Source organism: Diceros bicornis, chromosome 10 (assembly GCF_020826845.1).
Source record: "Diceros bicornis minor isolate mBicDic1 chromosome 10, mDicBic1.mat.cur, whole genome shotgun sequence".
Classification (NCBI taxonomy): domain Eukaryota; kingdom Metazoa; phylum Chordata; class Mammalia; order Perissodactyla; family Rhinocerotidae; genus Diceros; species Diceros bicornis.
The window spans coordinates 75,302,927-75,406,164 of NC_080749.1; the positions used below are offsets into that span (position 1 = coordinate 75,302,927).

The 103,238-nt window shown below is 39.0% G+C and overlaps 3 protein-coding genes across 5 annotated transcripts; 2 read left to right on the forward strand and 1 right to left on the reverse strand.

The window, feature by feature from the left end:
• The first annotated feature begins 1,241 nt into the window (after window positions 1-1,241).
• COQ10B (coenzyme Q10B) lies at window positions 1,242-18,101 on the forward strand. The gene is made up of 5 exons (XM_058549506.1): window positions 1,242-1,413; window positions 5,884-6,033; window positions 10,490-10,682; window positions 15,210-15,311; window positions 17,052-18,101. Exons 1-5 carry the CDS (start codon window positions 1,292-1,294, stop codon window positions 17,217-17,219), a joined length of 735 nt encoding a protein of 244 aa, XP_058405489.1. The 5' UTR covers window positions 1,242-1,291; the 3' UTR covers window positions 17,220-18,101.
• A 7,428-nt stretch (window positions 18,102-25,529) lies between these two features.
• Window positions 25,530-37,965, reverse strand: HSPD1 (heat shock protein family D (Hsp60) member 1). The gene is made up of 12 exons (XM_058549505.1): window positions 37,874-37,965; window positions 36,766-36,941; window positions 34,939-35,191; window positions 33,418-33,500; window positions 32,742-32,837; window positions 32,216-32,309; window positions 31,177-31,345; window positions 28,306-28,405; window positions 27,483-27,728; window positions 26,965-27,139; window positions 26,257-26,435; window positions 25,530-26,154 (listed from the first exon to the last, which is right to left on the reverse strand). Exons 2-12 carry the CDS (start codon window positions 36,937-36,939, stop codon window positions 26,002-26,004), a joined length of 1,722 nt encoding a protein of 573 aa, XP_058405488.1. The 5' UTR covers window positions 36,940-36,941; window positions 37,874-37,965; the 3' UTR covers window positions 25,530-26,001.
• A 404-nt stretch (window positions 37,966-38,369) lies between these two features.
• LOC131410945 (MOB-like protein phocein) lies at window positions 38,370-87,161 on the forward strand. 3 transcript variants are annotated; one of them, XM_058549509.1, is made up of 9 exons: window positions 38,370-38,514; window positions 39,143-39,307; window positions 54,782-54,844; window positions 66,551-66,651; window positions 70,504-70,546; window positions 70,736-70,822; window positions 82,860-82,939; window positions 84,905-85,016; window positions 85,161-87,161. In XM_058549509.1, exons 1-9 carry the CDS (start codon window positions 38,512-38,514, stop codon window positions 85,290-85,292), a joined length of 786 nt encoding a protein of 261 aa, XP_058405492.1. In that variant the 5' UTR covers window positions 38,370-38,511; the 3' UTR covers window positions 85,293-87,161. The 3 variants fall into 3 exon arrangements, with proteins under 3 accessions (XP_058405492.1, XP_058405491.1, XP_058405490.1); XM_058549507.1 differs by lacking the exons at window positions 38,370-38,514; window positions 39,143-39,307 and adding an exon at window positions 50,535-50,645; XM_058549508.1 differs by lacking the exons at window positions 54,782-54,844; window positions 66,551-66,651; window positions 70,504-70,546; ... (2 more) ...; window positions 84,905-85,016; window positions 85,161-87,161 and adding exons at window positions 40,047-40,136; window positions 40,221-40,475 and having other exon boundaries at window positions 38,417-38,514.
• The last annotated feature ends 16,077 nt before the right edge of the window (window positions 87,162-103,238 follow it).

A 103,238-nucleotide genomic window follows, 5' to 3' on the forward strand; every position in this document is an offset into this window, starting at 1 on the left:
CACTACCTCTGACCTTGTTTACTACCTCTCTCTTCCCCACTCACTGTGATCCAAAGCCCTTGCTCTGCATAAAACAGGGTAAGATTGTTCCCGTCTAGGGCCTTTGCACTTGCTGTTCCCTCCACCTGAAGTTACTTTGCCCCCAAATACTCATGTAGTTCACTTCCTCACTTCATTTAGGCCTTTGGTCAGTATCACCTCCTCAGAGGCCCAACTGACCACCCTATATAAAACAGTACTCACCTTACCCCTCTCCATCTCCTCACCCTGCCTTACTTTCTTCCTACAGCACATGATTACGTGACATGGTATTATATACTAATTGATTTCCCCACTACAATATAAGCTCCACGACAGTAAAGACTTGTTCACTTACCCAGCACCTAAAAGAGCAAAAAGTGCCCAATAAATATTTGTTGACTACATTTAATCAACTATCTTATCCCTCAAAACTGCAGGCAGTAAGTAGCATTGCTATCCTCACTTTACAGGAAACTGTGCCGTACAAAGGTTAAACCAACGGAGGGCAAGAACGCCAGGACTCGATGACTGAGTGGCTCCTGAAACGGGTGACGCAAAGCAAAGGTGCCCAGCTTGTACGGAATAAGGGAAACCCAAGCCCATACGCGACCTCCAATTAACACGTCGGCCACGCAGGACGAAGGCGGAGAGCTCCGAGGCCGTCCCTAAGGACGTGACCTCACTTCGCCCTCACATGCCCCCCACCGGCCAGGGCGGCAGGTACTGCATCAGCGCATCACTAACAGCTGGTCTCTGACGGCCAGACTGCGCAGCCAGGAGTCACGGCGCCGGCTCACCACGCCCGGGTTTGGACAGTTACCAAGTTAACACCCAGAACCTCGGGCTCCCTCCCGCCCTGGGCTGGGCTCACGTGCCGGGCTAGCGAGCCGAAGCAGCTCCCAAGAGCACGGCGGCGGCGTTGGCGAATCCGGGAAGAGCTCCGGCGCGAGAGGCGCGGTGGGCGGCCCCGCGTCTTACGTGAGGCGCCCGAGCGCGCGGCGGGAACTCCACGGCGGCCAGGGAGGGGGCGTGTCCAGGCGGCCTTGCGCCCCCTGATTGGCCGGCAGGATGACGAGCGCGTTGGCAGTCGGCCCTAAGGCAGTGGGAACGTGCGTCAGAGGTGCGCAATCGGAGAGGGCGGGAGGGGCGTGTCTGGCGGCGCAGGGTCCCGCCGATTGGCTGGAAGGCGCCGGAGCCGGGCTGCCCGGCCCGGCCGGAGGAGGGCGGCGCCGCGGCCCCGGTCCCAGAGCTGGCGACCGGCTTCAGTGACATGATCATGGCAGCTCGGACCGGTCAGAGGGCCCTGAGAAAGGTGGTGTTGGGATGCCGTCCGAAGGCGGCGGCCACAGCCGGAGTCCAGGCTCCGGCGCAGGGGCCCGCGCGGGACTTCAGGTAATAAACATAGGGCGCCGAGACGAGGGTTTTCCGCCTGGGCCTGCTGAGTAGAGGGATCGGGGGATTTGGGGTGAGGCGGCGCCAGACCGGATGCGTTTCCGCGTCCCTGGAGGAAGGGGTCTCCTGCGTTCGGCATTTGAGGGACTCGGGCGCGGCGCGCATCACCCCGGGCCGGAGGCTCCCCGGCCTGGCCCGAGCACCCGGTCTGTGTTCGTGGCTCGCTGCTCTCGCGAGAGGCGGTGAATCATCGGCGCAGTGACTTCGGAAGCAGCTGATAAAGCGACTCAGCGACCGGCGCCTTCGGGTTCTTCCGGTCTCTTCCCCTACGGTCTGTTGTAGAAAAGTTTTAACAACAGCGCAAGGGTTGCCGGCTGCTGGGCGTGTGGGAGTTTGTGGCCTGGCAGTGATCGCCTTCTGTTCTTCTAGCGTGCCAAATGGCCAGACGTGCTTTCCCAGCTTGTGGTAGAGGTCTTTGCCCCCGCCCTTTGGTGCTTGCAGAACTGAAGGTAGCCGAAGTAGGGCACTGGGATTTTGTCCCACTCCACTGTAACTAGAGGTCCTGTAACCTTGAACCAGAATTCCTGGTTGGTTTCTTTTTTTTGGGGGGGGGGGTGGAGATGGAGGTGGAGACATGAAGGATTCCATACTTATTAGAAACTACGTATTAGTTTCCTTTTACTAAAGACATTGTAATCAATTATGCTTGAAAGTTAAAGTTAGTGTTTAAAATGAATTCAATTGTAAACAGTACGGGATGGAGGGAGAAAGCACAAATCTGATTGAGCTCCACGACATTGAGATTTAATGAAGAATTTTTAAAATACCAGCAACCCAGCCAGCTCCAAACCTTTTAGACAAATAGTGGTTGAAAGTGAAATAAAATCATATCAGTCGATACCTCATATCGTTTACTCCTGCTTTAGGAAATAATCTGAAAAAGTAGTTCCAAGCAGAACACATCTTATCATAGTTTAGATCTGCTTGTATTACTTTTATAAAGTTGTTGGCTTGCAGACAAACGAAACTGTGAATTTTGAGCAAAAGACCAAATACGATTGTTTTAGTGATCAAATTAAGGCTTCAATTCTAAGATAAATATTTACTGCTTATGATAAGGAAGAGAGAGGGAGTTTATGAGTTCATTGCAAGGCTTTTAAGCGTAAGATTCCAGCCTTTATTATAAGATTATTTGAGATATGGTATTGGAAGATGAGTGACGAAAAAGCTGTCCTTTATCTGGTCCAGTTTTCATTTCATGGTTTAACCATGTATATGACTGTATGGTTCCTCATATTACACTTGAAGGCATTATCCTTGATAGTGTGTGAGAATAGATGTGCTGTCCAGGGCATTGTAACCATAGTATGCAAACTGATCAGGAAAACTATTAGCTTTCTTTAAATACAGATATTTACCTTGTGATTGTAATCAGATTGTGTAGAGTTTCTTTTGGGGGGTTTGGGAGGGCAGTATTACGTGAACCTGGTACGAAATTCAAAACCATATACATACAGTGAAAAGCTTCCTAGTCAACCACACATCCAGTTCACCTCTTCAGAAGCAAGAGTCTTACCTTTTTTTAAAATAGAAGTTTATCTCAGAGATGCTGCTTTTTCTGATACTAATTTATCAGAAAATTAATAGTTGTGTGGGGTATCTGCCACATAATTGGCTTCTAGTAATAAATAACGAGGTATCTATACAAAAAGTGGAAAAAAATAGGTAAAACTGTTCTAACAGTTAAAGATATCTAAAGAATGTCTTAGAAGGGAAACAGATGATTAGGCATTTTGCACACCAAATTTGGTTTTTGTAATCAATATGGCTAACAGAGATCCTAAATTATTTTTTGTGGTTCTTTTTAAAGGGGGAAACTAAATTAACTGCCTAATTATTTTATTTCCACTGTTCTGCTTCATTTAGCAGAGTAACAGTCATTCATTTATATTAGTATAATCCTACTTTTAAGCAAACTCTGTAGGTTTACTCAAAAAAAAATCACAATAGGCTTCTTTTAACGTTATCTCTGCCTTTAAAATAAGATTCACATAACAAATCATGTTTTTAAAGATTTTCGGGAACAGGTAACACCCTTATTCTCTCTGGATGAATCTATCTAAAATCTCTTTTGACTAAAAAAGAATATCATTGATGTCTTTGAAATATGCTCTTATGTCATTATAAAATCAAATACTACTTGTGATGTCCTAGAAAACTTAGATTCACAAAGCCATCTTGCTTTACCATATTTTCCCCATTATTCATTTTTTGAAGTGTTTTTTACAGCTGGATACATAAGAATCCTAAAATCTTAAAAGGGGCCGGTAAGTTCATCCATACAGTTCATGTGTTTGATTCTTTTCCATTACGTTCTAACAGATAGTCATGCAGCATTTAGCTTAACCATTTTCATTGACCTCTGTTTCATTGCCTCTGGAATAAGCCCATCCAATTTTTTATTTATTTTTTCCCCCAAAGCCCCAGTAGATAGTTGTATGTCATAGCTGCACTTCCTTCTAGTTGCTGTATGTGGGACGCGGCCTCAGCATGGCCGGAGAAGTAGTGCGTTGGTGCGCGACTGGGATCCGAACCTGGGCCACCAGCAGTGGAGCGCGTGCACTTAACCACTACGACACAGGGCCGGCCCTGGCCCATCCAATTTTTATAAACAGTTTTAATTGTTCAAAAGTTCTTTCTTGTGTTATGGAGCTCAAATTTGTCTCTAATGGGGCTTTTCTTTTACATTTTGGAGCCATATTCTCAGGTATCATCCCTTATCTTCTGGCTTAATATTCTCGATTTCTTCAGCCATTCTTTGTTTGACTTCATTTTCTCTTCCTCCCCAGCCAAACTGTAGGGTTTCAGTGTCCTTAAAGAAATTTTATTTATATGTAAATCGTATTTTATATAAATCAAATTTTATATGTGATAACATAGGGAGATTTCACCAGGCTACCCCATTCCCCTTTTAAAAATGATTTGAAGACTTGATTTAATGAAATATCACTCTCTTACTTGGAACTCTTCAACAACTTCTCATTGAGAATAAATTTCAGATTCCTTTTCCTGGCCAATAGTCCCCAGCATGATCCAGCTCCAACTGGTTTCTCTAACATTATTTCATAGTACTCCCCCCCTGGCTTGCTATACTGCTGCTACACTGTTAGTTCTTGTCAGTCTCAGGATACTGCCTAGCTTGTTCCCTGCTACCTAGAATGCCCCCATCTACCGCTCCTACTCCCGTATACATACATACGTGTGTGTGTGTGTGTGTGTGTGTGAGAGAGAGAGAGATTATATTATATTTATTATGTAAATACATACCTATTACTCTCTTTGCATGGCTAACTCCTCCTTAACCATTATGTCTCAGCTGAAATATAACCTCAGAGGACTTCCTAGACCACCCTATCTAAAGGGGGTCCTAATTACATGTCCCCATTCCCATTTCTTTTTTAGCACATTTTTGTCTGTGTGTGAGGAAGATTAGCCCTGAGCTAACATCTCTTGCCAATCCTCCTCTTTTTGCTGAGGAAGATGGGCCCTGGGCCAACATCCATGCCCATCTTCCTCCACTTTATATGTGGGACACCTGCCACAGCGTGGCTTGGTAAGTGGCGGGTAGGTCCGCACCTGGGATCTGAACCTGCGAACCCCGGGCCACCAAAGCGGAGCGTGCGAACTTAACCACTATGCCAACAGGCCAGCCCCCTTTAGCACTTTTTTTTAATCCTCAACTAGAATGTAGTCTTTTAAGGTTCGTGTTTGTTTTATTCATCGTTATGTCCCTACTGCCTAGCACACAATAGGAGCTCAATAAGTATGTGAACTAATGCAAGAATAGTAGTATAAAATAGGTATGCAATAATTTTATTAGGGAAAGCCTAAAAATATTTAGGTGAACAAGAGTATAGAGCCATCTATATTTAGAAGTACCCCAAACAATTAACATTCTAATTACCTTGACATCTGTTTTTACATATATGCATTGAAATGGAGATTGGAAGCTAGAGTAGAACAGAGCAGGGCCACCAGATCTCCAAACCAAGAGTGAGACCTAATTTCAGGTCTCATAGAGTAGATCAAGAATTAAGGAACCTCCATGGATCCAGCTGCGAAAACAACCTGGATAGATAAGATGAGTTGAAAAATAAATGATGAATATTCTGGCAAGCGTATGGCAAGAATATGTTGTAACATGTGAGTATAGACTGAAAGCCAGCTTTCTGGGAGAGAGACCTTTTCTGTCAGAAGCTTCTAACGCTGACTGTAACTGTTATTTTAGTTTTCTTCATGGTGCTTAAGGAGCTTATTTTGTGTGTGTGTGTGCCTGTGTGTGTATTTTTTTCAGGAATATTCTAAAGTTGCAAAGACTTCTAAAGTGTGAGTTATTTTACAATCTCTATAATTTGTGTTTCCTTGTAATTGTCAATGTTATTCTAAATCAGGTAATTTTTGTCTTTTTAGATATTTAGCTTCCTGTGGTATACTGATGAGCAGAACTCTTCCTCTACATACCTCAGTGTCGCCTAAGGAGATATATGCAAGAACTTTCTTCAGAATTGCTGCACCATTAATAAACAAAAGAAAAGAATATTCAGAGAGGAGAATTATAGGGTTTGTATATAATAATTTAGTTCTACTAAAAGAGCACGTTCCCAATTTTCTATAAAGTATCATGCCTCTTTTTTTTCTGGATTCTCTTCTTACAGACTCAGCTCTGGTTTTTCTAGGTTGGCCTTTCCGTAGCCCTTGCTGTTTTATAAATATTTGTTGAATGAATATAATTATATGGTAACTTGATAGGGTAGATTTAAACCTTGACATGTAAAGGAGATAACTGAACTGTTTATGACCTGCATTTTTGTGCACTGTTCTTTTCTATAATGGCTACATTACTGAAATGTTGGGCCAAATATGTTTATATAGCTCCCTCACATACACACATTCATAGGTAAGCACATAAAGACATGCTAAGATCCTACCATCTACAGCAAAGCTTGGCAAACTTTTCCTGTAAAGGGCCAGATAGTAAATACGTTATGTTTTGTGGACCATACTGTCTCTGTTGCAACTACTCAACCCTGTCTTTGTAGCCCAAAAGTAACCATAGACAATGTGTAATAAATAGGCATGGCTGTGTTCTAGTAAAACTTTATTTACAAACCCAGGCAGTGGGCCAGGTTTGGCCCCTGATCTAGGGGTATATACAACAGAGGATAGAGACTCTGCAGTTCTGCTATCCCAGAAATACGGCATCCCTTCATATAGGCCGTTCAGTATCACATGAATTCTTGTAAAAGTGTGTTTTGTTAATTTTATTCAGTTACTTTTTCCCTTCTGATTTTTCTATAGTAAAGGACTTTCAGCTGACTCATAGCTTTTGTCACTAAATTTACCTCTGTTACTGGCTAGTCACTATATTAGTTAAGATAATGCTAGCAGCTATGATAAAACACAAAGATAAAACACAAAAGTTTATTTCTTTCTCATGTAAAGTTCAAGAGGGTGTTCCGATCCCTAGGCAGCAATTCTCCAAATAGTGAATCAGGAACCTGGGCTCCATTCAACTTGTGGCTTTTGTAATTGCCTAGTCTCAGAGTCTCTTAAAAAGATACACCTTCTTCTTAACCACATTGGTCTGAAAGTGACACACAGTGCTTACTGCCAGATGTTATTGGCAAGAACTAGTCGCGTGACCCCCGTCTAAAATGCAGGAGGGGCACTGAGAATTGTAGCCCCCTGGTGGGCAGCCACTTCCCGGCAACAACACCATGTCAGGTGACCCTAAATACTTGGATAGGTAGACATCTTTGCCACAGCTGGCATCTGCCAAAAAGAGAAATGGCAACAAAAAGATAAGAGATCAAATAGTGGGCCAGCCCTGTGGCTTAGCGGTTAAGTGCCCTCGCTCCACTACTGGCGGCCTGGGTTCAGATCCCGGGCACACACCGACGCACCGCTTCTCCGGCCATGCTGAGGTCGTGTCCCACATACAGCAACAAGAAGGATGTGCAACTATGACATACAACTATGTACTAGGGCTTTGGGGGGAAAAAAAAAGGAGGAGGATTGGCAATAGATGTTAGCTCAGAGCCAGTCTTCCTCAGGAAAAAGAGGAGGATTAGCACGGATGTTAGCTCGGCTGGTCTTCCTCCCAAAAGAAAAAAAAAAAGAAATCAAATAGTGAATTGGTCTGCTTTACTCTTTTTTTTTTTATAATTTTATTTATTTATTTATTTTTTCCCCCAAAGCCCCAGTAGATAGTTGTATGTCATAGCTGCACATCCTTCTAGTTGTTGTATGTGGGACGCAGCCTCAGCATGGCCGGAGAAGTGGTGCGTCAGTGCGCACCCGGGATCTGAACCCTGGCCGCCAGCAGCGGAGCATGCGCACTTCACCGCTAAGCCATGGGGCCAGCCCGGTCTGCTTTACTCTTAACTCACTACCAATCTCTTTCTTTTACTTTGTTACCTGCCATTTGACAGGCATTGCTGGGTGCATTATATTTATTGTTTCATTTAATTCTCACAACAGCTGTGTGAACTAGATATTGTTATTCCCATTTTAGAGGTGAGGAAACTGAAGCTCAGAAACAGAATGTACATTAAGTGTCATGACTCCAAAGTTCATTTTTCCCACCATATTTACTTATCCTTACTTGCTTCTGTATTCTTTCTCAGGCTGAAATTCTTTTTATTATAAATTGGTCTTATCTAATGATCTTCATCTTATCTTTTTTCTCCCACATTTGACGTAAATACATAATAATAGCTACCATTTATTAAGTGCTTATTAAGCATTGTGCACTATGGTGAAACTATTTCATTTAACCCTCAAAAGAACCCTGTAGAGGTGTTTTTCAGTTATGGATGAAGAAAATGAAGTTGAGGGGTTAGGCAGCCTACCCAGGGTCACGTGGCTTACTGTGTCGTAGGCTTAATATTTGGACACAGTCCTTCCTGACTACAGAGTCCATCCCCTTGACGGCCATGTTATACTGCTTTCTTAGTCGTTGTAGACAACTTTTATGGCAGTTAGTTTCCAGACTACAGCGTTTCATACTTCTTCATGGGACTTATTTTAACATTTATTTCCAAGTGTCTGAAAACCTGGGGAGGAGAAGCACCCCCCCCCCCGCCGTGGGCCTCATTTCGTGATCGTAAAGATTAATTTAAATGTATATAAAGATTCATTCTGTCATACTCCAAAAATATCCTTTTGTAATTTAGATTGTGATTGTTTAAATTACTATATCATTTTGAGGTGAACTGTGTTTTAACATTGTTGAATCCTTATAACCAAGAATAATCTGTCTGACTCTCATTGTTCAGTTGTCTTTTGCATGTATCCATTGAGTGTTGTTGTTATTGTTTGTTTTTTCGTTTAAGCCCTGGAGTGTTTCTGTTGAATTTATTTCTAGGTATTTTGTATTTCTATGCTACTGTTTTCTTTTGTTGTTGTTAATATAGGAAGGGTATTTATTCATTTTTATCTATTTCCTAACAGGCTACCTTACTGGATTCTGAGTTGATTCTCTTCTGAATTGATAGTCCTATAACTTGCTATTTCACGATTTTGCCTAATTCTTTTTCACACATATTCCTCATATTTCATGCTCTGATTTAATTACTTTGACTAATACTTTCAGAACAATGCTACATAACAATGATTATAGCCAGCATCTTTGTCTTATTTCTAACTCTAATGGGAATGCTTCTGGTATTTTACCGTCTGTGGAGGGAATCATATGGTTTTTCTTCTTTTGGCTAATTAATGTGGTTATAATAATATAATTCTTACTATTAAACCTTCCATACATCATTAAATGAGTTGCATTTGGTTGTTGTATTTTTTGTGTGTGTGTGTGAGGAATATCAACCCTGAGCTAACATCTGCCAATCTTCCTCTTTTTTTGCTGAGGAAGACTGGCCCTGGGCTAACATCCATGCCCATCTTTCTCCACTTTATATGGGATGCCTGCCACAGCATGGCCTGACAAGCGATGTGTCAGTGCCTGCCCAGGACCCCAACCAGCGAACCCTGGGCTGCCGCAGTGGAGCTCTCACACTTAACCACTCGGCTGGCCCCGATTGTTGTATTTTTTTAATGCATTGCTTGATTATATTTGTTGGTTTTTTACTTAGAATTTTTGCCTCAGTACTCACAGGTGATGTTGGTCTATAGATTTTGTTTTTTATGTTCTTTGTCAGGTTTGGGTTGTCAGGATGTTATGCTGGCTCATAAAAAGAATGAGAGGTTTCCTTTCTTTGTGTTCTAGAATAGTTTCTTTTCTTTTTTTTACTTGCAAAAATAGTACATGCTTGTATAAAAACCTAACACTATAGAAGTATTATACCAAAAGTATTAATCTATCTTTACTCTTGCTTCTTTTTCCTGAGTTGACAGCTGTTAATTGTTTAATCTGTATCCTTCCAGGACTGTTTAAATGTAGTTTTATTATAAACATTCTATTAACATAATTATTTTCAGGAAAAAATAAATATCAAATATTTAAAATCGAGGAAATACTTGTAATTTTTCTTAAATAGATGATGGAATCCTACATATCCTGTCTGCTTCATAATGTGCTTTTTCTCATATACTATATTGTAAACCTCTTTGCTCTAAAGTGTATATTTAATCTTAATTCTTTTAAGTAACTGATACAGAGTTCCACAATACGGATGTACCATAATTTATTAATCATTTATTATTATATTAAGCATTTATTAATGTCTATCAACTGATAAACCTTTAGGTTGCTTCCAGTTTTTTTCTCAAACTCTCAATTTTTAAATGCTGGCCACTAATTAAAATTTTAAAAACCACATCTGCAAGCCAGATCCAACCTGTGGTCTGTCAAATTGTGATCTCTGCTATATACATATATTTAGTTCCCTTTTTATTTTCTGTGTTGCTTTGAAGTCGTTCATTCCAGAGTGTGGTTCAGCATGTGTGCCAAATGACCTGTTGTCTCATACACGATAAGTTTTATTCATATTCAGTTTGAAGTATATGTATATTATATAACTAGATGCAGTTAACACCTCTCCTTTTTTTTTTTTTAAAGGTATTCTATGCAGGAAATGTACGATGTGGTATCAGGAATGGAGGATTATAAGCATTTTGTTCCTTGGTGCAAAAAATCAGATGTTATATCAAGGAGATCTGGATACTGCAAAACACGATTAGAAATCGGGTTTCCGCCTGTATTGGAGCGCTATACGTCAGTAGTAACCTTGGTGAAACCACATTTGGTAAAGGTAATAGTTTTGGTTTGTTGTTTTTAAGTATTCCCTGAATATTGATTATATCAAATTGGTTAAAGTGTAATAGCTTAAAAAGATTTCCCTAAACTAATAGGAGAAGTCGGGAAAAAAATAAGCCATTTATTATATCTCCTTTATTTTATACAATGTTAGCATTATTCTTTCCAAATAGAAACTTGACTAGAATATGGAAATGAGAACTTTTTTTGTTTTTTCCTCCTGTTGAGGACTACTGACCCACAGGAAAGATTGGACCACACAAGTGAGAAATGTTGTAATTTAATCTTTGCACTATTTTTTTTTTAAGTTAAGGAAGGGAAAGTGATGAGAGGCTGGAGAAAGGTAGAAAGATATAAATGGAGAACATAAACACTGTTGAGGGCATCCTGTCCTGTACCATGTCCTGAAATACCAGGTACTGTGACATGCATTGTATCAATCGTCTTACCTTTGTCAGAGGAGGGTACACATATAGAAAAGGTAGTCAGACTTAAACACACAAAAAGGCAGAATTCCATAGAGTAACACCCATTTCTTTTGAATTCCTAGAGTGTGGTAACTGAAGACTTTAAAAGTTGAGTTGTGTTTTGTGCCCACGGGGTTTAGTGGTGAAATCATTTCTTGGTAATTGGCCAGAGCTAAATGCCTTTGTCAGCTCTTTGTCAGACATTCAAAGGCGTGCAGCTCTCATACCAGAAGAGTACACTGTTCAGAGAAGCTAAGACCTTGGAGTCCACCCTAGTCTGGCTCTCAAAACTTGGACTCCGCTTGAAAGGCCATGCCCCACTCTGGGACTTTACCATTATTACGAATGTTTTCACCTGTTTGCCTCATGGTTTTTGAGTTTTTACCTACTGCACTGCATTGCCTCTCTTAGAACAGCTAACATTTATTGAGTTCTTTGTAGTGCTTTACTTAAATTACGCATTTATTCTTCACAACAGCCCTTTGACATTCAAACGTTACTAGTCTCCATCCCACAGTTGAGCAAACTGAGGCTTAGAAGAGTTAGATAACTTGCCCAAGGTTACACAGCGAGGCTCCAGCTCAGTCTGTCTGACACCTGCGAATCTCTCTGTAATCTTAAAATTTTTTTATTCCCTGACCTCAGTCTCTTGCCATTCAACCTCTATAACTTAAATTTTAATATATTCTGCTGTGTCTACCTTTCGAACTGTAAAAAAATCTAATTTTCTCCCCCTAGCTTCTTAACACATACAGGATAAAGTCAATTGCTTTATCATGCTCACCGGCTCATCCAACCCCCCCTATGTTCCCCCCCCCAACCACACTACACTTAATGTTCAAGCAATACCATACATCTTAAAGTCCCATGGATGCACCATACAGCTCCTGCTCCACAGCCCTGTTACTTTGCGTATTGTTCACTCTTCTGCCTGTAATAAACCTAACTCCTTGCCTATTAATCCTTCAAATTCTAGCCATCTGGTGTTGCTTTCTCTTTCCTTTCATATGGATAATCAGTCCTACCTGGGTGATTCCTCTGGGCTTTGTAGATGCTTTACTTATTTCTCTTACCACTCTAGTATAATTTATGTCTTCATCTGGATTTCTACTTGACCAGATTGAGCTGTTTGAGGGAATGGGAGATCCTCTTTTTCATTTCTGTATCTTCAACACCAGTACTACAATGACAGGAGTCATGAGGGCTCCTTGCTTATGAAGGTCTCACTACTGTGTTCTTGGGTTATTGCAGGTCCAGAGATGTTCATAATAATCTTGGTAACTTTCACCACTGCCAAGGAGGGAGGGAACTATTAGAAAAAAAAGTCTTCATAATAACATGTATTATATGATCATTGCTATCTCAGTTTTATGAGGCTTAGGGAAATTAAGGACCTTAAACAAGTTCACACTGTATGTGTCTGATTCCAAACCTATTTTTCCACTAAAATAAGCTGCCTCAATGTGCTAATTATTGTTTAAAGATATATTTGAGAATAACCCACAACTATATGTGCTCAGCTTTTGGTTGTCGCTGGGTTAGGGTTCTGGATTTTAATACCTAATACACATATGTGACATACAATAAAAATCATTATAACCAAGGGAGCAGCAGAAGCCATGTGACATTTTCTGTGAATTATTAGCTGCCTCAGTGTGCTTGTGTCAGTAATTCTGTTCTACACGATCTGTAATGGCCAGAAGCCCTTGAAAGTTTTCAGCAGATTTAGTAGAGGCAACAGTTCAGTGAATTTTACTGCCTGGTTCAGAATATAAACATTTTATATAGCATAGTTTGTGTGGTCTGGGTCAGTTCAATCAGAACAACCCGTTGTAGGTCATCATCATAACACCTCCTACTGTGTTCAGTATCTCTGCTGTTAGAAATGAGGTCTTTGGCAATATTGTCCCTATCAAAACATATCAGTAAAAATCTGTGGGTTTTTGGGCTAGATTATCGATTTGAGCACAGCACTGACACGTTTTGTGAAAAAGTAGTGAGAGGAAGATGGTATATTGTAGTGAGTGTTCCCAACTGCTGTTTCTCCTTCATTGTTAAATTTCCTATAAGCTTTGTATGTGATTGTAAAGAAGGGTAGAATGTATTATCTTAAAGTTGGATAACTGAAATAATAAGATTTTATTGTAGACTTTTCATGCCTTTTTTTAATTAGATGGCCATTATTGCACTATATATAAATATAGCAGAACCCTTTGAAGAAAATTTTCACTTCTCCCCAGTGACTTAGCATAATATGACTAAATTCAGCTATTAAAGTTTTTCAGGGCTGGCTCCGTGGCTTAGCAGTTCAGTGCACGTGCTCTGCTACTGGCGGCCCGGGTTCAGATCCCGGGCACGCACCAACGCACCGCTTCTCTTGCCACACTGAGGCCGCATCCCACATACAGCAACTAGAAGGATGTGCAACTATGACATACAACTATGTACTGGGGCTTTGGGGGCAAAAAAAAAAGGAGGAGGATTGGCAATAGATGTTAGCTTAGAGCTGGTCTTCCTCAGCCCAAAGAGGAGGATTAGCATGGATGTTAGCTCAGGGCTGATCTTCCTCCCAAAAAATAAATAAATAAATAAAACAGTCACTGATTTCCATTTTAAAAATTAAAATAATATTTTCTTTTTATAAATGTGTAAATAAAGCATTTCTTTATAAACAGTTTTAAGTGTGGATGCAGTTGATCTTTATAATAGTTCTACCATGTTACCATCTGATAATTGCTTCAAAAGCGTTTAGATGAAGAGGAAATGAGGAATAAACTGCCAATAGACTTTTAGCTCTCTGGCTCCCAGTTTGAACTATCTGTGGAGAGATCCAGATATAGCCAGAGAAATAATCCTACATTCTGTGTTTAAGGAGGCTATAGCTGGGGAAGAAAAAGTGAGTCCGTTTACTTGGGGGAAAAAGAGTTTACCTATGCAAGTCCTTGTTTTTCTAATCTGTAGTGTATAGCCTCAGGGGAGGGACAATCTAAACTCTTGGGAGGAATAAGTTATCAAAGAGAAAAGGGGGAGAGGCACTTGATCATTTATTGGCTCCAGGATATGCCAGATGAGCTGGAAGCATAAGGCTTAATTGAGGAATAGGTATAGACTTTGAAACAGGAATTTAAAAAGTGGTCTGCTGCTGGGGGAAGGTGATATGTATTCTTGAGGTCAGTTGTCTGCTAGGACAATAATAAGGCCTAGATAGCATCTTAGGATAGTAAATAAAGAAGCTGCACTTCATTGAAGGTCGTAATCACTTCTAACAATGGATTTATGACTATATTGTGGCCACCATTTTTCACACTGCAGGAGGCAACTCTTTAGTGGGTCTCAATCAGCATTTTTTAAATGATGTAGAATGGGAAATGATCGAGATGCACTGCACGTAGTGTTGCTAAGTATTGTGTGTCACTATGTACACACACATAAAATGTGAACACTGAGATCAGAAGTCAGAAAGCAGTGGGTCAGGGACAAGGGTCAGGGCCAGACTTCAGAAAAACTGGAACCGTAGAGGCCTCTAGAAATAAAGAGTCACGAGTGAAGGAAAGACTAAATATGACTGACAGGAGTAAAATCTTTGGGTAGAAAGAATTATAGAATTGTGCTAGGGATCTGTGCCAGATAACCTTATAAATGTTTTAGCCATCTCATAGTGGTAGTTTAAATAGGTATTATACTCATTTTACAGATTAAGGAAATATGGTACAGGGAGTTAACTTGTTCAGGATCACTTGTAAGTGGCAGGACTAGAAATAAACTTCAGAAAATCACTTCCTGTTTTGCTACTGGAGGAGAGAATTCTGAGTAGCACAGCAGGTGATAGCAGTGTAAGAGACAACAACTGGCAGTCCTGGGGGTCCCAGCAGAAAAGAAAACGGCTTATGCTGGCAAGAGGTTGCTTCTCAGTACTAAGACAAAAATGATACGTTTTTATCACCTGTGGTCTGACCTATAAAAATATTTAATTTTCAAAGAAATCATCCTCAATTGTAGATTCTGGGCAATCCCAACAATATTTCACTGTGGTTTTATTTTTCATTTTGTTCTAGGCATCTTGTACTGACGGGAAGCTCTTCAATCATTTGGAGAGTGTTTGGCGATTTAGCCCCGGTCTTCCTGGCTACCCAAGAAGTTGTACCTTGGATTTTTCAGTAAGTCTCTCATAAAGCCTTTGATTTGTTCCAAATATCAGGTGAAGTTGGGAAAGAAGGAATAATCCATTTATTTGAACCAGATACCATAACTATAATCTCATGTGCATAGTGATTACTGAAAGACTCTTAAAAAATCTCAAATTTCTCAGTATTGAATACCTTTTTCTGTACTGACTTTATAAGAAAGAATGCTAATGAACCTTTCCCTTTTTCTGTTCTATTTTTTGAAACTTGAATAGTTATTCCTTCTCTATTTTCTAATTTTCACAAGTCCATAAATAAGACACATGCTATGACTTGACTACCAGCTTAATGGTTTGTTAACACCAAGTGAAATCTACACATTGATCTGTACCTTAAGATGCAGAAATAAAGTGCAAAGGGGAAGAACATGTTTTTAGAATCTAGGGACTGTGGTATTTTCTTGTTCACCTCACCTTGGCTATAGAAAACTTAAAGCCACTTGTGGCTTTTTCTTTGCCAGTAGGTAATATATGAATTATTTCTGTATTTGCAACTCAAGCATTACATTTTAAGAAATGGTCATAATTTTGATTGTGTTATACTGTTCTCAGCTCTTGAGTCGCTTTCATTAAAAAACTAGTGGACATTAATGGGACAATTGGGAAAATTTGAATAAGGCTTGTGTAGATTAGATAATAGCATTATTTGTTACCTGGTAGTATTAACTACCTCTGTTAGTTTCCTGGTGTTAATAATTGCCCTGTGGTTGTATAAGACATTAAAATAGGGGAATCTGGGTGATGAGTGTATGAGAAATCTTTGTACTATTTTTGTAACTTTTTTATAAATCTGAAATATTTCAAAATGAAAAATTAAAACATTTAAAAAAGTTAGTGGAGGGCCGGCCTGGTGGCTTAGCGGTTAAGCGCGCGCACTCCGCTACTGGTGGCCCGGGTTCAGATCCCGGGCGCGCACCGATGTACCCCTTCTCTGGCCATGCTGAGGCCGCGTCCCACATACAGCAACTAGAAAGATGTGCAACTACGACATACAACTATCTACTGGGGCTTTGGGGAAGAAAAAAAAAAAAAAGAGGAGGAGGATTGGCAATAGATGTTAGCTCAAAGCTGGTCTTCCTCAGCAAAAAAGAGGAGGATTAGCATGGATGTTAGCTCAGGGCTGATCTCCCTCACAAAAAAAAAAAAAAAAGTTAGTGGATATTTGGTCCTTAAAATACTATTTCTCAAACCATTTGCCTTGAATTCTGTCTTGAGGGGGTATAAGTAAAGTTCTGAATCATTGCTTACTTTAAGATTGAACCACCTGCCCCATCTGTTTTGTGGATCAGTCTCATCTGCCTGCTGCTATTTCTCGTGGGAATACCTGTCAGAAGGGTCACTTCGCTTCCTTATTTTGTTTTGGGAGGTAGAGTCGATCTAAAAGGGGCAATTAATAAGAAGCCAGAATAATAGAGGTGGTATTCAGCAAAGCTTTTTTCCGATTTTCTTTAACTTAATGAAAGCAGACTCTTTGCCTTGAAATGAGACTCATTGGCCTGGTTTCCTTAAGCTTATTGTGCCCACAGTGGTTGTGCTCACTGCAGTAAATAGGACTCCGTCTTCTGAGGGGTGTAAAAACCTCAGCTAGGTAGACCCACCTCTGCCTTAGATACTGAGCTGAGGAGCCCATTTCACGGTGTGAACACTGCTACCCTAGGTAGAGATTTAGTGAAAGAAAGATCTTCCTAAAATAATTATTAACATTTTCCTACAGATTTCCTTTGAATTTCGCTCACTTCTACATTCTCAGCTTGCCACGTTGTTTTTCGATGAAGTTGTAAAGCAGATGGTAACTGCCTTTGAAAGAAGAGCATGTAAGCTGTATGGTCCAGAAACAAATATACCTCGGGAATTAATGCTTCATGAAGTTCATCACACGTAAAGGGAAAAAGAACTGGTCACCTACTTGTAACTTTAGTTAATTCACTTTTAGGAAGTGCTTTGTTCATTTGCTTTCAGAAGTCGGAAAGCATTTGTTAACCCCAGCTTAACTGTAAACCTGCACCCTTGAAAATTTGCACTTGGAATATGGAACCACATGTACATAGAATGCAATCAAGTGTAATTCAAAGCAATATATACATTAGCATATTCACAATAATAGGATGTCATCACTATTGCTAGAATACTGACATCACTCTTCTGAACAGAAATTGAAACTGTAAATTTAAACCTTTTAATTATCATCTTACCTGAAAGGTTAGTTGAGTACTCACATAGTATGTATTATATTAACCATATCACATTTAAGTTATTAAATTCAGACTATTTATAACTTATTGCGTAGGGCCTGCCTCATGGCTTAGGATATTTGAGTAATCATCAGATATTTAACGTAAAAACTTTGACTTAAAAATACTGTTAATGAAGGTTCCCTGGCACTTTTCTTATTTTTAAATTGTTCTTATGGGTAGCAGTAGATAATTCAATGCTATAGTGGGGTTAGCTCCCAGACAAACAGTGAATTTTTTTTTTGGTGAGTGGTCCAGAGCTTTAAGCTCTTTTTCTCCTAGTTTGCAGCTCCCTCCCAGGTACTTTGACTGCTCTTTCAATAATGGTGATTGTGTGTCAGATTTTTCTACAGCAGTGGGCAACAGATGAAGTTAGTTGGTGTGTCTCCAGCACCATGCATCCCTATTTTCTATTTATTGTGTGTCCTCACTTTCAATAATGTATTTCAAACTGATATTTTTGTAAACAAATCAATGTAAGGACTGAAGTGGTAACGTAATAAAGTTAATTTGTTTATTTTTTTGTACAGTTATTTTGGTTATTGAAATCCTCTTTATTGTTTCAATATGTATTTACGTAGACACAGTAAAGTTTAAGTATAGCATTTTATGTCTTAAAAATACTTGCACAGAAACAAATCTAGGCAAAATTCAGTCTTCCTTTAATCGATATTGATCTCCTTCCCTCCTTGCACACCATACCCAACAACCCTCTTGCCTTGCCCGTCCAATCTTAGTGCTATTAACTTTGTTTCCTCAGATCAACAAGGGACCTCAATAATTAGTTCTTGCAGCCACCTCTGTATCCTACATAAATGCATGTTTGCATCAGTTTATTCGATAAATCTGTTTTGAGTACCTGCTCTCTGCCAGATGCTGGTTATACAGTGGTGAAGGACTCAGACAGTCTACTTACATGGAGCTTGGTTGTGGCTTCACACAGGTAAAGCAGTATCCTCCCACTTAAAGATGAGGTGTCTTCCCAGAGCATAAGTAGTTTGTATATAATTATGTACCTTTTAAATAATGAAGTTTTTAAAATATGGCAAATGATAAGACCCAGATATTTTCTTTTTTCTCTGTACAGTACTACCCCTCTTTTGACAGAAATAAGAACCTATACTATACTGCTATACTTACAAATGCTGTAGGTAAACTCTTAGGTTCAGAATCTAACTTAGTGGTTGGGATATAACTGGGCTGGTATTATGATAGTATGTAGATGGTATCTTGATGAGGGAGCCCAGGAATACCGAAATATTGCCTTGATCTAGCTATCTTTTTGACTCAGGAGGTTCCCTAAGTATGGTCAGAACCCAGGTCACAATAAGTGCTAGAGACAAGCTACAAACTCAGGCATTGTGGCCCCTATATCTATGCTCTTGTGTTTGCTTTATCTAGTACAACAGTCTGGATGCCATGACCTTTGGACTTGAAATTTGGCATCTGTGCTTTCCATACTGTAAGAGAGAAAACAACACCATTAGAAACTTTTCTTAAAGTGGCATCTGGTCAGTGGAATCTGGCGGGGGTAAGACTCATGGGATGGGAACACTAGATAAGATTTTTCTCTCTGCAGAAGGAAATTTGGAAGAGAAACTTCTCTTCTTTGGTTTTTGCCTGATTGCATGAAGACATGAAGTTTGTAGCTACATCTGCCATCTTTTCATGAAGAGGGAAGAGGCGAGATAACTCCAGGGAAGTCAACTCAAAACTCTTAACATCATCCAGGGTTGAATGAACCAACCTTGTAGCTGTCAACTTTGCACTTCTGGTTATGTGAGGTAACAGACCTCTAGTGTTTGTCCCTTGAAGTCGGGTGTTCAGTTATTTGCAGTCACCTCTGTATCTGCTCCAGTCTGAACTGGTTGCTCTCTAGGCTGTTGTGCAACTGTTATCCTAGGGCTCCCCTGCAGTCATCCTAGGATTTCCCTTCACCTCTCTCCTCTTTGGGGCTCCTTATTTCCTGAATCTTTTGGCTTCCTTTTTTTTTGATTTACTCTCAAAATGTTGAGGAAATGCCCTAGTGGCTTCCTGAGAAAGAACAGATGGGAGCTACATTTTTAGAATCCCTGAGTGTCTGAATATGTCACTGTTTTATACTCACACTTGATCGAATATGCAACTCTACATTAAAAATAATTTCTCCCCAGACTTTGAGGATCTGACTTCCTTGTAATGGCATCCAGTGCTGCTCTCAAGAAGTCTGGGGCCATTCTTATTGCCAGTCCTTTGTATAGCATCCATTCTCTTGGTCTCTGGAAGCTTTTAAAACCTACTCTTTACCCTGGGTAGTCTGAAATTGCATGCTGATCTGCCCTATTGCTCTGTCTTAATTAATTGTGCTGGGGCACCTTGTGGGCCTTTCAGTCACAGGCTCATTTTCTTGAGTCCTGGGGAATTTCTTGGAATTATGTGTTTGATAATTTCCACCTATCCATATTCTCTGGTTCTCTCTTTCAGGAATTCCTAAGTAATTAGACATTCCATCTCTTGTATTAAATCTTTATTGTTTTTCCTCCTATTGTCCATCTTTTTTGTTCTGCCTTTAGATTTCCTAAATTCTATCTTCCAGCCCTTTTTGTTAATTTTATATTTGCCATAGTTTTAATTTCCAAGAATGTTTTCTAATTGTTCCTTTTTTATAGCTTCCGTGTTTTATGGAAACAAGATCTCCTCTTTCTTAAGATATTAATTATGATTTTTTAAAAGCTCCCCCTAGGTCCCCTCTGGCTTTTGCTGCGCTCCTTTACATTGAAGGCTTCTTCGACTGTCTGATGGTTCTTGTTTGTCCATTAATATTTGGAAGCAAGGTACTAAAAAGCTTATTGGAGTTGGGTGGGGCCTATTGACTGGTGAGTTTCACTGTAAGGGGATCAGGTGAGCCATCTTTTCATTGGGGGACTCCCAAATGGCAGAATCTAGAAGTCTTTTCTCATAGTTGTTCTACATAAGGATTCTCCTATCTCTTGCCCTAAAGAAATATGGGAGTAAGGGTAGGAGAGAGGGACAGATGGAATAGAAATAAAGCCTGGCTGCTGGCATTCTGTAAGGTTAACAAGGGACTGAGGGTCCTACAGTTTGGAATGTAGGCTTTCCCTTAATCTATTTTTAGTTCCCTCTCTCACCCTGTTTTTAGCTCCCTCTCTGCTTTCTCTGGTGTCTCAGGCTGAGAGTCATTCCTATTCAATTTCTGCAGAAAATTAACTCCAGTTTCCTAGGGGCAGGCAATAGTCACCTGGTAGCGTGGGAAAGGGAAGGAGACCTGGGGGTCCAATGTCTCAGTAATATCCTTCAGCTAATTTCACCCTTGTTTCCAGTCCACACTTGGCCTTACCTGACCCCTACCACACTCAGTATCCAACGAATCCAAACGCTAAATCTCGGAGAGTTCTGTGGGACTCTTGTTCTTGCTTGCTTCTTGTATTCTTTCTTCATGTTCTTAGGTTGTAACTGTCTCAACTCTTAAGTTATCACTTATCCGGCCATTTACTAACTTCCTCGAGATCCACTGACAGCCCTCATCGGCAGTTGCCTCCACTTTTTCTTTGTAATTTATTTCATCACTGTCTGTTTAGTGGGATTTTGAGAAGAATATGTAATAATTTTGAATGGTGAATACACTGGCTTTTATATATAGTTTTTGTATGCATTCCCATCTGTATATATAGATATATTTTTTTTTTTGGTGAGGAAGATTGGCCCTGAGCTAACATCTGTTGTCAGTCCTCCTCTTTTTGCTTGAGGAAGATTGTCTCTGAGCTAACATCTGTGTCAGTCTTCCTCTATTTTGTTTGTGGGTTGCCAGCACAGCATGGCTTGATGAGCGGTGTGTAGGTCTGCGCCTGGGATCCAAACCCACAAACCCGCAGTTGCCAAAGCAGGGTGCGTGAACTTAACCACTACCCCACTGGGCCAGCCCCTCCCATCTGTATTTTTAAAACCTTAATTTTCATCTCCTTTTTGACCCATTGGGTTTGGCACTAATTCTCTTGATTGCAAGGTACTGTGCATTCACAAGAGAGAGCTCTCCAAGGCAAGTTTACAGGCGGCTGTCACTCCCAGGGTCTTAATCTACTCTTCTGTTTCTTCCTCCTTCAAGTACTAATCATTTTTAATCCTACACCATATTGGCTGTTACTCCTTCCCCTTGGTTACTTTGGAATTCCTTACATGTTCCTGAGAACAGTCTTTTTTGGGGGCTTTTTGTTGTTGTTTTATTAAATGTCAAAGGGGTTTTGCAGCAGGGAGTGAAATACATTTCTTTGTATTTCATTTAATGCCTAACTTATTAATCTGTGAATTTATTAAATAATTATGTTTCTATAAAAACTAAACAGCATTTCTCTAAATATTCACGTACTACTTATTTAACTAATAAGTGTATGAAATTAATAAATTTCTCTGAACATTTAAATAATTCAAATTTAATCAAAGACTTGTAAACATTTAATTAAAATTGCAAACCTAATATACCAAATTCTCTTGAATGTTTTAAACACTTTAAGAGACAGAAAACCCCACAATATTATAATGATTACAATAATATTTACACATAAATAGGATATGTGTTACTATTTCAGCTTCTTATACTTATTATTTCTACTTTTTCTGAGATTGTTTGGGTAGTTTTTATATCTTTCTGGACATTCAGTATATTAATTAGACTCAAGAAGAGACACCGTCTTAGTCCAGCTGAGGTTGCAGACTCTTGGTAACTGACTATTAGGTTCTTGGTGGGGATGTGTAACCTGGCTACACAGGCCAATGTGAGTCCCTTTTTGTTTTGTAACAAAACTTTACTTGTTACATCGTGAGGTTCTTATATCCTTTGTGTTTCAGAGACTTGAATGTTTAGATACTTGATGTCTTTCCTGGAAATGAAGTGCTCTTTAAGTTTTGTGTGGTTCTCAGTACCTAACTCATGTTATTTACGGTATATTGACCTGATTTGTTAGTATAAATAGAATCTTATATTGTCTCATGAATATATCAACATTCTTGAGGTTCGTGAGTTCGGGCTCAAATGTTTCATTCTCTTGGGAAGTTAACTTCAAATTTCACATTCTGTAGAATTTGGATAATTTATCATCTTGGAACCCATTATTGGACCTTCTTTCAGTTGATTATTCATGACCAACGCTGGAATCCTGCAGCTGGACTCCCCTTCTCCCTGGTTGTTGTATGAGACTGCCAGTGCCGCTTGTTCTTCCCACTCTTGGTTCAGTTCCGGCTTTCTTCATTTGGCTCTCGCTAGTTTTCTTTCACTCCTTCCTGTTTATACATCAGAAACAAGAATATAAATACTTTATAAGCAGACACTTACTTACATGTCAATACTCTGGCTTTTTAACATCAATAAAGCATTAAACATATAATATTCACCAGTTTATATTGGAGCTATGTTTTTCTATACACTTTGCTCTTTGGAGTATCATTATGAGCTCTTGGCTTTGTTCTAATTCAGTATAATTATTTGTTGTTATTGTTGATACTTAAAATGTTAAAGAGCAAAATCTGGTGCTAGGGATGCACATGAGAATTTGGGGTGGGCACAAATGCTATTGCTGCTGCTATTGTTATTGTTAGGCCATTTTTTGGTGACAGAGTCAAAGATAGAGGTCATTTAAGGTTACTAAATTCACAATGATTATTTTCAATTTGACAGTTCCCACTCCGTTTTTCTTATAGTAACATTTGTTTCATCAATCACTTACTCCAACATAGATGGCCCCTTATATTTAGCCCAGTTCAAGAATCATCAGATTGGCGCTACTGCTGTTTGTGAGGAACAGGGGGATACCCCTAGCCATGTGCCCCAAACCTTGCTTTTCAGGTTTGAGGTTCTCCATGACCTGAGCCTAGCTGGAGCGACCTGGGTTGCAGTAAAAACATTCCACTTTCTCTTTTCCTGAAATAGCAAGATCTGACTTTACAGTGGCATTCCTTTTTCCTTAGCCAGTCCTCTGTCCATTCTTTAAGCACATCCAGCTGCATTTTTAAAAGTTCAATTCCACGGTTAGAGCTAAATATTGGATCAGTGTTTGCGTCCCCTTCTCCATGCCCTTTTTTTCTTTCAGGCTCATACATTTGTTCTAACACACTCCTGCAAATTTTGTCTTGAAAAGGCCCTCCATGGGTCTGTACTGTTCAAATAAATCCTACTTGCTTTCACAGTAAAGCAATTCCACCCTGTCAACTTTTTTCCATTTTTCAGTCCAACATCTGATTGGGGCCTGGGCATTACATTTTGTGTGGTTTCCCAAAGGATTTCCATGAAGATCCTCAGATTATTTCCTCAGAGATCTACCATTCCTGCTTCCTCATCTACAGTCACTGGCATCTTTAATCTTGACCAATGTCTGAAGGAACCTTCTTGTTCCTTGATACCCCTGCTCCTCTCTGGACTCTCCAAAACTGCAGTCATCTCATGTAGTTGTTCCATTCAAGAAAGGAAAAGGCAATTTCCCAATCATCTATCTTTTCATCTCTCTGGCTGTAGCTTTCAGAAGGTTTCTCACAATTGCCTAGATCCTGGCTTAGGGGTTTATTCCAGGCTTGTTCTTTGGTGTAAGCGTTCCAGCTCTTCAAAGCTTGGTTCAAATCTGGGGTCTACCAGTTATTACTTATGAGACTTTGTGTAAGTTATTTAACCTTTCACAGAACATCAGTTTACGTAGCTGTACCGGTAAATCTAATTAGTCCCTAATCCAAGATTGTTCTGAGAGTTAAAACAATGCAAGTACTTAGTCCAGTGTCCAGCACATAACACTTAGTAACTTTTCCTCTCCTCTGTTAATCTCTTTAGGCTCCCTTCTCTCTGATCTAGTAGCAACTAGAAAGCTTTTACAGGTGTTTCTCATTCCTTGTTTCTAATCACCTAGTTTGGCCTTTAAGATATAAGCTATCTAAACACTTTCCCTAAGGTTTCTCTTTTCCTCCAACCTGTGATACTATTAGTTTGCCTTTGCCACTTCTGCATTCTGGGAAAGTTTTGTTCACTTAAAACGCCTTTTTAGTCAGTCCCCTTTAATCTGTTGTCATTCTGTTTCTAACTCAACCAAATAAAGGTATTTCTAGGTGCAGGATTTCAACTGACTGGCTTTTGATCTGTGATAGACTTGATTTTTCCCTCTATTTCTGTCCAAGCTACATATACAAGGTAAGGACAGCAAGAACATTTGCCTCAATGCCTAGCTTACACCAGACCTCGAAGCAGCAGCCCCAGAGCCAAACTGAGGAGACTGGAGTTCCTTCCCACTTAAAGTAGATCCAGATTCTACAGCTCCAAGATAGACTAGGTCCTAGGTGCAGGTGAAAGTAAAGACTTAGATGTTGTTACACGAGATCTTGTGCCTTCAATTTATAACGTAGTTAATCTAGAAAGCAACATTACATCTTGCAAATCAGTATCTGCCCCCGACTACACACACCCAGCTACTGTTTTAAAAGGAAGCCACATTTCCATACTATATTATCTAACAAAGACCAAGAGCACTGAGCCAGAAACCTGTTTCCTTTTAAGTTCTTAATAAAGGTGAAGACACTGGCCTGTGCCTTTCAAATTTGGATGCCCTTCCCCACTAACCATTATGCTTGAATGGCCCACCTCTCTCTTCCACTGAAGTACACTCACGCTATAAACTCTGCCCTCCTCACCTGTGGGTACCTAGCAGGAACCCACAGATGATCTGTTACGCTGAAGCTTTGGAGCAATAACCACATCCCCTCCAAGAAATGACAAGTTGCCCTTTCCTTCATGACCAGATCTCAAGACAACATTGTTTCCATAGGTTCAGAGTTGTTACCTTTTAATGTAATAATGTAATCCAGTCTGCAGCAAAGAGAAACACGAGAATACTATAGGTGGAATGTTCTGCACACTTGTGCAAAACCCTACCCCTCCTCTTCAATTGGCTTTCATTTCTCCTATCTTCTACATCATGGAAAGGCTGACACAATTAACTTTAAACAAATTTTTATTACACAAAGGTTGTCACATAATTGGGTATTTCTCTACTTTGTACACAATTATTCTTACTTTCCACAGAAAGGCTGCTTCTTAACTTCTCATCTGGTGATGGCAAGCACTAAAATCCTGATTTTAACAGAACAGTAGTAAAAATGCCTCAGTGATTTTTAAGTTGAAAGCAGTACACTGGTACATGGCTCTTGCACTCAATCATCAGGAATGTACAAATGTCTTATTTAAAAATACAAAATAAATTATCTGTAGGCATGGACAATGACAGCAGTAAACCATTATGTTGTCAACTGAAACCAGTAACGTGGTTATTGTGATTTTCTTACACATCAGCCAGCCTTTCCTTTAGTCATTTCCTTCAACTGACTTCTCTGAAGTTATAGGTGAGGAGCACTGCCTTCAGCTTCCTCTCACAGTTCATTAACAATGGTAAAGCACTATTCTATGACTTAGAACATGCCACCTCCCATACCACCTCCCATTCCACCCATTCCGCCCATTCCAGGGTCCTTCTCTTCTTTAGGAATTTCTGTGACTACAACTTCAGCTGTGGTTAACAGAGAGGCCACTCCAGCAGCATCCAATAAAGCAGTTCTTACAACCTAGGGAAAAAGTTTGATAAAATATTACATTTCCTTAGTAAAAAACTGAACAAGACTTAATGAGTTCTTGAAAGAATCTTTAGAAAGTGGTTAACTATTTACCTTAGTTGGGTCAATGATTCCTTTGTCCACCATGTTCACAAAATCTCCAAGCATAGCATCATAACCAATTTCTGAGGAACTCTGCATAATCTTCTCAACTATCAATGATCCTTCAACACCTGCATTCTTAGCGATGGTCATTGCAGGAATTTTTAGTGTCCTTTTAATAATTTCTATACCTATAAAGAAAAATTTTAGGAAATTAATTTCTTTTTGTGTGTGTGTGAAGATCAGCCCTGAGCTAACATCTGCCAATCCTCCTCTTTTTGCTGAGGAAAACTGGCCCTGGGCTAACATCTGGGCCCATCTTCCTCCACTTTATATGGGATGCCACCACAGCATGGCTTGACAAGCGGTGTCTCGGTGTGCGCCCGGGATCCGAACCCCAGGCCGCCACAGTGGAGCACGCGCACTTAACTGCTACACCACCGGGCCAGCCCTGGAAATTAATTTCTTCTATAAATATTACAACACAATTCTACTTGTGAGAGTATTGATAGAAAAATTCCAATTGAGAGATAACAGAGGTCAAATCCCCCTGAAAGATGTGCTGCATCTTTCATTTGTCTAACATCAGCACTAGTGTATTTGTTATTCTAGAAATTGCTTTGAGATTTGTTTTCTATTTGGTGGGCAACAGTATTATTCTGACAACAGAAAGACTAAAATCAGGCTGCAAATAAATTCATTTGTAAGGTAACTTTTTACCAATTTTTTGATCTTCATTAGCTGGAGTTATTGAGTCCAAGGCTGGAATGCACCGAAGCAAGGCACAACCCCCTCCCAGAACAATGCCTTCTTCAACAGCAGCTCGCGTAGCATTGAGGGCATCTGTAACTCGGTCTTTCTTTTCATTCACTTCAACATCACTTGTCCCACCAACCTAAAAATTAAAAGAATTCAAGTTAGTGTGAACTTCTCCCATTGAAGATGCTGACTACCAAGAGTCATTAAAAAAGCACCTAGGCACCTGTTTATGTATAGAAGTCAGACTCCATACTGATCATCAGTAACAAAACATCTTTTTCCAGAGCAACTCTCCCACAGAAATTCAATTCTGGTTTTAACGAAGGAATATTTCAGTACAGAAATTTTATATAATAAATATCTCCAAGAGGAAGTTAATTCCCTAAACATTTTGGTTACGTGACACTAGTGGGAATACCACAGAAACAAAATCATTCTTGGGATCAGAACGCAGGAAGCTTATTTACAACGAATCTCACCTTCAGCACAGCTACTCCATCCGAGAGTTTTGCCAGACGTTCATTCAGTTTTTCCTTTTCATATTCACTAGTTGTGATATCTAACTGCTCAATGATTTCTTGAATACGTTTTTCAATTTGAGCCTTGTCACCTTTTCCTTTCAAGAGCATGGCATCATCTTTGGTCACAATGACCTCTCCAACTTTTCCTAAGTCATGAGGCTGAACATCTTCAATATTTAGAGTCAATCCTTCTTCTCCAAACACCTACAAAAACAGTAAAAAAATGAACCAATTACAGTTTACAGTTTTCTCATCATTAAAAGTTTATTAATAATATATCATGGAGGTGTTCTGATGAGAGAAACATCTTGTACTACTATCTTTCTTTGGAATGTGAGATTTCAAGACCATTGCTAGTCCAGATAAGACTTGAATATAGTCTTTCACTGCATTTCCAACTTCTCACTAAATCCTAAACTAACTTTATTTTAGAAAAGTGTAAACTCAGAAAACTCATCCAAGTTCACACTTCTGGTGGAACCAGGACTAGATTCTAGGCCTAAACTCTTAAGTCCTATGTCTTTTCTACTACGTTCTTGAAAACAGATTAGTCAATAAGCCCATTCCTGGGCCAGACTCATGCCAAGTTAGAGAAGAAAGGGACTTGAGCACTATTTAATCCAGCCTCCACTTCCCAAACATCCAATAGAAACACAGATTATTAAGTCAACAGTTCAGAAGGTAGTATCTGATTGTGAAAAATATAAATTCTCCCTATAAATTTTAGACCTAGAAATATAAATAACATTCAGTAAACCAATATCACATTTATTTTACTTACTGCACCACCAGTAGCAATAGCCATGTCTTTAAGCTGGTTCTTTCTATTGTCACCAAAACCTGGAGCTTTGACTGCTACAACCTGAAGACCAACTTTTAGCCTGTTAAGAACAGTTATTAATAAGATTTAAATTCAACAAAAATGCCTGTCTAGTTCTTCTCAAGTTTGACTATAGTAGTGCCCCCGTTATCCACAGGGGATACATTCCAAGACCCCCAGTGGATGCCTGAAACCGCAGATAGTACTGAACCCTGTATATACTGTTTTTTCCTATACATATATATTTGAGGTGCAACAGCAAAACCGGCACAAATTTCTTTTTCTTTCTTCACAATTCATTCTTACCTTATATCTTAGCAACCTAAGCATATGATTTTTTTCTTTTCTTATTAAGTCACTAACTTTCACCTTTTCACTTAAAGGAAGCACCTTACAGCTTCTCTTTGGCATATCCAAATTGCCGGCATCACCACTCTTACACTCTGGGGCTATTATTAAGTGAAATAAGGGTTACGTGAACACAAGCACTGCAATACTGATCTGTTAACTGGAATAGTTACTAAGTGACTAACCGGTGGGTAGCGTATACAGCATGGATAAGCTATACAAAGGGATGATTCATGTCCCAGGTGGGATGGAGCAGAACAGTGAGAGATTTCATCATGCTACTCAGAATGGCACGCCATTTAAAACTTATGAATTATTTCTAGAATTTTCCATTAAATACTTTGAGACATTGGGTAACTAAAACCTCAGAAAGCAAAACCACAGATAAGGTAAGATTATTGTACTAAGGTTACTTCGGAAACTAGTTTAAAAACTTTGCTTCCAGGCCAGGCCAGTGGCACAGCCATTAAGTACATGCACTCCGCTTCGGCAGCCCAGGGTTCGCAGGTTCGGATTCCGGGCACACACTGACGCACCGCTTGTCAAGCCACGCTGTGGTGGTGTCCCATATAAAAAAAAAAGTAGAGGAAGATAGGCATAGATGTTACCCCACGGCCAATCTTCCTCAGCGAAAAAGAGGAAGATTGGCATTGGATGTTAGCTCAGGGCTGATCTTCCTCACACACACACAAAAAAAAACCCAAAAAACAAAAAAATTTGCTTCCTAGCAACTTTTGGTCAAATTAAGACAGGAAAGAGCAATTTTCCATTCATCCATATTTGCCAATATTTAATTATCTTCTTAATAAACTGCTAACCTTACATTCTAGTTGAACAACTAGACCCAGGAGCAAAAATGTTAATATAAGCAGAAAGCGTGTAAGCTAAATACTTACACAGTGATAACAGTATAACTATTTTATATTTAGTGCTAACTATTTTTTTTTGTGAGGAAGATCAGCCCTGTGCTAACATCTGCCAATCCCTTTTTTCTTTTTCTTTTTCTTTTTTTTTTTTTTGCTGAGGAAGACTGGCCCTGGGCTAACATCCGTGCCAATCTTTCTCCACTTTATATGGGATGCCACCACAGCATGGCTTGTCAAGCGGTGCGTCGGTGTGTGCCTGGGATCCAAACCAGCGAACCCCGGGGACCGCCGCAGCTGAGTGTGCGCACTTAACCGCTTGCGCCTCTGGGGTGGCCCCAGTGATAACTATTTCATAGACTGAAAATCAGAATAATTACTAAACATTAAATTTGAGGTTCATCTAATGTTTGTTTACCCCTATCCCATGGGCTCCATTTAGTATTAGATTAACTTGCTATTAAAGTTATGTTTGAGCAAGCAGTGTTTTTAATTCAATTCCTTTATAAATGTAAATATTGCTGATAACAGCGTTAAGCTCACCTGCAATTTTGTCAGGTAATGAATACCTGGAATATACAATCAAAGAAACATCCACTTGAGACCCGATTGTGAAATGGAAGGAATATACAAACTTCAAGACAGACCTGGTCTCTTTTAAGGAGCCAAATAAAAATGAGAGGAATAGGCTCTGATGATATGTCAAGTAAATCAGACATCCAACTTTACAACTACCAGGAACATGGCTCAATGAAAACTCTGTAGGCCTATTGTTTTTTTATTTTGGCTTCAAATCCCACAATCTCTAAGACTTTTCATAACTCAAAAAGCAAATCCAAGCTAACAAATACTCCAGGATAAGTAAACGTACTTAGAGCTTTTGGGTCAGGTCAAAGTACACAATCTTTAATACACACCTGCTATCTCATTTGTGCGTTTTCATTTTAATAAAACTGTAAAATCTCACTTCTGATATACCTCAATTCTAAGATTAGGAAAAATTCATGTTTTAATAATGTCCTAAGATTCTGTTTACAGCATTAATATTACCCGTCTTAAAGTCAAAAGTAATACATTAAACTATAGTTTAAAAAGAATTTAGCAGAGACCTCAACTTATTTTAGGTTGAGTGCCAATTTGTTTCAGAACTATTCATTAATTAAATTTTTTTTAACAGATTATGTAAAATACTGACTGCTAAATACACTTAGATCTGAGGTTTTTAGTATGGTAGTTTTTTACTTATCTCTTCCCATGCAAAACTGTAACTGTGAAAATATTTTTTCCAAAAAGAAAATCTTTAAAAAAAAAACCATAACTCAGTCATTTACCTTCAAAACTGTAAACACTTATAAGAAATAGAAAGACACCACATACAAAAGCGGACTATCTTATGAGAAAGTTGCACAAAATATTAAGGACTTTGGGGCCCCATTCAAAAAGACAGAACCCCTATAACTGGACTAAGGGTTCATGAAGCACACCTATATTACACACCACAACTCTAGATACAAACATAAGTGGTTTGATGTGGATGGAGGTACACAATAGAGATTTCAAACATCAATAGGAATAATTGCCTTTCATCTAGAAATGTAAACCAAATACCACTGCCTATTACCTATTCAAAACGAGCGTACTCAGAGCTTCTCCATCAACATCTTCAGCAATTATGACCAAGGGCTTACGGTGAGCATTGGCAATTTCAAGAGCAGGTACAATGGACTGGACACTAGAAATTTTCTTTTCGCTCAATAGAACATAGGCGTCTTGGAATTCACATTTCTGACCTGTAAAAACAAAGAACATTTCAAACCAACTTCAGAACATTAACAACATTCTGAAAATCACTGTAATTTATTTAAATAAAAAAGCTATAAACCAAAGTTCCAGTAAGTTTTAAAAGTGACTGATGAGTGTTAAAAAGAGACTGATGTTTTTCCTCTTTCACTTCTCATATACATTAACTCTTGGAACATATGAATTTATTATTTTTTTATTTTTTTTTTAAATAGAGTTGCATTTCTTTCTCTTTTTTTTTGTGAGGAAGATCAGCCCTGAGCTAACATCTGTGCCAATCCTCCTCTTTTTGCTGAGGATGACCAGCTCTGAGCTAACATCTATTGCCAATCCTCCTCCTTTTTTCCCCCAGAGCCCCAGTGGATAGTTGTATGTTATAGCTGCACATCCTTCTAGTTGCTGTATGTGGGACGCTGCCTCAGCATGGCCAGACAGGCAGTGCATCAGTGCGTGCCTGGGATCCGAACCCAGGCCACCAGTAGCGGAACGCACACACTTAACCGCTAAGCCACAGGGCCAGCCCCTGAATCTATTTTTTTTAGAGGTATGACAAACATCAACTAATGCCTACAAGTTTGACACACAGCAAACTATATTTTAAAAAATACTTCGGGGCCGGCCCCGTGGCTTAGCAGTTAAGTGCGTGTGCTCCGCTACTGGCAGCCGGGGTTCGGATCCACTTCTCCGGCCATGCTGAGGCCGCATCCCACATAGAGCAACTAGAAGGATGTGCAACTATGACATGCAACTATCTGCTGGGGCTTTGGGGGAAAAAAAGGAGGAGGACTGGCAATGGATGTTAGCTCAGAGCTGATCGTCCTCACACACACACAAAAAAATTTCGGTTGACTTGCTCTTACCTTTTGATGTATTAATAAAGTATGGAGAAATATAACCTCGATCAAACTTCATGCCTTCAATAATTTCTAATTCATCATTCAGTGTTTTTCCATCCTATGAAAAGTCAAAGAATTAGTTGTATGAATTTCATTAAAAGAACACAAAAATTGTAAATATAGACCAGATTAATAAATAGACTCCACTGGTCATAAGGGATCTAGGAAGTAGCAGGCAAATGCCCCAGGGCATCCAACTCCACTTTTGCAAAAATTTCAAGAATACATATCTGAATTAATTTTTACAGCTAGAAGACAGTATCATTTAAGTTAGGATGGATTCATTCCTGACAGCAAAGGCTAATAATTCATACAAAACACAGTAAGCACTCTTTTATACAGATGTATAAAAGAGTTACACACGTGATGTTACACACGAAGGAATGAAATAGAATATACTTTTTGAAACACACAGATCAATTTTTTGTATTTGGAAAACTCAGTTTTGATCAGACACTTCATTTCAAGCTATCATTAAAAACACACTTGCCTTTACTGTGATGACGCCTTTTCTTCCAACCTTTTTCATTGCATCAGAAATGATGTTGCCAATTTCTTTGTCTCCATTTGCAGAAATCGTAGCAACCTGAAATAATCAAGTTACTCTTCCAAATTAAAAAGTTAAGGCTAGTGTCTTCAATCAACTCCCCTCCCCTTTCCTAGCAACTTGCAGATTGATACATCCATGGGTGGCGGGGGGAGAGAGGAGGAGACTTCATGGTATAACAGTTCTAACAAAATATTGGTTCTGTTTTCAATTCTTTTTCGACTCATTATTTGGCTACATTTTTGAAAGATATGAAATAAACACAATTATTCTCTTAAACAAAAACAGCAAAAAAAGGGGGAGCCCCATTATTTTTTTTCCCTTGGCAAGCACGGCAATATTACAACATGACAAAAATCATGCACCTTTGACAAACGGCTGAAGAACATTTTCCAAACATACAAGAGAGTTTAACAGCAATTTAGAACTAAAATGACAGCCCACTAAGACTCAAATTATGGTCACTGCATTATTTTCAAATGTTTTAGCAGTAAGAAAAATGCCTCCAATGTTGGTGATTGGGTAGAATTGTTGTTCTGACACTGGTATGTGATTATGAAATAAAATCATGTTATTTTTTTTTTTAACTTTATCACAAAATATTATGAAAAATCCTCACCTGAGCAATTTCTTCAGGGGTTGTCACAGGTTTAGACTGCTTTTTAAGTTCGGCAATTACAGCATCAACAGCCAACATCACACCTGGGTCAAAAATAAATGCCATTACAATGCATATTCCCTCACGGCTCCATGTCAAGTAAAACTTTGATTCATGTTAGCTGTTTTAAAGCCTTAACAGCCTACACACTGTTTTTGTGTCAGTACTTTTCCTCATCACATGGAGTTGGATGGGAAGTCCCACAATGCCAAAATTATTTTGAAAACTGGACTAACAAAAAAAAACCTAGATGTACAACTTCAAGAACCTCACCATTCAACTCATTCTGTGTAAGTCACTCCCAATCCAATCATGCTGCTTATTTCCAATAGGGTGACCCAACAATTCTCCCCTCAATTGAATGACACAAAAAACAACCAAAAGAAATTACAGTTCCTTACTTTCAACAGAAAGTACAATTCTCAAGGATAAGAAATTTCTTGTAGCTATCCAGGTTTTAGTTATCCGAAATTTCCTCATTTAATATGTAATTATGAACTAACAAAATATTTTTGTTTCGACAGCCAACAGCACCCCAACGTGGATTTAGGAGAACCCCATTTTGTTCAACTGGGGCTAGAGCTAGCTCTGCTCTTCTTTATTTTTAGAAATGTTACTTCAAGAAAAAATCCAAAACAAGGTGTGGAGTAACAATGACTTTCTTTGGGAAGTAATCTTAACAATCTCAGTTAATATTTGTTAGTGATTTACAGTCTAACTCCCTTTTAACGGAACACATTCATTTGGACCTCAAACATTGAAATGGATGGGATGATGCTATGCCACTATGCCCTGGAATGCCAATTCTGACAAAATTATTAATAGCACCCCCTTTACTCTCAAGTCTCCTAGTTTGGGAGATAACATACCCAAGAAATATACAGTTAATTCCATATTCAAGATAGGAAAACCAAGTTTTAGTACACAGCTAATAAATGACAATGACAAGATGAGTCTATATCAACATGAACCTCACGTTGAGATCTTTAAATTGTGGTCTGTAGCTCACCAAAACAAGCAATAATAAAATGCAGATTAATAACACAGTATGTACTGTTAAGAGGTAAGAAAAAGCTGCTAAAAAGAACAAAAAACTTTCTGACATCCTGGGTGACTTAGTTTCCTGTTCAGCCCCTACTTTCTAAATAAAGTAAAACATCAAAGGTGTATAACCCCTCTCTGCTCTAATCCCCACAAGTTTACTATTTTCAAGGTACATAGTACATGTGTATCTTCCAATAAACTGTTGGCTTTCAGAGGAGGGGACACACGGGATGGACAGAAGACAGGGTATGTCTTAGTCACACTTCCCTCCTTAACAGCAACCACAGTGCCCAAAGCACAAAGCCAAGCATTCAATCACTATTTGCTGAAGAAAAACCCAGGCTAAGATTTTTTAGGAGAGAGAAGAAATAAGAATCAATTTTCTAGTATAACTTAATAGTTCAAAACACTGTGGTGACAATGAGGAGACATTCCTACCTCTCCTGATTTCCACTGGATTAGCACCTTTGCTAATCTTCTCGAAGCCTTCCTTGGCAATAGAGCGTGCCAGAACAGTAGCAGTAGTGGTGCCATCCCCAGCCTCTTCATTTGTGTTATTGGCCACATCTTGAACAAGTTTAGCGCCAATATTTTTATATTTATCTTTTAAGTCAATGGACTTTGCAACGGTCACACCATCTTTGGTTACTTTGGGACTTCCCCAACTCTGTTCAATAATCACTGTTCTTCCCTATAATTGCAGAGGAAAAAAAATGGAACAGACTCGCACTCTAAGTACTACTTAACTTAAAACAGAACGAGCAGTTTTTATAGCCACATGCCATATAACGACGTTTCGGTCAACAACGGACTGCATATATGACACTGGTCCCATAAGATTAGTTTCACACAGCCTGGGTGTGTAGTAGGCTATACTACCTAAGTTTGTGTTAAGAACTCTATGATGTTCGCAGAATGACAAAATCGCCCAACAATTTCTCATAACATATCCCAGTTGTTAAATGGCACGTGACTGTAATGGGGCAATCACTCAAAAGCCTCAATGCAAGTTGTCATCTTATCAAATCAGCAGCATGAATCTCAAGGGCAAATTCATCAATGTTCTTACAAGCAAAATTACCTCTCTGTTGCCAATTGCATAACTTTGAATAAGGTATTATGGGGGATAAAAATCCTAGAGACTAAAAGGTGTCCTCTTAGAAAACAACAAGAACATGAGATAAACCAATACCAATCTGGTAGATTATAATTAAATTCCAGAATATTCTTCACATCATTTATACTTAAATTTTGTCCTGTGCCTGCCATCTTTGAAAGTATTGTGAAAACTTACTTTTAAAGTCTAAAGTTTAGTTACTAAATTACTAACAGCGGGCCGGCCCCGTGGCTTAGCGGTTAAGTGCGTGTGCTCCACTGCTGGCGGCCCGGGTTGGGATCCTGGGCGCGCACCGATGCACCGCTTCTCCGGCCATGCTGAGGCCGTGTCCCACATACAGCAACTAGAAGAATGTGCAGCTATGACATACAACTATCTACTGGGGTTTTGGGGGGAAAAAAATAAAGGAAAAAAAAAAAAGATAAACTATTAACAGCAAGGTAAGTATAGTGCACTCTTCCAGGATCGTTCAACATTAAATCTCAAACATGGTGCAAACAGTATTGGCAGCTTTTGGATTTGAACCACAGCTGCTACCTGTGAGGCATGCAAATGCTGTAATCTATACAGTTTGGATTACTTTGATATTTGAACGGTCTTCAACTGTGCACCACCTTCAAAAGCCTCCTCAAATTATCACCCCTCGCTCACCAATCTCTTAACGTTAAATAAGACTTAGAATTTTAAATGTGCTTTAGAACAGAACGGACAAGAGAAAAACACTAGGTAAAACTAGCACCTAAAAGCACATACTTGAGGTATTATGGGACGTACTTATAGTCTTCCTTCTATGCTTGGTATTAACTACTGGGAAAGAATCCAAAATTTAACTCAAGCAGGCAAGCAAGATTAATTCTACACTGAGTTTAAGAATCCACCTTGAGCTATGAGTTAGTTACCACTCGATTACATCACACATTGTAAAAAAGAAAGTTTCGAAAATTTGGCAGGAGCAGTTTAAGACCATTATATCTAAGCAAAAAAAGACAAAAAAATTAACCAATAATTTAGAACTCACATATGTAAACTGGTTTTTCTCAAAAACGGATACTAAAATACTGTTCAACAGTTCAGTGTGACTTCTCATCAGTAAAATATTATTCCTTAATTAACAATATTATAAAGTATAACAAAATAACAACAGTTACCTTTGGCCCCATAGTAACGGCTACAGCATCGGCTAAAAGGTCTACACCCTGAAGCATTAAGGCTCGGGCATCTGCACCAAATTTTACATCTTTGGCATAAGCCCGAGTGAGATGAGGAGCCAGTGATTTGGACACTGGCCTAATCTGGCGAAGGACTGCAGGTAATCGAAGCATTTCTGGGTGGGAAAAAAAGCAGACCATCAGTACAATAGTGGCACTCCCAGTGGTGCGTTACAGCACAAAAATGACACCTGTGCAACAGAATAAAAAGTGTTAGACGTGAGCTGGTCTGACCTCTGCCAGCCACTACACCCGGGCCACGGAAAGCGCCACAGCTGCAGAACACCAGGTACCAGGACGAGCCTGAAGAGGCCGCCTCCACGCCTGACCTAGAGCACTAGCACAAAGCAGGCCCCTCTTCGTCCCCATGGCCACCTACCCCTGCCGCTGAAAAGGAGTTAATCTTTCACTGCTAAAACGGCCTTCAGAGCAAAGCCACTCCACACGCGCCCCTAAAAAAACCAAGCCTGCAGCAGACGGGCAGGTTATAAACCCGAGGGACCAGGAGAGTACAAATATGCCTGACGGCGTAAAATTCCGCTTAGTGAAATGTGCCTTCATGTATCCTCTCGGGGCTACTGTATCAGAGCAGCCCGCAAGGCCGCGATGCAGGGGGCTGCGGCCTGGCCCACTCGGCGCGACCCCAAGTGTCTTTCCATCAGGACGCCCCGAGCAAGGTCAGGGTCGAAGTGCCGTACCCCAGCGGTCCGCGGGGCCAAACGCGGTTCCCACGCGGGTGAGACCACCCTCCCCGGGGTCCTGCAGTCCAGGAGTGGGTTGCATGGGAGGGCCCACGAGAGCACTCCCCCGATTCCACACGCACTCCCGGGCAAGCCCTCCCTCCTGCGCCCTGCCCGGGCGAGGGCTCCACGCGGCACGTGATGGGCTCGCGCATGGACCCGCCAGGCCTGGCCAAGGGGCCCGGGCCTGCGGCGCCGGAGGAGGCCCTGGCTCTCCCCCGCCGCCCACTTCAGGCAGGACTGCAGCGGGGGGAGGCCGGCTCGGGGGTCCGAGGCCCTGGGCGCGGCGGCGCGGAGCGGCCGCGTACCTGCGGGGCGGCGGCGCGGCGTGCGGAAGGCGAGGCAGGCCGTCGGCGGCGAGTGAGGGACAGAGTGCAGGGCGCACACGGCAATGAGCCCGTGTCCCCTCCCTCCGCCACTCCCCCGCCCCGCCGCGCCGCGCGCGCAGGCGGCTCCCGCCCTCGCCGGCGGCAGGCCCGGCAATCTGCATGCGCCGCGGGCCAGCCCGCCCCTCCCTACCAGCGCCGGGCCAGGCCCGCGGACTCGGCCCTCTCCGGCCGGCGTATGCTGGTTCCCGGGCTGCGCTGGGTTCCAGAACTTTCTGGGGGCGCCGCGCTCCCTGCGGGTTAAGGGTTAAACCGCGTCACATCCGGGAGGAGGGCGGAGGGCTAGTACTTTCACCTCGGCGGGGGCCTAGAAAAGCCTAGAAAGGGCTCCTCTTTCCTTCCGCCTCCCGGCGTCAGGGGCCTGCGCAGGGCCCTCGCGGCGAATCGCGGCGCGCGCTGCTGCGGCCGCCCCCTCGCGCGGGGAGGGGCGGGGGCCGGGGGCGAGCGCGCCTGCGCGCCGGGTGCCTTGTCCCAAGTTCACGTGTCTCGAGGGTCGGACTACGGGTCTCTGCTTGCGACGGCGGCGCTAGAGCGGAGTGTGGGTTGCGGCGGCCGGAGTCATGGTGAGGCCGCCGTGAGCGGGGGGGTGGCGGTCCCGGGTCGGCCTGAGGCGCACCGGGAGTCCGGACGGTTCTCTTGGGCCTAGCCGGAGGGGTGGGGGTCACCCAGTGAGCGGCGCCCGCCGGGACCCTGGAGAGGCGAGGCCCCTCCGCCCCTTCCCCGCGCCGAGGGCTCTTTGCGCGCGCGCGTGCTGCAGGCCTGTGGGCCGGGAACCCCGAACCGCGCGGCGGCCGGCCTGCGGCTGTTGCAGGGCGCTGGGGGGTGTGTAATATGTCGGAGAAAGCATGGCCCCGGGCGTAGGGATTGACTGCAGTGTTTGCTGAAAATTCCCAGAAAAACCTGAGGAAGGATAGTATTTGACCTTGGAATAAACTAAGGTTGCCCTTAAAGGTGGTCTGGCTGCTGACCAGAGGAGCAGCAAGGACCCCTAACACACATGGGGAATGGGAAATTAAACTCGGGCTACAGAGCAGAACCTTCAAGTGGGTTTCCTGGGTAAATAATCTGAGTTTGGGCATGATCTTTGAAAGCCACACGTGGCCTGTGATACAGAAGGCTTACAGTGGTGTTGCCTGTTTAGAATATAATTACATGTTGTTTTTGTGTTATCCGACATTTCTTTCTCTACAGGCAGGACAGGCATTTAGAAAGTTTCTTCCCCTCTTTGACCGAGTATTGGTTGAAAGGAGTGCAGCCGAAACTGTAACCAAAGGAGGCATTATGCTTCCAGAAAAATCTCAAGGAAAAGTATTGCAAGCAACAGTAGTGGCTGTTGGATCGGGCTCTAAAGGAAAGGTAAATGGGGGCTAAAATGGAACTATTATGTGGAGGGAAAAAGTAATTATTGGTTATTATTAAAAATAGGCTTTTACGTAGCTTGTGTTATCTTCAAGGTCATTTTCTAATTAATTGGTTACATTTCAGACTTATAAAAGTGTCAACCAGAATACATAGTAAATGCTCTTAGGGTCAAATATGTTAATTGCATTGTCCATGCCTCTAAGAAAGTTCTAGCAAGGAATCCTGGAGTTAGGAATAGGAAGGCTTGGAAGAGTGGACACTCTGCTTCAGTCTCCTCCCCAAGTCTATACTTGGGAGCAAAGGAAATTGAATGGAAAAAAAAATGTATGTTCCGAATTCAGAAAACTTCTGTTAAGTGTTTGTGTATTGAAGGAAGTTATACAGACTGTTATGTATACGGTTTTTAAAACTTGTTTATTTCACTTAGTCGATGGGTTATGTTAATATTTAACAATTTAAAAGCTAGTTTAAGTTAGTTTTCCCAGTATAACTCCTTGAACTTTTACAGTGAAATCAGGTTTTAGTTTAAGCCACTGTGTGTGCCTCATTTCAAAGTGTGACTCTACAATGATAAGTTTTGAGTGAAGAACTACAATTGTATAGATTATATCACTTGGCCACCAAGTTCTTTTTTAACATTTGATTTGAGTGAGCATATTTGATTAATGAAAGTTAGGTGTAAATATTTGGTAAATTAGATGTCTCTACTAATAAACATTCTTATTTTTTTAAGGGTGGAGAGATTCAACCAGTTAGTGTGAAAGTGGGAGATAAAGTTCTTCTCCCAGAGTATGGAGGCACCAAAGTAGTTCTAGACGACAAGGTGTGTAAACGTAATGGATTTTTTTTTTTTAGAAGTTACATATTTGGTATTAGTTTTCTTAACTAATGGTTTCTTTATTTGCAGGATTATTTCTTATTTAGAGATGGTGACATTCTTGGAAAGTATGTAGACTGAAATGAATCACTATTGAAATGGCATCACGTGAAGCTGCCCATTCCATTGAAGTACTGAAATCTTTCATCTTGTAAATAATTTCCATGTCTCTCTTTTATAATAAACTAATGATATCCAAACTAATGACATCCAGTGTCTCTAAAATTTAGTTTCACTGTACTGATATAAACATTTCCAAATAAAAATATATAAATGAATGGTTAATCTTTTAGTGATTTAAGATGGTTTTAGAGTTCTCTATTTTATGCTTTTTTTCTTTTTTCAAGTAATTTCTGCAGAGAATTCTGGGTAACAAGGTTTCCAATTTTCACTTTGAATTTAGCTTTATTACATAGATATTTGATGCTGGTACAAAGCCATCAATTTACACTTACATATTTTAAGAAAGTAAAGTCAAGTAGCAACATTCTAACTTATAACAAACATATTGAAGTTCTTCATTTATGGAATCTAGTGTCTTATATGTCTTGTTTCTTATGCTTTATATTTACAAAAACTTAATATTACTACATAATTTACTTGGCAAAAAATCCAAGGCAAGGTATACTAGATAACATTGGCTGAGTGCCTTCTGTATGCCAGGGTAGGCAGTGTGTGCTAGTAATTATAGCTAACCCTTCAGAAGCATTTTCCTGTACTGACTACTGCTGTAGGTACTTTGCATGTATCAATTGGTTTAATCTTTCATCAGCCCTATGAGCTAGATACTGTCATTCTCATCTTGCTGATGAAGGTGTGGCGCAAAGAGGGTAAGTAATAACCAAGGTCTCACAGTAGGAAGTAGCAAAGCAGGATTTGGATATGGGCCATCCACCATGGATACTGCTGTTGAAAACTTAATCCTTTATGGCCTCTGCTAGTTTGTCAGAATACTAAGCACTTGATACACATTATTTCAAATGTGATGATAAAGGAACCTTTGTGGTATTGGGGGGGGTTGGTACGTAAGGTGTCTGGCAATTAGGTATCTAGTATACAGTTCACTGGATTTAATAGGACACTGAGTAACAGAACTGGGTAAATAGCTTGATTTAGCTATAGCAGCTCAGGAGAGTTAAGATTTGAACCCAGACAATCCTACACCAGAGTTAATTACTAACCCCTAAACTCAACTACATCAGCTACCAGCTAGTTCTGTCTTGGCAGTCACATTTTTTTTCTAGTTTTAGTTTCTTATAATTAGTCTGTGATCATGTCTTTTAAAAGTTGTGGAATTGAAATCTAAATGAAGTTGTAAATGGCATGGAATAATGGTCTCATCTTTTGATCATGTCCCCATGGGTAAAGTGGTAGGTATGTGCACTTAACATTTATGTGTATGTGAGTCCCATTTGGTATACTAAAGCTTGATTTTTGTCATATTTAGATATAAGAATTATGATGAAAAGCTCTGTTTACACAACCAAGTGGGTCATCAGTTTCCTCCTGTGTCCCAGCACAGCTAGATTTGCACGTCATAACCTTGTAAGCACAGATTTCCATCTGTTTCACCAATGAGGAAACTGACTCAGAAGAGATGAAGCCACTGGTTCAAGGCCATGTGGCTGGTAAATTGCAGAGTTAGGAATCTAGTCCAAAAGCCATGGCTTTCTCATTATTCCCTGATTCTGTTGTGAAGACCCAAGCAAATGAGTTGAGATTCATAACCTACTAAAATCAGAAGGATGGGAGAATTTTTTTTTGTACCACAGAAGTAGTTGTGTGATGCTTATCTGGCAGAATTGCTAAAGAAATAATTTTAGATTTCGTGAGATTATATTCGGAATTAATAGGGAAAAGTTTTGAGGTGAGAGGTTGGGGTCAAAAATAAGGGCATTGGGTGTGCAACCACGTTTCAGAACAGTATGTTGTCATTTACCTTTTGTTCAACAAAAATAATGGAGCAAAGTAAAATAGGTAAAATTCTATTTTTCATGAAAATACAAATTTTCATGGTACTTTATTTTTTTTTCCTGAGGAAGATTCACCCTGAGCTAACATCTGTCACCAATCTTCCTCTTTTTGTGTTTGAGGAAGATTAGCCCTGCGCTAACATCTGTTGCCAAACTTCCTCTATTTTGTACGTGGGTTGCCACCACAACATGACTGCTGACCATTGGTGTAGGTCTATGCCCAGGAACCAAACCCTGGCCACCAAAGCAGAGTGTGCCGATGTTAATCACTAGGCCATGGGGCCAGGTAATATTACTTGCCTCATAACTGAAAGATGGACAGAAAGGTAATTTGTTCAAGGTGACAAATTACAAGTCATGAGTTTTCATTGAACTCAGGTTTGTCTGACTTCCAACTCGGCCTTCCACTATTCTACACAAAAAAATGGGGAAATTGAGAATAAAATTACCAGGGAGCTATTCTGTTGTACAAGTATTATCCTTGTTAACATTATGATTTTTTCTTTGTATTGTTTCAGGAAGTGTATGCTTTACAAAAAGTTCTTATTTTAAAAATTGGCAATAAGATTTGTTTTTATTTTCCTTTCGTTTTGGCAAGAAACTTAGCATGAGATCTACCCTCTTAAAAGATTTTAAAGTGTACAATAGAGTATTGTTAACTGTAGGCACAATGTTGTACAGCAGATCTCGAGAAGTTTTTCATCTTAACTGAAACTTTATGCCCATTGATCAGCAACTGCCCATTTCCCCGTCTCCATAGACCCTGACAACCACCATTCTACTTACTGCTTCTGTGAGTTTGACTATTTTAGATATCTCATATAAGTGGAATCACAGTATTTGTCCTTCTATGATTGGCTTATTTTACATAGCATAATGTTCTCAAGGTTCATCCATGTTGTCACATTGCAGTATTTCCTTCTTTTTTAAGGCTGAATAATATTCCATTGTATTTATACTGCATTTTCTTTATCCATTTATCTGGTAGATGGACATTTAGGTTGTTTCCATATCTTGGCTATTATGAATAGTGCTGCAATTAACACATGCATGTAATATCTTTTTGAGATTCAGATTTCAATTCTTTTGGATAAATACCCAGAAGTGGGATTGCTGGATAGCACTATGGTGCTTCTATTTTTAATTTTTTGAGGAACCTCCATACTGTCTTCTATAGTGGCCGCACCATTTTGCATTCCCACCAACGTGGATCATAAGGTTTTATATATTAGAGGTACTAACTTGTGACATTTGTGTCCTAATTTAATGTGCAGTTTTTTTTCATAGCTAGTCAAATCTCCTTCAAGTACATTTTTCTTTTGACATTTAAGTAATTAATTCCTCCATACTTTATTTTAGTGTATGGTGTATGTGTCTGACTGTTTTTTTTTAGCCAATGATTAGCTTGTTGGGTCAACTTGATTTAATTATCCATTCTTCCCCACCACCACTCCCCTTCCCTGAAATTTGAGATGTCAGTTTTATCATATGTTAAATTTTTAAATACGTCTATTCCTGGGTTTTATAATCTATTTCATTGATTTCTCTATTCCCATATTGTTTTCAATATAAATATAAATTTTTATATTTAAGCTTGATACCTGATAAGAAGTCTTCCCTCTGCTCTGAACAATGTGCTTACCTGGCTGTGAGCATGTTTAAGCTTTTCAGTAAGGAGACTTCCAGGTTGCTCCCCAGAGTGATACCAAGTCATGCTTCTTCCAGCAAGTTAATTGCTGTTTTCACTGCACCCACACCAAAATGGAGTTTTGAACTTTTGATTTATCTATGTGAAGGGTATTTGAATGTTTTACACTTAAGCAACCTGAGAGAGCCCAATCAAACCTAGGCTCTGATCCCATGTTGCTTACATGCTAGTTTTGTGACATTTGGCAAATCACCTAACCCCTCTTAAGAATTAACTGTAAATGGAGGGCACTAGATGTCCAGTAACATTTTGAGTCAAGCCTGTTGTTTTTTTCTTAAACTTTAATTTTATTTAAAAATAGATAACGTGTAGTTAAAAATTCAAAAGGATATACACTGAAAAGATAAAAAATATACACTGAAGAGTCCTTCCCATCCCTGTGCCCCAGCCACACAGTTCCATCCCTGGAGGCAAGCAGTGTTACAGTTTATATGCTTCCTTTCATCGATGTTTTATGTATACATACGTATTTGTGTGCATGTGTATGTATGTGCATGTGTGTATACATATGAATTTTATATAAATAACATTCATTTTTTTCTTTAAAAAAAATAACATTCTGTACACACCATTTGGCACCTTGCTTTTTTCATAGTAACACTTTCTCTCTGGAATTAATCTATAAAGTACATAAAGAACTTTTCATTCTATTTATAGCTGTATAATGTTCCATAATATGGATGAACTATAATTTATTTAAGCATTGCCCATTGATGGATATTTAAGTTCTAATCTTATGCTATTAGAAACACTTCTGTAATGAATAAAATTTTTGCATAAATTATTTTGCAAATGTGGATAAGCATATCTGTGAGATAAAATCCTAGACATTTAATTGCTATGTCAAAGGGTATGTGGATTTTAATCATATGTGCACAAACACACATATATATCTATCTCCCAGTTGCCCTTCATAGAAGTTCTATCAACAGTCCTACCAGCAATGTATGAGACTGCTGATTTCTTCCCACCCTCAATAGTACAGGATGTTATAAAGTTTTTGTTTTGCAAATCTGATAATTTAATCGTTATGAATGAGGGTGAACATCTTACGTGTTTAAGAACCATCTCTATTTTCTTTACTGTTAACTGACTGTTCCTATTGACTGTTAATATCTGCTGCTCCTTTTTCTACTGGGTGGTTGGCCATTTGTGTGACATCTTTATTTATTAGGGAAATTGGTTCTTTGTGATAAGTTTTTTCCTGCAGTTTGTCATTTTGGCTTTGATTTTGTTTATGCTTTGAACTTGCAGTAAGTCATTTTGGTGTAATTGAATTAATAAATGTTTTTCATTATGGCTTCTGGGTATTATGCCAAACCCTGAAAACTCTTCTCCAATTCTTTTTTTTTTTTTTTTTTTTTGTGAGGAAGATCAGCCCTGAGCTAACATCCATGCTAATCCTCCTGTTTTTTTTGCTGAGGAAGACCGGCTCTGAGCTAACATCTATTGCCAATCCTCCTCCTTTTTTTTTTCCCCCCCAAAGCCCCAATAGTTGTATGTCATAGTTGCACATCCTTCTAATTGCTGTATGTGGGACGCGGCCTCAGTATGGCCGGAGAAGCGATGCATCGGTGCGCGCCCAGGATCCCAACCCAGGCCGCCAGCAGCGGAGCGCGTGCACTTAACCGCTAAGCCACAGGGCCGGCCCTCTACTCCAATTCTTAAAGGTCCGTCCTTGGTTTCTTTAGGTATTTTTATAGTTTTTTTTTTTTTAATATTTCAATCTTGGCTTTATCTGGAGATTTTCCTATTATAAGAGATAAGGAATGGATCTAACTTCCCTTCCCTCTTACAGATTAAGCCTAGTTCTTTAAGACATGTTAAAACTTAGGGGCCTGCCCCGTGGCGCAAGCGGTTAAGTGCGCGCGCTCAGCTGTGGCGGCCCCGGGGTTCACGGCGCGGATCCCGGGCGCGTACCAATGCACTGCTTGTCAAGCCATGCTGTGGCGGCGTCCCATATAAAGTGAAGGAGGATGGTCATGGATGTTAGCCCAGGGCCAGTCTTCCTCAGCAAAAAGAGGAGGATTGGCAGATGTTAGCTCAGGGGTGATCTTCCTCACACACACAAAAAAGACATGTTAAAACTTTGCCCAAGTCTTGCAAAATGCTGTTTCAGTCTCATTTAGCCTGGAGACCTGACTGGGAAAAAACAGTGGGTACTTACTTATCTGGCTTGAGTGTCAGTTCAAAAAGGCCAGTTTGTTCTAGAATTTTTTTTTTAATTTTTATTTATTTATTTATTTCCCCCCCAAAGTCCCAGTAGATCGTTGTATGTCATAGCTGCACATCCTTCTAGTTGCTGTATGTGGGACACGGCCTCAGCATGGCCGGAGAAGCGGTGCGTCGGTGCGCGTCCGGGATCCGAACCGGGGGGGCCAGCAGCAGAGTGCATGCACTCAACTGCTAAGCCACGGGGCTGGCCCTCTTCTAGTATTTTTAAGTCATTCATTTTTTTGAATATGTGCCAGGCATTGTGTTCTAAGCACTGGAGATATAGGGATGAGTAAGATGGGGGAGGCCAAAGTAAACAACTAAGTTATAGCATAATTTTAAAGATTAGTGTCAAGAAAAAGGAGGGCCAGCCCCAGTGGCCTAGTGGTTAAGTCCGGCACGCTCCACTTCAGTGGCCTGGGTTCAGTTCCCAAGTGTGGACCTACACCTCTTGTCTGTCAGTGGCCATGCTGTGGTGGCGGCTCACATACAAAAAAGAGGAAGATTAGGAGCAGATGTTAGCTCAGGGTGAATCTTCCTCAGCCAAAAAAATATAATCAATTAATTACATAAGTAAATAAATAAAATAAAGATAGAAAATGCTGCTAACTTCATGAGGGACATTAGGTGCCCTACTGAAAAGAGAAAATGATAATAGTCTGTTGTGACTTGTCTCTTCTGATCACATCTTCCCTTCCTGAAAGTTGAGGAACTACTGTATTAGTTATCTATTGCTGCATAACAAATCACCACAAACTTAGTGGCTTAAAACAACAATAAACATCTCACACAGCATCTGTAGGTCAGAAATTTGGGAGCAGCTTATTTGGTTGGTCATAGTTTGGGGGTGTTTCATGAGGTGGCCATCATCCGAAGACTTGACTGGGGCTGGAAGTTATACTTTTAAGATGGTTCACTCATATCCTGACAAGTTGAAGCTTGCTTTCGGTGAGAGCCTCAGTTCCTCACCACCTGGACCCTTCACAAGGCTGCTTGAGTGTCCTCACACATGGCAGCTTTCTCACCCAGGGCAGGTGAGCTAAGAGAGCAAAGCAGAAACCATAATGTCTTCTATGACCTAACATCAGAAGTCACACAACATCATTCTCTCAGTATCCTATTGGTTATACAGGTCAGCCCCATTCAATTTGAGAGAGTAGCATACAAAGGTGTAAATGCCAGAACATAATAATCATTGGGGGCCATCTTGGCAGCTGGCTACCACAGTCACCAATTTGGTCAAATATTCTAGAATTCTAGAGAGAAAAATGAAGTGCCATGGGAATTTAGTATCTCATTTAGCTGTGATCAAAGTTGTCTAAGTTTGAACTCTATAAATCCAAAAAATTTTGTTTACAACAACTTTCATAAAGAGAAAATAATTTTCAAATAATATGTTGAAAATATATAAAACCATATACAGGCACTAATTTATTCAACTACTATGCTCCCCTTTGCTTGGCCTGGAACAAAATCTCCTGCATCTCCACATATAAATGCTACCCAAACTTTAAGGCTCATTTCAACTACTTCATGGATCATTCAGTATGTCAGCTCTGCCCTTAGGTTGGCTTCCTTCAAGCCAAGATTGTTGATGCAGTCCCAGACTTGGCAATGTTCAGGCAGAAGAAAGGTACCATCTCTTTTGGTATCTCCTCAAGAGCAAGAAAACTTTTCCCCAAAGAGCTCCATCAGATATCCTTTCATATCTTTTTAGGCTAAAATGGAGTCACGCACTTACCCTTTAAATATTGGCTTAGGCCAATTGGAATTTATCCTTCAGGTAGAGATGATTTACCTTTCCCTGGTCATATAGGAAAAGACGGATACCAGATCAAAGTCTGTTTGCAAAGAACATGAGTGAAAGGGAATGGATAGCAAGTAGGTAACCAACAGGGGCTGCTTCAACATTTCAGACACTTTGCTTTGTAGTGTAGTAACCTACATATCCTCCTTTCTCATTTTTAAGCTCTTTGAGGAAAGGAGCTAATATGTCATATTCATGTTTCTCAGCACATGCCCAGTGCCTTACATGATGGGCATTCACTATTTTACTTGGATTTTAAAATTCCCCAAAGAGAATTTCACAGTGGATAGATATTTTTGAAATTACTTATGATATTTTGGATTTATAAAATATTTTCTTCTAAAGGTTTAAGAGACTTCCAGGAATATTTACTTTTTTAAATGTTTTTTTTTTTAATTTATTTATTTTTTCCCCCTAAAGCCCCAGTAGATAGTTGTATGTCATAGCTGCACATCCTTCTAGTTGCTGTATGTGGGATGCGGCCTCAGCATGGCCGGAGAAGCAGTGTGTCAGTGCACGCCCGGGATCCGAACCCAGGCTGCTAGCAGCAGAGCGCGTGCACTTAACCACTAAGCCACGGGGCCGGCCCCGATGGAGGAATTTAAATGTGAAAGTTATGAGCTGGAAACATTTCAACCCAAAAGAACAAAGTTCTTCCTGGGAACAAGGCCAGAGTCGACATCACAATGCAACTTTATTGGACTTTTCAAAGAGATGAATGTGTATTTTGTTCCTGAATTTGACACCTACTTATTCACTTTTTCTCTTGTTTTTTTTTTTCACATGGGCTGAGACAGTATAACAAAGCTGGACTTAAGAGAACATTAAGATGAGCCCCTTCAACTATAGGTAACTGGTATTTACAGCTCAGGGACACTACTACACAATCTGGGAAATTTTAACTTAATCCTTAAAGTGAGGTGGAATTGTCCACAGACCAAGAGGCATACTTAGGACTCTGCTCCCCAGAGACCCACCCCATGTCTCTCTTGGGGAGGCAACATTTGGGTGCTGCTTGTCTTAGATTCTTACTATATACTTTTTTTTTTTTTGCTGAGGAAGATTCACCCTGATCTAACATCTGCCGCCAATCTTCCTCTTTTTGTATGTGAGCCGCTGCCAGAGCATGGCCACTGACAGACGAGTGGTGTAGGTCCACGCCCGGGAACTGAACTAGGGCATGGAAGCAGAGTGTGCCAAACTTAACCACTAGGCCACCAGGGCTGGCCCAATTCTCACTATATTTAACAAGAGAATTGGTGATTTGCACGTCTGTCTCCAGACTCTAAGTTGCTAGACTGCAAGCAACTTATGGTTAAAGACTGAGCCTTTTCATACTTGTACTTCAGTGAAGGAACACATAGTAGAGCTTAAAAATATTTTGAATGAAATGAATGAATATGTTGAATGAAAATGCTTTTGATATCTAGGAGGTAGTGATGGAGTTAAGAATTAGATCCTTGCTCTTGCAAAATTACCAGTCTATATATCTTCCAGAAAGAAGGGATCTTACTTAAAGGCAAACCAACTTTCTGTTGCCAACCCCCTTTAAGCAAAGTTCCAGGTAACTGACCATTATTCAGCTTTGCACCCACTCAATTTAACCATCCTCTCCTCCACTCCTCACTTCCATCTGCGAGGTAGCTCTCCTCTCAGCATTCTCAATATACCTTTAGGTGTATTGATGGGATATCTGAAGTTTTCTTCTCTTGGAAATCACCCTACTGTATACACTCTTTACCCTTTGAACTGTCTTCCCATCTGGTATCCTAAGTCCTCCTTCATTTAAGATCAAAGATTTAAGGTTTCTAAGCAGGAAACAAAAAAAAGTTTGCCAAAACTGCCCTGATTTCATGACTTACGAGAACACTTAAAACTTGCAACAAGGGAAATTTGGAATCCTGTAAGATGTACAACTCCCATCATTTATCAAGGGGCATTCATTTTCTCCTCGTGCTTCTGACTTGCAAAAATTACGAGCTAATTTTGTCTGCCTGACGCACAATCCCAGGTGTCTGTCCACTCTATCTCAGACAATGGGCATTTGGGTCTTTTATCTACGCAAACAAACTTGTCATGGAAAAGGTCCTTGGCTTTGAAGTCAGCGGATGGTGGTAATATCATTTGACGCTCTAAGCTGCAGTCTGATTTGAGATTGGGTCGATTTCATGCAGGGCCTGTGGAATTTTTTCCAGACTGCTGGCCTGTTTTCCACGTTGCACGCCTAGGCGGATCTCGGGACAGAACTACGCTTCTCTAGGTATTTGCTTGCACAAGGGTTTACTGAAACAGTCGCCATTGTGCAAGCTCTGTCCTTCCAGCGTCACTAACGTAAACACTAGGAGATGCACCAACGCGTACGCAGACCTTGCACACTCCGACAGCGGCCCTCTGCGCTGGACTGCAGCCTCTCCGGAAGCCACTCTCGCCCCAGCCGACCCGTCCCTCCCCACCTCCACGTCGCCGCCCGGGCGTAGTCAACGGCTCCTTCTCTCGTCCCCCTCCCTCCGCCAGTTGGCCTTTCCCCCGACTCCTCCCAGTCCTCCCACCCTGCCCCGCGCGGGCTACGGTTGTTCTGTCAGCCGCCGCCCCTCCCTGGCGCCCCGACCCAGAGCACGGCTCCGCCCCGCCCCCCGCGCAGGCCGCCGTGCCTACATCCGGGTACCGACTCCAGCCGCCCAGACTCTGGCACTATGGTCATGGCGGAGGGGACGGCAGTGCTGAGGCGGAACAGGCCGGGCACCAAGGCTCAGGTACCGTCTCTGCACCTTTCCCGCGGGGCCCTCTGGGCGCCGTGCCGCGCCGCACCTGGACGCTGGCCGCCCCCGAGAGGAGGGTGGGCCGGGGCGGCAGGCAGGCGGGGGCCCTGGTGCCCGGCCTGCTCTTCCGGAGCGGGAGCCCCTCAGCCTGGCGGAGGTGGCGGCGGCGGCAGCCCGCGAGGCCTGCGGAGCCCGGACTTGAGGGTGGGCGTGCGGGGCGGGTGGGGGCTGCGGGCGGCGACCGCCGAGGCCCGGGGCTGGGAGCCTGTCCGCGGCGGCCGCTTGTTCTCGCCTCTCGCCTGACCTCCAGCGGACCCAAGTCGGAGGGGCGCGGCCGGCAGGTGGAGACCCGAAGGTGTGAGGGTCGGGGCTCCGAGTGGGAGGGGCTGCACACAGCCCACCTCGTCCTGGCTTCCACTTCCTACCTGGCTTGTGACTACCTGCCCGGCTTCTGCCATCCGGCTTGTCTAGCCGGATCCGGGCGGCGATAGTTTACTTTATCCTCCTCCTCCTGCTGTTTGCCTTTGACCACTTCTCGCTGCAGCTGTTCTCTGGTCCAGCGAGTTTCCAACATCAGGTTGCGACTTGTTAGCTGTCATTCCTTGTGAATTTCCTTGTTATGTGTGAAGCGTAGGCGGTGAATGAAGTGATTATAATTTCATCACCTTTTAGTGGGGCAGTATTTGGGGTGAATTGGTGCTTGTTTAGGTATTGGTTCTTTGGATTTGCAAAAGACGGGATGCCTCACCTTCATAAAAAAATCAAATAGGCATTTAGACTTGATCTGATTAATCTGCCAGCTGAAATGGCTTGCTGTTGAGTAGATGCTCTAAAATCAGAAAAGATGTGTTAAAATATCATTTTAAAGAAAAAGTGAAAAAAAACCATGGGAGCTATGACGGTATGCCAGAGAATGGTTTTTAATATCTTGCACAGAATTTTGGAAAGGGAGTCCTTTCAAAGGGATCTTTTCGATCCAGACGCCTTCCCAGATCCATGTTAAAAAGAAGGAAACTGAAGCCCAGAGAAGCAACTGCATTTGCTCAAGGTTACATAGTCTCCGGATTCTTAGTTCGCTGGTGACCTCTTCTCTTCAACAACTTGCTTCTAGTGCTGAATTTTAGAGAATATAGTTACAGGTCTTATTATAGAGTCACATTAAGCTCTGCTGCCAGTTTTGTGATCATACTATTGGGAATTTATATATTATTTATGCTTTATTTTGACCTTTTCCAAACTTACTTTCTTTGTAAAAATGCTCTTTTCTGAGATACCTGTACTTATTATTCTGTGGAAACATTATTTCTGATTCTTTCCTTAAGTGATCAATTTTTATATTTTTATATTCAAAGGTGGACTTTTGTACTCAGATTCTGAGAATCGTCATCTGTTTTTATTTACTCAAAAGTTTTTATGGGTCGGCCCCGTGGCTTAGCGGTTAAGTGCACGCGCTCCGCTGCTGGGAGCCCGGGTTCGGATCCCGGGTGCGCACCGCTTGTCTGGCCATGCTGGGGCCGCGTCCCACATACAGTAACTGGAAGGATGTGCGGCTATGACATACAACAATCTACTGGGGCTTTGGGGGGAAAAATAAATAAATAAAATCTTAAAAAAAAAAGTTCTTAATTTTGAAAGGTTAGGAAATAATATATTTTAAATTAATATTGTAACATCTGTTTGCCCTGTTGTTTTGAGTAAGTCACATATAAGAAAGCCCCTTTGCTTGTTTCCATATTGTCACAGATCAAGGTTGTGAAATAAAATGTAACAGAAAAGGTTAAGATTAAAAAAAAGAGCATAAGTAGCATTCTGTCTTATCTCTTGTCTGTCACACTAATTTCCTTGAATGAAATGGGTCTATTCTATTTATTTATTTCCCCCCAAAGCCCCAGTAGATAGTTGTATGTCATAGCTGCACATCCTTCTAGTTGCTGTATGTGGGACGCGGCCTCAGCATGGCCGGAGAAGTGGTGCGTCGGTGCGCGCCCTGGATCCGAACCCCGGGCCGCCAGCAGCGGAGCGCGCGTGCTTAACCGCTAAGCCACAGGGCCGGCCCGAAATGGGTCTATTCTAAAATGATTTATTTAGAACTATAATAGAGGAGGTGGAGTATCTTCCTACTTTTTTTTTTTTTGGTGAGGAAGATTAGCCCTGAGCTAACATCCAATGCCAATCCTCTTTTTGCTGAGGAAGATTGGCCCGGGGCTAGCATCCCTGCCCATCTTCCTCTACTTTATATGGGACGCCGCCACAGCATGGCTTGTCAAGCGCTGCGACAGTGTGCACCCAGGATCCGAACCTGTGAACCCTGGGACACCGAAGCAGAATGCGTGCACTTAACTGCTACGCCACTGGCCAGCCCCTTACTTTTTTTTTAATTGGTTATGTTATGGGATATAGGCACATAGTTGGTTTTCCATGAATGTTTATTGACTGAATTAGATGAGAAAATTCTTTGTTTTTTTCTTTTTTGTGAGGAAGATTAGCCCTGAGCTAACATCCATGCCAGTCCTCTTTTTGCTGAGGAAGATTGGCCCTGGGCTAACATCCGTGCCCATCTTCCTCCACTTTATATGGGACGCCGCCACAGCATGGCCTGACAAGCGGTGCGTCAGTGCGGGCTCGGGATCCAAACCCGGGCCACCAGCAGCGGAGCGTGCACTTAACCGCTACGCCACGGGGCTGGCCCCCGAGAACATTCTTTGAGCTGGATTTTTGGTTCCTCTTGTAAGTGTTTAAAATATATCACAATTATGATGAGGCAGAACATTTAATTCCCAGTTAACTTTTTTACATCTTTTCTGTATATGATTATGTGTGTTTTCTAATATTTTTAAAACAAAGTATTCTGAAAACTAAATTTTTTTAAAGGACAGAGTAGGCAAAGCGTATCAATAGAATTTACTTCAGTATAAATCTTGTAGTAAGAATTTAAAAACTACTCCTTAATAATATTTCCTGGAAGGATTTCCAGAAAGTTGTTTTTATTTCTTGACATTTTAAACTAAAGTTCATTTTCATTCAGATGGGGCAACTACAAAAAAAAGATAGGAAATATTTATGACACTTAAAAGGGTATACTCGTCACCTACCTTCAGAACTAAGACATTACTAATATAGTTGAATCCCTCTGTATCACATTCTTCTGTCTTCTGCTCATTCCTCTCAACCAATAATGGTAGTATTATCATTCCTTTTCTTTTCCTTATACTTTTACTATATATGCATTATATTCTTAAGTATGCTTTGCACTTTCTTAAATTTTTATTCATATGGTAGCATACACTGTATTCTCAGTTTGCTCCAATTTTTGCTCAAGGTATTTGGAGACTTATCTATGTTAATTGATATAGGATTGTAGATCACTGGTTTACTACTACTTCCCCCCATCCAGAGACATTTATTGAGCACCTACTATGTGTTAGGCATTGTGCTGCCTACTAAGGATATATAGGTAAACTTTGCTGAAAAATCAGTCAGATGAGAAGGTTCTTAATCACTTAGGGGAGTGTCTATGAACTGAATTATCTATAGAGGAATTCAGAACCAGTGCAAGGGGATCCACAAAAATATCCCCCTTAAAAGAGGACTGTTCAATTTGTATTACCGCTTTTTGATGGAGCTCATATTTCTATTTAGAAATTTAAAACACTATTTGGAATTAGAATAATAATTTATAATATCTGTCTACAATAACACGGGGCAATAACTACTATTATTGCTACCACTACCACTACTAACACTGGCTATTCTTTTTAGGTAAAAACTGATTCAGTTTTTTGGTGCCTGGAGACTTTTTTTCAGTGTAACTTTTTGAGAGATATTTAACCACCATAAACGAAAAAGTGATAGACTTATCTCCTCAAGTAATACATGAAATATGGGAGCCATATTTGAGGGATTTGTGGTTGAAAAAATATGTAACTTGTAGTTCAATTAAATAAAATCTTGGTGTTTGTTTACAAACATTGAATAAAATTCCTTTATTCATTAATAATAACATTGTTTACATTATGAGAGTTTTTCTTTTCCTCTAGTGTAACTTTGGATCTTTATTAAGAATTTAAGTTAATAGTATTACATCTTCTTTGTAACTTTGTATGTGCTTTAACTATGAATTTTTTTTATAGGATTTCTATAATTGGCCTGATGAATCCTTTGATGAAATGGACAGTACACTAGCTGTTCAACAGGTAATAACAGTAGTTTCTTTTTCAACTCCAATAACCTAAGCATTTTACCTCCCTTGGCATAGTTAAGTATTCCTGTATCTTTTAGCACAAACTGGAATCCATGGAATTAATGGAATGCCTGTTTAAAACTTTTATCAACCTTCATTTTGTTTTAAGATGGCATAGTAAACTATAATCAAACTTAAATTTTAATATCTGTTAATATGTACCAAATTAAGGTACTAAATTTGATTTTAGAGTGAATTTAATTCAGAATTATTGAATGCTGAATTAGAATAACAGATAATTAAGTAGAAAGAAATAGCATACTTATTTGGTGACCAAACACTTGAGAACATGTATCTAAGCTTTACATTTTAATTTTAGTTACCGTTAGTCCTGAACTTTTGTCCTGCTGCAATATATTTGAGGGCTAAGATGCTTCCTTTTATGTTGTTGCCACTGTCAAGAAGCTCACTAAGGCAATGAGTATCAAGGAGGTGGGCTTCTGTAGCATGTTCAGTTTGAAAAGCCCTGCAGGAGTTTCTTAAACATTCTTATTGAGAATCACATTGTATACTTTATTGTTTTTTTTTTTTTTAAAAAGTGGTAGTTCTTCCAAAATGAATAAAATCTGGTATCTGGGAAAAAGTAGTTTCCATAGCTAATTATTTTTTTAAATTTTATTTATTTATTTATTTTCCCCCCAAAGCCCCAGTAGATAGTTGTATGTCATAGCTGCACATCCTTCTAGTTGCTGTATGTGCGACGTGGCCTCAGCATGGCCGGAGAAGCGGTGCGTCGGTGCGCGCCCAGGATCCGAACCTGGGCCGCCAGCAGCGGAGCACGCGCACTTTACCGCTAAGCCACCGGGCCGGCCCTTTGATAGCTAATTATTAAAAATTGCATTAAAGTGTTAATAAAAAGATGATCGAAATTGGGGTGTACTAGTATATTAGACTAGGCATTGATTAAGTAGCATTTTTAAAGGGAAAATGTGCAATAAAGAGAGGCTGTTTGGCTTCATCTTGATAACCAGATAATAAAAGTAGATAGCTATTTGGATTTGATGTGCTGTTTGAAGATCTTGGGAAATAAAATAGAAATATAGTTGAATTCTTTGAACATTAAGAACTCAATTCATAATCTTAACAGAAACATTAAAAACCTTTAGAATGAATTCAGTGTAAAATTTAGATATTTAGCATAGGAAATGGAAGAGCATTCATGAATGAATGGCTTTGTTCATTGCCTTTTAAGAATGTTGTTTGGGGCCGGCCTGGTGGCATAGCGGCCCTGAAGTTCTCACGTTCCGCTTTGGTGGCCCCGAGGTTTGCCAGTTTGGATCCTGGGTGAGAACCTACTCACGGCTCATCAAGCCATGCTGAGGTGGCGTCCCACATAGAAGAGCTACAATGCTACAACTATGTACTGGGGCTTTGGGGCAAAAAAAGGAAAAAGAGGAATATTGGCAACAGATGTTAGCACAGGGCTGATCTTCCTCAAAAAAAAAAAAAACTGAAAAAAAGAATGTGTTGTTCAATCAGCAAATATTTATTGGGCTAACAGTGAGATAGGCCTTGTGGAGGATACAGAAATATAAACCAAGAACTTTATGCCTGGAAATTGGAAAAAATTAAGAGGAAAAATGTGCAGACATTTCACCCTTTAAAAGTAGAGTTATGTCCTTCTACTTTGTTAAATTCATCTGTTAGTTCTAAAAACGTTTTTGTGGCATCTTTAGGGTTTTCTACATATGAGATCATGCAATCTACAAGCAGATAGTTTTACTTCTTCTTTTCTAATCCGAATGCCTTTTATTTATTTTTCTTACCTAATTACTCTGGCTATAACTTCCAATACTACTTTGAATAGAAGTGGCAAAAGCAGACATCCTTATCTTGTTCCAGATCTTAGAGAAAAGCTTTCACTCTTTAATATTGAGTATGATGTTCGTTTTGGGTTTTTCGTATGGCCTTTATTACGTTGAGGTAGATTCCTTCTATTTCTGGTTTGTTGAATTTTGTTTTTATCATAAAAAGGTGTTAAATTTTGTCAAATACTTTTTCTCTATCAATTGAGATGATCATGTGGTTTTTTTTTTCCTTCATTCTGTTAACGTGGTATATTATATTGATCAATTTTTGTATGTCGAACCATCCTTACACTCTAGGAATAAATTCCACTTGATCATGGTGTATAATCCTTTTAATTTGCTGCTGAATTTGGTTTGCTAGGATTTTTGCATCAATGTTCATAAGGGATATTGGTTTCTAGTTTTCTTAGAGTGCCTTTATCTGGCTTTGGTATAAGGCAATGCTGGCATCATAGAATGAATTAGGAAGTATGCCCTCCTCTTCAATTTTTTGGAAGAATTTGAGAAGGATTAGTGTTAGTTCTTTAAATGTTTGGTAAAATTCACCAGTGAAGCCATCAGGTGCAGGGCTTTTCTTTGGTTGCACAACATTGTGAATGTACTTAATGCCACTGAATGGTACACTTAAAAATGGTTAAAAAGGGGGGCTGGCCCCGTGGTGTAGTGGTTAAGTTTGGCACATTCTGCTTTGGCAGCCCTGGTTCCGGGGTTTGGATCCTGGACGGGACCTATACCACTTGTCAGCCATACTGTGGCGGTGACCCACATACAAAGTAGAGGAAGATTGGCATGAATGTTAGCTCAGGACGAATCTTCTGCAAGCAATAAAAGGGGAAGATTGGCAACAGATGTTAGCTCAGGGCGAATCTTCCTCAACAACAACAAGGTTAAAATGACTGTCCTTTCCGCGTTGAATGGTCTTGACACCCTTGTCAAAAATCATTTAACTGTGTATGTGAGGGTTAATTTCTAGGTGCTCTATTTAATTCCATTGGTCTGTATGTATATCCTTATGCCAGTACTACACTGTCTGGAGTATTGTAGCTTTGTAATAAGTTTTGAAATTGGAAAGTTTGAGTCCTCCAACTTTGTGTTTTCTTTTCTAGATTATTTTGGCTATTTGGTGCCCCTTGAAATTCCATATAAATTTGAGAATTGGCTTTTCCATTTCTGCAAAAAAGACTTGGAATTTTGATAGGGATTGCATAGAATCTTTAGATTGCTTTGGGTGGTATGGACATCTTAATCTTAAGTCTTCTACCTATGAACATGAGATGTCTTTCAATTCATTTAGGTCTTCTTTAATTAGTTTCACCAATGTTTTATAGTTTTCTGTATACAAGTATTTAACCTCCTTATTTAAATGTATTCCTAGGTATTTTAATCTTTCAGATACTGTTGTAAATGGAATTGCTTTCTTAATTCCCTTTTTGGATTATTCATTGAAGATGTATAGAAACACAACTGACTTTTGTACATTGATCTTGTATCCTACTACTTTGCTGAATTATTAGCTTTATTAGCTTTCCTGTGAATTCTTTGGGATTTCTGTATGTAGGATCATGTCATCTGCGAATAGAGATAGCCTTTTATTTATTTATTTTCTTGTTTAATTGCTCTGGCTAGAACTTAAATACAATGTTGAATAGCAATTCAACAGAATAGAAATGAGCAATCAGTCTCATTTCTGATTTTAGAGGGAATCCTTTTTTTTTTTTTGGTGAGGAAGATTGACCCTGAGCTAACATCTCTGCCAGTCTTCCTCTATTTTTTTTGTATGTGGGTCACCGCCACAGCGTGGTTTTATGAGTGGTGTAGGTCCGCACCCAGGATCTGAACCTGTGAACCTGGGCTGCCGAAGCGGAGTGCAACTTAACCACTACACCACCAGACCAGCCCCCCAGAGGGAAACCTTTCAATCTTTTTTCGTAAATGCCCTTCATCCTTTGAGAAAGTTGTCTTCTATACCTAGTTTTCTGAGTGTTTTTATCGTGAAAACGGGGTGTTAGATTTTGTCCATTGTCTTTTCTGCATTAATTGAGATGTTGATGTGTTTTTTCCCTTTGTATATTAATGTAGTATATTACTTTGATCAGTTTTTTTATGTTGAACCACCTTTCGTTTCTTGCAGCTTTCTTTTGATTCATGTTTGTATGCTGTACCTTTTTCCGTCTTTTTACTTTTAACCTATCTTAATGAAGGAAGTTTTTTTTTTGTTTTGTTTTACTTTGTGTTCATTCAAGCACTTAAAAAAATTTTTTTTTATTGAGGTAACAGTTTATAACATTATATAAATTTCAGGTGTACATCATTGTATTTCAGCTTCTGTATAGACTACATCTTGTTCACCACCAAAAGTCTAGTTGCCAGGTGTCACTCTACACATGTGCCCCTTTCCCCTTTTGCCCTCTCTCCACCCTCTTCCCTGCTTGTGACCACCAATCTATTCTAAGTATCTTTGTGTTTGTTATTGTTGTTTCTACCTCCCACACATGAGTGAAATTACGTGGTATTTGGCGCTCTCCTTCACACTTGTTTCGCTTAGCATAATACCCTCAAGGTCCATCCGTGTTGTCACAAATGGCAAGATTTCATCTTTTTTATGGCTGAATAGTATTCCATTGTATATACATACCACATCATCTTTATCCATCCACCTGCTGATGGGCATTTAGGTTGTTTCCAAGACTTGGCTATTATGAGTAATGCTGGAATGAACATAAAGGTGCATGCATCTTTTTGAATTAGTGTTTTCATGTTCTTTGGATAAATACCCGGAAGTGGAATAGCTGGATCATATAATAGTTCTGTTTTTAATTTTTTGAGGAACCTCCATACTGTTTTCCATCGTGGCTGTACCAATTTACATTCCCACCAGCAGTGTGCGAGGGTTCCCTTTTTTCCATATCCTCTCCAACACTTGTTATTTCTTGTCTTTTTAATAATAGCCATTCTGATGGGTGTGAGGTGATACCTCATTGTGTGATTTGCATTTCCCTAATAATTAGTGATGTTGAACATCTTTTCATGTGCCTATTGGCCATCTGTATATCTTCTCTGGAAAAAGGTCTGTTCATATCCTTTGCCCATTTTTTAATCAGATTGTTTATTTTTTTGTTGTTGAGTTGTATGAGTTCTTTATATATTTTGGATATTAACCCCTTGTTAGATGTATGATTTGCAAATATCTTCTCCCAGTTGGTCAGTTTTCTTTTTGTTGTGTTGATGGTTTCTTTTGCCATGCAGAAGCTTTTTAGTTTGATGTAGTCTCATTTTTCTATTTTTTCTTTTGTTTCCTTCGCCTTAGGAGACATATTCAGAAAGATACTGCTAGGACTGATGTCAAAGAGCGTACTGCCTATGTTTTCTTCTAGGAGTTTTATGGTTTCAGGTCTTACGTTTACGTCTTTAATCCATTTTCAGTTAACTTTTGTGTTATGATATAAGAAAGTGGTCTGCTTTCATTCTTTTGCATGTGGCTGTCCAGTTTTCCCAACACGACTTATTGAAGAGACTTTCCTTTCTCCATTGTAGGTACTTGGCTCCTTCTGGGCTCTCATTTCTGTTCCATTGATCTGTGTGTCTGTTTTTCTACCAGTGCCATGCTGTTTGATTACTATAGCTTTGTAGTATACTTTGAAATCAGGGAGTGTGATGCCTCCAGCTTTGTTCTTTTTTCTCAGGATTCCTTTGGCTCTTTGGGGTCTTTCATTGTTCCATATATGAAGTAAGTTTCTTGTAAATGGTATATAGTTCGGTCATGTTTCTCTGTTCTTTCTGACAATCTTTGTCTTTTAACTGTTGTATTTAGGCCATTTAACGTTAATGTGGTTATTAATATATATGTTTAGATTTAGGTCTGCCGTTTTATTACTTACTGTCAACGTGTTTCCTCTGTTTTTTGTTCCTCTGTGTCCCGTTTTCTGCCTTTTTAAGGGTTGAGCATCATTTTTAGTATTCTTTTTTAATATATTCTAATTTTGACTATTTCTTTATATAATTTTTTTGATGATTGCTCTAGAGATTATTAAATGCATACTTAACTTTTCACAGTCTACTTAGAATCAATATTTTACCACTTCGATTGAAATGTAGAAACTACTGTCATACAGATCCCCTTACCCTCCCCCTTTATGCTGTAGTTGTCTATATTACATGTACATACATTGAAAACCTGGTCGGACAATGTTATTTTTTTTATTTTTATTTTTTATATATACATTTTGTGTGTGTGTGAGGAAGATCAGCCCTGAGCTAACATCTGCCAATCCTCCTCTCTTTGCTGAGGAAGACTGGCCCTGGGCTAACATCCATGCCCATCTTCCTCTACTTTATATGGGACGCTGCCACAGCATGGCTTGACAAGGTGTGTCAGCGCGCCCAGGATCTGAACCCCAGGCCGCCGCAGCGGAGCGCATGCACTTAACCGCTACGCCACCGGGCCTGCCCTGACAACGTTATATTTTTTGCTTTCATCTGCCAAGCATATTTTAAAGAACTCAAGAGGAGAATGGTCTGTTATATTTATACCCAGATGTTTGTAGTTTCTGTTGCTCCTGATATTCTGTTTCCTTCTGGTATTATTTTTTCCTTTTGTCTGAAGAACTTCCTGTAGCAGTTCTTTTAGAGCAGTCTGCTGGTAGGAATTCTCCTTAGTTCTCTTTCATCTGAAGTGTCTTTAATTTATCATCGTTCCTGAAGAGTATTTTTGTTAGATATACAATTCTAGTTGACACTTCTCTTTCAGCACTTAAAAAATGTTGTGCCATTTCCTCCTGCCTTCTGTGGGTTTCTGATGAGAAAGCTGCCATCATTTGAATGCTTACTCTATAGGTCATGTGTCTTTTTTTCACTGGCTTCTTTATCTTTAGTTTTTGGCAGTTTGATTATGTGTCTGGGCATGAATTTCTTTGGGTTTTCCTGTTTGGTGTTCACTCTTTTTTTTATTGTGCTGGAATATACATAACAAAATTTACCATTTTTGCCACATTTCAGTGTACAGTTCTGTCGTGGTAGGACATTCACTTTGTTGTGCAGCCATTTACCACCTCCATCTCCAGAACATTTTTTTTCTTCCCCAACTGAAACTCTGTATCCATTAAACAATAATAATTGTCCATTACCCCCTGCCCCTGGCCCATTCAGCTTCTTGAATTTGTAAGTTTGTCTTTCCCAAACTTGAGAACTTTCCAGATATTGTTTCTTCAGCTGTATTTTTTTTTTTTTAGCACCACATTCTTTTTCTTCTTTGTCTGAGACTCTGGTGACATGACTTTTAATCCTTTTGTTGTTGTTCCACTAGTTCCTGAGGCTCTGTTTATTATTGTTGTTATTTTAATATTTTTTATCTCTTGTTCAGATTGGATAATTGCTATTTATCTTAAAGTTTATTGACTCTTTGCTTTGTCATTTCCATTATGCTATTGAGTCCAGTGAGATTCTGTTTTGGTTATTGTATTTTTCAGTTCTAAGATTTCTGTTTGGCTCTTTGTATCATTTTTTGCTGATACTTTTGTTTCAAGTGTTTGCAGTTTCTCATTCAAGCATTTTTATAATAGCCGCTTTAAAGTCTTTATCAGATAATTCCAACATCTGTGTCGTCTTATCATGGGTGTCTTGTGATTGTCTTTTCCCATGAGAATTGAAATTTTCATGTATTCTTTATATGCCAAGTAATTTTGGATTGTATCCTGGACATTTTGAATATTATTTTGAGACAGTGGTCTTATTTAATTGCATGGAGAACGTTGATATTTTTGCTTTAGTAGGCATTTGACCTGGTTAGATACAGGTTGCAAGTTTCAACCAAACTCAGGTTCCAGTGTTCGTTCAGTTTTCAAAGCCTTTGTGCTACTCCTTGAATCTCTCCCGTGTGCGCACCAACTCATGGTCACCCTGGGTGGAGATACATCCATTAGCTCAGTTCTCAAAGTCTATCATATGCTAATTAGGACCAGATCTATGCATGCATACATGCATAGATCAGGGTTGAGCGCAGGAGTTCATAAACAGCTTTATGGGGTCACTTTTCTGAGCTTCTCTCTCTCCGATACTTTCTAGTTCCCTGGGGCCCACTTCTTTGGTCCTCTGACCAGAAGCCACTTACTGGAGTTGTGCTACAGTTGTGGGAAGGCAAAGAGAGAAAAAGAAACAGGGTTTGATCCCACCACCAAATGGAGAGGAAGGGTTCTCTTCCTCAGAATTTTGTCACTTGCATTGTTCTGTTGCCAGCTGCTTTTGCTGCCACTGTGGAATCGTCTCAGGCTATGAAAGAATGGAGCAAAGGGAGAGAGAAAAAAACACGGGATTTCTTCCATTCTCTTTGAGCTTTAGGAGTGCCTTTTTCCACTCCTTGAGCCAAAGCTAAATAGTTTCTCCTGGATCTCTCTATCCTGAATTGAGTTCAGGCCAGGATGCCGGGGAGGAAAAGAACATGGCAGACTCACTGCCAGTTCAGTGGTACTTCGAATTCTGGTGTTCTTTCCTGCTCCTCTTTCTGATATTTGCTTTACAGAGACCTCAAAGAGCTGCGCCATGCATTCTGTCCAGATTTTAGAGTTTCATTCAGTGGGAGAGAAAAGTTGATGTGTTTACTCCATCTTGCCCCAAACTGGAAACAATAAAATGCTTTTGCATGATGTTTTATTGCTATGTATTTTACTCTTCCCAAATGATTTCTAAAAACTGCTTTAGGAAAAGTCTTATATAAAATACAGTACTAGATCATTATAATTAGTAATAATTATAGCCCATAGGAATAAGTCACTAGAAATATATATTTCTACCTTTTTCATAACAGAAGGAGGAAAGATTTCATGCCTTTGTTTTGACTTAGTTTAAAATCTGGTATAGTATATTCCTGTACTGAGAAGACTTGAAAGGCCTGGGAAGTGAGTACATACTGATAGTGTCTGAAATGTTAGTAGAGCTTGATCAGGTGGTGGTAGTGTCAGGTAGAAATGGTAATGTCTTTGGAAGCTCACTGAAAAAGATTCTCTTCAAGAAATGGTAGTAAGTTAGGACTTTAAAGTTCTTAGAAGCATAAAAAACACCATTCTTATGAGGTTCTTCTGGATTTTTCTGTAGAATTTCTTAAAGATTTCAAAACTGATTTCTTAAATAATAGTTGTTCAATTTGTTCAGTTTGAAAAACTCTTAATATTAAAATTCACCAGTAAAAGTTGTAAGAAGTAATGGTACTGCTTTCCCATTTAACTGAATTACTAAATAAGCGACATATTACAGATAACGTTGATAAGGTACTTAAGAATATTCCAGCTTTTCATGATAGAGCTATTCTTGCTTTTTTCCTATTTCCTATTTGTTTAGTGCTGCACATGAAGCAGTTAATCCTAGTTTATATTTACATCACATTATGATGTGTGACAGTAGAGAAACATGTTGCAGTTTGTAAACCTTTAGTTTTCAGATATTTGTGAAGATAAAAATAAATTATCAACTGAACAGAAATTGCTCATATAAACTTAGTGTAAAAATTTCCATACAGCAAAAGTTATATTCAGTGAGCATTAGGACATTTCTTTTTCTTTTTTTTTTTTTTTAATTTTTTTTTTTCCCCAAAGCCCCAGTAGATAGTTGTATGTCATAGCTGCACATCCTTCTAGTTGCTGTATGTGGGACGCGGCCTCAGCATGTCCGGAGAAGTGGTGTGTCGGTGCGTGCCCGGGATCCGAACCTGGGCCGCCAGCAGCGGAGCGTGCGCACTTAACCACTAAGCCACGGGGCCGGCGCAGGACGTTTATTTTTCTTAGCTCATTTTATAATAATAGCTGCTTCTGTTTGCATAAAAGTATGGAGGACTGAGTTCAGAAAACAAAATGACCTTTATGTTTTATTTCTAAGTTAAGGATTTCTTCTGTTCTCTTTTTTTATGTTTACATAAACTATCATTAATAATGGATTCCAGATTCCTTGAAAATTGACAACTTGTAACTCTACTTACAATAAAATTTTCATAATTAAATTCGGTTACCAGATATGTGGTTAAAGAATTAATATTGATTATGAGCAAACCATTTTGCAGAGAATATATTTTCATGTGCCTAATTAACAAACTGGTTTTGGGATCACCAAAGAATGCAAAAGAATCAGAGTCTACCCTCCATTTTTGGTAAATTTTCTAACCCTCCATAGCTGTAACATTTCAGGTAATTACTGTTCTTCATCCTTGACTGTAAGTAATGTAGTTTAGGGAAGTCATTAAACATTTATGAAAAACCTCCTATGTGCTGGGTGCTAATACTAAAATTCAAAACAAAACTAAGTCTGCATTTTTTATTTGAGGGAGACACATGAAAATAAGTAAGTGCTGTTTATTAAGTGTGAAATAAATGCTTTTTAGTGTTCTGTAGGAGGTATAATGGGAGCAGGAAAAATAATTGTGAGTAGACAAATTGCTAATTTAGATTATACAGATGACAGATGTGGTAGGAAATCAGAGGAAGTTGTATGAGGTATGGAATAATCAGGGAAGACTTGAGTGTGTTGGGGAGAAGGAATTTGAAAAAAATTGTGGTGTGGAATTTGGGGTAGTCAGTGGAAGAGGTCTAGAATATTTAGCTGTATCTGTTTGAAGAGAGAGAGAATCAATTCCATGCAAAACTTTGGAACATTAGGATAGGGTCAGAAAATGAGGAGTCATTTAAATAGAAATTAGGAAGTTATTAAAAGCTTTTGAGGAAGCTTTTGACATGAGAGTGATATTCAAGAAAGCTTGTCTGAAAAGAGGCAAAACAGGTTGGTTTAAGAAGGCCCTGTAGTTACTAAGCCTCTGTAATCAGGCATTTTAATCTAATCTAGCCTATTCAAATTTCAGGGATTTAAATCGTAGAGTGAATGAAGCATTAAAAGGTCTGAGATTTGAAGTTTTTTATTTTTTTATTTTTTTTTTTATTTGTTAAATTTTTTTTTTTTTTTTTTAAGATTTTATTTGTTTATTTTTCCCCCCAAAGCCCCAGTAGATAGTTGTATGTCATAGTTGCACATCCTTCTAGTTGGTGTATGTGGGACGCGGCCTCAGCATGGCCGGAGAAGCGGTGCGTCGGTGTGCGCCCAGGATCCGAACCCGGGCCGCCAGCATCGGAGCGCGCGCACTTAACCGCTAAGCCACGGGGCCGGCCCTGAAGTTTTATTTAATTTTATTTTATTTAAATTGAAAGTGAACCTCCCTACCTTTTTTTTTTAACTTAGTTTTTCTGCTAGTCATTTTTTTTAAACAACTTTATTGGACATAATTAATATACCATAGAAATCACTCATTTGAAATATACAATTCACTGGTTTTTAGTATATTCACAGGGTTGTACAACGATCACCACAATCAAATTTTAGAACATCTTCATTCCCCATAAAAGAAACCTCATCCCTATCAGCAGTTAATCTCCATTCTCCTTTGTCTCCCCTTCTTCCCCCAGTCCTAGGCAACTACTAATCTGTTTTCTGTCTCTGTAGATTTACCTATTCTAGATACTTCATATTAATGGACTAATATAATATGTACCAGTTATATTTATACATTGTCTATATTTTATGTTCATATGAAAATTGTGGTTTGGAGTTTTGATCCCCATTCCAGTCCTGGTAAATATCATATCTGCACTTAATGTAGTAGATCCTATCCCAAAGAAGTTGAATTGGAGAAGAATAGGCAAGGGTTACCTCTTTTCTTCTGAATTACTCATTATGATTCTGTACTTGGTTTCCTATTTTGTGTATAACCCAAAAGTTGAACCACAAGAGCGGTTATGTATTAAAAAATTATATATATTTAACGTAAGATTTACCATGTAGTGTAATATTTTAATTAACTATAAGAACATCTTTGTTTATAGTATATTCAACAGAACATAAGAGCAGATTGTTCCAATATTGACAAAATTCTTGAACCACCTGAAGGCCAAGATGAAGGTGTATGGAAGTATGAACATTTAAGGTAGGTTCTTATGATATACCAAAATAGTTATAGTACTTCTATTAGTAAAAATAACCTTTAATGTTAATGATGATTATGAATCATAAATAAAATAATTATGTAACTGCAGACCAGAAAACCAAATTCTAAAGCTTTAGTGTTTTCCATGTTTTAAGTTTGCCGCTTTGTTATTTGCTGATTATTTTCTACATTTATGGATTTGGGCCTTACTATCTTTTTACACAGTTTTCCTTAATCATATCCTTTAACCACAAATGCATTATTTCCATTTACCCACTCATGAATAACTTTATTTCTCTGTAGAGGATTATATCAAGGTCCTAGTCTATATGTGGTATCTGATGAGTTATCTATTAACTACTGTGAACTTCCAGTCTTCCCTTTGGTAAATAGAGATTAATTGTAATCCTGAAGTAAGGAGTTTTGGAACTTTTCATAATATCCCTTGAATGAGAAAATTGATGACTAGTGAATGACTAGTTAACTAGAGTTAACTTTAGAAGTAGCTATGTCCTAAAGTTACTATGTTGTTTCCTGAAGTTATAAACTTTAAAGTGTAATTGGGAGCTGGGAAGAGTTGATAAGGTAAATGTAGAGAATGCAGTATGAGATATATGTTCATCAGGGTTTGTTACTTTTGAGTGGATTTTTAAATAATAACTGGAGTAGAAATATGACTTTCCCTGAATAAATTAGACCACATTTCCTGTGATGAATGCCTCAAATTGTAGACAAGGCACTTTTTTCTTTTTGGATGCTGCAGGCTTGTTGTCTAGATATTGCTAAGACATAATGTCTTGTCATAACATTTCAGCCGTTTCAGGATGCTAAGACTTCTTTGTACTCTGCCAGTTTCTTGGACAAATCGCTTGACTGCTTGATCTAGGTTTTTTTTTTTTTTTTTTTTTGTGAGGAAGATCAGCCCTGAGCTAACATCCATGCTAATCCTCCTCTTTTTGCTGAGGAAGACCGGCTCTGAGCTAACATCTATTGCCAATCCTCCTCCTTTTTTGTCCCCCAAAGCCCCAGTAGATAGTTGTATGTCATAGTTGCACATCCTTCTAGTTGCTGTACGTGGGACGCCGCCTCAGCATGGCCAGAGAAGGGATGCGTCGGTGTGTGCCCGGGATCTGAACCCGGGCCACCAGCAGCGGAGCGCACGCACTTAACTGCTAAGCCACGGGGCCGGCCCATAATCTAGTTTTTTTAATGCATCTCAAAGCATGATAATTGAAAGTATGAGTATGTAGATATTTTCCTATTCTTATAAATCAAGGTAAAGAGCACTTTAGTATGATATATCCTCTGCCTTATTTTAATCAGCTTTGATAATACTACTTTTCTGTTGGGATCAATGAGGAAAATAAGCAAGAATTTTTTTTACTGCAAGCATAATTTCTAACAAGTGAGGGCTGATTTCAGTTTACAAGGTTTTTATTTCAGATCTAAGAGAAGCTTTTCCACCCTACTTAACTTAGACTATGAAATATGCATTATGCAAAACTTACAAAATCTTTCTCATGCGTATTCCATTTGTCTTGGTGCTATTGTTTTTACTTTTGATATTTTTTTCTGAATATTAGCCACTTTTTGTTTTGTTTTGTATTTACGTATTATATATCACATATATATTCTTTTGTCTCTTTGTCATAGTGTATACATCTTTGTAGTTGACCAAGAAGAGTTTCAAAAGTAGCCTTTTGGTTTTTTGCATGTACTTGATATTATTGATTTGAGGCTTAATACTTGCCGTTATTGGTTAATGCAGTTGATTATATTATGATGTTAATGGGAATTGGGTCATGACTTCAGTCAACTCTCCAACTAGTCTGTACTGAATCTTTGTAATTGGGAAAAGACGCCCTTTTCTCTTAGTGGATGCAGTCCCGTGCCAGGACGCATGGCTTAGTGACTAGAGAGTGTAGGCTGGATTTCAGCTCTGACTTGTCTCTTCAGCTGCAGAACTATATGTATTAGCCGTGTGTTGAATTAACTTGAATATGATTGCACTGTTCGCCACAGATTTTACTCATAATACTGCCAAATCAGGTGGCTTAATTTTGCTATTGGCCATAAGTAGGTTGGACTACACAAGAAACTTGTTTAGCTCCACCTGTCTTTCTTTAGTGGAAAACAACTCAAAAACATGTAACCGGGGCTGGCCCGGTGGCGCAGCAGTTAAGTTCGCATGTTCCTCTTTGGCAGCCCCAGGGTTTGCTGGTTTGAATCCTGGGCACGGACCTACTCACTGCTCATCGAGCTATGCTGAGGCGGCGTCCCATGTAGAAGAGCTGTACCTCAACAACCATGATACACAACTATGTACTGGGGCTTTGGGGAGAAAAAAGAAAAGAAAAGAGGAAGATTGGCAACAGATGTTAGTGCAGGGCCAGTCTTTCTCAAAAAAAAAAATAAAAACATAATATGCAGCCTGTAGATATGGGGCAGTAGAGGGTGATGTGGTGATTCAGAAATAGTGTTATTTTTGTAATCTAAGAAAAGCATTATTAGACATCTGGAAAGAAAATTATACATGACTGAAAATTTGACTCTTGTCTTTTTATTTGCTTTCTTTTATTGTAATGTACTTTAAATAGATAAGTAAATAAATGAATATAGTTTTTCTTTCATATATGTGCAGTTTTTTTTTTTTTCCTTTTGGGTCTCTCTTTTATGTTCTAATGATGTAGGTTTTAGCTTTGCATTTTTAGGGAACCAAAGTGTTCTCATTTATTTGATGGGGAAACGTTGTAGTGATTAATTTGATAGGATTTTTAGGGGGAATACATTCAGTATTTGACAGCTACAAAGTAAGTTATCTTTGTGACATAGAGGATTAATTGCCTTTTCATATCAGATAACAAGTCTGTCTAAAAATGATGATCTCAATGTCATGTAATTTCTTCCATTGTTCATTTATTCAAAAATATTTTTTGAGCACTTACTATGTTCCAAGCGTTGTTCTACGCTTGATAATTCTCAGTTTGGCAATTTTAGGAGGAAAATATATCATGAAAAAATGCCCAAGATCTATTAAGTGACAAAAAAGCAAGTTACAAAATTGTGTATGATGTGATCCCAATATATTTTAATCTGTGCATAGAAAATCAAATTTGCATGTAAATGCTAATTATCTTTTGGGAAGAGGTGGTGAAATTATGGAGTACTTTCTTCTTTTACGTTATATATTTGGACATGTTTGAAGTTTTTATAAGGAACATGTCGTTTGTAATCAAAACAAAACTTGTGATATATATAGGAGTATAAAACATTTAGTCTTTTTTCTCTGTATCTGTTTATATATAGATATATACACACACAATTTTTTACATAACTGGAATCTTACTGTGCATATAAACATATATCCTTTGTATGTTTAGGTATATACCAGCATTTTACTACTCTCCAATTGCTAATCATTTAGAATGTTTCAAAAACAATTTTTTTATATATATATGTAGTCCTGTGAACTTCTTTGTACATAGTGTATCTGCATGCAGTTCTGATTATTTCATTAGAATAGATTCTTGGGAGATGGCTTAGTCAAAAAATATACACTTCCTAAGGGTCTTGGTAAATATTTCCAAATTACTTCTCAGAAAAATTGCACCAGTGTCCAGTGTATAAAATTGATCAACTCTAATATGGAACACTACTAAGGTCATTAGTTCTGGGTTTTGTTTATTAATCTGTATGTCTTTTTACAAAATGTGCCACATACATTCAGGTGGTGTTGATAATAGTGATGAGGGAGGAAGGATGATCCTAATGGGATTCTGTTTTTACAATTAATATTCTAAAAATAACGTGGAGAATAGATAAGACTTTTCATTTATGTATTTGCATTTTTAGGCAATTCTGTCTTGAGCTAAATGGACTTGCTGTCAAACTTCAGGTAATTTATTTTCTTTAAATTAAAACTATAATTGAAAGTTCTGATTTTTTTCCTGTTTTTGTAACTTAATGTGCTTACAAAGGCAAAATTTCTAATTATTCTAGAATTTTACATGCAAATATAATAACCCAAATAGTAAACTTTTTCATTATTATTTTACATATTAAGAAATGTAACTGTTGTTAACAGAGTGAATGCCATCCAGATACATGTACTCAGATGACAGCAACCGAACAATGGATTTTTCTTTGTGCAGCCCATAAAACTCCAAAAGAGGTGAGAATTTGTGAAATAGAATGACTAATAAAATTATCATGACCTAAATCTCTCCAAGACAATGGTAGATAAATTTTTAGAGTTTTTAGTTCACTGTTTATTTTGCCATTTGGTTTACAGTTCTTTGCTGCAAGGTTATTGCCACAGTGCTATTTTAGAATTTCTTATGATTAGTATCATTTTTCATAATTTGGCAGTTGCATGGGCTAGAACTCACTGGCTATCACAGAATAACATCTGTCACATCAGGCTGATATCTAATGTGTAATGGATGATAACGTGTTTAAATTTTTGGTTCAGTCATAATATATTTTGATAGGAATAACTGTTAGTGATTACTAGTTGATGCTTAGTCTATTAAGTAGAAATATTACTTTTGATCTTTTTAACTTTATAGATTAATATTTTCTCTCTACATTTCATTAATATTTCTTACTATTTATTTGAAACCCACCATAATGATTTTCCTCTCCATAATTGGTCCTACATTGAAAAAATTACTCATGTTGTTTTCTCCTCATTTAGTTTTTGTCAAGGTGAGAGTATAGGAAATAGCAGTTGTTTATAGAAATTTTTTGTTTTAAATAATTTCTTAATATTATCTGATACCCAGTACATTTTCATTTTTCCTTAGTTATTTAAAAAATGTCCATTACATCTGATTTGTTTAAGTTATGCATTGTATTTCCCTTGATCTACATTCCTTTTTAATCTGTAGTAATTACTTTTTTTTTATTGAGGTCGTAATAGTTTATAACATTGTAAAATTTCAGTTGTACGTTATTTTTTGTCAGTCACCATATAGATGCACCCCTTCACCCCTTGTGCCCACTCCCCAACCCCCTTCACCCTGGTAACCACTAAACTGTTCTCTCTGTCTGTGTGTTAGTTTATCTTCCACATATGAGTGAATTCGTACCGTGTTTTGTCTTTCTCTTATTTTGCTTGGCTTATTTTGCTTAACATAATACGCTCAAGGTCCATCCATGTTGTTGTGAATGGGACGATTTTTGTGTTTTTTTTATGGTTGAGTAGTATTCCATTGTGTGTGTGTATATACACATACACACATCACATTTTCTTTATCCAGTCATGAGTTGATAGGTAGTTGGGTTGCTTCCACTTCTTGGCTGTAGTGAATAATGCTGCAGTGAACATAGCGGTGCATAAGTCTCTTTGAATTGTTGATTTCAAGAAATACCCAGCAGTGGGATAGCTGAGTCATATGGTATTTCTATTTTTAATTTTTTGAGACATCTCCATACTGTTTTCCATAGTGGCTATACCAGTTTGCATTCCCACCAGCAGTGTATGAGGGTTCCTTTTTCTCCACAACCTCTCCAACATTTGTTATTTTTTGTCTTGGTGATTATAGCCATTCTAATGGGTGTAAGGTGATATCTTAGTGTAGTTTTGATTTGCATTTCCCTGATGATTAGTGATGTTGAACATCTTTTTATGTGCCTATTGGCCGTCTGTATATCTTCTTTGGAAAAATGTCAGTTCATATCCTCTGCCTATTTTTTGATCAGGTTGTTTGTTTTTTTGTTCAGTTGTGTGAGTTCTTTATGTATTATGGAGATTAACCCCTTGTCGGATATATGATTTGCAAATATTTTCTCCCAGTTGGTGGGTTGTCTTTTCATTTTGATCCTGGTTTCCTTTGCCTTGCAGAAGCTCTTTAGTCTGATAAGGTCCCACTTGTTTATTTTTTATTTTGTTTCCCTTGTCCGAGTAGACATGGAATTCGAGAAGATCCCGCTGAGACCAATGTCAAAGAGTGTACTGCCTGTATTTTCTTCTAGGAGTTTTGTGGTTTCAGGTCTTACCTTCAAGTCTTTGATCCATTTTGTGTTAATTTTTGTGTATGGTGAAAGATAATGGTCTACTTTCATTCTTTTGCATGTGGCTGTCCAGTTTTTCCAGCACCATTTATTGAAGAGACTTTCCTTTATCCCTTGTATATTCTTAGCTTCTTTTTTGAAGATTAGCTCTCCATAGATGTGTGGTTTCATTTCTGGCTTTTCAATTCTGTTCCATTGATCTGTGTGTCTGTTTTTGTACCAGTACCATGCTGTTTTGATTACTGTAGCTTTGTAGTATATTTTGAAGTCAGGGATTGTGATGCCTCCAGCTTTGTTCTTTTTTTTTAATATTGCTTTAGCTATTCAGGGTCTTTTGTTGCCCCATATGAATTTTAGGATTCTTTATTCTGTTTCTGTGAAGAGTGTCATTGGGATTGCATTGAGTCTGTAGATTGCTTTAGGTAGTAGGGACATTTAACTTTGATTATTTTTCTGATCCATGTGCATGGAATATCTTTCCATTTCTTTATGTCATCATCAATTTCTTTTAATAATGTCTTATGGTTTTCATTGTACAGATTTTTCATCTCCTTGGTTAAATTTATTCCTAGATATTTTATTTTTTTTGTTGTGATTGTAAATGGGATGATATTCTTGAGTTCTCTTTCTGTAAGTTTGTTATTAGTGTGTAGAAATGGAACTGATTTTTGTAAGTTGATTGTGTACCCTGCAACTTTGCTGTAGTTGTTGATTACTTCTTATAGTTTTCCAATGGATTCTTGAGGCTGTTCTATATATAAAATCATTTCATCTGCAAACAGCGAGAGTTTCACTTCTTCATTGCCTATTTGGATTCCTTTCATTTCTTTTTCTTGCCTAGTTGCTGTGGCCAAAAACTCCAGTACTATGTTGAATAAGAGTGGCGAGAGTGGGCACCCTTGTCTTGTTCCTGTTCTCAGAAGGATGGCGTTGAGTTTTTCCCCATTGAGTATGGTGTTGGCTGTGGGTTTGTCATATACAGCCTTTATTATATTGAGGTACTTTCCGTCTATACCCATTTTATTGAGAGTTTTTATCATGAAAGGATATTGGATCTTGTCAAATGCTTTCTCTGCCTCTGTTGAGATGATCATGTAGTTTTTGTTCCTCCTTTTGTTCACGTGGTGTATCACATTGATTGATTTGCGGTTGTTGAACCATCCCTCTGTCCCTGGTATAAATCCCACTTGATCATGGTGTATGATCTTTTTAATGTATTGCTGTATTCATTTTGCCAATATTTTGTTGAGGATTTTTGCATCTATGTTCATCAGCAATATGGGCCTGTAATTTTCCTTCTTTGTGGTGTCCTTGTCTGGCTTTGGTATTAGGGTGATGTTGGCCTCGTAGAATGTGTTAGGAAGTGTTCCGTCTTTCTCGATTTTTTGAAATGGTTTGAGAAGAATATGTGTTCAATCTTTTCTGAATGTTTGGTAGAATTCTCCAGAGAAGCCATCTGGTCCTGGACTTTTATTTTTGGGAGGTTTTTGATTAGTGTTTCAATCTCTTTGCTTGTGATTGGTCTATTCAGATTCTCTATTTCTTCTTGATTCAGTTTAGGGAGGTTGTATGATTCTAAGAATTTGTCCATTTCTTCTAGATTGTCCAATTTGTTGGCATATAATTTTTCGTAGTATTCTCTTAAAAACCTTTGTATTTCTGTGGTGTCCATTGTAATTTCTCCTCTTTCATTTCTAATTTAATTTATTTGGGCCTCCTCTCTTTTTTCCTTAGTGAGTCTGGCTAAGGGTTTGTCAATTTCGTTTATCTTCTCAAAGAACCAGCTCTTTGATTCATTGATGCTTTCTACTGTTTTTTTTTTTGTTTGTTTCAGTTTCATTTATTTCTGCTCTAATTTTTATTATTTCCCTCCTTCTGCTGACTTGGGGCTTTGTTTATTCTTCTTTTTCTAATTCTGTTAGGTGTAGTTTAAGATTGCTTATTTGAGATTTTTCGTTTCTTAAGGTGGTCCTGTATTTCTATGAATTTCCCTCTTAGGACTGCTTTTGCTGCATCCCGTATGAGTTGGTATGGTGTATTTTCGTTTTCATTTGTCTCCAGATATATATATATATTTTTTGTGAGGAAGATCAGCACTGAGCTAACGTCTGATGCCAAACCTCCTCTTTTTGCTGAGGAAGATTGGCCCTGAGCTAACATCCATGCCCATCTTCCTCCACTCCGTATGGGATGCTGGCACAGCATGGCTCTACTAGCAGTGCGTCGGTGCGTGCCCAGGATGCGACCCAGCGAACCCCGGGCCGCTGCAGCAGAGTGCGCGCACTTAACCGCTTGTGCCACTGGGCCGGCCCCTGTCTCCAGATATTTTTTGATTTCTCCTTTAATTTCTTCAGTGATCCATTGGTTGTTCAGTAGCATATTGTTTAGTCTCCACATCTTTCTCACTTTCCCAGCATTTTTCTTGTAGTTGATTTCTAGTTTCATAGCATTGTGGTCAGGAAAGATACCTGATATGATTTCAGTCTTCTTAAATTTATTGAGGCTTGCCTTGTTTCCCAACATATGGTCTCCTTGAGAATGTTCTGTGTGCACTTGGGAAGAATGTGTATTTTGCTGTTTTTGGATGGAATGTTCTACATATATCTGGTAAGTCCATCTGGTCTAGTTTTTTGTTTAAATCCACTATTTCCTTGTTGACTTTCTGTCTGGATGATCTATCCATTGATGTAAGTGGGGTGTTATGGTTCCCTACTATTATTGTGTTGTCATTAATATCTCCTTTTGGGTTTGTTAATAGTTGCTTTATGTACTTTGGTGCTCCTGTGTTGGGTGCATATATCTTTATGAGTGTTACGTCTTCTTTGTGGAGTGTCCCTTTTATCCTTATATACTGACCCTCTTTGTCTCTCATTACAAGTTTTATCTTGAAGTCTACTTTGCCTGATATAAGTATGGCAACATCTGTCTTTTGTTTGCCATTATCTTGGAGTATCATCTTCCATCCCTTCACTCTGAGCCTGTGTTTGTCTTTAGATCCAAGATGTGTTTCCTGGAGGCAGCATATTGTTGGGTCTTGTTTTTTAATCCGTCCTACTACTCTGTGTCTTTTGATTGGAGAATTCAATTCATTTACATTTAGAGTGATTGTTGATACATAAGGGCTTAATGCCACCGTTTTATCACTCATTTTCCAGTTCTTCTGCATTTCCTTAATTTCTCTTGCCATGTATTTCAGACTACCAATTCAGTTTGGTATGTCTGTATGATGGTTTTCTTTTCTCTTTATTTATCATTTGTGTCTCTGTTCTGATTATTTGTTTAGTGGTTACCATGAGGTTTGTATAAAAAATCTCATATATGAGATAGTCCATTTTCTGATAGCCTCTTATTTCCTTAGACTAAGCCAATTCCATCCCTTTCCTTTTCCCCTTCTAAGTTATTATTGTCACAACTTATTCCATCTCATGTTGTGAGTTTGTGGTTAAAATGACAAGACTATATTTATTTTTGATGTTTTTGTTTGCTTTATCTTTAATGTTATAATTAAATGTTGGCTAAGCTGTTCTGATAGAGAGCTGTGATTTTCTAATTTTGTCTACCTATTTGTCTCCTTGCTCAAAGCTTTGTAACCCCTTTCTTTTTTTTTTTAAGGTGTGAGGACCTTCTTAAGCATTTCTTGTAGATGGGGTCTTGTGACACTGAACTCCCTTAGTTTTTGTTTATCTGGGGAAGTTTTTATTTCTCTATCACATCTGAAGGATATTTTCGCTGTTTAGAGTATTCTTGGCTGAAAGTTTTTGTCTTTTGGAATTTTGAATATATCATTCCACTCTTTCCTGACCTGTAAGGTTTCTGCTGAGAAATCTGCTGAAAGCCTTATAGGGATTCCTTTGAAAGTTATTTTATTCTGGCTTGCTGCCCTCAATATTTTTTTCTTTGTCATTAACTTTTGCCAGCCTTATACTATATACCTTGAAAAAGGCCTTTTTACATTGATGTATTTAGGAGTTCTTTTGGCTTCTGCAACTTTTATTTCTAGCTCCTTCTCCAGGTTTGGGAAGTTCTCTGCTGTTATTTCTTTGAACAAGCTTTCTGTTCGATTCTCCTTCTCTTTTCCCTCTCGAATACCTATAATCCTTATGTTGCATTTCCTAATTGAGTTGGATAGTTCTCAGAGAATATCTATACTTGTTTTTAGTTTTAGTTCTCTCTCCTTCTCCATCTGAAGCATGTCTATATTTCTGTCCTCCAAGCTGCTAATTCTGTCCTACATAATATCAGCTCAGTTGTTCAGAGATTCCAGATTTTTCCTTATCTCATCCATTGTGTTTTTCGTCTCCAATATTTCTGATTGGTTTTTGTTTATAGTTTCAGTCTCTTTTTGAAGAAGTTCCTGATATCATTGAACTATCTCTATTTTCTTGTGTAACTCATTGAGTTTTTTTGTGATAGTTATTTTGAATTCTCTCTCATTTAGATTATAAACTTCTGTGCCTTTAGGATTGATTTCTGCGTGCTTGTCATTTTCCTTCTGGTCTGGAGTTTTAATATATTTTTTAATACTGTTTGTGTAGATTTGTGCCTCTGCATAGTGATAGTATCTGGTTGCAGCTTCCACCTGCCGCCACTTGCAGGGGGCCATCAACAGTTGTGTATTCTGAGTCCGCTGTGACTCTGGCTCGCTGGCTCCTAGCTGCTGATTTTCTATCCTTTGCGTGGGTGCTCTGGCCAACCAGCTGAGCTAGAGTGCCGGGCAGAGAGAGGGGTACTTTTTTTCGCCTGCACCATCCAGGGGGCCTTCTTGCTCTGCCCTCACTATCTGCTCTCCTGGGGTGCTGGCTTGATCAAGACATCCCCGAAATAGCTTAGTCACTTCTGTGTGGGGCTTTCCCCTGGGCGTGAGGGAACTTGGAGAGTGCCGGTGTTCCTGCAGAGGGCTGCTCCTTCCCCCACTCCTCTGAGAGCCGCAGTCCTGAGCCCAGGGTCGTTGCCGTTTGGGAGGGAGAGGAGATCTCCTTACCTCATTCCTCTTCCTCCGGGGGGGTCCAGCATCTCTATCTTCAGATTTGTGGCTGTATAGGTCTCTCAATCGTCTTTTGTGTTGTGTGAATGTCCTCCGTTGGTATATGAATGTCCTTTTCATTGTGTCTTCTGGGGGAGAGTCTAAGGGGAGAGCTCACTCCACCATAATGCTGACGTCACTCCTCATAGTAATTACTTTTTACTTGACACTGAGTCATTGAAAATAATTGGGTTAGGCCAGTTCTGTAGAATTATAGACCTTCAAATGATCATTGTATTGACAGTTCTCTAAGGCTTGAAGACAAATGACTCTCTAGTTGCAATATTAATATCTGGTTTCTTTTGTTTGAAAAAGGTAAATTCTCCAAAATAAGGAATGTCTGGTACCAGTCTAAGCAAGTAGTACTTATTTGGAAGAGTGATTTCTTTCCACGTGTTACTTTTTGTGTGTTAATAAATTGAAGCAATGTTACAATTGTGTTTCATTCTACATCTGGGAAAATCCACCTAGCAGTTTTCATTGATAATTCACTGAAATTGGCTACATCCTATAGTGAATGATGTGATAATTGCAATTAGGAAACTGAATCAAGGTTACTTTCATTTTGGCCAATAGTAAAGATGTGTTATTCCCACTTTAGAGCAGAAAAGCTCTCCAGTTTGTAAGGTATTGTCACATTTATATATATTGTCATTGTTACATCCACTTTTTTCTTGATTACTATTAAGTGAAAGATAGGATAATCATCAGCATTAGGTCCTGTGAATGAGTCTTAAAATTACAACATTGCTTGCTGAAAACCAGCTGCGTTGAATTGTTTGTGTGTCAAAGGAGGATGATAGTAGAATTTCCAAGGGGTAGTTTAATGGAATGGGATTATTGTAAAAATACAAGCAAAAGAAAATCTTGAAAGGACACTTTTTGAACTCTTTTGGAATAATTGTGCAGTCAGGAAATAATAGCAACTGATAGATTAGTCACTAAGAAAGTTGCTCTTATAAGTTAAAAGCACTGGGTAGATTCTGAAGTGCAAGAAGCAGGGTACTCAGCACTATTGATGATTTACTCAGTGTCCTTGAGAATTAAAGAGAGGCATTGCAGCAAATAGACTTAATTGTACAAATAGTGATATTAAGTGACAAAGATTATAAGTTGTTATCATCTGCTAGCCCTTTCATTCACATGCAGGTTGTGATCACTTGTAGTAGCATTATTAATATATATTTGGCAAAATATAATTTATAGAAGTTTGTAAACACACATTACTTACTATTTTGTAACCCACTATATTTTGCCAACTTTTTGCTGTTACCTATGATGCAAAGTAGGACTAGTTAACTGAGAATTAATTGGGAGGAGGTGGAGGGAAGCAGGTAAAACAAGGCAAAACTCTTCCCCCAACTCCAAAAAAAAATTTCAGAAATCAGTTAAAGATCTAAAGTTATGCTGTCTGATACAGTAGTATCCATGAACCACATGTGGCTATGGAGCACTTAATGTGGGTAGTCCAAGTTGAGATGTGCTCAAAGTGTAAAATACATACCAGTTTCAAAGACTTAGTACAAAAAGACAATTTAAAATATCTCATTAAGAGATAACTGGATATCTACATACAAAAGAATGAAGTTAGACCCCTACCTCACCATATACAAAAATTAGCTCAAAATGGATCAAAGACCTAAATGTAACAGCTAAAATTATAAAACTCTTAGAAAAAAACATAGGTATACATCTTCACGACCTTGGACTAGGCAGTGATCTGTTAGGTATGACACCAAAAGCACAAGCAATGGAAGAAAATATAGATAAATCAGATTTCATCAAAATGAAAATTTTTTGTGCTTCAAAGGACACTGTCAAGAAAGTGAAAAGACATCCCACAGAATGGGAGAAAATATTTTTGCAAATCATATCTCTGATAAAGGTCTAGCATCCAGAACACATGAAGAACTATTACAATTCAACAATGAAAAGACAACCCAATTAAAAATGAGCAAAGGATTTGAGTAGACATTTCTCTAAAGAAGATACACAAATGGCCACTAAACACATGAAAAGATGCTCAACATCATTAGTCTTTAGGTAAATGCATATCAAAACCACAATGAGAATGGATAAACAAAATGTGGTATATACATGCAATGGAATATTATTCAGTCTTAAAAGGGAATCAGTTTCTGATACATGCTACAGCATGGTTGAGCCTTGAGGGCATTTTGCTGAGTGAAGCCAGACACAAAAGGACAGATATTGTATGTTTCCACTTATATGAAGTATCTAGAAAGGGCAAATTTACAGAGACAGAAAGTAGAATAGAGGTTGCCAGGGGCTAGGGGTTGGAGGGCATGGGAAGTTTTTGCTTAAGGGTTGTAGAGTTTCTATTTAGGAAGATGAAAAACCTTTGGTTGGAAACAGATTGTAGTGATGGTTGCACAACAGTGAATGTAATAAATGCCACTGAATTTTACTTTTAGAAATAGTTAAAATGGCAAATTTTATGTTACATATTTTACCACAATTTTTTTTTTATTTTTTTGTGAGGAAGATCAGCCCTGAGCTAACATCTGATGCTGATCATCCTCTTTTTGCTGAGGAAGATTGGCCCTGGGTTAACATCCGTGCTCATCTTCCTGCACTTGATATGGGATGCCGCCACAGCATGGCTTGACAAGCGGTGCGGCAGTGCGTGCCCGGGATCCAAACCTGCAAACCCTCGGGCTACCGCAGTGGAGTGCGTGCACTTAACCGCTATGCCACTGGGCTGGCCCCTACCACAATTTTTTTTAAATTGAAAAAAGAAGACACACCCCACAATGGCATACACTTCACACAGTAGAAACACTAAAATATAAAAGATAATAACAAACTTTGGCCAGGATGTGCAGAACCCTCATACGTTGCTGATGGGATTGTAAAATACTGTAGCCAGTTTGGAAAACAGTTTGGAAGTTCCTCAAAGTGGTAAGCATAGAGTTACCATATGACTTAGTGATTCCACTCCTAGGTTTATACCCCCAAATGAATGAAAACATATGTCTGCACAAAACTTACACACTAAAGCTTACAATCACATTATTCATAGTAGCCAAAAATGGAAACAACCCAATTTCCATCAGCTGATGAGTAAATAAAAAAAATGTGGTATATACATACAATGGAATACTGATTCAGTCATAAAAAAGAATGAATTCTATAGAGGGAGATACATATTTTTACAGCATTTTTGTATAAAAAACATTAAGTCTAAAAAGTTTTGAATCAAAAAAAAGAAAGTAACGTACTGATTCATGCTGCACTATGGATAAGCCTTGAAAACATGCTAAGTGACACAAAAGGCCATGTATTATTCCATTTTTAGGAAATATCGAGAATAGGCAAATTCATACAAGAGGGAAAGTAGATTAGATCTTGCTTAGGGTTATGGGGAGGAGAGAATGAGAAGTGACTGCTAACTGGTACTGGGTTTCTTTTTGGAGTGATAAAAATGTTCTGGAGTATAGTTGGTGATGGTTTCACAATTTTGTGAATATAGTAAAAACTACTGAATTGTAGACTTTAAAAGAGAAATTTTATGGTATGTGAATTATATCTTAATTTAAAAATACCCCAAAATTCATTAATTTTTATATCAATTATATGTTGAAATGATAATTTTGGCTATATAGAGTTAAATAAAATATATCATTTAAATTAATTTCACTTGTTTCTTTTAACTTTTTTAATGTCACTACTAGAAAATTTAAAATTAAATGCATGGCTTCCATTATATTTCCATTGGACAGTGCTGATTTAAAGGTTGCAAAATCATGGTACACCCAAATGACCAATATGAGGAACACAGTGATTTGGGATATTTGTTTTTGACCAGATCACCTGTAATCATATATATGGAGAAAGATAATTTTTTCAATAATTACTGGTCATGGTACTGTTTTAGGCAGTGAATCCAATAACCATAAATTCCTATGGATGTATAGTTAGAAAAATACTTTTTTTTTGTTTAGATAATCTTGATGTGTTTGTCATGTCACTATACTAAGCCACATTTAGTAGTTATTAATTTACATTTCTAAATACCGGCTTCAATCTCAACACTTAAAAAATACTCTAATTACTGGGTAGAGCTAGAGTCACTGATTCCTTTCTCTAGTTCATTTTTTCCTTCTAGTTGATTCCCTGGTTCATTCTCACTTCTCTTTCCTCTGATGCTTCTCCTTGTCTGCCCTCAGAAGAACTAAATGAGGAGAATTACTTTGCAGTTTTGTTTTTTTCCTTGATAATGATTTGCCATGAGACAATAAGTTTTATTGTTTCTGATAAATGGAATAGAATAAGACAGGTTTGTTAAAATATAAAGAAACTTCAAATTTCATGTTAAATTTTAAAGGAGGTTCAAGGAGAAAATTCTTCAGAGAGCTCCTAGACTGGTTAAGAGGGTGCTAAGGACATAATAAGGGAACATGATAAGGGATGCTTCCTAGGGTGTAAGGAGGCAGCGATCCCTGGAGGTGTTTGTGGAGAGAGGGGGGCTTCTGGGCCACTTGGTAAAGTATAAGTCAGTGGGCTAGGAATCAGTACATCTTGGTTACGGTTCTTGAGTTCTTCCTAACTTTGTGTCTAGCATAAGTCATTTACCATCAGTCAAGGGTGGTCCCCGCTGCTGTGCATCATTCTCCAGGGCTCTCCTGCTCATGCTTTAGAGCTGGGATATTTGTACACGTGCTTACTTGAATCTCTGTGATGGAGTCAGCCTCCTCTTAGACAGCATGCCTCAAGAGCAGACTTTGCTAAGTTGGACTGCTTGTTTTTGAAGGATTCCTCGTCCTTGCCTACAGATTCTTAAGATCTGGGAAGAAGCCTGTGCATGCTCTGCAAACTGACCAGCCTCAGTTTCCTCATTTGTGAAGGCAGAGGCTTAGATTAGGTAATCAAGTGTTCTTCCCAGCTCTAAAAGTTGTTTTCTTTTAAGTACAATGCTGGGAGTGAGAAATTGGTAGACTGATTCATGTATCTTCTAGAAGCCAGATAATATAGTTCATGGGCATAATAAAGCCTTATTTATTAATGTAATATTGAATTTTACAGTCATTCTGATATTGTAAGGGACTTTTTTCTTAGAATTTTGGAATAAGACACCTGTATAATAAATATACCTAATCCAAGTGGTAGAGCTCTTTGTTGATGCATTTTTATATCCTTTCTTTTATAGTGTCCTGCTATAGACTATACTAGACACACACTTGATGGTGCTGCATGCCTTCTGAATAGCAATAAATATTTTCCCAGCAGGTAAACAAAACTTTTATACATGGTGTTACACTTTTTGGATTTAATTTAAAACATTGATGTTTTTAAAACTAAAAGGTTATTGGTTCATGCATTGTATTCTTTTTTTTTTTTTTGTGAGGAAGATCAGCCCTGAGCTAACATCCGTGCTAATCCTCCTCTGTTTTTGCTGAGGAAGACCAGCTCTGAGCTAACATCTATTGCCAATCCTCCTCCTTTTTTTCCCCCAAAGCCCCAGTAGATAGTTGTATGTCATAGCTGCACATCCTTCTAGTTGCTGTATGTGGGACGCGGCCTCAGCATGGCCGGAGAAGCGGTGCATCGGTGCGCACCCGGGATCCAAACCCGGGCCGCCAGTAGCGGAGCACGCACACTTAACCGCTAAGCCACCGGGCCGGCCCTAATGCATTGTATTCTTTAAACTTTTTTTTTTTTTTCCCGCTGTTGTGTATTTGGCTTCTTGAAAATTATTCAGGTTTTGAAATGAGGTTTGTGGTTAAACTAAAGGCAGCAGGACTTGGGTCCCAGAGCTCACAGGCCAGTTCAGTCAAGGGTGGTCCCCGCTGCTGTGCATCATTCTCCAGGGCTCTCCCGCTCATGCTTTAAAGTTGGCATATTTATACACGTGCTTACTTGAATTCCTGTGATGGAGTCAGCCTCCTCTTAGACAGCATGCCTCAAGAGCAGACTTTCCTAAGTTGGACTGCTTGTTTTTGAAGGATTCCTCATCTTTGCCTACAGATTTTTAAGATCTGGGAAGAAGCCTGTGCATACTGTAATATATTATTTTTGAGGTTTGTGACTGTGACTGGTTTTTTATTCTATTAAGATATTTGTTACCAGGTGGATAGATTGGAGACTTTTTTCCCCCAAATATCATTAACTCCAAAAAGCTCATATGAAATATGTAAAAAATACTGGGATTTGCCTCAGTAACCTATATACATTCTTTTTAAAAAGACCATCGGGGATCGGCCCTGTGGCTTAGTGGTTAAGTGCGTGCGCTCTGCTACTGGCGGCGTGGGTTCGGATCCCGGGCACGCACCAACGCACCACTTGTCCAGCCATGCTGAGATGGCGTCCCACATACAGCAACTAGAAGGATGTGCAACTATGACATACAACTATCTACTGGGGCTTTGGGGAGAAAAAGGGGGAAAAAAAAGGAGGAGGATTGGCAATAGATATTAGCTCAGGGCTGGTCTTCCTCAGCAAAAAGAGGAGGATTGGCATGGATGTTAGCTCAGGGCTGATCTTCCTCACACACAACAAAAAGACCCTCAGAGGGGCTGGCAGCGTGGCATAGTGGTGAAGTTTGGTGCGCTCCATTTTGGCAGCCCGGGTTCGCGAGTTCAGTTCCCGGGCGTGGACCTACACCACTTGTCAGCCGTGCTGAGGTGACGATCCACATACGAAAAAGAGGAATATTGGCACAGATGTTAGCTCAGGGCTGATCTTCTTCTAGCAAAAAAAAGAGAAAGATTGGCAATGGATATTAGCTCAGGGCGAATCTTCCTCACCAAAAAAAAAGGACCATCAGAAATATGCGGGCAATTTTTATTTATCAAAAAAAAAAAAAGAAGAATCAAGTTCTAAGGAATAAAATAATAATTCCTTTCAGTAGTTTTAATCATCTCTAGTGGACAAAGTATTAATGTTGTAAAAGTATGTTTTAGTAAGTTTTGATTTGTCAGGGATTTGTTTTAATCACATTAAACTTTACCAAAGTTTCAAAACTAAAATACTGAATTTCTTAGGCACTGTGGTTAGGTAGAAAGAGCACTGGCCCAGGAGTAAAGAACAGGAGTTCTAGTCCTGCCCCTGCTACTTACTAGCACTGTGACCTTGGACTGGTCACTTATTTTCCCTGGGTGTTGGTTTCCACGCTTGTGAATTGAGGAGATTGGGCTATAATGTTCCTGTGATCTATCTAGCTCTATGAATCTGTGATTTCTTTTCTCTTTCTAGGGTTAGTATAAAGGAATCATCTGTAGCAAAACTAGGATCAGTGTGCCGTAGGATTTACAGAATATTTTCACATGCTTATTTTCATCACCGGCAGATATTTGATGAATATGAAGTAAGTATATTTCACTAATTATCCTGATACATTCTTATCAGAATGACAATAATATATATTGATACTATGTCTAGTTTTTTTGTATAGTAAATTAAATTTTTTGGATAGTAAATTAAAATAACATATTTTTCTTCCTCTCTACAGAATGAAACATTTTTGTGTCATCGGTTTACTAAATTTGTGATGAAATATAATTTGATGTCCAAGGATAACCTGATTGTACCAATTTTAGAAGAGGAAGTTCAGAATTCAGTTTCTGGGGAAAGTGAAGCATGAAGGGAATCATATAGAAAAAATGTACTGATCACATAACATTAATTATGTACTGTATATATATCATTTTAGACACATCAATCATGTATCCATATTATAGCTTCTTTGTTTAGTATAGGTTTTTGTATGCTGAGTGTTGCCTTTTAAAATGGGAAATACTTTTTAAGTTATTCATAAACTGTATATTCACTGGTGTGGCATTCATGGTTTTTAAATAAGATTAGTATTATCTGTTTATAATGCCTGTTAATAAAAGAATTTACAGTTTGGTAAAATTGCTGCTAAACAATCATTGGATCACAATCCTCATCAAATAAACCCATCTATAAAAAAGATGAGTGAGCTTGAGGTTTTGCACAAACCATTTAATAAAGAAATAATGTTTTGGTTTTACCCCTGAGTTTAGATATTCTAGAAAATTCTGTAGTACATAGTTCAGTCTTAACTGTTAACTTTTCAAAAATGAGATAAAAGTGTTTTAAAATTATGTTCATAGTTTTTGATATACATATATGATTATGTGTATATCCAAGTATAAATGCAAATGAAGTGTTTAATACTTAAATCTTATTATGCTACATAAAGTATATTCTAGACCAGCATACTTGGAAAGGATTTACCTTTCTGCAACAGTGGACTGTTACATACAAAGTGATAATAATAAGGCGTTTAATGATGTTTCCACTGGAAACCTGCCCTGTCTTGACCTTCTCATTTTCCTTAACTCCCTCCCCAAACTACATTAGCTGAGAAGCTTTTCACCAGACTGTGATGTAGTGATGGCTTATACCTATTTATATTTGTATTAATTGCTTCCAGATTATACCTCATATTTACAATTACATTACACTACGGGAAAAATGTATTGGCATAGGCTCTTGCTTATCTTTGTCTTGCAAAATTGTTCTAACTACTTGGAAAACAGTCTTTAAAATAGTTTAACTCTTCCTGTTAGTAATGTTAATCTTTTCGTCTACCCATCTAGGCAGCATTTAAATAGAGTTGAAAAATATTGTAGTATTTATTTTACATCCCCTCCCCATAAAGTTTGTTTGAATTACCTGCACATGTGAGATTTTTTGCAATAATTCACAGGTTCCAAGGGTGTTGATGAATGGTCATACATTTTTTGGACTTTGTTATAGTTCAATGTCTTAAGGATTCAACTGCAGATTTTATAATCTTACAATCTACTGAATTCAATTTTTAACAAAGCACTGGTGGTCTTACTGCTAAACTGGTTGTAATGAGGCACTAAGGGTAAAAAAAATTGTGCACGTAATGAAGAAAATATTTAAACCATCTCTTGAACGGAGTGAACAGAGAACAACTTTTTCATTTAAGAGGATTATTTTGAAATGAAGATGAAAATACATTCATTTTGACAAGTATGACAAGTATGTACAGCAAAAATGTGGGAAATAGTAGCATACTGAGAGTGTGTATATATATTTATGCCTTCCCAAGCCTGCCAGTACATTTGGCTTTGAACAGTGCTGTCCCAGCAGCCAGTCATTACTTTACCCCAACCCACAGCTATCTTTTAAGAAGTTTTATGTTCACAGCAAAAGAAATGTTGACTTTAAAATTATGCATTTATATTAATGTCACTATACACCAACGGGAATAGTAATTTTTACCAAACTTGCTAAACATTGAGAGACTAAACTACTAAGTTAATAAATTATATACAGCAATGTAGCTGTTCTCTTTAGACAGCGTCTGACAGTGGATTTCTGTTACTTGACTATTTTCTTAGTGAACATTTGAACTAAGGCAGTGGCTGGGATTGGTGATCTGGCCAAGAAACACATTTTGAATAACATGGCTTGAAGTTAATGGGGAAATAAAATATGATTTTTTTCGTACTCATTTCATCTTCCCTGTACTGTGTGTTTGGAATTGATCATAAAAAAAAAAAATCCCCAAAAGAAAACTTCGGTTTGTAGTAGTCTTGCTTTTGTATTCACATTGACCTCTCATACTCATTTCACTGTGACGTTGACTCACTGTACTACGTAAGACCTAAATGAAATGGTACTGGTTTTCCTTAATACTGTTTACAGAATTTTTAAAATGTACATGTATGTACCTAAGCAGTATTAAAAAAAATTAATGAGCCTGGCAAACTATTGATTTATAAAGTAAGTGTTCTAAGAAGAGGGAAATGGAAAACACACAGTTCTGTGCAATAAGGAAGTTAGGCTCCACTTTTTGTTTAGGTTATCCACCATAGATCCAAAAGTTAAAATTTTCTTTCTATAAAAATATTTTGAACATATAGTCAACTCCCTCTTTTTTTTCTATCATATCTGGAAAAGTAGCTAACTTTTAATAATTTATGTTCCTATAAATATCATAGTTTTTTGGTGTGTGTACGTTTCTTTGACTTGAGGTGTTAACTTTGCATTTCTAGAACAGTTTCTCAGTTAAGTTCTTAATGAGTTAACACTTTTTAATATCAGAATAAAATTAAATAATAAAATTAAAAATCCCAGATTACATTGTTAGCAAGGACTGTGTTATGGTTTTAAACACATTTATTGACTGATGTGAAATTCATTGTAATAGGACTAATTATTTTTTCCCGGAGTACTTTGCCCTACTCTCTATGTGATGACACTTTTTGCCTGAAGGCTTGCTTTAATTTTATTTGCACAAATTCTACATTTTATATACTTTATTTTTTGAATACTTCTTGAAGGTGCTAAAGGTTGGTGTATTTCTTCCATGCTGTGCAAATGTTTTAGTAAAAATAGTTGATTATCATTTCTTGAATGCCGCTAATTGTTAACTAAGGAGACACTATAGATGTCTTGGTACATGTTTAGCAGTGTCTTTGAGATGGTCAAAAAGTCCAAATGTGTTTTCTGAAGAAATACAAGGTACAGTGTAACACCAGATAATACGAAGTGAATCCACTAGAGGGTTAGATTACTCATCTAAAAGATTTAATCAGGAGCCTCACTCTTAACATTTGGGGGTACATGGATATTTTATGTGGGCTGAGTATCTAATTTCAGTACTGCGTTTGATTTTTCTGCTATTTACATTTTTTTATAGTACACAAAGCTTCATATCAAGTGTGGGAATCTAAGGTAATTAAGCAAAGAGAATACTAAATTTTCATAACCTAAATTTCCAAAAGATAAATACAGTTCACGTCCTGAACTTATATCCGTGAAGATAGGATGTCAATTAAGTGTCTGATACTGATTATAGAATCAATTATAGCATCAACATTCAAAATTAGTAAGATTCATTTTTTTAATAAAATCAGGGTTTTTTCCTGATCTGGATTTCTGCTATAAACCACTTTATTTTGCATAGACCTCATGAGAGCAATCTGTACCTTATATAACAGAAGTTTTCATTTAAAAATTATAGTTTGCTATACATTATAGGATTTTCTCTGCCCTTTTGTGATACTGTCAAAGGAACATTCTCATACAATATGATGCTTTATGTAAAAAATTTTGTATGTCTCTGTATTTGTTGACTTTAATATTTTTCGTTTTCCTTAGTATCAGTGTCTAGAAGAAAATGTGAGTTTATTTTTTAAAAATGCTCTGTACCTTGTTCTAAAAGTAAGAGGTTAAATCAAGTAGGAATGATAGGATTCTGTCCTTGTATTTTCCGCTACCCCCCTCAGAGATAGATTGAGGGGTGTCAAAGGAACAAGGGAACCCCAGGTATGAGGAAACACTGGGTGTGGTCATTATTGCACTAGCAAAGGAGATACCCCCTTTGCCCAATTTCACTAATTCAATAAAATCCTTTGATTTTTGAGGGTAAATCCCTACTTAACTGCCCTAAAAAAGGTCATCATGTCTTTAAAACCAGGTATGTATTTATAGAGAGAAATTATGCTTGCCTTGACTTGGGTGATATTTAAACCACTTTAAAAATATTTGGTGCTTTTGGTTTTTTTAACATCATTTTACAAAAGAGATGCAGATCTTGGATTCCGATTGTTGAGATACCATGTTAGTGATTGTATTAGTTTTTGATGTCTGCTGTAGTAAGTTACCACAGACTTAGTGGCTTAAAACAATACAAATTCGTTCTCTTACAGTTCTTGAGGTCTGAAGCTTGAATTTACTGGGCTAAAATTAGGTTCCTGGTTCTTTGTAGAGGCTCCAGAAAGAATCAATTCCTTGCCTCTTTTAGCTGCTGGTGTCCCATCATTCCAGTCTCGACCTCCATCGTCACATGGCCTTCCTCCTAGAGCTCTCTGCCTCTGCCTCCCTCTTCTGAGGACACTTGTGATTGCATCATTGGCCCCACCTGGATAATCCAGGATACTTTCCCCATCTCAAGATCCTTAATCATATTTGCAAAGTCCCCTTGGCCATAATATAAAGTAACATTCACAGGTTCTGGGGATTAGGAAATGCACGTCTTAGGGTGCCTTATTCAGCCTAGCCAGCAATCCTCTCAAATTCACATTGGTAATCTCAACAAGTTCTCTAGACTGTGGACTTAATTTTTACTGTGAAAGTGATACTTTTTATTTCCCACATGTTATCAACTTTTTTATGCCTCCCAATCACACATGCTTTATTTAAGTCTCTGATTGAAAAGGTTGAACTTGAGATCATTTTCTGCAGATTTCCGTTTACCACATCCTTGTGTTGCTCCATTGATAGCTAAGTTCTTGGCATATTTTAGTTGACACATAAAACTGATGATTCTGTGGTTCAGAGACCTTGCTTACCAGTTTGTGAAAGAACACAGTAGGAGAGATGGGAGAAAATGGGGTGGAAGAATGTTTTCCATGCCTCTTTGTATATCAAAGAACAAAGGGAGAGTTTAAAACTACAGATTTCTGGGCTCCATTTTTGGAAACTGAGTTAATTGGTTGAGAATAGAAGGGCCTGAATCTGGGTTTTAAAAGCTTCACGGGTGATTCTGAGGTGCTGTCAGTTTTGAAAACCAGCAGGAAATTTAGATGATGAGGTAGAAGGTACGCTTATTTCAAATCAATAAATAGTCATTGTAGCTATTCTTTTCTCTGGGGGAGATAAATCAGACAATAGCAAAAACATTCACCTCTAAGGTAAGTTCCTAGGGGAAAGAGTGAGTTTGGGGCATACCCTCTGCTTCTCCCAGGGTTGCAGAGGAGGATGAAGGCTACATAGAGCAAAATGGGGAAAGACGGTGGCTCCTCAGCTGACCCTCTGCCTCTAACCAGCTTTGTTCCTAGAGTTGGCAGTTACTTGTTTTTCAGCGTGGGAGCCTAATTGAGACTGTTGAATCCCACAATTTGATGGAATTCAAAAGCCTTGTTTTATAATGAGACAAACTATTTGTGAGGACCTTTAACCATGGCATTGCAGATAACCCTTTTGTATTTTGGTTTGATTTGACTGAGGGAAATCAGGTAAATTCTAACAGGTCTGTAATGTTTTGGTTGCTTACAAAGTAAGAACATTACCACTGCAGAATTTCCAAGTGCATCTCAGATGACATGGGTGTGTATAGAGGAAACTGCTGTTAGTTTTTCTTTTCTGAAGACATGAATATGCCCCGTACCCGCTGGTCAGGAATCTTTAGGGCACTTGGTAGGGATAGCAATTTTTTGCCATCAAGTTTGTGCAGTCTTGTTTAGCATATTCTAGACTGAGGAGCATATTTGTTTGGGGACAGTACAGATATTGAATCACCACCTTGAATCACTTGGGTTTATTTTGGGAACCAAATCTAAAGCAAGAGTTGGCAGGCCTTTCCTAGCACAACTAAAAGGGCTCCATTGTACTGGTACTATTTAGCAAATCCCAAAGAAAAGATAAGAAAAATATATTTAGAGCTAGAAAAGGAACTTTAGGGATCATTGAGTTGAGACTCCCTCTTCTTGGCCTCTTGTTTTACAAATTTAAAAACAAAACAAAACCCCCAACAACAAACCAAGGCCACAGAAATTAAATGATTGTCCAGAATTCCCACAGATAGGTAGTGCAGAGCTGGGGCCTCAAATCCCTGAACCGTGTGGAAGTTAATGTAGAAGAGATGAAAAAAATACCAAAGTTAATCTGATGGGGTCTAGGAAGCCAGTTCCCCTCCCATATGACTTCTCAGTAGTACCAGTACTATGAAGATGCAACATCAGGTGATCTCTGTTCTTAAAACAACCAAGTTAAATTGCATTTTAGATGGGATTTTCTAGTTGGGCCCAAATGTGCTTCTTGGGGCCAGAGCTTAACATTGTAGTCATTATCCGAGTTTCTGGGGGTAGGTTAGAGTTTGGGAGTTGTGTGAAATCGTCTCATCTAATAGAGTATTTGGTACATCAGTGTGTAGTACACTAAATAGAGATGTTCGGGGACTTCCAAAACCCCTGATTTATTTCTAAGGCACATCTTAATCACTTTTGTGACTTTGGCTAATTATAAACAGCCCCTTCTCCTGCTTACAATTCTAAATTAAAAATAGGCCAGTCATCAACTGGCTAAAATCCCATTTTCCTTTAGCTGTCACTAGCTTTTAATTTACAAGTAAGCCAAAAGCTTCATAATGCACCCATTCTTCCCCAAGGCTTCCTATACGACCAAGCACTAACCCTATGGATTTCTCAAGTTGGACCCAATGTACTTTGAGTCAGAATTGCGTATTGCAGTTGTTGTCACTTGGCTCTAGCCTTCTCTGTTTATGCATCAAGTGATTTAATATAAAATACGAAATGTCAAATCATCACCCTGCAAAAAGTCAGTCTATGATACTCTAGATCCAGTTGAGTGAATAAATCTAGAAACTGTAGACTATTAATGCAGATGACATTGTATTTCATGAATGGTTTCTTCTAAAAGAAGCCTTTCTTCTGATAAGAATACATTTGCATCTGTCTAGTTAGGTAAGTGAATGAAGTATTTTAAGGACTGTATTTATGATCTTGGAAGCAAACCAGAAAATAAACTTTAGATAACAACTATGTAAACAGCACAGCTTTCTGGAAGCAAGAATTGAGACTACTGGAAAAGAAAAAACGTGATGTTTGTGACCTTAAAAAGAGAGGAATAAGTTATGGAAAAGTGCATCTTTATAGATTTTGAATTTCTCCCTAAGTAAATACGGAATATCTTAATTTATAGTTTTTCAAGTCTACATTTTAGTGTTACTTTGTGAAAATTATCTCCATAAAGTTGAAAAATTTCACTGAGTAACATACAAGTTGTGTTTTATAATATAATAGTGGCTTATATTAGTGTCATATCTAGTTAGAGATAAAGAGACTATAAGTCTTGGTAACAACCTCTATTAAAACATCCTTTTTGGGGCCGGCCCTGTGGCTTAGTGGTTGGGTGCGTGCGTTCCGCTGCTGGCGGCCCCGGTTCGGATCCCAGGCGTGCACAGACGCACTGCTTCTCCCGCCACGCTGAGGCCGCGTCCCACGTACAGCAACTAGAAGGATGTGCAGCTATGACATACAACTATCTACTGGGGCTTTGGGGGGAAAATAAATAAAATCTTTAAAAAAAAAAAACACCCTTTTTGCTTATTCACATTAATAATTTTTTCCTAAGCTGTATTCACAACCTGTTCATTTAGCAATCAATGAAGATTTTCTTTTGATGCTATATTTATGTATAGTTATTTTGTATATCTGAACATAGTTAAATATGTTAATGTAACAGGATTTAAAATAACTGGTGATGATTTGGGGGAATTAGTAGAAGAGAGATTTTTCGAGCATTGCTTGGGAAGCGGAAATGTAGTATGGTGCGTGGCAAAGTGAGCTTGTTAGTTGTTGGTGAGAGGATCATGGGTGGAATGAATGGGGTTTGCTATTTCTGAACAAGATGCCAACTTTTAGGGCAAGAGTAGTGACTAAGGCCTTAGTATTGTAATTAAATACCAGTTCCCAGATACAGAGCAATCATTCTGGGAAGAACCCATCAGGACAGAGTGGAAAGCTCAGATTTAGCAGGATAACAGCAAGTAGAATGTGACCATAGTGATTAGTATCACATTTCTGGGGCCTTAGGGGAGGCCACAGTCTGTGAAGTGAGATAAGTGTCAGAAGGAGGGGCCTCTCGACTGTGCCTTTCTGATCATCAAGGGCTTCCACAACCAAGGCATCATTTCTTCTGCCACTCCTCGACTCCACTCGTTTGCAAGATTCAAGGGCTCGCCAGTACCCTAGAGTTCATTACATCCTCACTCAGAAATAAAAATCATTACTCAGGTAGAATCAGAACGGAGTGTGAAAAGGGACCAAGATGGAAATGTAGTGATGGTGAAAGGGAGACCAGTGGAGAGCGACAAATAGGAACGGGCCTCTCGTGATGCAAATGTTCTTTCCACCCGCAGGAGAAGAATGTTTCACCCTTGTGAGTTCCCTATGGCCTACCCTCCCCCATGCCTGTAATACCCTATATCTACTGATAAGGAGCCATCTGTACCGCCTAATCTCATCTGACACAGCCATTGGCTGCTTTGCATGGGCTGAGATCCTCTGCCCTGAGTCTCCCAAGACCTTAAAAAGACAATTTTAAGATTTTTGTAGGCACCAGATTCCACCATGCACAAGACCAAATATATTAAAATGTAGCCCATTTCACATTAAATATAATTTTATATTTAAAACATATAAATTTGACCAGCTTTTTGTAACTGATTTTAAGAATTGTGCTCTCCGTTGGTCACTTAGTTGACCATTGGCTATGGTTTCTCATCAATCATCACATGTTCTCTGGAATTCCTTTGAATTGAGAAAAGCTAATGTGCAAATTATTTTCAAAATTAATGACATTTTTATGAATATGAAAGGAAATAATGTTGTTATATGTTATGTTTTATAGCTATTTAAATATTTCAGTTTTGCAGTTTTCGTATTTTAGAGCCAATATATTTTTTAACAGATCTCAAACCTTTGGGACCCCTGAAAAGTTCATAGGTCTCATGTTTAAAATGATCTGCTTATAATTTTATAACACAAACACATGCTATTATTAGAAATATTATTTAGCAAATATCATTTGCTCAGGAAAACCTTCCCTGACCTTGAATATAGTAAGTCCATCTGTTATGTGCTCTCCTAGCAAACTTTTACTTCCTGTAAGAGTATTTCCATCAACTACAATTACATAATTATTTCTATTATTATTTATCTACTACCTTTTTTCTCTGCTGGCCTATTGATTCCACAAGGGTAAGACTGCTCTCTAGTCTCTGGCCTGGCATCTGACCGAGGTCAATATTTGTTGAATGAAAGCGAACCTGCATCCTCTGGCAGGGATTCTGTTTCAGGAGGAGGGCTTCATCGCTGACAGGGGCCTGAGCGTTGAAAACTAAAACGCATCCTTAAAATACTATATCCTCCCCTCTCCATCTATATTAAGGATACCTGCCTTTAACAGCATGTGTCTGTAGCAAGAGCAGCACCGTCTTTTGCAGACATGATTTCTTCTTGGCTGATTAACACTGGTCTTAGGTCTCTGGCTCTTCCAGAGATCCTGTGAGCTGCCTAATATGGTTGGCAAAGTAGTGAGAAATCTTTTTATTAACCACATAGAAATATATTTAAATATATTTGTTTGCATATATATATGCAAATTTTATTTTATTTTTTAATTTTATTATTATTTATTTTTTGTGTGTGTGAGGAAGCTCAACCCTGGGCTAACATCCATGCCAATCCTCCTCTTTTTGCTGAGGAAGACTGGCTCTGGGCTAACATCCGTGCCCAGCTTCCTCCACTTTATAGGGGACACCTCCACAGCATGGCCTGACAAGTGGTCCGTCGGTGCGCGCCCGGGATCCGATCCGGCCCTCGCCCGCAGCAGAGCGCAAGAACTTAACGGCTGCGCCAGGGGCCCGGCCCCTATATGCAAATTTTAAATATGCCCAGTATTTATTCTGAAGTTTCCCCAGACATAATCTCATTCACCACACGAAAAAGAACTTCTGTGCAAACTTAAAACTAGACCTTTTTTAAAAAAAAAAATGGTTTCACTTTATTGAGCGCCTAACTCGATGTCAGGAACTGTGGTCAATTCCTTCCTACACTATCCCACTTAAATCCTCATAGAATTTAATTTGTTTGTTATCATCCCCATTTTACATATGAGTAAACTGAGCTTCAACGTAGCTGTTGAACATCCACAGGAACATGTAGGAGGCCAGGGTCTGAACTTAGTCCTGGCTCCAGAGCTCGGGCTTCTGCGTTTTGCCGTGCTTCCTCATGTTTCTGAGCGCTGCTGCTTCCCCACGCTGGAGAACCTCTTTAACTCCTGTGTGAGCAGGGCTGTGTTAGGCGGCAGGTGTCGGAATCGAGTTTTCTCTGCAACGAGACCGGAGGTCGGCAGCCCTGGGCTCGCGCAGCGCCGGCGGGCTCCTCTGTCTGTCCGTCCCAGCGTCCCTGGGCGTGGCCTCCATCAAGGCCATCTCGCACAGTTAGGGAAGGCTGCTCCCCTCCAGGTCCACTCACTGGGTACTGTCAATCTTTTTGAAACTCTGCTAACTCAATGAGAAAAAAAAATGACATCTTTTCTTGTTTGTTTTGCAGCTTTTTATGAGTGAGTTGAAATCTTGTCATGTTTATTGGTTATGTTTCTTTTTACATAAGCTACCTGTTTGTGTCGTTTGCAGTTTTTCTACTTGGCGGTTCATCTGTTTTTTATTAACATCTCTTAGTGTCTTAGAATATTAGCTCTTTGTCTCTCATTTGATTGTTTCTTGATTCCAATTTCTGGTTTACCTTTCCATGTTGTTAATGGAGAGTTTTTTCTGTGTGGAAGTTTTAAATATTTAGTCTTAGTATTTACACAGTCTTTTCTTTATGGCTTCTGTGTTTTGAATTATGCGCTAAATATTTGCTTATATATTATTTCACTATTTTTATAGTTTCGTTTTTTACACTTAAATCTTTAATTCATCTGGAAGATATTTTGGAATAAGGAATGCATCGCATTCGTTTTAACTTGGGTGTGTCGCAGTAGCTCTTGACACGAAGAGGTGGGAAGAAAGGGAGAGACACACACAGAGCGTCAGATTGCAACTCTATCAGAAAGCTGGAAGTTTAAAAACAGTGGAATCCTAGCTAATACTTTTGGAGGGGGTTAAAAAAGGAGAAAAATCTTGAGACACGTGGTTTCCCAGAACAAATTCAAAAGAATGACATGTGGTTAAGGAACTAATGTCTACAGAAAAAATATTGAAATGTTAAAACCCACTTTTTGTATGTGTGGTATAAACATTAAACTATGCCTCTAGTCTGGGAAAGAAAAAGGAAATGTAAATAAAATAGCCAAATTTGGTGTGTTTCAGTTTTATATTAATTACTGAAATTAAAAGACATGCTATTCTCTTGCTTCAAGAAATAAAAAGTCATTTTACTAACCACATCTATTACAGTGATGTGAGTGGTTCTCTCTTTGAAACTTTAATATGTTGAAAACTCTGTCCCTGGGGATTAGTATGCCCATTAAGACACAAAGGGATTAAACATGTATTTAGTAGTTTTTAATGTAACCAACAAAAGAAATTCTTGCATTAGACGGCTGGACTTAGATTTCCCAGATGTCCATTTAGGGGGAGCTTGGCCAGCCCAGGCCGGGGAGCCAGGTCTCCTGGGGGTGCAGGGAGAGCAGTGATCAACTGGGACGGCCAATGGGCACTTGACTGAAACTGGTATGGTTGGTTCAAACTTTCTTTCCATGCAGGCAAGGCTTCTAATTCCCCTAGCTGTTTTATTTAGTGATTCCATTTTTGATGAGAGAATAAGAATAACTCGATTTCCATTTCTTATTGGTTTGCTTCATTGCCTTGGTGCACCCTCTGGAACTTCTTTTTCAGCAACTGAGATCATGTTTTACAGGGAAATGACTCAATAGCTGAAAGAAGTAGAAAAAAATTGTTCTCATATTACTAGAACTTATTTTCCACACCAAAATATGGCAGCTATTGTATCTGTGCAATCCTCAGAATAGCCGCATGAAATCAATACCATTACTATCCCCATTTTAGAGATAAAGAAAAATAAATCTCAGAAAGGTTAAGAAACTTGTCCAAGATCACAGACCTGGCAAAAAGCAGATGCACCAAAGACAAGGACATGTGTCCTGTCATCACCTGTGAATTATGTTAACCTCTGGAGTATGTTCCCGGATGGTGAGCTCCTTCTTGATGTGATCCTATGGCTATTTTTTTCTGTTTCCTAAATGTGGGCTCCTCTTCATTCTTTTCTTTTACTGCTAGGGAATGACCAATCACGTTGTCCGTCTTGAGTTTCTTCCTAATCAATCAAAAGTATTGAGTAGGTTTTCCAATAATTGTCTTGCCATCCTGGCGGTCTCACTGTGGCCTGATAGTTTGTGAAGGAGCTGGAAGGATTAGATATGAAAGCAGCTTTCTGAGCTCAAGTCTCTGTCAACATTGAGTTGTAGATAGTTTGGTAGCAGTGAGGAAAGATCTGGGAGATTAATCTGTACTTTGCATTATCCTTTGAATTCCCTTTATAGATTGAATGGTTCCTAATTAAATGCTGGGAATAGAGAGGGACAAAGGAAATTTTAGGAAGCAGAGATACTATTTTGAGTTAGAGAATCTAATCAGTTCTCAATGATCAGGGGATTTGGAATCAAGCCAAGTTCTGAATTCTAGTTTCCCCACTTCAAGCTGCGCATCATTAGCAATTTACATAAAATTTCAGGGTCTCATCTTCCTCATCTATGAACGGGAATCAACGCAACCTTAGTGATCACTGTGAGGAAGAAACAGCACATGTGAAAGCTCCTGGCTGCATGTCTGGTCAATATTAACCACTCAGTGGTTTTAGTCTCCTTCCTTTCTCTAGGACTTGACATCTTTTGTCTGAAAAATTTAGATAATTTAATACAAATATTTTGTAGAATCTTTAATATCCCTGAGGGTCCTTTTAACATGCTTTAAGATTCCTGGGTAGAATAAGCAGGATCCTTAACTACACTGGAGGAGAGGATAAGCTTTATCTGGCCGTGATACCAGCTGTCAGTCCCTAAATGAGACCAGGACCAGACCTTCCAAGTCAAGAGTTTGCTTCTTCATGGCAAAACATGTGTCATGGTGTCTGGCTGACTGGCACCTTTGTTTTTTTATAAGCTCTTTGATAGAATTTCAAATTTACAAAAAAGTTGCAAGAAAAGTAAAAAGAACTCTCATATAGATACCGTGTATGCAGATTCACCAGTTGTTTACATTTTGCCCTATTTGCATTATCAAATTCTCTCTCTCTGTCTCTGTCTGTCTCTCAAGGCACACACACACACACACACACACACAATTTTTCTTCTGAATCATTTGAGAGTAAAGTGGCAGGCATCAGTCCCTTTATGCCTAAATATTTCTGTGTATATGTCATAAGAATTTTTTTTTACATAGCCACACAGTACAATAATCAAAATCAAGAAATAACATTGACACAATATTATCTAATCAACAGCCCGTAGTCCCAGTGATGTGCGGTAACTTCCTATTTCCACATCAGCCACCCCTCCCCTCCATCCAGGATCCAGTCCACGTCATGTATTGCTTGACATGTGATGTCAGCTAGCTGTCATGTCTTTTAATCTCCTTGAATGTGGAACAGTTTCTCAGCTTTTTGTCTTTCATGACCTTGACATTTTTAAAGCTATATAGGCCAGTTGTTTGTAGAATGTCCCTCAGTTTGGGTTTGTCTCATGTTTCCTAATAATTACAGTCAGGTTGTGAATTTTGGCTAGGAGTACCACAGAGGTGATGTTGTGTCCCTCTCAGCGTATCATACCAGGAATCACAGAGTGTTGGTTTGTTTCATTATTGACGATGTTGACTTTGATCATTTGGTTAAGGTCCAATCAAAATTTGACTTGGCAACATAAACAAACACATGTGCTATGTTTGGGGAATCTTGAGCCTGATGGGTTCTTCCTCCCCAGTACCCGGAGTATTCGTATTCTTCCTAGTCTGCATCCTGCAGAACCCAGAACACTCACTCCCAAGCGAGAGCACAGGCTCACCCACGTGAGACTGATCCACAAATGAGTCATGAGGGAGGAAAGCTGAAAGAAGGACAGCCATTTTGCTGAGAAGCGTGGCAGCAGAGACACTGGGGTTCTGGGGGTGCGGGGTCCTGCAGAAAGTTGCGGCTGTCAACTGGAAAGTGGGATTCCTGGCGGCAGTGCTTGGTGCTGCAACAGCAGGCCCGTTCTCCTGTGTAGGCTTGCACATCACTCCTGGGAGCTTAGCGTGGAGCTTGATTCTCTAGTTCTCCCAACAATTCTGTGAATTCTCCAATAAATGTTACTTTTATTAAGATACAATTTACACATAGTAAAATGTACCTATCTTAAGTGTACAGTTAAATGAGTTTTGACAAGTGTATACATTTGTATTACTTTCTACCAAATAAAGATATGGAACATTTCTATCTCCCCAGAAAGTTCCCCTGTGTGCCTTTATAGATGCTATATACTGAATGTTTGTGAACCCCCAAATTCATATGTTGAAATCCTAACACCCTGTGATGTGATGTGATGGCATTAGGAGGCATGAGGGCCTTTGGTAGGTTATTAGTCACGAGGGTGGAGCCCTCATGAATGGGATTATGTCCATATAAAAGAGACCCCTCAGAGCTCCCTTGCCCCTTCCACCATGTGAAGTTAGCGAGAAGACAGTCCTCCACGAACCAGGAAGCGGCTCTCACGACGGGCACCTTGATCTTGGACTTCCCAGCCTTCAGAAGTGTGAGAAATAAATTTCTGTTGTTTCTCTGCCACCAGGTCTATGGTGTTCTGTCACAGCAGCCCAAACGGACTAAGACAACAGTCAACTCCCCCAACCCTACCGGCAGCCACTATTCTGATTTTCATCACACTAAATTAGTTTCACCTTCTCGAATCTGCAAGTTGATATCTCTTACCAAATTCGGGAAGTTTTCAGCCATTATGTCTTCAAGTACTTTTTCAGTCCCGTTCTTTCTCCAATCCTTCCACCATAACTCTAATGACATTCGATCTTTTATTTTGTTACAGTCCAAAGTCCATTTTTTTTTAAGTCTTATTTTCTCTCTGTTCAGCTTGGGTAATTTTTATTGCTCTATCTGCAGTTCATAGCTATTCTTTCTTTTGTCTCCTCCATTCTGCTGTTGAGCCTATCCACTGGGCTTTTTATTTTGGTTATTGTATTTTTCAGTTCTAAAATTTCCATTTGGTTCTTCTTTATGTTTTCTATTTCTTTGCTGATGCTTTCTAATTTTTCATTTGTTTTAAGCACATTCATAAGTACTTGTTGAAGCATTTTCATCACAGGTGCTCTAAAACTTTTTAAAGATAGTTCTAACGTCTCTATCAGTATTGACATCTATTGATTGTCTTTTTCATTTAGTGTGGGATCTTTCTGGTTCTTGGTTTGATGAATAATTTTCTATTGAAACCCAGGTATTTTCATATTGTGGTATGAGACTCTTGATCTTATTTATACCTTTGGCGCTAGTTGGATTTTTCGATTCTCCAGCGAGGGAATAGGGGGTACTGCCTAGTTACCGCCAGGTGGAAGTAGAAGACCATGTTCCTTTCTCGACCTCTGTTGACACCTGGGAGGGGTACTCTTCACTACTGCTGACAAGGGTGGGAGTTCCAGTTCCCTAGGTGGTCTCCACTGACACCTCAGTGGGAGTGGCCTCTGAGAGAATGGGCGATAGTGAAAGTCTTGACTCTCCACTAATCCTCCTCTGATACTCCCACAGTGAGGAAGGAGAGATGCATCATTAGTACTGGATGGGGGTGAAGTCCAAGCTTCCTCCCTCATCCCTACTAACACTGTGGGGGGAGGGTTGGGGGCTCTCACTGGCTAGTGGGGATGAAAATCCCAGTTTCCTACTTCTCCATCTCTGCCACCACCATGGCCCGGGTGTTGCGGTCCCTTGGTATAAGCCTCCTGAGGGTGGAAATCTAGGCTTCCCACTGGGTCTGCGCTGGTGTAGGGGGCGTGAGGTCACAGGTTTTTCTGTGGTGTTTGGCTGGAGTATTGCGGTTATTGTCTAAATATTGCTGTCTTGCTAGGCTTTTGTTAGGGTTTTTGGTATGCAACACTGGCATTTCTAGATTGCAAGCTTCTTTCTTTTTGTTTTTAGATTACTAGCGTCTTCAGCTCCCAAGTATGAGATATATAAAGGAAAAATAAAACCAAGGAACCCACCACTGGCCATCTTACGTTTGTTTCATATATAATAATAATGTTTGGGGTTTTTGATTATCTTTCATGGGAAGCATCTACTTCATCTTTCTGGAAGCAGAAGTCAGTATATTTTCTTTCATGAAGTGTCTGTCCAAGCCTTTTACCCATTTATTATTGGATGCTGGGTCTTTTTATTATTGATTTATAGGAACCGTTTATATATTCTTGATATGAATCCCTTGTCAGGTAAGTGTTTTGCAAACATTTCTCCCAGTCTGTGGCTTGCTTTTTCATTTGTTAAATGTGGGTTTGATGAATAGAAGTTTTAAATTTCGATGAAGTCCAATTCTAGATATCTTTTGAAATAAACTCCTTTACTGCTAAATGAGCCAAGGTCAGCTTCTGTTGCTTCTAGCTAAGAATGCTGGCTGAGGTAAGCCTGCAAAGAATCACCTTGATACTTATACATACACTGATTTTACTTACTTGATTCTTATACATACAATGAATTTAATGCTCAAAAACATTTTTGGAATTCGTTTTTGGAATTGTCTCTATGAAAAGTTTATTAGCCTTACCATAGACAAGTCTTATCATTTTAGAGTTTTGTCTAATTTTCCACCTCAAATACCATCTAGAACTTAATCATCTGTCAGACCTGGCTCTATAAACTTTGGGTTATTGCACAAGTAAAATTCACTCTCAAAGTATGATAAGTTGCCACAGCAAATATTATTTAGACGGATGTGCTACAAGTTCTGATGGTTTGCATTTAGCTAGTTTTATCCCCCGGTAGATTCTGGCTTAGTGCACTTAGTTACAGACTCTCCCCACTGTTGGCACCTCCTCCATTTGAGTTCTCACTCGAGATTTAGTTTTTCGGTAGTACAGGGATCCTGGGGCCCTGAGGAGCTGAGAGAGAGAATTCCTTTTTCGCCTTATGCTGCACGAGCCACAGTCCTTCCAGCCCAGAGGGAATGGCAGTGAGGACTCAGGGTATGAGGAAGGGCTGGGAAAATGAGAGAGCTCCTCAGCTCTTCCAGAATGAACGGAATGAAAACGCATCCAGGACATTTATAGTCATATATATTAACACCTGCTCCTGCTAAAACAAACGATCTGGAGAGAGTTGTGATTTGGATTGGCTCTGGTCCTGCTCCTGCTTCTGTGGGTATCTGAGACTCCTGGAAGCCCGAAAGTCTCTTAAAGAGATTGACCTTTCCCTTTACCTTTTGCTGAAGAGAATGATAGTGACATTGATAGAGCTGCTCCTCAGCTCAGCCGTGATTTCTCTGGTGATCAGGTGTTAAAAGTCATCCATGAGGGCCGGCCCCGTGGCTTAGCGGTTAAGTGCGGGCGCTCCGCTGCTGGCGGCCCGGGTTCGGATCCCAGGCGCGCACCGACGCACCGCTTCTCAGGCCATGCTGAGGCCGCGTCCCACATACAGCAACTAGAAGGATGTGCAACTATGACATACAACTATCTGCTGGGGCTTTGGGGGAAAAAAGGAGGAGGATTGGCAATGGATGTTAGCTCAGAGCCGGTCTTCCTCAGCAAAAAGAGGAGGATTAGCACGGATGTTAGCTCAGGGCTGATCTTCCTCACAAAAAAAAAAAAAAAAAGAAAAGAAAAAAAATCTTTAAAAAAAATAAAAAATAAAAAAAAATAAAAGTCATCTGTGAAAGATAACAGGGTGACATTCTATCCAACTGGGATGGAACTAACAAGTGGTTACTGAAACCTAAGACAGAGGTGCCATAAATGCTGTACCAAGGGGAATGGCAGAACTTCACACATGTACTTATGACCTTGAGATTT

What these genes read in the sequence shown, in the direction of transcription:
- COQ10B (XM_058549506.1), top strand. Translation starts at nt 1,292, where the DNA reads ATGATCATGGCAGCTCGGACCGGTCAGAGGGCCCTGAGAAAGGTGGTG. An exon ending in TCAGAGAGGAGAATTATAGG is followed by an intron (nt 6,034 to 10,489) that starts GTTTGTATATAA and finishes TTTTTTTTAAAG; the next exon opens with GTATTCTATGCAGGAAATGT. An exon ending in TGAAACCACATTTGGTAAAG is followed by an intron (nt 10,683 to 15,209) that starts GTAATAGTTTTG and finishes ATTTTGTTCTAG; the next exon opens with GCATCTTGTACTGACGGGAA.
- HSPD1 (XM_058549505.1), bottom strand. Translation starts at nt 36,939, where the DNA reads ATGCTTCGATTACCTGCAGTCCTTCGCCAGATTAGGCCAGTGTCCAAA. An exon ending in AAGGCGTCATCACAGTAAAG is followed by an intron (nt 32,310 to 32,741) that starts GCAAGTGTGTTT and finishes GACTTTTCATAG; the next exon opens with GATGGAAAAACACTGAATGA. An exon ending in GAATCATTGACCCAACTAAG is followed by an intron (nt 26,155 to 26,256) that starts GTAAATAGTTAA and finishes CTTTTTCCCTAG; the next exon opens with GTTGTAAGAACTGCTTTATT.
- LOC131410945 (XM_058549509.1), top strand. An exon ending in TGGAAGTATGAACATTTAAG is followed by an intron (nt 66,652 to 70,503) that starts GTAGGTTCTTAT and finishes TTGCATTTTTAG; the next exon opens with GCAATTCTGTCTTGAGCTAA. An exon ending in AGATATTTGATGAATATGAA is followed by an intron (nt 85,017 to 85,160) that starts GTAAGTATATTT and finishes TCCTCTCTACAG; the next exon opens with AATGAAACATTTTTGTGTCA.